We start from the raw sequence: 144,179 nt of genomic DNA on the forward strand, positions 1-144,179 counted from the left end.
ACAGGGCTACTGCTTTTTCCTGTAGTATTGTCCCTGACAGCGTCCCTAGGTTCAGGGGTTCTATATTGGCAAAGCCCCAGGCAAAGGGGGTGTGTCCTGCCCAAGTGCACGTCTCCTGTGGAATAGCTGTGACCAGGTCTAAAAGAGCTCTTGACAGTCTGCCTTTTCCTAAAGAAAGCTGTCATATTTCAGTTGAGGCAGGTGCCAAAGAAGTTCTGATTTTCATTTCCTATAGACTTAGATGTGTAGAGAGAAGGTCAAAGTTAACTGCCAGTTTGGCCTGAGCTTTCAAAGAAAAGTACTCACATGTACAAGAAGGTATTGATTGAATAAAGCAGCCTTTGGGGCAGAAAGAGAGGAGAGCAACAGCTGGATGGATGTTCCTTGGAACACACCTGCAGTGTGTGGAGAGCTCAGGGGGCAGGTTTAATGCCTGTTTAATTTCTTTTTCTCTGGAATAGCATAAAGAGGAGGAGGAGGAGGAAGTGGGGAATGGGATTGGTGTTTCAAGGGTTGTCAACTGGCTGTTCTTCCTTTACAGAAAATTTCTCCTTCCTGGGTGCAGCAGAAGAGCTCTTTTGCAATGATAGGCTTTTCTAGGTGCTATAAGGTTCAGCATTCAGCTGCTGCCTTTCAGGAAGATCCTGCCAAATTTCCACACAGCCCTTTTGTGTTCTACTCTCTTTGCAGAGGAAGAGCCCTGGGCTTGGCCTTCCCAGTTAGTTCCTTGTTTGAATGGCAGTTGGCCTTGAAGGAAGAGGCTGACTTTCTTCCAGTCTTCATTCCACACTATCCCTGCGCATGCATGCAGCGCATCAGGCTGCTGTCTGGGAAATCTGCTATCTGAAGCACTCTGCGCTGTTATGAAGGGTTGACCAGTTGGTTCTAAGCTCAGTCTGTCACTCTGGTAATTGTTGAGAACCTTCCCACAATACCTCCTCATTGATCTTCCTCGTAGAAGTAACCACAGAGGCTCTGGAGGGAAGTCTTGACAGGACTTTTGTCCAAAAAAAATTAGGTTCCTTGTGGATTTGAGAGAAGTTTATCTGAGGGCAATGAACCCACTATTTGAACAGTCCTCTTTAACTCTTTGATTCTTCCACTGAAGATTAAAAGAGCACTTAGCTGTCATTTGCTAGAATGTAAGTCACAGAACTGCCACCTAGTTCATCCTGAGTGTGACTCTGGAGCTAGGCAGGACATCTGATTTATAAAGGACACATAATGGTCACATCTGAATTTGTTGTGGCCACACCTTTCTCTACCCATACCCTAGATAAGGCCTACCCTAGGCCCAGATGCCCTCTCTCTGCTCTTTTTTTTTTTTGTGGGTCGTGGGGCTTGAACTCTGGGCCTGGGCGTTGTTCCTTAGCTCTTCAGCTCAAGGCAAGCACTCTACTACTTGAGCTACAGCGCCACTTCCGGTTTTCTGGTGGTTTATTGGAGATAGGAGTCTCACGGTCTCTCCTGCCCGGGCTGGCTTTGAACCGCGATCCTCAGATCTCAGCCTCCTGAGTAGCTAGGATTACAGGCATGAGCCACCAGCGCCCGGCTGTTAGGACTTTCTAAGGTCCTGTGGTTCTGAGTTTAGCAGCACATATTGGAAAGCTTTGGACTTTAAGACTTGGAATGTAATCTTTGAGGAGGCCCTAACTTGAGAGTTTGTTCATATTGTAATACCATCTCTCAGGTTTTGGTCTAAAGTTTTTCAGCCTTTAATCTGTTGGCTCTGGTGAGAGATAACAGATAAGGGATTCAATAATGCAAAAGCAAAGGCTTATTGAAACGATAACCATGCAGCAATGATTAGGTAACCATTTAATTATTTCTTGTCCACAGTCAGCTGTTATATTGAGATGGCATCAAGAATGTCATCACCGTGTAAAGAAATACCTGGAGGTGAACTTGGCAGCTGGAAATATGTCCTGTACCACCTAATTTTCCCTAATGATATTTGAGTTGTGTGAGCCAGTTGTGTGTGTGTCTTATGTATTTTACGTATACCTGACCTTTGCATCTTATATTTGGGTCATAGTCAGAAAGAGAAAGACTTAAATGAGACTTTTGCTTCTCCAACAACCACAATGGCATGGGGAATGGAGGTAGCTTATCTAGCCTTTGTAGCATGTACAATTCAATGGGGAAAGGATGTAGCCTGTTGCGGTTCCTGTGGCTAAGAAGTGCATCATGGCCTCAGTAGGTGGAGATGTGTTGACACTGTGTTCTTTGAGTACATAGCACATGGTGTGGCACTTGGAAAACTGGATTTTTGCTGAGTGAGTGTTAAAGTGAGAGGGAGGTGCTTGAGAAGTCACTAGTCCATTATGGAAATAGGCAGCAAAAGGGACATCACATACTCGAGTTCTCACAGGAGGAATGCAGACATGAACACAGTGCTCTCCAAGTCCTCTGTGTTCTGCTGCAAAGACTTTCTTCCCTCCACATACTAGATCCATGTCTACTGTTATTTCCCTCATGAGTCAAATTAGCATGCCTCAGTTTTGGTAGCCAGTACCTAATTACACCATTTGGCTGCTAGAACCTCCCCACCCAACACACAACACACACACAACACACACACACACACACACACACATACACACACACACACACACACACAAACAAACACCCCAGCCAGTACGTAATTACACCATTTGGCTGCTAGAACCTCCCCACCCAACACACACACACATACACACACACACACACACACACACACACACACACACACACACACACACACACCTGTCCCTGAGCTGTTTCGCTCAAGGCCAGTGGTGTACCATATGAGCCACATCTCTGTTTCCCACTGGGTTCCCTCCCCCCTTTGGTACTTAATTGGGCATCAGAGTTTCATGGTCTTCTTGCATGGGCTGGCCTTAAACCATGCATGATCATGAGATTTTTTTTTTAATGATCATGAGATCTTAGCCTCCTGAGTAGCTAGTGATACCTGACTATTTTTGCACATCCATTTTTGTAAATTTTCTTTCCAGTCTTTTACTTAATATTATTTTTGATGGTACTGAGGTTTGAATTCAGTGCCATGCATTTGCTCACTTGCTTGCTTCATCCACGCCTCCAGCTTGCAGTCTCTCTCTCTCTCTTTCTCTCTCTCTCTCTCTCTCTCTCTCTCTCTCTCTCTCTCTCTCTCTCGTTTGCTCTCTCACTCGCTCGCTCAATCCTTTTCTCTTTCTCTCTGGTTACTTTTATATGTATTTTATTATTAAAATACTGTATAGGGGGATTACAGTTACATAAAGGTAATGAGTACATTTCCTATCCAGTATTGTTGTTACCTCCTCCTTTGTTTATCCCCTGCCATCCCTTCCCTCCCCACCTCCCTCAGCTACCCCCCATCTTCCTCTACTCCCCCCAACGGAGTTGTTAAGTGTCTTTTACATCTCATTGTTACAATGGGTCAACCTGTATCCTTATTTAAGCATTTTCTTATTTCCCTTACCTTCCCAAATTACAAAAATGTATATACAAAATGCAGGGCACTGGAATCAAATACAGTGAAAATGGCGGGGGGGGGGGGGAGAACAAAAAACAGTACATTATAAATATATTAAAAACAATAGCAAGAAAGGACAAACCACTGTGTCCCTATCTTGGGGTTCCTTTCACTTAACATCCTCTTATATGGTCATATGTACATAGCTTTTGACCTTTTCTGCTTGTTCTAGACATATACTAGTTATTGCAAATAAGGGAAACCATAGGACCTATGTATCTTTGGGCCTGGATTACCTCACTTAATGAATTACCTCACTTAATAAATTTTTTCCAAGTCTTCCATTTCCTAACAAATGGGGGCAATGTCATTCTTTCTGATGGAGACATAGAATTCCATTGTGTGTGTACACACACACACACACACACACACACACACACACACACACACACACACACACACACACACACATACACATCACATTTTCTTGATCCACTCATCTACTGAGGGGCATCTGTGTTGGTTCCATATTTTAGCTATGGAAATAATGCTGTGATAAACATAGTTGTGCTGTTTGCTGGTTATTTTCTGAAATGAGGGTTCATGAGTGTTTCTACCCTTGCTAGCCTTAAACTGCGATCCTCCTACTCTTAGTCACCTGAGTTGCTAGAATTATAGGCACTTGGCCTGTAATTTTTAAAAAAATTGGTTATATTGAGGATTAAACTTGGGGCTTTGCCCTTGCTAGGTAGGAACTTAGCACTTACTCCATGCCTCTAGCCTTATTTTGTATTGGTTATTCTTAAGGTAGGATCTCATTTTATGCCTGCGCTGTGAACCTGCTGCTTCCTATGTCATTGGGAAAGATAGATATGTGCCATTGTGATTCTTCCATGGCTGAGATATCAAGCATGCCCACTGCTTCAAATCATTAGTTGAGATGAAGTCTCTCAGATTTCTTGTGTTGGTTTTTTGACTGAGGCTGGCCTCAGACTCTGATCCTTCAGTCTTTACCTCCTCAGTTGCTAGGATTACAGGCCTGAATCACCTTGCCTGGATTACTTTTAAAGTAAGGGAAAGTAAAATAACCTGAAGTTAGAATAACCTGAAGGGATTCAAGAGGAAAGTAGAGAAAGTAAATCACACGTGCCATGTGGCACTGTCGCTGCTATGCATGGAAAGTAGGGCCACTTCACTATCAGGTGCAACTAGTGAATTGAGCCAGGCAGGCTTAAATGAGTAAGAAGACACACAAGGTCTAGTTGGCTTTAGGTATGGTATGATCTGGAAGTTTGTAGTACTGTCAGGGCATGGGCTTCTTCTCTCTAAGTTCTCTTGGTTCTGCCTTTATATTAGACTGAACACTCTGTACTCCCCATGCCCCTCCATACCTTGGTGGTAAAATATGATAACACTTTTTGACCTTATATCCATACCCAGACCCTAGAGGAGAGAATCTATCTCTGTTGCCTCTATAGAAAAGACATCTTAGCATGATCTGTTTAAATCTTTTATTTTATTTTTATTGTGAAAATACTACAGAGGGGTTACAATTACATGGGCAAGGTAATGAGTACATTTATTACCAAGCTTTCTTGCCTCCTCCTTTGTTTCTCCTTCCCATCCCTTCCCATCTCCCCCCGCTCTGCCATCCCCCCACGCCAAAGTTGTAAAGTTCATTTTTTGACATAACATCTTGTACAAACTTATTGGTCCACTTTGGATCTGATGTGTTTATTATGATAGGATTCATTCATAATCACTAGTCAAGAAGATGGGCTGTGCTGGGTGACTTATCCTACTTAGAGCTAGGGATGGGATTGGGCCACCTCAGTCATATGGAAAGAGCATTTACACAGAGAAGAAGCTGGCTACTCCTGGTTGTGGTGGTGGGAAAGATAGTTGAGAAGAGGCTGACAGATGTCCATGTCAGAGCCCTGCTGACATCGTGGGGACTAAACTTGACCCTCAAAATGCCACCACTTTGCCACTCTAGCCCTGTCTTTGTGGAGCACTGAACCTGTATCTTGTAGATCAGCACTCTCTGACACCGCTGGGCTGAGGTGCTAATGGCATGGGCCTCAGTTTCTCACTGGGGAGAGCTTGGGTGTTAGGATTGCCAGCCTTGTTGCCTCAAGATGATTAGTTGAAAGCTGTCTTCATTGAGAATTTTCTTGTCAGTTCTGTGGCTGCTTTCCTCTCCCTGCTCTGAGAGCTGCTCCTCTCTCATGTGCATGCAAAGTCAGCTCACTGAAAATCTCTTGAGCTGAAAAAGAGCTTCTGTCTCTCCAACTTCCCCTGCTGTTCCTAGCATGAGGAGGTAGATTGTTCATACTTTGGAAGCTAGAGGAAGCTAAACAATTCCACTTGCTGTGTGTGTGGGGGGTGTATTTATGCATGTGTAGCTGGTTCTGCATGTGGCTCTCTTTCTAACTCTTTGATCTATCCATGCTTCCTGTTTGCTGCCCTCTGCTGAATAGAGATAGGAGAAGGAAGGGGGAAACAAAAAGCAGCCCCAGTTTTTCTTGTTCTTGGGTTTTTAAGAAGTTGAAGCTGTGAATGCTGAATTTTCCTCAGCTTCCTTAGATGATGGAAGACACAACATAAAATACTACTTGTAAGAATCTTAATGAGGAGGATATATGTAGTAATAACTGGCTGCCATTCATTTAGCCCATTACTTTTGTTTTTTGTTTTTTTTTTGGTCAGTGGTGGGGCTTGAACTCTGGGCCTGGGCACTGTCCCTCATCTCTTCAGCTCAAGGCTAGTGCTCTACCAGTTGATCCACAGCCCACTTTCTGATTTCTGGTGGTTAATTGGAGGTAAGAGTCTCACAGGCTTTCTTGCCCTGGCTGGATTTGAACCATGATCCTCAGATCTCAGCTTCCTGAGTAGCTAGGATTATAGGCATGAGCCACTGTGCCTGGCTTGTATGGTTGCCGTGTTTGACTGAGTTCAGGAGGCCAGGCATTTAACCTCCCTGGACCCTCTGTTTCCTGGCCTGTAAATAGAGCTTTACCTGTCTCCCATGCCAGCAGAATACAGCTAAAATGGGGCTTGTCAGAGCCAGAAGCCAATGACTCATGCCTGTAATCCTAGTTACTCAGGAGGCTGAGATCTGAGGATATGGTTCAAAATCTGGGAGACTATTATCTCCAATGAACCACCAAAAAGCTAGATGTGGAGCTGTGGCTTAAGTAATAGAGCACTATCCTTGAGCACAAAAACTCTGGGCCAGGGCCCAGGCAAGCCCCTGTGTTCAAGCCCCAGGATTATCATAGGAAAAAAAGAATAGGGCGGGGCTGGTTCATTTTTTGACCCATATCTCTTTCCACCTGGCCTTCCTTGGGGCAGCTGTCACGTGCTGTGGCAAGGGGTGAGTCATCCTTTATCTGCGGTGAGCTGTAGGAAGAGGGTCTTCCAGAGGTGTCGTTCCATGGGTCTGGGTACTCCTGCCTGTTTCTCCCTCCTTCATGCAGTCTCCTCCCTCTGCTCTCTGCTTTCCCCTGGCAGTGGGCAAGGCAGGTGACTGCTTCTGCCACCAAAGCACTGTCAGGGAACAATAGTCCACATTAAGAAGGGCTGCCAGGCACCATGCCAGAGGTATTAAAGGGACATTTGATGACTTTTAATGTGAATCATCAGGTTTTGTACTCTTTCTCTCTGTAGCAGATAAAGGGCAGGAAAGTCCAGGTATGGATTTCTTCCCCCAGCCTTATGGGGTTCTCCTTGTGGTGTTAATGTGCCTCTTTGACCCCAACCCTGCTTTCAATAATCTCATCTCTCTGTGTCATTCCCAATTGGTGTTGGGCTGTGTGTATGTGTGGTTGTGTGTGGTGGCTATCAGACACCATTTTGGGGTCCGGTCATGGAGCCTGAACTCTGGGCCTGGGTGCTGTCCCTCAGCTCTTCAGCTCAAGGCTAGCACTCTACCACTTAAGCCACAGCACCACTTCCAGCTTTTTTTTCCTGCTTATGTGGTGCTGAGGAATCAAACCCAGGGCCTAATGCATGCAAGGCAAGAGCTCTACCACTGAGCCACCTTCCCAGCCCCTAAGACACCATTTTAGAACCCACAATTGCTGCATTCCTTGTCCTGTCCCTCCTTCTCCCTTCCACCCTCCTCCCTCTCCTCTTTGTGCCAGTCCTGGGACTTGAACTCAGGGTCTTGGCACTGTCCCTGAGCTTCCTTTTGTTCAAGACTAGCACTCTACCACTCGAGCCACAACATCTCTTCTGACTGTTTCTGTTTCTGTGGTACTGAGGAATCAAACCTAGGGCTTCATGTATGCTAGGCAAGCACTCTACCACAAAGCCACATTCCCAGCCCTGTCAAATCTCTCTTAACCTTTTCCCTGTCAGATGGGCAGCAATCTTTGACTTGAATACACCCCAGTGGGGGGATCTCACTCAGTTTAGCTCAGCAGGGCTTAGGTAATCTGCTGTGGCCCATAGTGACTTAGAGGATCTTCATCATTTTTGTCTCCTTCTGTATCTTTCCTGGCAGGTAGAATTCATCTATGTCTTTTGGAAATGTTTATAGAATGTAATTTGTACAGCATAGTGGCATGGATGTTATGGTGGGTTTGTCATTTTCCTAAGGCCTTCCCAGGAGTGAAGTAATGTTGAAGGAGTCCTCTCAGCAGGACAGCCCCTAGAGTGAGCCTCTGGCTAGGGAGAGAGGATTCCCAAGATTTACTCTCTGAACCTTACACTTCTTTTGTCTCTGGCAGCTCTAGTTCCAAATATAACCAGTGTGTTGTATGTGATCATGTAGTCCAGAGCCTAATATATGGTTTTGTAGATAATACAGTCTCCACTATAGCCACTCGCTTCTGCCACTGTAGTATGTATATAGCCACACACAGTATATTCATCACCTGAATATGCTGTATTTCAATAAAGCTTTATTTGCCAACCCCTATTCTGATTTCTTCCTGGTAGAAGTTCTGCATTGTGAGGTGGGGGCCATCCTGAACTATTTGACTCTGGGTAGACCCTTGACCTGACAGAGCCTCTGTGTCCTTATCTGTATGTTGTGTGACTTGGGAGAGTGAGTTCTAATGTTCCTGCTTTAGCCCTGGGATCTCAGTGAAGCTCTGAGTTCTCTACTGAATCTGGCCCAAACTTTGATTCTGACTCCGCCCATTTCCCTCCTCTTACCCTATCCTAGCTTTCCTGGATCCTTGCTCAACGCTCCTAGCTCTTCTCCCCACTTCTGCTGGAATCTCAGTCCATTTTTAACACCCAGCCAGAGAATGCATTTATGAGTAAAATCAGAGGCTCCTATCTCTTTTCTAGAATTCATTAGTGCCTTGCAGCTACTGCTCAAGTTCAAGCTCCTGCCTTGTCTGGCCCTTTTGTACCCCTCCAGCTTCATTTTGTGTGTGTTGGTTGTGTTCACCATCACACTCCAGCCTGTTGGCTGTCTTACACAGGGGGCTCACTTCCTACCTTAGGTTTTTGCTCAGAGAATGAATGAATGCTCTTCCTAACAACTTTGACTTAGTTCTCTTCACCTTTGAGGTTTCAGCTCTAGTGTCACCTCAGACAGCCATTTTTTTTTTTTTTTTGGTCGTGGGGCTTGAACTCTGGGCCTGGGTGCTGTCCCTCAGCTCTTCAGCTCAAGGCTAGCGCTGTACCACTTGAGCCACAGTGCCACTTCTGGCTTTTTTTCTTTTTGCTTATGCGGTGCTGAGGAATTGAACCCAGGGCCTCAGGCATGCAAGGCAAGTGCTCTACCACTGAGCCACCTTCCCAGCCCCCTCCGACAGCCTTTGGTGTTGTTATTGTTAGCTTTTTTTGTTTTCATCCTGGGTCCTGAACATTTTTGCTCAAGGCTGGTACTCTTCTACTTGAACTACCAATCCCATGCTGGCTTTTTTGGTGGTTAATTGAAGATAAGAGCCTCATGGGCTTTTCCTGTCTGGGTGATCCCTTAGATTGCAGCCTCCTGAGTAACTAGGATTACAGAAACAAGCCACGGGCATCTGTTTTGATAGGCATCTCTTAGAGCTGACATCTAGAAATTCCCTTATCACTCTGCAACATATCTGTGAATGATCCACTGACTAGAATCTGCTTGCTTGTTGGTTTACTTGTTTGTTTTTCTGCTTCATTAGATCGTGAGCACCATAAGATTCAGGACCTCATCTGTCTTATGAACTGATTCTTCCAAAGACAAGCACATAGTAGCATCAGTATCTTGACTGACTGTTGTGTTCCTGCTGAGATTCCGTGTGTGTGTGTGTGTGTGTGTGTGTGTGTGTGTGTGTGTGTGTGTGTTTATTGGTATTGGGGCTTGAACACAGGGCCTAGGCACTGTCCTTAGCATTTCTTTCTTTTTTTGTAAGTCGTGGGGCTTGAACTCTGGGCCTGGGCACTGTCCCTCAGCTCTTCAGCTCAAGGCAAGTACTCTACCACTTAAACCACACTGCTACTTCTGGTTTTCTGGTGGTTAATTGAAGATGAGAGTCTTACAAACTTTCCTTCCCAGGCTGGCTTTGAATTATGATCCTCAAATCTCAACCTCCTGAGTAGCTAGGATTACAGGCATGAGCCACTGGCTCCTGGTTGCCTTTAGCATTTCTTGCTTAAGACTGTGAATCTACCATTTGAGCCATACTCTACTTTTGGCTTTTTGGTGATTAATTGGAGGTAAAAGTCTAATGGACTTGTCTTCCCTATCTGGTTTTGAATCTCTATCCTCGGATCTCAGCATCTTGAATAGCTAGGGTTATAGGCTTGAGCAATGGATGCCGGGCATCCAGGACTCTTTATCTGCTGCTGTTCCCTTGTATGTCATTTGGAAGTCTTTCTGCTCTTGGTGCTAGGAGACACTGTACACATTCTCACTCAGGAGGCTGCATTCTTGTGCTTTCATTTCCTCAGGTAAGATCAGATACCTCAGAAGGATGAGCTTCCTGGAAGAGCAGCTGGTTCCTGGCCTGAACTGATTGACTTCCTCTTTTTTTTTTTTTTTGACTTCCTCTTAAACTGTCCATTAGCATCAATCTGTCCATCCCCTTCGCCTACGTGGCTTTGTGGGTGGTGTCTCTGAGTGAGGATCTGTCTAGTTCTCTCCCTTCAGATGGTCTTATAAAACCATTTTTTACCACCATAATAAAGATGATGTATAGAGAGTTACAATTTCATAATTGGGATGGTCTTTTTAAGCACAAAAGAGTCTCTTTGGGGTAAGATTTTGTTCTTGGAAATGTGGGCCTCTGTTTACTGTGTTGGGGGGAAGGTGTTTGCTGCAGCTAGGGTGAGGGTCCTTTGGGACCAGAGGTAGGTCTCTTAGGGAGAAAGGCTGCATCCCAGTGACTCAGTCTTTCCTTAGGCCCCATGAAGGGGTAAACGGATTCACAGATGGAATTGTTTCCTCAAATAAGATCTGTTATACCAGTGGCCCACACATGCAATCATAGTTACTCAGGAGGCTGAGATCTGAGGATCACAGTTCAAAGCCTGGTCAGGTAGCAATGTCCAGTTAGTGTCCAGTTAACACCAAAAAGTCTGAGTGAAAACGCTAAGGGACAGCTCCCAGGCCCTGAATTAAAGCTGCAGTAGCAGCACGAGACACACACACACACACACACACACACACACACACACACACACACACACACACACAGTAACAACCTGTTAAAATTCTAAGACTCAATCCTCAGAATATGACTTTAGTTGGAAACAGGGTGATTGTAATTAACATGGTTAAAGGGTGTTCCTGCTGGAATAGAGTGGGGCCTTAATCCTACGCTACTTTGTTGGAAAGACTACCCCTACAAAGACGAAGTCAGAGATTGGGGTTATGCTTCTTTTTTGGGGGGGGTCCGGTCATGGGGCCTGAACTCTGGACCTGGGTACTGTCCCTCAGCTCTTCAGCTCAAGGCTAGCGCTCTACCACTTGAGCCATAGTGTCACTTCCTGCTTTTTTCTTTTTTTTGCTTATGTGGTGCTGAGGAATTGAACCCAGGGCCTCATGCATGCAAGGCAAGCGCTCTGCCTCTGAGCCACCTTCCCAGCCCCGGGTTATGCTACTTTTGGCCAAAGCACACCAAGCGATCCCAGAGGTAGGGATAACTGTCTTGATCTCTTCTAGCTCCTTCTGTTCCTTTTTTAATTCTTACAAATGATCCTTCCTTCCATGGAGGATTAACAAATCCCACTGCCCATAAGTGTTCTTTAACTAAAACCACTCTCCTGATTAAGAGATTTCCATCAACATCATTGTCTGAATATGTGGTCCTTGCGTTTTGTCACTCCACTACAATGTCTCTCAGTTTGATCTGAGTTCCATCTACATTGATACCAACAGTTTTGTTCTGGATCCAAACTAAATTTGGGGGAGTTCTGTGTGGTAGTTATAAAAAACCACTCCCAGGGCTGGGAATGTGGCTTAGTGGTAGAGTGCTTGCCTAGCATGCATGAAGCCCTGGGTTCCTCAGTACACATAAAGACAAAGAGCCAGAAGTGTTGCTGAGACTCATGTGGTAGAGTGCTAGCCTTAAGCAAAAGAAGCTGAGGGACAGCACCTAGGCCAAGTTCAAGCCCCAGGACTGGCAAAAAGAAAGAAAGAAACAAACCCAAACACTCTCAGTGTAACAGGGAACACAAATGAGTTGACAAAGCTGTAGCATGCAAGGCAGGACATAGAATAATTCCCTCTGGAAGAGGAGACCAGTGGAATGTTTTACCATGAAGAGATTATGCTGTGGAGATCTGAAAAGGCTTCTGCAAGTGATAAGATGTTTTTTTGTTTGTTTGTTTTTGTTGTTTTTGATGCAAATACTGAGGTTTGAATGTAGGCTCTGAGTGCTGTCCCTTAACTTTTTTGCTCAAGGCTGGTGCTGTGCCACAGCTTCATTTCTGGTTATGTGGTGGTTCATTTGAGAAAAGAGTCTCATAGACTTTCCTGCCAAGGCTGGCTTTGAATCAAGACCCTCAGATCTCAGCCTACTAAGTAGCTAGGATTACAGGCATGAGCCACTTGTGCCTGGCTAAAGTAGTGAGTAAATTTTAAGGTGGTCCTTAAGAAGATCAAGACTGTAGTCATGTGTATGCAGTATGACTGGGCCTCTCACGTGGTAAGAGGGGGCCTATTCCAGCTATAACGGGTGAGGCCGAGTCACTGAAAGTTCTGTTAATATCTGCTAGAGAGTAATTGCAGTGGTGGGTAAGGGACCGGTCACAATGCTTTGATGACTGGGCTATAGAAGCTGGACTTCAGGAGGCAGGGAGGCAGGAGGCAGTGAGGGAAGGTTTTTTGTTTTGTTTTGTTTTTGTTTTTGTGTGTGTGTCAATGTGTGTGTTTTAATCATCCCCCATATTGGTATTTATTACATAAATAACATTTCTAGCCAAAACAAGTAACAACTTCAGTGACTGAATTCCCAATGACCCATTAGCCAACCCAGAAAACAAAAAAGCCATAATGACAAGAAGAAATAAAATTAAAATTGAAAAGCACCTTTTCCTTGTTGTATTTAGTGTTTCAACTGAAACCCAAAGCTGATATTAGATGTAAAATCCACTTGCAGGATTCTTGTGGCTGTGGGTAGTTGTAAGCCTAGGATGAGGGAAGCACAGATGTCTCAAGAAGGTAAGTGAAGGAACATGAAGGAAGCATGGAGCCAGGGAGAGCAGCAGCTGATGCTAAAAGAGAATGGATCCTTTCATTCATCTACTGTGCCCACCTGCAGGTATCCAGATGCCAAATAATCTGCAACATCTGAGCTCAGGATATTCATCATACATAATAGTTATTGCTGGTGCAGTACTAAGTACTCTCTATATTATTGTTCTTTTTCTCTAGGGGGCTGGGGGTTCTGAGGTTTGGACTCTGCTAGGCTGGTGCTCTGCCAAATGAACCATGTCTGCAGCCCTGTTTTTTACTGATTGTTTTTTTATGATAGGATTTCACTTCCTGCCTGAGTGAATACCTGAATGTGATTCATTTATTCTAGACTGCCGCTCTTCCTGACATCACAAGCACACACTGCCTTCCATGTAGATGAAATCTTGCAGACTTTTCTGCCCGGATTGATTTGGAAGTGTGACTCTCTTTATCAAGCCTCTTCATTAACTAGGATTGCAGTATCTGGTACCCTGCTCATGATCACATCAGCCTAATAATATGTGGACCATAATTGCTCCATTTTATGGATGAGGGTACTAAGCATAGGGCAAGAGATATGCTTCACTCAGGGCCACACAGCTGGCTGCTGAAATGCTGACTGGCCTGCAGAGCCTGAAGTCCTAATCCCAGAATGCAGTGTGTCTCTCTGGCTTCTGTGAGTACAGGTGTGTGCAAGTTCATGGGAGAGCCTGGCCTCCTGAAAAGGGAAGCCCTGACTATTCTTTTCAAGTTGAGTGTGATGATTCAGCCAGGCCCTAAAGGCTAGGGAAGGGGTGGGAAGCCATGTGATTCTAGGCAGAGGTGCAGCACAGACAGCAGTCCGGACTGGGAAAACTGCAAGGAGTAGTCAAAGTCCCCAGGTTTGGGAGAAGCTGGGCCATAGGCAGAGCTGGGTCTGCCTAGTCTACCTTGCAGTTCATGGAATACTGTGTTTAGTAGCTAAGTCATGCAGCCAACTAATTGTTTTGTTTACCTCTGTCAAGCATTTATAGCTGGGCCAGGTGAGTCAGGGAGAAGCCCAGGATGATCCTGGGAAGGATGTGTACACTCCAGTTCCAGGCCTTGCTGTGCAGTCTCAGCCTGATTGAGGGCTGCTGGCTGAGTCTATGGTTCTGCTTCATTTACATGTGAGTCATCCATCAGTTTCTTACCGAATACTGAATGTACCCCAGACTGGTACTCCAATATTCCTAGAGGGAGGGACCCAGTCTCTGACCTTCAGACCTGTTGTACTGCTGCCAGACAGTGAATTTCAGACATGACCTTGAGAGCCCAGTAAAGGCCATGTGGTACCTTTCAGACTGCCTTCCTTACTACCCCTTGTCTCCTTGCCTCATTCTCATTCTGCCTTAATACCAACCTTTCAAGACCTCTGTTTTGTCTGGGTTTGATCCAGACATCACTGTCTTAGTTATATGTGTTTAGATACATTATTTATTGATTTATTTATTTGGTGCTGGTCCTGGACTTGAACTCAGAACATAGGCGCTCTCCCTAAGCCTTTCTGGTCCAGGCTAGAGCTTTATCACTTGAGCCACAGTTTTGTGTCTGGGTAATTGGATGGGTAATTTGATGGGTAATTGGAGAGAAGAGTCTCATGGACAGTTAGCAAAATGAACTCCCTTCCCATAGCTTAGTACACTCCTTCCCTTCTCCACAGCTTAGTATGTTCCCTTCCTAGGCAACACCAGGCCCACTTGGTAAAGGCAGTAAATAATCAGCCTCCAACACGCTCTACCTTGGGATGGCTCTTCTCTGGAATAGCTACCACCATATAAGCCATGTAAGCAACAAGAGCCTCTTAGAGTGATCTTCAGGTCTGGGCAGTTGAGAGACCCCTTATCTACTATTTGGACAGTAGCCATAAATCCTCATCTTCCATTATGAAGCCCCTGGCCCACACTTCCACACCAGGGTCTCTGCCTCCTCGTCCTTTCTAGCCCCTCCTAAACCTCCTAGGTTATATAGGTCACCTTAGACATAGCTGGTGCTGCTTCTCACTTCTCCCCTGTGAGAAGGTTTCTTGCCGGGTCCTTTCCTGGCAATAAACTTTTCTTTATTCTCTGTACCTGGATGTCTGTGAGGTTTTCTGGGAAAGTCTAATAATCTAGCATGGTCTTTCCTGCCCAAGCTGGCTTTAAAGCATGATCCTCAGATCTCAGCCTTCTGAATAGCTAAGATAACAGGTGTGAGCCATCACTGCCCAGCCTGAATACATTTCTTAATCTCTTTCTTTTGTCATTTCTTTAATTTTTTGGGGGGAGGGAGAGTGGAGACGTTCTCCTGGGACTTGAGCTTTGTGCTTGGGTGTTGTCCCTAACCTCTTTTGCTCAAGGCTAGTGCTCTACCACTTGAGTCACAGCTCCACTTCTGGCTCTTTTGGTAGTTAATTAGAGATAAGAATCTCACAGACACTGGGGGCTGATGGCTCAAGTCTGTAATCCTAGCTATTCAGGAATCTGAGATCTGAAAATCATGGTTCCAAGTCAATCCGCGCAGAAAAGTTCTTGAGACTCTTTTTTTTTTTTTTTTTTTTTTTTTTGTCGATTATAGGACATGAACTCTGGGCCTGAGTGCTGTCCCTCAGCTCTTCAGCTCAAGGCGAGCTCTCTACCACTTGAGCTACAGTGCCACTTCTGGTTTTCTGAGTGTTTATTGGAGATAAGAGTTTCACGGACTTTCTTGGCTTTGAACTGGGATCCTCAGATCTCAGCCTCCTGAGTAGCTAGGATTACAGGCGTGAGCCACGGGGGCGCTCACCTTTCATGAGACTCTTATCTCCAATAAACCACTAGAAAACTGGAAGTGGCACCTTGGCTCAAGTGGTAGAGCACTCGCCTTGAGCTGAAGAGCACAAGGACAATGCCCAAGCCCAGAGTTCAAGCCCCGTGACAGACAAATAAAAAAAAAAAGAATCTCACAGATTTTCCTGTCCCGGCTGATTAGCACTGACCCTCCCCAATAAAATGGACATAATTATACTACTTAGTGCTTCAGGGGATAGGTTTTAGGATTAAATGAGTTTACACACACACACACACACACACACACACACACACACACACACACACACACACACACACACACACACACACACACCACTTTGAATAGTACCTGGTGCTTAATAACTGTGATAGTGATGCCATTGTTATGCCCAGTGTGGGTTCTCTTAACCTAGACCCTCTGTAGTGGACACACTTTAGAATTCAGAGTCAGGCTTCAACCAGGTTAATACAGAGGATTTTTTAACTATAAAACAAGAGAATAGACTAATGAGAGATTTGCTAATGAGCCAGTTGTTCAAGCCTGTATCCTAGCTGCTCAGGAGGCTGAGATTTGAGGATGGCAATTGGAAGACAGTCTGGGCAGCAGAAATAGAGCTATGGCTGAAGTGGTAGAGTGTTAGCCTTGAGCCAAAGAAGCTCAGGGACAGCACCCAGGTCCTCAGTTCAAACCCCCAGGACTGGCACCAAAATTAAAAAAAAAACTGTAAAGGACATAGGAATATCAGCTGTAGGAGCAGCCACTATCTGAGTTGCCATCACATGGCTGAGGAAATGGTTCCAAACACCTTCTGCTCAGGGCCGTGGCAGAGTTCTCAAGAAAGAGTCCGAGTGGGACTTGGAGAGGGGAAAGCCATGCTATTTACCTAGTGGCGGAGAACTTACTGAAAGCTCTGCTAAGGCATAGGGAAGGAAATTGGTGGTGTGAGATGTTGGTGTTGGATGATGTTGATCTCCATCCTGTGCACAGCTAAATAGAGCAGTTGTTCTGCCAGGAGCTGGACCTGGAGAGGCCATGCCTGGCCACCATCCTCCCCCTGAAGGGTCTCACACCACTGTGGTAGTTGGAAGGTCAACATCTGGAATGGCTGTATCGCATTCTGCATAGTGGGCAATGATGGTTGTGTTGCAGCAGAGAATTAAAATATTGATAATTGGTGGTCTTTGTCAGTGTGAGCTGAGAGAACAGAACTTGAACAGAGGATTTACAGAATCTTGTATTTCTCATGTTGGGGAAACTGAAAGTCTGAGCTCAAGGCTGCCAGAGTCAAGGTCATGGTCAAGGTGCTAGTTTATAGCTAATTGCTTTTTTTGCAATTAACAATTAGGGGTGAAGACAGTGTTCAGGGGAGAGCTCCTGTTTCTTCTCATGAAGACACTAATCCCACTCTTGGGGCTCCCTCCTCATGAAATAATCACCCCAAATTCTGGCACATTGGTGAATTTGGCAGAAGGGACCCAAGCAGTCAGTCTGCAACATCCACACAAGTGTTCTTAAAATTAGGAATGTTGGCACAGTGCAATTGGTTCCCTGTGATCAGGCACCTCCCTCCCCCCATGGCCAAAATGTATTCAGACAACACATGAATTGGATAAATAAAGACTATTAATACACGTGTCTTTTTAGATCAGATTTTGTTGCTAAATGAGTTAAGAAGTTATTAATGTTTTAGATTTTGAAATTGAGGCAAAGATGTGCTTGACCTGTGGTATTTTTATGACTTTCTCTACTCATCAGTCATAGTGATCTCTGGAAATGTGAATAATGCCCCTGGCTCTCCTGTAGGAAACTACTCCTGGTCCCCTCCTCTCCTGTCTTCCCCACCTCTGTTCCCAGCCACATTGACTGCATGAAAACCACCTGCCTCTTACTACATGGAATGCTTGTTCTCCCCCTCTGTCTCTCTCTCTGTCAGTGTCTCTGTCTCTTTCATATACACTCACACACACACATATATACACAAACTTCTTATTTTTCTGTTTATGTGGTACAGGGGAATTGAACCCAGGGCTTCATGTGTGCTAGGCAAGCACTCAACCACTAAGCCATATTCCCAGCCCACGTACAAACTTCGAATTGGTCCATATGGTTCAAAACATTAAATGTAGATAGATGAGGCGGGGTGGGGGGAGGGAATGATCAAATGAATGTGGGGAATGGTCACAGCCAATATATATAAAGGCTGTGAAAAATAAAAAATTTAAAATGCATTGAATAGAACAAATAAAATGGAAAAGGGATGTTAGGAAGAGCAAAAGGACCCTCCCCGTTCCTCACTCCCCCAGGAAAAAGCAAATGTAAAAGGGCAGGAAGAGCATAGTTCCAGGAGGGCTGTGTGGTTGCCAGGGGCTTTGGGGCTGGAAAAGAAAGAGCAAGAGGTGAAACTAGTTTCCAGCAGAGTTGGCTGGAGCAGAGTATGTCTGGGCTGTGTGATTTAGCCTTTGCTAGAGGCCTCCCCCACTTCCCTCCCTCTTCCCTTCTCTCCCCTTCCCTCCCTTCCCTCCCTTCTGCTCCTCTCCTCACTTTTCCTAACAAATTCTAGAATCTGGTGACTTATAGAACAAACACCTCATAGTTTCTGTGGGTCAGGGATTTGCACTTTGCTGTATGAAGTGGTCTGGTTCGTGTGAGATTGTAGTCATGATATCTAGCTCTTCACCCTTCTGGGGTCTCAACTGGAGCTGGGTGGTCTGCTCACAGTGTTGTGTTGTAGCTTGATTTCCCTAGACCAAATGATTCAGGAAGGAGGAAAAGATCAAGCTGACAGCTCTATTCCCTCTTTGACCTAAATGTAGTCTCTGAACATGTCCATGATACTTGAAGCTTGCTGGGAACCAAGTGCTGTTTGCTAGAAAACACAGCTACTACCTTTGATAAGAGCTGTTAAGCCTTGGAGCCTATTGATACCCTGTTTGAAAACATTGCTTGGCACGACCACTTTGCATAAGAACCTCCACCACTTTACATAAGAGCCACTAAGCCTTGGGCTGGGAAGGTGGCTCAGTGGTAGAGCGCTTGCCTTGCATGCCTGAGGCCCTGGGTTTGATTCCTCAGCACCACATAAGCAAAAAGAAAAAAGCCAGAAGTGGCGCTGTGGCTCAAGTGGTAGAGCACTAGCCTTGAGATGAAGAGCTAAGGGACAGCGCCCAGGCCCAGAGTTCAGGCCCCACGACTGGACCCAAAAAAAGAAGAGCCACTAAGCCTTAAAACTTACCTATGACAACATTGATTGGCACCTTCTGAAGATTCCCCACCTATGACCTTTTGCAAGATATACTTTGCAGTTTTGGTGCCTAGCAACCCTATTGACCTGCTGATGCTAATTACCCTGCTCAGCGTGCTATGTATACTGCTGTGTAAAAAATAAAGTTTGAGACCTTGATCAGAACCCTGTCTTGGTCTCCTTCCTCGTGTCTGGTTTGTCTCTCATTCAGGTCAGTTCCTCTTCGAGCCCTTGTTGACCGACCCCGCGGGCCGGGGCAGAAGCTCTATTCATTAAGTTAGAAATAATATCTGAAATGCTGCCTCTGTACAGGAAGAGAACCAGACTCCAGCTCTTCAGGGGAGGAGTGTGACAGAATTGGAGGCCATTTGAGAGCCTGTTGTGTGCTTGACATCATGAATGGCACAAGGGATCCAAGGTGCAGCCCCTGATGTACACTCTAGAAGTTTACATCTGCCAGAAAAGTTATGCTCTGCTCCATGACTGATCATGAGAAGGGAGACAGACTTCTTAGAGAGGTCTGAAAAAGTGGAAAGCAGAATGGATGGTAGCAGAGGGAGGCTCTAGGGAGGAGCTGGCTCCTGCCTTCATGTATTTGCAGCTTTCTCCTCTGTTTTATTTATTTATTTATTTTTTGTCGGTGTGAGGCTTGAACTCTGGACCTGGGCGCTATCCCTGTGCTCTTCAGATAAAGGCAAGCATTCTGCAGCTAGAGCCACAGCACCACTTCCAGTTTTCTAATGGTTTATTGGAGATCAGAGTCTCATGGACTTTTCTGGCCGGGCTGGCTTTGAAACGTGATCCTCAGATCTCAGCCTTCTGAATAGCTAGGCTTACAGGTGTGAACCACTGGTGTCAGGCTTACCATTGCTTTTTGTTCATCCTTTGTCCCTCCATTTCTGTGCACTAATTTTATTTTTATGCTGAAGAAAAATAGAAAGCTATTATCTATCCTACTTCATGAGGTTATTTGACTATTGTACCTAATTTGGTTATTGCAATTGAGATATTGTGGGCTTTAGACAGTGGTCAAATGCAAATAAGATTGATTCATTGGTTGTTTGATGGATCGAGTCATTCATTCATTCATTCATTCATTCATTCATTCATTCAGTACATTTATTGTTGTACCAACTATGTAACCAGCAAGATATGTGCCTTACATTCTTGTGGAAGAGACACCTAGGTGGTAAACAAGCAAATTAATAAATATGACAGTGGTTATTGGAACTGTGGACTTTTTGTTTTTTGTTTTTTTTTGTCGGTCGTGGGGCTTGAACTCTGGGCCTGGGCGCTGTCCCTCAGCTCTTCAGCTCAAAGCAAGCGCTCTACCACTTTAGCTACAGCACCACTTCCGGTTTTCTGGTGGTTTTATTGGAGATAGGAGTCTCACGGTCTCTCCTGCCCGGGCTGGCTTTGAACCACGATCCTCAGATCTCAGCCTCCTGAGTAGCTAGGATTACAGGCGTGAGCCACCAGCGCCCAGCTGCGGACTTTTTGTTGTTGTTGTTTTGTGCCAGTACTGGGGTGTGATCACAGAGCCAGAGTATTTTTGCTTAGTTCTGCTTAAAGGTTGATGCTCTACCATTTGAGGCCCATCTCTATTTCTGACTTTTGGTGGTTAATTGGAGGTAAGGTCTCACAGACGTCTCAGGTTGTTTTCAAACTGCCATCCTCACATCTCAGCCTCCTGAGTAGCTAGGATTCCAGGTGTGAACCACTGGCACCCAACAATTAAGAATACTGTTAAGGAACTAAACAGACTGATAGTAAGTGGTCTCTGAAAAGCACATAAGGTGAAGAGAAACCCTTTTTCTTTCCAAAGGTTTAAGTCTGCTGAGATCAACCAACTGGAGACAAAGATATATTCATCCTATTTTGTAGTTGGAAGAACCATAGGAGGTGATCAACCCACAATCCAGTGAGATTTAAAAACAGAAATCACTTCACCTATGCTCTGCACCATGGAGTTGGGGAGTATAGGTAATTTAGAGGGATGGTAAATGATTTTTAGGTAAAAAGAGCAGTATTTGCACTTTGTCAGAGAACCACGAGAAAGGTAGGTACAGAGAACAAAGGTAGGTTTATTGCTGGGAGGGGGGCTGGCAAGACCCCTTCTCACAGGGTAGCAGTGAGAAGAATCATCTGGTATTTTCTGAGGTGACCTGTATAACCTAGGAGGATTAAGAGGTGATACAAGTGACTAGGAGGTAGTGACCCTGGTGAGGGCCAGGGGCTTCATCATGGCAGACTAGGCTGCTGTCCAAATAATAGATAAGAGGCCCTGCATCTGCCCAGACCTGAAGGTCACACTAAGGGGCTCTTGTTGCCTTATATGGTTGTAGCTGCTCCAGAGAAATGCCATCTTAAGTTTGTGAAGGCTGATTATTTACTGTGTTTTTAAATGGGCCTAGTGTTGCCTAAGAAGGGAGCATGCTCAGCTGTGGAGAGGAAAAGGAGTGTATTAAACTATGGGGAGGGAGCTCATTTTGCTAACATAGGGAGTCTGGGACAAGGTTCCCATAGGCTGTGGGGGAGGTAGTGACAGGCTCTGAGAACATGGGGACAGAATTTTCCTAGGAATAAAACTTTCTTACTTGGCAGATAAATCTCAAGGAGTCCCTGGAGCTGCTCTAGAAAAATAGATAAAAGGTGGACATTGGTAGCTCATGCCTATAATCTTAGCTAATGTGGAGGCTGAGATCTGAGGATCACAGTGTGAAACCAGCCCAGGCAGAAAAATCTGTGAGACTTTTCTCTCTGTTTAACTATTAAAAAGCCAGAAGTGGAGGTGTGGTTCAAGAACAGCAGAGTTGAGGAAAAATGACAAGTGAGAGCACAAGGCCTTAAGTCCAAGCCCAAGTACCAGTATCAATTTTTTTTAAAAAAAGATGTGAATAGACTCCTGTCTTGAAAAAAACAGGAAAAGGCAGTATTGGAAGTATGGTTCAAGAGGTAGTGTACCAGTCTTTGGTAGAGTACCAGCCTAGCAAACAAAGGCCCTTGACAGTTGAAACTGTAGTAGGTACTATCAAACCATTCTTTCAAACTTCTTTTTTTTTTTGGGTCCGGTTGTGGGGCCTGAACTCTGGGCCTGGGCGCTGTCCCTCAGCTCTTCAGCTCAAGGCTAGCACTCTACCACTTGAGCCACAGCACCACTTCTGGCTTTTTTCTTTTTGCTTATGTGGTGCTGAGGAATCGAACCCAGGGCCTCAGGCATGCAAGGCAAGCACTCTACCACTGAGCCATCTTCCCAGCCCCTCTTTCAAACTTCTTTAGAATGCAGAATAGAGAATATTGTAGAGTGGTTAGAGTGTGGGATCATTCATTACCCTCCTTTCATGTCAGCCCTGACCCCTTCCCTCCTTCCCTCCCCTTCCCTCCATGCCTTCCTTCCTCTGTCTCTTTTTTGGTTGTACTAGCATTTGAAGTCAGAGCCTGCTGCTTACTATTCAGTTGCTCTACTACTTGAACCCTGCACCAGCCCACTTTCTGAGCCTTTCTGAACCTCAATGCCCTTATCTGTAAAATGAGGACAATTATCTCTGAGCTCTATAATTTGGAGTATTTTCAGGAAAATTTTATAAGAATAGTTGAAGTAATAGATATGAAAACACCTAAATGCTTAAGAGCATTATTGATGAGAAGGAGCACATCTTTTTTTTAATACATTTTTTATTGTACAAATGCTGTACAGAGGGGTTGAGTTACATGAGTAAGGTAATGCGTACATTTCTTATCAAGCATTGCTGCCTCCTCTTTTGCTTTTCCCCTACCATCCCTTCCTTCCCACCTCCACAAATACGCTCCATAACCCCCACACCCCCTACCCATGCCTAAATTGTAAAGTTCATTTTTCAACATAGTGTCTTGTACATCTCATTGTTACAATGGATCAACCTGTATCCCTATTTAAATATTTTGTTTTTTCCCTTTCCCTCCCCAAATTAGAAAACTGTATATACAAGATACAGGGCATTGACATCAAATACAGTGAAAACAGGGGGTATACCTTGGGGGAAGAACATACAAAGAAACAAAAAAAATATCACATGGTACATTATAAATATGTTAGAAACCATAGCAAGAAAGAAAAAGACAAAACTTGTGTCCCTATCTTGGGGTTCATTTCGCTTGACATCATCTTATTTGGTCATATGTACATAGCTTTTGACCTTTTCTGCTTGTCCCTGACATATACTAGTTATTGTAAGTAAGGAAACCATGGGACCTATGTTTCTTTGGGCCTGGCAAGAAGGAGCACATCTTCACTCCAGATTTATCCTTTGTGTCCTGGGCTTTTTTTTTTTTTTTTTTTTTTAACTTTTTTTGGCTTTGATAATTGGCTTTGATAATTGGATGCTCTCAGATGAGATCTCCTGGTGTCAGGTTAAATCCATGTTGCCTTACAGGTGGGTGGGCAGGTGGGTGGCCTGTTCTAGGATTTGTCCTAGTTTAGCAGCAGTGGTGTTCCAAGGAAATGAAAAAGAAATGAATTTAGGCTGCTCCTGCAAGAGTCTGTGTTACAGGAAGCTCAGCAAAAAGGACATGGTGTCTGCTATCTCTGCTGGCTTTTTAGAGACAGTGTGTGGCACCAAAGCCCTGGTGCTGGGTTATCCTGCACATCACCAATGGCACTGAGAGCACATTGTAGCTCTTTTCTCATTGATTGATTGGTGCTGGTACTGGGGCTTGAACTCAGGGCTTCCCACTTAGCTTTTTGCACATTACTAGTTCTCTCCTACTGGAGCCACACTTCTACTTCCCAGAGATTATGGCTTTTTCAGAATGCTACTCCAGTCAGTCTTTGTACCCCAGCCCTTCTTCACCTCTGGCATTGTGTAGCAGTCACTCATCAATCTGTGACTGGTCAAGTGCCTGCCATGTTTCTGAAAAGGACAATCAAGATGTCAGGGTGTTCCCCCATCTCTGCCCTCAGGGCTAGGCATCAAGGCTGGGCTGTTACAGTGGACCAGAATGGCAAGACCTGATGGAAATACTCCCCAGGATACATTGGGGAGAATACAATTGAAGCTCCTAGCTAGCAGGTGCTAAGCTGAGTTGGGTTTGATTTCTGTCTTCAGAACTAGAGAAAGCAAGTATAAGCAAATATATGGAGAAGCAATAGTGCTTGGGGCATTGGTGAGAAAAAGGTTGCAGGCAGAGTAGCTTCTCCCACCCAGGCTTGGCTGGAACTCAAACTCATGTGGTTGTACGCCTGTTGCAGGACCCCCACCAAGAAGATCACTTCAAAAGCAAGGCTTTATTCAGGTGGGCTGCAGCTCCGGCTTTGTCCCACACACTGACTCAGCAGAACTTAGGAGGAAGCCCCGAGCTGAAATTTCACAGTGTTTATAAAGGCAAAAACTACAAAGGGATAAAAGGAGAAGAAAAAAAAGAAATCACAGACTGACAAATTTAAGGCAACAAGAGGTGTCAGCAGGGCATTCCAAGGCAATAAGGGGTTGTAGGGAGTTATCAAACTGGCTGGGTCTTAAAGGGCATTCCAGAGCAGTTAAAGCTTAGCAGGGAGTTTCCTGGCTAGTTGGGTTCTGATAAGCTGTAGCTGGGATAATTGGTGGTCTGGGTTTGTTCACAGGGTCTGTTTATCTTGGGCCAGCTTGGTCATCTCCTGAAGTTTGTGGGGACCCAAGGCCAGCTATAGTACAAAGTGGGGCCTGACTTCAAAGTAGCTTTGTTCAAGTAATCTATGGTTTAGCAGTTTCAGCACAAACAAGACGGTTTCTGAAATTCAGGTGGGCCCAAGGTTAATATGAGCAGCAGAAGGGTTACTGCTTCTAAACGAAGCCACTTTTAACTCTTCAATGTCTCATATCCACACTAGCCCCTTCCATATCCCAGGATAGTTCTTGTGTCCTGGATTCCTCTTCCCTCACTCCCTCCCTTCTTCCCTTCCTCCCTTCCTCCCTTCCTCCCTTCCTCCCTTCTTCCCTTCCTCCCTTCCTCCCTTCCTCCCTTCCTCCCTTCCTCCCTTCCTCCCTTCCTCCCTTCCTTCCTTCCTTCCTTCTTTCCCTCCTCTTCCCTCATCCCCTTGCCCCCTCTCCCCTTCCCATTTCCTTCCTTCCTTTTTTTCCCCTTCAGGAGTTGAGACTAGAACTCCAGGCATCACTTTGTCAACCAAGCTTTTTTTCTCAAGGCTGATGTTCTCCCACTTGAGCCACACCTGCACTTCCAGCTTTTTTTCTGTTTCATTGGAGATAAGAGGCTCATGGACTTTTCTGAAGAAACTGCCTTTAAATCATGATTGTCAGCCTTCAGCCTCCTGACTAGCTTGGATGACAGGTGTGAGTCACCAGTACCAATCTAGCTCTACTTTCTTTACCAATTCAATCTAATCCATAACTTTTAACACACTGAGTTTGGGTGGTGGCCAGTGTCATATTCACCATAGGCCTGAGCCCCCTTCCTTCCACTCTGAGAATCTCTTAACAGTTGGCCATCTGATATATTGGTGGATCCTCCTCTTCGGTGGTGCTGGGGATCTTGCAATGGGACAGTCCAGATGGGGTGACATGTCATCACTTACTGATGTATTCTTTTTTTTTTTTTGTCGGTCGTGGGGCCTGAACTCTGGGCCTGGGCGCTGTCCCTTAGCTCTTCAGCTCAAGGCGAGCGCTCTACCACTTGAGCTACAGCGCCACTTCCGGTTTTCTGGTGGTTTTATTGGAGATAGGAGTCTCACGGTCTCTCCTGCCCGGGCTGGCTTTGAACCGCGATCCTCAGATCTCAGCCTCCTGAGTAGCTAGGATTACAGGCGTGAGCCACCAGCGCCCGGCTACTGATGTATTCTGACAGTGCCTTAATTTCATATTTTTTAAGGAGCCTCTCCCTGCCTTCCAGCAACTCAACACTGGATCCCACAAAACTGGCTCCAGCCTCAGTGATGGCTGTGATTCTTCTTGCCTGGTGCCTTCATGGTCTGCAGAGGTGTCAGGAGCCAGCAGCTGAAGAGCAGTCTGCAGCTTTGAATGAGGTGATGTACAGATTACTTACTCCTCAAACTCTTTCTGTACCTAAGTGTGTAACTTTAGCATGCATTTCAGTGCACTTTTTTTTTTTTTTTTTTTGGTCATGGAACCTGAATTCTGGGCCTGGGCACTATCCCTCTGCTTTTTTTTTTTTTTTTTTAATAATTTTTTATTGTGAAAATACCGTACAGAGGGGTTAGAATTACATGAGCAAGGTAATAAGTACATTTCTTATCAAGTATTGTTGCCTCCTCCTTTGTTTTTCCCCTCCCATCCCTCCCCTCACATCTCCTTATCCCTCAGATCTTCATCTCAAGGCTAGTGCTCTGCCATTTGAGCCACAGTGCCCCTTTTGGCTTTTTCTCTTATGTGGTGCTGAGGATCAAACCCAGGGCCTTATGCATGCAAAACCAGCACTCTACCACTGAGCCACCTTCCCATCCCCTCATTGCACATCTTAAAATGCAACTTGTAGTATTTGAGGCACAAAAATGGTGTTTACTCTGAATTCTAAGATTCCTAAATAGTTAACTTATTTATGCCCCAGAAATTGATATCATTACCTCAACTAAGTAAATGACTAGTAGTATTAGCCAATAGATGAATTCAGGCCCACTGAATTTAATATCAGAAGCAATGCAGAGGCACAGAGGCTTGTAATTAGGGTGGGCGCTAGTCTCTCATGCCTGTAATCTTAGCTGTTGAGGAGACTGAGATCTGAAGATCATTGTTTTGAAGCCAGCCCAGGCAGGAAAGTCCATGAGACATTTATTTCCAGTTAGCCAAGGAAAAGCTGGAAGTGGCCAAGTGCTGGTGGCTCACACTTGTAATCCTACCTACTCAGGAGGCTGCATCTGAGGATCAAGGTTCAAAGTGAGCCTGGACAGGAGAGGCCATGAGACTCCTATCTCCAGTAAGCCACTGGAAAACCAGAAGTGGCACAGTAGCTTAAATGGTAGAGTGCTTGCCTTGAGCGGAAGAGCTGAGGGATAGTGCCCAGGCCCAGAGTTCAAGCCCCACAACCAACAACAACAAAACACTAGAAGTGGTGCTAGCCTAGAGCAAAATAAGTTCCAGGGCAGTGCCAGGCCCTGAGTTCAATTTCTAGGGCTGACGCAGAAAAAGGCTTATTCTTAGTTTAACCTTCTCCTGTTGCTATCTGGAAAGTATTAATATTTGAACAAAAGGTGTTGTGTTGTCACTTTGTACTGGGCCCCTCTACCCTGTGGCTAGTCCTGAGGAAGGTTCATGTGCCTCATCCCTGCTACATTGTGTGCTTGCTCTATCATGGAATCTCGGTAAGTGTGGGGGAGTGTCAGCTGGTCCTGAAGTAGTGAGCTCCCCATCCTTGGAAGAATTCAAAGTTGAAACTGGAGGAAATTGGAATGCCAGATGGGAGGAGTTAGAGTAGGCAATCCTTAGGATCTGAGTTCCTATGAACCCTGATTGTAGGATTCTGTAACTTATCCTTCTACAATGTTACTGAATGTCAGAAAATAGAGGAGATGAGGACCGAGGAAAATGGTCTAGTGTGTAGGATTCTGCAAGTACGAGGAACTTGGAGTTATTTCCTTACTGTTGGCAGTAGTACTGGGCTGCTGACCCTCTGCTCTCCCCAATGTTATCTGTATGGGAGAAGCTCTGTTCTAGTGCTGAAAGTTCTCCTCTTGGTCAAAGGTCACAGCAGTGACACTAGAAGTGCTAGTGTCCTCCTTCTGAGGCCTAGCAATTACTTGCCCAGCACCTTTGTTTGCTAAAGAGGGGAGTGTGTGTGTGTGTGTGTGTGTATTTGCATGTGTGTGTGCATTGGTAAACAGGATGGACTGGAGGGCAGGAAGAACAAATGACACTCCAGACCTCCTGCCATGTATGTGACATTCCTTCTCAATGTTGGAACTTTAGGCAAGTTATTTTCATCTCTTTTCCCCTCACTTTCTGCCTCTGGAAAAGGGATCTGAGAGAATGAATTTTAGCAACTTGACTCAATTTTTAGAGATTTTCATTAATAACACAATTTATACAGCACTTTGTGTTTTTCAAAGAACTTTTCACATATGTGAGCTCACCAAAATTGTCTTAACAATGAGAAGGTGGTATTTGCACCATTTAAGTGATAAAGGAACAAAGGCCAAAAAGACAGTGGGTGGCAAAACTAGGCCTCTATGTCCACCATTTCATATAGGGATCTTGGCTATTTTCTAAAAGTTTATCCTTTTGTTCATTGAGCTAATAATGACAGGTTCCCATAATGTGATACTCACATAGTCCCTAGGCTGCTCCTGTGCACAAGGATTGTTTTTCTAAGACAGGATCTGTCCATGTAGCCCATGTTTACCTCATACTCTTAGTGTTCTTCTTGCCTCTGTTTCCTGAGTACCACAATACATGGCCACAGGGATGGTTTTTGCTGAGGTCCTCCATCCTTCTCTGGTCTGCTTTGACTGGGAATGTAGCAGGGTGAGAGCCAAGCCCTGAGTTCTAAAGTTAGATACCTTCTGTTCACATCTCCCAATTTGTCCTGTAGCTGAGTGGCCTGGACAAATGACCTTTTGGGACCTGATTTTTTTCATGTGTAAAAGAATGGTAAACTTAGCTTCTTTCATGCAGGGCTGGTGCTATACCACGAAAGCTTTACCTCTACTTCCTACATTTCTTTCTAGTTAATTAGAGATAAGAGTCTCATAGATTTTCCTGCCTGCATTGGCCATGAACCATAATTTAATGATCTTAGCCTCCTGAGTAGCTAGGATTACAGGTATGAGCCACTAGCATTGGGATATTAGGCATATTTTTAAAATTAGCTTTTAGGCTTGGAATTGTAGGCTTCTTTGGTTTTCTTTTTAGTATCTGTTAAGTAATTTTCAAGGTACTGCCTGAAGTCCCAGGGAGCCCCTGTGAACCTACTTGAAAGAAGATCTCATCACTTAAAAAACAAAACAAAAAAGAGAACCACCAGGAAAAAAAAAAACACCCTGCATAACACCTCTGTGAACATGGGAAAGCAAAGAAGGTAAGTTATGATATCCACTTCTTGCTGCCATTTGGTATTTTGCAAACTGCCACTGCTATTAACAGTCACTTTTGAGTATTTATGATCTTGCAGTTAGTTGGAGCACTTTGATTCTCATAAGAAAAACAGGTTCACATTTAGAAAATGTGCCCTACAAGTAGCTGAGATCCCTCAGGGAGGCTGATGGATGGGGCCCACACAGGGGAAGGAAATGCAGCCACCTCGCCAGCCTGCAGAACTTTGCCTTTTCCACACACCCTAGTTGGAAGCTGTTTTTGTTTGTTGTGGTGGTGGTTGTTTGTTTTTGTGTTTTTTTTCCAGTCTTGGTATTTGAACCCTGGACCTGGGTGCTATCCCTTAGCTCTTCAGCTCAAGGCCAGCACTCTACCACTTGCTGCTTCCAGCTTTTTCTGTTCATGTGGTGCTGAGGAATTGAACCCAAGTTCTCATGCATGTGAGGCAAGCACTCTATTACTGAGCCACCTTCCTAGCCCCTTGAAAGCTGTGTGTTTATGTCTGGATCCTTACCCTGCCAGGGATGGACTTTCTGTGTGGCTCTGGCATAGTGTCCCATGGCAAAAGGACATGTAGCTAAATACCAAACCACTTTCCACACATATGTCCTTGCACCACACCAGCCACAATGCTAGCAAAGACCAGAAGCTGGTCTTTGAATTTATCCCAGAGTCCTAAACTGGTTCTTGGTGTGTGCAGGATAGAAGGGAGAGTTTTGGATCTGGCCAGTGTTGAAGCATCAGCCCAAGTAGAGCACCAGATCCTAAACTAGAAATTGGGAAAACACTGGCTCCCACTTTGGGCCTCAGTTTTGACTCTCGCTACATGATGCTCTGAGGTCCATGAGGTGCTTCAGTGCCAAATTATACAGGACTTGTGTTCAAGAGAAGTTGGGGTTTCCAGAGAAGGAGAATTGCATTTTAGGATTATTAGTTGTTTTTTTGTTGTTTTGGTGGTGGTCGTGAGGCTTAAACTCTTTGCCTGAGCGCTGTCCCTGTGCTCTTCAACTTAAGGTCAGCGCTCTACCTCTTGAGCCACAGCACCACTTCTGAGCATTGCATTTCAGTGACAAATTTACAAAGGTCTTGTCACTGTACATGTAAAGAAAGCATCATCAGCTTGTCAGTGAGAATCTTTTCACCAAGTGGATATGAGGGAAGGTTGGGGTTCCTACTGTGTCTGTGAGACTTTAGCTGGGCTCTGGGTCTTCTCAGGCTTGTTTCTACTTCTGTAAAATCCTTCCAGGAAACCTCTTCACATTGAGTTGCTATGGCTTCTTGGGCTCCTCTTGGCTGTGACAGCTTCTGACACTGCCCTTGTTTGGGGGCAGCTTGGATGGTTTTGAGGAGCCCTAGTCAGACATGCTTTAGAATCTGTTGGGATTCATCTCATGTGTTTTTGATTTTAGATTGAAGTTCATGGATTTGGGAGGAGAAAACCAGAGAAGTAAATGCCATTCTTAGCACAAAGTTGATGTATTTTCACTGTCAATTTGACCTTGATCACCTAGTCCGTGGGCCTTCATAGTTCTCCAATGCCAAAAATCTTTTTCTTCCTTTTTTAAACTTTACTCCCCCCCCCCCACCTCCCAATCTATCTCTTTCTGTGTCAGTACTAGAGCTTAAACTCAATGCCTGGGTGCTGTCCTTTAGCTTTTTCATTCAAGGCTGGTACTCTACCACTTAAGCCATACCTCCAATTTAGGGTTTTGCTGATGAATTAGAGGTAAGGGTCTCTTTGATGTTTCTGTTTGTGTTGGATTTGAACTTCTATCCTTAGATCTCAGCTTCCTGCATAGTTAGGCATGCCCATCTCTTTTGAGAAGACCTGGTGATGTAACATATTATTGACTGTTTGCTGTGCACCTGGTAAAGTGTTGTGTGGCAGGGCTATGAAGACACTCAAGACATCATCTGTGCTCAAGTATCCCAAGAATGAACTGCAGCTCAGATGTGTGCAACAGCGCTCTCAGCGCACTGGGGAATGTGCATTGATAGTGTTCATAGGACTTCAAGGAAGTTAGTTACCTGACCAGGCTTTCCAATTTCCTGATTTTGTGCTTTAAATGAATTTCCATGATTCCCTTCCATTTCCTTCAAACCATAATATTTTTTTTTGGTTGGTTGTGGGGCTTGAACTCTGGGCTGGGACACTGTCCTTGTGCTCTTCAGCTCAAGGCGAGAAATCTACTGCTTGAGCCACAGTGCCACTTCTGGTTTTCTAGTGGTTTATTGGAGATAGTAGTCACACGGACTTTCCTTCCTGGGATGGCTTTGAACCTCGGTTCTCAGATCTCAGCCTCCTGAGTAGCTGGGATTACAGGCAGGAGCCACCAATGCCTGGCAAACCATAACATTTTAAATGTTACAAGAGAGAGAGAAAATTACAGAAGCTAGCATATTTCTTTTGGAGACATACCCAGAGACTCATTATTTTTAAGCATTTTCTTAGCACTTCTTGTGTTGAAAGCATTTTTAACTCATTAATTAGTAATCCACATTAATATATAGATGGAATTAATCTATTCCAGACAGAAGTTTGTCTTGAGGAAATACAAAAAACTTAAGTACTATTCCTTTCCACCTGTATCTTCTCTCTCCTCCCCTCCACCACACTTTATCTTGTTCATTATTTAGATTATTGCTCTGATCATTACACTCTGATTGAGCGCCACAAGTGTCCTTGGAGCTTCCACAAAGTTTGGGTTGGGTGTCTTCCCACTCTTCTGGACTCCAGGCTGTACATGGGTCTGCTTTGGGGACTCATTAGCACTTGAAAATGAAATTGGCCTCATAAATAGTCATCCTCAGGAAACAACGGGCTCTCCCATTTTTATTTTAGTTGCATTCAGCTGAAAACCTCTTAGCTTGTATTCTTGTTTGAGGAGAGTTTTTTTTTTTCCTCCTTTTTTCCTTCTTGCGGATCCTAGGGCTTGAATGCAGGGCTAGGTCTTAAATGCAAGGCCAGGAGATTTTGTTTGTTTGTTTTTTGTTTGTTTTTCCTCAAGGCTGGTGTTCTACCACTTGAGTCCCAGCTCCACATCTGGCTTTTTGGTGGTTATTTGGAGCTATGTGTCTCAAAGACTTACCTTTCTTTCTGAGCTGGCTGAAAACCATGATCCTCAGATCTTAGCCTCCTGAGTAGCTAGGATTTCAGGTATTAGCCACTAGTATCTGGCTAGGAGGTTAGTTTTTACCTTCAGAAAAAAAATCTCCATAACATGACTATCATTTATGTCTCTCTTTGGAACAAGGGCTCCCCTGTCCTTGTATTTGATCAAGATGATAATTTTCCACCTTGTACAGATAAGGAAATTGAGGACCATGAGGAGCAATCTCAAGATTGGTAAAAGTCAGAGCTGATATACATCTCCAAAGCTCTCCCCTTCCTATATTTCTTTGGTTCACCATTCTGGGCCTTCCCAGTGTGGTGCTCATGTTCACCCACAGTGGGCTGTCTTCCTCTGCTGCTGGCCTCTGGTGGAGAAGCTTGCAGAGGATGTGATGGTCTCCTGATTATACTCTTGTCTTCATTTTGTCACCTGGTGATCTGTTTCAGGAGCTGCCTGTCTATGGGCCCCCCTGTCCTCTTCCTTCCTTCCTGTCCTGGCACAAAGGAGCCACTCTTGGTACTAAGATTGCTGTGACATCAGATATGTAGAGAATCAGCCTATTGTCCATGTGGGGTCATAGATCTGAGGATACTATCCCTGACCTCTGGGAGCTCTTAGTGTTATCAGAGAAGAGCTGCCTTGTCCTCCTGGAGTCCCCTTCATTAGCTCCTTTTCTTTCTGCCCTTACAGGTCATGCCTGTTTCAGTAAGTAGTTATTATATGACAGGTCTCATGCTCACAGACTGCTATCTGTGACAACCTACTCATTAGGAGGTGAAATCATTGTTCCTCTTACCAGATAGGGAATCAATTGTTTAAGGGCTGGGCGCCAGTGGCTCATACCTGTAATCCTAGCTACTCAGGAGGCTGAGATCTGAGGATCATGGTTCAAAGCCAGCCCAGGAAGGAAAGTCCATGATGCTCTCATCTCCAATAAACCACTAGAAACCCAGAAGTGGCACTGTGACTCAAGCAGTAGAGCACTTGCCTTGAGCTGAAGAGCTGCGGGATAGTGCCCAAGCTCAGAGTTCAGGACCCCTGACCAAAAAATAAATAAATAAAAATAAATAAATAAATAAAAAATAAAGAATCATTTAAGGAAGGGGCTAAGAAAAAGAAAATACAGCTAAGAAAAAAAGAGAGCAGCAGAGATTCCTAATCTCCATATCTAATAGATATAAAAAACATTCAAAAAAACATTAAAAAAACAGATTGTACCCAGGTGCGGGTGGCTCACCACTGTAATCCTAGCAATTCAAGAGTCTGAGATCTGAGGGTCCTGGTTTGAAGCCAACCTGGAAAGAAAAGTCTGTGAGGCTCTTTATCTCCAATTAACCTGCAAAAAGCCAGAACTGGAGGTATGGCTCAAATGGTATAGCACTAGCCTCGAGCAGAAAAAGCTTAAGGAAGGGCTAGGAAGGTGGCTCAGTGGTAGAGCGCTTGTCTTGCATGCATGAGGCCCTAGTTCCATTCCTCAGCACCACATAAGTAATAAAAAAAAAAGCCAGAAGTGGTGCTGTGGCTCAAGTGGTAGAGTGCTAGCCTTGATCTGAAGAGCTAAGGGACAGTGCACAGGCCCAGAGTTCAGGCCCCATGACCAGACCCAAAACAAAAAACAAAAACAAAAAAGCTTAGGGATAGTTCAGTCCCCAGTTGAGTGGGGCTCAGTGTCCCAGCTCTGAGTTCACTCTCCAGTACTTGCACCAAAATAGGAATAATATTAATAATTACTTAAGAAGGAACAGGAAATACTTAGGATGTGGTAGATGTTTGAATCCTGAAGCTCCCTGTTGAGTTGCCTTGTTTCCCTTGTAGTACTGTTGCAGTGGTGTGTGTGTGTGTGTGTACACAAGTAACCCTATTAGTTATTCTATTGTGACCGTTAGGACCCATGAGCAAGAACTATTATAAGAAAACAGAAGTGTTGAACAATATGCTGTAAGCTACAACAGTAGATGGCCAAGCCAGATGGACCCCAGGTATCATTGATTCTGGACTGTGCACAGTTAACCAATCACAGACAGTATTGGCTCCTTGGTTAAACCCCAGAGAAAAAGCTGCTTTGCTAGGGATGCTGCAAGATAGACTGGCCAAGTGAATATCCTGTGTTAAAACAGGGAGAGGCAAGTCAGTAAGGTGAGGGCTATGCAATGCTCTGAAGGAAATGGGCATAAGTGAGAGCACCTGTCCTAAAGGGGCTTGTGGTATTAGTCTTTCCCCACACCACCATCCTAGAAGTTGTCCCTCAGCTTTTTGCTCAAGGTTAGCACTCTGCTACTTGAGTCATAGCTCCACTTCTGGCTTTTTTTGTTGCTTTATTGGAGATAAGGAACCTCATTGACTTTTCTGCCTAGGATGGCTTCAAAGCATGGTCCTCAGATCTCAGCATCCTGATTAGGATTACAGGCATGCGCCATGGGCACCCATCTATAATGCTGTTCTTAATGGCAGTGGCAGTCAGACAGGGCCTTCATCCGTGTCTTATTATATGGTCTCATCCTAATAGGTCCTGTCCTCAGGCTAGAGTGTAGGGGACTGACTGGAAATCTCAGGCCTGGCCACAGTGACAATTGAGTGAGTTACATTTCTTGAATTTGGATGCAGGCCACCTGCTTTGCTTCTTGGGTTTCTGCTTTCAAGTGCTCTGCTGGACTATACCTGGGGTCTCTGGTGAGACGCCTGGGTGAATGTGGGCACTTTTCAGAATGGCTTAGAAGCAGCTCTTGGTGGCTTTGCAGCTTGGCTTTCATTTCTGGCATGACAGTGCATTGGGAAGGTTCTGGATCGAGTCAGGCTTAGCTTTGGGCTCAGTCTCTGCCACATGCTAGCTCTTTCTTCCATTCCAGATGAGTCACTGTCCATCTTAGGCTGCCCTGTCCTGTCTCCTCCTCATATACCTGTCTCTGACTTGGGGCCAGGGATCTGATGAAGAAATTCTCTTCAGACAAATAGAGATTCCCTGGAAGGAAATTGATCATGTAAAGCTGGTTTCTCCACTGGCAGTTGTTTAATTTTATTTCCCTTTCATTTTTCTTCCTCTTCTCAGGGATCACTGCCTATAAGAACTTGATAGCAACTAGACTTAGATGGTTAAATGTAAATTGGAGCTGGCTTCTGAAACTCCAGGTGAGTTTCTTCAGGCCTGGGAGATTTTTCAGAGCCCTATGCACCTAATGCATTTTAGCCTTTATTTTTATTTTTCACCTATATTTTTTTTCTTGTATTACTTCTAGATGCCTTTTATTTTCCCTTAGGACTCAAGCATAATTTTGGTTGCTTTTAGGTGTAATTATAGAAGGCCTAACTCATTTCAGTGAGAGGAAGATTTATTATTTCACATAATAATAACCACAGTGGGGCTGGGGGGTTATCCAGGGGAAGGGCGCACGCCTGGCACGTGTGCAAGGCCCTGGGTTCAGTCCTCAGCCCTGGAAAAAAAAAGAAAAAAATAATAACCATAGCACAAGGGAGACGGTAGAATTCATTAATTCAGTGGCTCAGTACTGTCTTCTTTTTTTGTCTTTTGTTTTGTGAGCCATGGGGCTTGAACTCTGGGCCTGGGCTTTGTCCCTGAGCAACTCAGCTCAAGGCTAGCACTCTACCACTTTAGCCACAGGGCCACTTCTGATTTTCTGGTGGTTTATTGGAGATAAGAGTTTCGCAGGTTTTCCTGCCTGGGCTGGCTTTGAACCATGATCCTCAGATCTCAGCTTCCTGAGTAGATAGGATTACAGGCCTGAGCCACTGGCACCTAGTCTGTCTTCTTATATTTATATTCCTACCATCTTTTGAATTGACCATACTGGGTATATTCTCCACAGGCTAAAGCTCATCATCCCAAGTTGGCTGTTGCAGCACCAGACATCCCATGTAAACACAGAAACCAACAGAATGGATGATGAGACAAAACTGGGATTTGTTTGCAAAGAGGACTGAGAAGTGACCACTGAGGTGGTATCTATCCTTGATGAGAAACATATACCTTTTCTCTTTTGCTTGACAGGTTAAGAACAAATATCTTGTCATGGCATAATGAGATTACATACTGTGCCCTCAACTATTATTTCCTCATTTTATTTCCTTCTGCTCTCTACACTAGAAGGCCAAACAAGACCACTAGCTATTGTCAGAACTATGTACACCTCATTTTTACCTCCTTGTTCTAGGCAGGCTGAGCCTGTGCCTGAACCACACCCTGCCCATGTGGCCTGCCCTGCAGCTGTAGCATAAGACAAAAACGGCTAGAGTCAACAGTACTAGCAGAGCCTCTCCCTTGTTCCCTCCCAAGTATGTATTTTGAAAACAATCTTTTTATTTTATTTTTTTTAATTTAATTTAATTTTATTTGTGAACATACTGTACAGAGGAGTTACAATTACGTGGGCAGGATAATGCATACATTTCTTACCAAGCATTGCAGCCTCCTCCTTTGTTTACCCTTCACATCCCTTCCCAGCCTCCCCCCTCCCCCCCAATCTTTTTATTTTTATTGCAAGATAAAACAGAAAATATAGCTGGCACTTGTAATCCTAACTCATCAGCAGGCTGAGATTTTAGGATTAAGTTTCAAAGCTAGCTTGGGCAGGAAAGTCTGTGAGCCTCTTCTCTCCAACAAACCATCAAAAAGCCTGAAGTAAAGTGGTGGCTCAAGTGGTAGAGTGCCAGCCTTGAGCAAAACAGCTAAGAGACAGTGTCCAGGTCTTGAGTTCAAGCCTCAGAACTGGCACTCCCACTCAGGATCCATCCAGGATCCTGCTTTCCCTTGATCTGTCAGACCTCCTCTGCCTCCTCCAGTCTGTGACATTTCCACTGTCTTTTCTTTAGTATGAGCTTGACACTTTTGAAAAGGGCAGCTACTGATCCTGTGGGAAGCCTCCCAGTGTGACTTGGGTGGGTGTTTTTTTACTTTGGCTGGTCCTGGGATTTGAACTCGGGGCCTGGGTGCTCTCTTGGAGCTAGTTATAGGCTATCACTCTACCACTTGGAGCTACAGCACCCACTTCTAGTTTTCTGGTGTTCACTGGAGATATGAATGTCACAGACTTTTCTCTCTGGGCTGGCTTTGGACCAACATCCTCAGATCTGAGCCTCCTTATTGGCTAGAATTCCATGGGTGAGCCACTGGAACCCAGCTAGGCATATATTGGTTTCCTTGTTTGTTTGTGCCCAATTTTATAACTGAATGAGAAAGCTCAGTTATGTCATATCAATTTCTGGTGTCTCATTGCCTGGATGTATCTTTGGTCATCTACTTAAGGTGATCCTTGCCAGTATTTTTCAGGATGAGGCCATTGTTTCTTACATGATAATTGGCAAATAACATGAGTCTATAGTTCAATTGTAAAGAGATTTTCTTCAAAGAGTATCTCTGTGCAGGTTTAGCTTAGGAAACAGATGGGAACCAGATGCTTTGCTTGAGATGGACATGGGCCAGGTTGGTATTCCAGCAAGATCTTCTGCCTCATCTCTAAATGGCCCAGCTTGTGAAGTGCCTCAAGTTCTGTTTGAGAACCTAGCCTGATGTTGGAGATTTGCCTATAAGCTTTTCTGCAAGATAGTTTCCTTCCAAACTGACATTCACAAAGTGAGTTAGGTTTAATATAAGCAACACAAAATGGAACTGGTATCAAGCAGCATTTATTTAGTGTCTCTGTGTATCTACTACTATGTTAAATCTAAGGACGGTGAAAGTCATAGTCTGTGTCCATGAATCCAGCACCTTTTCTTCAAAGTATGATCCTTTGAGCTCCTGTTCTGACACAATTGTTTAACTACATTGTTTTTACTGTTCTCTTTAAATAGATTTTCACCTGTGACACTCATCTTCAGTGAAACACCAAAAAAAATCTGGAAGTGGAGCTGTGGTTCAAGTGGCTAGGCCCTAGGTTAGAACAAAAAAGCTCAAGAGCAATGCCCAGGCCTTGGGTTCAAGCCCCAGAAATGAGGTAAGAGGAAATTAGCAGCTACTAGATAAAACAGAAGGTTAAGAGGCCAGAGCTAGAGTGGCTCAAGCCTACGATTATAACTACCTAAGGAAGTTGAGATCTGAGGATCCAGATTTGAAGCCAGCCCAGGCAGACAAATCGGAGACTTATCTGGGGAAGGTTTATTTAGAATGATGGCTCTACTGAAACCACTGAAGCAGTAGAAAACATAGATTCTCTTTTTTTCTCTCCTGTCTCCCTTATTCTTGTTCTTCTTTTCTTCTTTCTCTCTGCTTCCTTTCTCTCCTAGCACATGCTAGGCTAGACATCTAACCACTGTGTTTGATACCCAGCCACATGTTTGGATTTTTACATAATCCAATTCTCTCCAGGTGCCGGTGGCTCATGCCTGTAATCCTAGCTACTCAAGAAGCTGAGATCCAAGAATCAGGGTTCAAAGCCAGCCCTGGCAGGAAAACCTGTAAAACTCTTATCTCCAATAAACCACCAGAAAACCGCAAGTGGCGCTGTAGCTCAAATGGTAGAGTGCTAGCCTTGAGCTGAATTGCTCAGGGACAGTGCCCAGCCCCAGAGTTCAAGCCTCAAGACTGCCAAAAAAAAAAATCCAATCTCTTTACCTCTGAAAAGTTCCATTTTCCTTATATTTATAAACTTATACCTTTCTAGCTCCACAACTCCAGACTTCACACATTTACACTACTGAAGGATAAATAATGAGATGCATCTTTTTTAATGAGGGAAGGGGGACTCATCTTAAAAACCACAAATCAAAGCATCTTACTAGTCTGCTTAGAAACCTACTGTCTTTTCCCATTAAGTTCCATATTAAGAGTTAAAACTATCCTGAGCTGGGCATAGGTGGCTAATGCCTGTAATCCTAGCTACTCAGGAGTCTAATGTTTTGGGGGCCAGAAAATCTGAGATTCATCTCCAATTAACCACACACACACACACACACACACAGAGAGAGAGAGAGAGAGAGAGAGAGAGAGAGAGAGAGAGAGAGAGAGAGAGAGAGAGAGAGAGAGAGAGAGAGAGAGAGAGAGAGAGAGAGAGAGAGAGAGAAACAACTTTATCCCATCTCATAAGCTCGACGAGCCAGGTGTTCAAGTCCCAGACCTCCTTTTTGCAAACCTCCTCCCCCTCATTTTTTTGTGCCAGTCCTAGGGCTTAAACTCAGCATCTGGGCACTGACGTTGTGCTTCTTTTGCTCAAGATTAGTGCTCTACAATTTGAGCCACAGCATCACTTCTGGCCTTTTCTGTGTATGTGGTACTGAGGGATTGAACCCAGGGCTTCATGCATGCCAGGCAAGCCTCTATCACTAAGCCACATTACAATCCCCTTGACCCGTTTTTTTGCAGCATTTTTTTGTTTTTCTTTTCTTGGATTATTAAAATTTGTTAAGGCCTTTGCATTTGCTAGTTAGTCCTCCCTCACCTTCTCCTGCCCAATTCATATAACTAAACGTCCTTGCAAACACTTTGCTACTGGCCTGGACAGCCCTGTTCTGCCCATTTGGGCCTTGCCAATCAGTGGCTTGGGTAATCCCTGACCTCGGGATAGTTGGGAGGCTACTTAGCGCTCAGTACCTGTTGGAGGGTCAGATCTTCAAAAACACAAATGCAGATGGACACCCCCAGTCTCCTTTTCCCAGCTGACATCACTCCAGTGACTATGGTCAGCCAAACTTTAAACCACCCAGTTGGTGCCCAAACTCAATGAACCAGAGCCCAGCCACTTCAGACCAAAGAAAAACCCGGACCCAGAAGTATACCTGGCCAGACCCACCCCACAGGGGGAAGTATTTCCCAGGCATTGGGAGCACACTTTGTAGGCATCAGGAGTGGCTATGTGCTGGCTGGGTGCATGGTACTCCCCAAGTTGAGGTTGGCAGGAGCAAGTTGCTGGTAAGCCTTGATTGCTGAGAAGGGTAAAGGAGGGAAAAGGCAGCCTGATGGTAGGAGTGAGAGACACAAAGCATATGCATTTTGGTTCCTTAAAAATATGAATCCTTTTGGCTTATTTTTTCTTAATTTACTGGCATATTTCTCTTTTCCAATTCATCATAAAATACCCAGAAAACTTAGGAAACCATTAAATAATGCAATTGCACTTTCACCTACCTGTTATTTATTTATGTTTGCTGAGAGATGATGAATTTATTGAGAGTAGAGTATCTACATTCCTTCTACTAATAATATTAACAGTATAAACAATATAAACTCTTTGTCTTCCATCCTAACACATTCTAGATGATCTTTTATTTTCTTTTTTGGTTGGTCCTGGGGCCTGAACTCTGGTCTTGGGTGCTGTCCCTCAAGTCTTCAGCTTAGGGCTAGCACTCTACCACTTGAACCACAGTGCCACTTCGGGCTTTTTCTGCTTACGTGGTACTGAGGAATTGAACCCAGGGCCTCATGCATGCAAGGCAAGTACTGTACCACTGAGCCACCTGGCCAGCCCCTCTAAATGATTTTTAATCATGTAGATTCAAATTTAGATGGTGATGACCAAAGTATAGAGATTTCCATTGTTTCCTATTTCAGAGTATGTCTTAATATCATATGAAGTTAAATGAATTACATTTCTACAATGATATATTTTGTATTACATATAGTGCATGCATTACACATAGTATACAACACACACACACACACACAAACACACACACACACACACACACACACACACACACACACACACACACACACACACACCTACAGCTTAGCTCCAAGGTATCTTAAAGTTGCCTTCTGATTTCATGCCTCGTGATTCTTTTTCTCTCTGGTATTTTAATGGCTCCAGGCAACTGGTATCATGTATACCTTTGAGCTTTCTTATGGATTGTTTTTATACCTTTGAACACTCTCTCTGGCATTTTCACCTGTCACAGTCTGATGTATGTCTCATGGCAGGTATTTGCAGATGACTATAGGGCTAATCAGTTAACATAAATGAGTGAATTGAATTCGAGTGCCAATTTTGAGGTGCAGGAGCATTGCCTAAAAGGACCAGTAGCTATTTGGCATGAAGTAGTTATTAACCAGTCACTATATAGCCTTTGTTGCTAGATCTTTCAGTTTTCAAGGGAAATTGGACACTTGCACTTTTGTATGAAGACTGGTTTTTAAACATGGAACTCATTTAAAAGTTTAGGCACTATATAGATAAATTAAAAACATCTCTAGGCTAGATTTGACACTCCAAGCTCTAGACTTGTGTTTGGTTCTTTGTGTATGAATCATGTCTCCTGATTCAAATGGGTGTTTTCCTTTCTGTTAGCATTTTTGGTATGTATCTTAATTATAGTAGTGTGCTGGTCTTTCTGCCTTAGTTGTTAATAAGTTTTTTAAATCTGTTTGAAACATTTGTTGTCATATATTGGCTCTTTCCTACATGTAATCCATCTCTCTATAAAATAGTTTATACATACCTGTGTGTATGGGTGAAGGAGGGTGAAAGAGAAAGAGAGAGAGCACAAGAGAAGAGTGAAGGAAAGAGGAGGAAATACATTTATTCTCTCATGGTATTTGATTCTCCTTCTCTTCTTCTGGAAGGAATTAGATTGGGTAATTGAATTGTTGCTTAAAAGTTGATCTGAGGTGCAGGGAATGTGGTTTAGTAATAGTGCTTGCCTACCATGCATGAAGCCCGTTGTTCAGTTCCTCAATACTACATACACAGAAAAATCCAGAAGTGAGGCTGTCTCTCAAGGGTTAGAGTGCTAGCCTTGAGCAAACAAAGCTCCAGGACAGTGCCTAGGCCTTGAGTTCCAGTTCCAGGACTGGCAAAAAAAATGTTAAAGTAGGAATTCAATGGATATAGCCAAATGGTGGAGCTCTTCCCTGGTATGTGTGGGGTCTTAAGTTCTATCACTAGCACTGTAAAAAAAAAAGTAAGTGTAAAATATAAGTCAATCGTCATCTCTTTTGTCACATCAAATGTTCCAATACTAACAGAATTTTGGTATATTTATGATGAATATTTTTAATAATAGCAAAAGGCCCAGAATAGTGTTTTATACTTATAATCCTAGACACTCCAGAGAAGGAGATAGGAGGATTAAGGTTTAAGAGCAGACCAAACAAAAAGTTAGTGTTTCAGAGATAGCAAGCATGGTAGTGTATGCCTGTAATCTCAGGTACTTGAGAGGCAGAGGTAAGAAATTCATGGTCTGAGGCTTGCCTAGACAAATTTGGGAAACCCTATCTAAAAAACAAAAGCAAAAGGATTAGGGACATCTTTTGTTCCCTAGGGCCACCACATAAATAGGAAACAAAACCCTAAAAAACTGTTCTGACAGAAATATTTTTGGATAGATTAAATCTCTGGAAGAGTTTTAGTAGGAAGTGATTACTAAAGATTTTAAAGGATAGTCAGTAAAAGGGAAAATAGATAATGAACCTCCTCACAATGAAAAACTTGCTCAGGGAAAGACTCTAGGAAGAAAGGAAAAAGATAAACTATAAACTAGCGTGAAATATTTGCAAGCCATATAGTAGAGGAATTAAATCTCTAATAAACAGTGTTCTCAAGTCTCTGTAGTACATAATGATAAAAACCAAAACACAATGATTGGATAATGACCAAAAGATACAAATAAATGTTTCACTGAAGAATATATATTCAGCAAATAAGCACATAAAAGGATGCCTTTGTCCCAGCCATTAGAGGAATGCAATTTAAAAGGCTCAGTGAGGTACCACTACATACCTATTTGAATGGTTCAATCAAAATAGTGACAACACAAGGTTGATCAGAATTCAGGGGAACTTGATTATTCATACATTGCCACTAGGAAAATGAAGTGATAGTTTACTTGGGAAAAGAATAGAAAAATACCTTGTTTTGAGACAGTACTGTGGATTGAGCTCAGTGCCATGGCACTATCACTGAGCATTTTGCTCAAGTCTAGTGCTCTACCACTTGACCCACAGTGCCAGTTTCTGTTCATATGTTACTGAGGAATCAAACCCAGGGCTTCATGCATGCTAGGCAAGCTTTCTACTGCTAAGGCACATGCCCAGCCTAACAGTAACATTTAAAACTAAACTGAGTAGCCCAAGAGAAAGCTTTGGTTCCCATAAACACCTATACATAAGGTTTCTGAATCATCTTATTTCTGTGATAGTCCCAAAGTACATTTATAGCATGGACTATTCAGAAACAATAAAAAAAGTCTTAATACAATAGAAGTTGGTCTGGAGGGACTTAAATGCTGTGTAAAAAATTCTTAACAAGTGGCATGCTATGTAATTTCATCTATACTTCTTGAAGTGAAAGAGTTTCAGTTGAAATCTGTTGAAATCTGAAGATTGGTGGATTCTGCCACAATGAATTATGCTTCAGTTATGGAAGCTGTTATTAGGAGAACGTGGGGGAAGATCTGTGGGATCTTGTCTGTATTAATTTACTAATGTTCCTGCCTGTGACTCTGTGAAAGTGTCAAAAGATTTAGACAAATAATGTATACTAAAAAAGCTGACCTCAATCACTTTTTTCCCTTGGGCTTTCTGATAAAGATGATCCTTGAGACTCCAGTGATAACTGAAGATGGAAACTGGGAGTCAGTGGAGAATTCTGAGTCTGTGAAGACTAATGAATCTGTTGACCAACATGCCAATCAAGAAAGTTAATGGAAGCTGTAGTGCCCAGTTGAAAAGACCAGATGTTGGGTCTTCCAGGGACCCTGAGACTTCAGAAGTTCTCCCTTTTCAGGTATTACAGACAGCCACTGACTAGAATCTCTATTTTTTTGTGGGTCATGGGGCTTTGAGCTCTGCGCTTGGGCGCTGTCCCTGTGCTTTTCAACTTAAGGTGAGCACTCTACCACTTAAACCACAGCACCACTTCTGGTTTTCTAATGGTTTATTGGAGATAAGAGTCTCATGAACTTTCCTGCCTGGGCTGGCTTTGAACTGTGATCTTCAGATCTCAGATACTCAGCCTCCTGAGTAGCTAGGAAAACAGGTGTGAGCCTCTGGTGCCCAGCTAGAATCTCTATAAAATATTGGGATTTAAAAATATTGGGGTTAACCTGGTACCCCTGGCTCACACCAGTAATCCTAGCTCCTGAGGATGCTTAGGTCCAGATGAAATGCAGATTCAATTTCCAACTAAATTTCAGCAAAATGCTACACTAGAGGTATGGCTCAAGTGGTAGAGTGCCAGTCACGAGCAAGCAAACCAAACGTGTGAGGCCCTGGTACAAGGAAAAAGAAGTTGGGGTTAAGAGACTCGAGCTCAATGCTAATTTAGGATTGAACTTCTTTACTTGTTTTTACAACCGTAAATAATAGTTTTTCAGTTCTATAAATGCCATCAGCAGTAATTACCTTTGCTGCATGGTGCCTACATGATGAAAACATGCAAGTGTCTGTCAGTCAAGCAGTGCATTAAGCAAATATTATTTGGTTCCCCATACTTTGGCTAATAATTAGATAACTTACGTATATTATACTATTTCTCTCTAATTTTTCATACTTTCTTTTTTTTTTTTTTTTTTGGGTCCGGTCGTGGGGCCTGAACTCTTGGGCCTGGGCGCTGTCCCTCAGCTCTTCAGCTCAAGGCTAGCGGTCTACCACTTGAGCCACAGCGCCACTTCCAGTTTTTTCCTTTTTGCTTATGTGGTGCTGAGGAATCGAACCCAGGGCCTCAGGCATGCAAGGCAAGCGCTCTACCACTGAGCCACCTTCCCAGCCCTTTCATACTTTCTAGTGTCTTCCCTCCCCCGATCATTTACTGGGACAGTAGGAAACTTTCCAAAGATATATCCCAGGCCAGATGGGGATATTGGGGCACCTGGAACAAGTCCTTGCTCTCCTCAGGCTCAGCTACATTAGCCACTGTGTGTAAGATCATCAGTCACTTCATGACTGTCTGTGTTCGTTTACATTGTTACAAGGGACTTTGTTAATAAATCTCCTTCTACATTTGTTCAAGGGATTTATTGTTTGAAGACAAGTGATCATGAGATAGATGATAGACATCGCATGTAGAATTGTTAGCATTTTCTTATTAGAATGAAGTCTAGGAATTGCTATAAATGTCTGTTCTTTAGTGATGTTGTATCAGAGTTTTTGTATAAAAAATGTTATACTAAGGAGATATTTCCAAGGATTAATAACCCTAATTGTTAAAAATAAACTGTCTTATAGCTATCATGATTTTAGACACATGGACTTTGATATTACATTTTTGAAATTTAGTTTGTTTAGTTTGGGTAATAAAGAGCAACACATTTTGATTTTTCTTTAGGACAAGATACTTCAAATATCATTGAAAAGGCAGAGACTTCCCTTGGGATCCCTAGTTCCAGTGAGATTTCAGCTGAAGTCAAACATGCTGGAGGTCTATATATGGAAACATTAAGTCCTAGGATACTTTGGATTCAGTAGCTAGCTTGTGCAATTTTGATACTAAGGACATGGGGACATTCTACTGGTGTGGTGTGTTGTCTTGTGAATCCAGCTGCCAGTTAGAGATCTGTGTCTTGGAACTGCTCATATCCCTCTACTCTGCCTCTGAAGTAATTTCAAGGACTTCTATGTATTAAAATTATATCGTCATATATGTTGAATATAAGAATTGCTTAGCACTTTGTTTGGCAACCAGGGCTAGGTGAATTTAAATCTGTCAGGACCAAAAAGTATTTTTGTTCATTTAGGGCTATTTTTTTGCCTTTTGTTCTTTGTTTGTTTGATTGTTTTTCTGCCTTTTGTTTTTTGATAACTGGGCATTGAACCCACGTTGTTGCACTAGCTAGACAAGGTTTTGCCATTGAGCTGAGGTACATTCTAGCCTTTTTTCTATTTTTTTTTTTTGCATTTTCTTGATCTACTGAGGGGCATCTGAGTTGGTTCCATATCTTAGCTATGGTAAATAATGCTGCAGTAAACATAGTTGTGCTGATAGCTTTAGGATGGTCTTGTTTGTGATCATTTGGGTATATGTCCAAAAATAGGATTGCTGGGTAATAGGGGAGCTCTATGTAGTCTTTTGAGGAACCTCTATACTACTTTCCAAAGTGGTTGAACAAGTTTACACTCCCACTAAAATGCAGTAGGGTTCTGTACATATCCCCTCCAGCATCTGTTGTTATTAGAGTTCTTGATTCTAGCCATTCTAACTGGGGTGAGGTGGTATCTCAATGTTGTTTTGATTTGCCATTTTTTTATGGCTAGGGTGGTTGAGCATTTCTTGATGTGTCTATTGGCCATTCTTATTTCCTCTTCAGAGAAGTTTCTCTTTAAGTCTTTAACCCACTTATTTATTGGGTAGTTGTTTCTTTGAGGATTTATTTTTGGAGGATTTGATTTTTTGAGTTCCAGGTATATTTTAGATATGAGACCCTTGTCTGTTGTATGGCTAGTGAAGTACTTCTCCCCATCCATGGGCTTTCTATTGATCTTGCTAACTATGTCCTTTGCCATGCAAGAAGCTCTGCAATTTCATGCAATCCCATTTGTCCAATCTTTCTTTGATTTGTTGTGTTTCTGGGTCTCTTTTAAGAAAAATTTGGCCTGTGCCAAGGTTTAGTCTTGAAAGTTTGTATTGATCAAAAGGAAACCTGCACTTCTAATCCATATGGAAAAGTTTTGAAAAACCAGTTTGTTTTCTTCATCTCTCATAGCCCTTATTGTTTCTCATTTAATACTCTGTGCTCATCTCTATCATTTTTCTCTGGAAGGAGATTTATTCTACCTGTCTTTCTCCATCTTCAGAGTTATATTGTGTCTTGGCATACATACCTATCAGATACTAATAGGTTCCACTATCACTACTTGTGAATACCTAAGAGAGAACTGGATTGACCTACTTTCGGGTCCATAGTGCATGGGTCAGTAGAATGGAGAGATAACTTCATGGGACATGGCAAATTACTCCATATATGAGGCACTGTTCTTAATGATGCTTGCATAAGTGAGGCTACTTTGTCTGTGACTAACACACTATGTGTTTAAAAATGAATTTATTTTTCTCCCTGAAGAACTCTACAAATAGAGTATTGCATGTTATTTTGGCGAATGTAGGGGCCTGGTATCTTCACTTTTATTTGTTGGGTTCTTTATGATTTTGTAATTGTTGTCAGATCATGCTGTGAGTGCAGGTATGGTATTCTCAAACAGATAAGCTCAAATTCAGGAGTTACAGAGACAGGAAGTTTCATTTCTCCTCATGCTCCCAGCAGCTAGAATGGTTTAATGTCTAACTCTGATGCTTTGAGATGTTGGAAGATTAAAGTGTTGGCATTTTCAGAAATTTTTATCAGGAATTGCTTTTAGTGGACAAGGAAAACAGGAGTTAGAAGTATGTTTGGATAGTAAACAGCAGTGATTTCATAAGACTTGAAGGATATTTGTCATTCAGAGCCATGTTTTAGAAGGGGAATAAAAATCATGGAGAACCCTGGGAAGAGTGGCTAGTATTAATGTCTTAAAAAGTTAGAGAGTTAATGGATCATGAATATGAAAATCTAAGGAAAGGAGATAGGGAGAATACACCTTTTTTTATACCTTTGAAGACTAGCATGGAGAACAGAATTTAGGTTGTGTTTACTTGTGTCTCATGAGTAGAGAACTCCCACTACTCAGTGGAAGTTTTATGGACTTAGATTTTAGTTGAATATTAAGTGTACCAGAATAGAATGGGTGGCTTTTTCATCCTAACGTCTTTCCCATCTAAAATTTCTAAGCATTAATTTCACTGTGAAAGAAAGTATACCGGAGATGGGTTTTTTTTAGAAGTTTGAGATAAAAGATACCAATGAAATCACTTGGTATCTTTTTTGCAATTTTGTCATGTTCCTTTAAGGATGTTGTCTTCTGCTGTGTGTGTGTGTGTGTGTGTGTGTGTGTGTGTGTGTGTGTGTGTGTGTCTGTGTCTGTGTGTGTGTGTGTGTGTGTGTGTGTGTGTGTGTGTGTGTGTCTGTGTCTGTGTGTGTGTGTCTGTGTGTGTGATGTTCCTGGAGCTTGAAGTCAGGGCCTGGGTGCTGTTCCTGACCTTTTTGCTCAAGGCTGAGTAGCTAGGATTATGGTTGTGAGCTAGGATTATGGTTGTGAGCTACCGGTGCCCAGCCTCTTTCTTTTTTAATGTGTATGTTCTGGCACTGGAGCTTGAATTCCGTCTTCACAGTCTACCTTGTCTCCCTCCTCCACAGCTGGCACTTGAACCCTGCCTCTCGTTTTTGCCGGATAAATAAATGGAGATGAAAGTCTCACAGACTCTTCTGCCCTGGTGGCTTTCCATTGTGATCTTTAGATCTCAGCCCAGAGTAGCTAGGACCATAGGCATGAGTCACCAGTGACCCTGTCCTGCTTTCCCAATTCAGATTCATACTTAAAAACTTTTTAACTGTTACTAAAAGATACGGGTTACAGTTATATAAGGTGGGTAAAGAGTTCATTTCTTTTTTATCAGTCATGGACATGAACTCTGGGCCTGGGCGCTGCCTCTCACCTCTAGAGCTCAAGGCTAGTTAGTGCTCTACTACTTGAGCCACAATGCCACTTGTAGTTTTCTGATGGTTTATTGGAGATAAGAGTCTCACAGACTGGCATTGAAGCACAATCCTCGGATCTCAGCTTCCTGAGTAGCTAGGATTACAGGTGTGAGCCACTGGTGCCCTGCTAAGAGTACATTTCTTTTTGGACAGTGTCACCATTTCCTTCTCTGTTAGGCTTGTTTAGAGGGAGTCTAGTGTGGACTTCAATCTTTTTTTTTAATTTTTATTTTTTTATTGTGATTGATTACATAATTTCCCCAATTTCACAGTATTGTGGGATAGTGATGCTGTTAAAGTCACAAACACATTCTAACTTTCCTGGAACAAATCGTCTATTACGGTATAACATTTATGAGTTCTATGAGCTTTGTGATACAGTCATTTCTTCCGCATTGGGTGGTATGTACATTTCTTTTGTTTTGTATAGTATCAGCTGTTCCCTCTTTCCCATTTGTTCCCACCCTCCCATAATTGCCATTAAGTTGCTTAGTTCATTTTGGTCAATGTCCTGTGCAGCTGATGGGTCCCGCTGTTGTATGTTTTTCCCTGATTCCCTCTAGTTCTGTGTCATCTTCCTGGTTCTCCTCTGGTGTACACATATATACCATACATGTGATCAGCAGCATGGAGTTATTTAGTAGTGGTTTGACCAGATGAGTGGAAGTTCTTTGTTTCTTTTTTTTTTTTTAATTTAATTTAATTTTATTTGAGAACATACTGTACAGAGGGGCTACAATTACATGGGCAGGATAATGCATACATTTCTTACCAAGCATTGCAGCCTCCTCCTTTGTTTACCCTTCACCTCCCTTCCCAGCCTCCCCCCTCCCCCCCCAATGATACCCCCCGCCCCCCCCCCACACCGACATTGTAAAGTTGGTTTTGACATGACATTTTGTACTTCTCATTGTTGCAACAGGTCCACCTGAATCCTTAAACGACTTGTTTATCCCCATCTCCTCCACATGTTATATTGACATCAAATATAGTGAAAGCGGGGGTTACACTGTGGGGGAGGGACATACAAAGCAACAAAGAAATAATCTTATAAATGCATTAGAAACACATGCATGAAAGAAACGAAAACATTAAAATACATATTTAAGGGTTCATTTTCCTAATATCACATTATCTGACCTTTTCCGCTTGACTCATACCTATACTAGATATTGCAAATAAGGGAAACCATGGGACCTATGCTTCTTTGGGCCTGGCTTACTTCACTTAATATAATTTTTTCCAAACCTTTCCATTTCCTAACAAATGGGGAAATGTCATTCGTTCTGATGGAGGCATAGAATTCCTTTGTGTATATATAGCACATTTTCTCGATCCATTCATCTACTGAGGGGCATCTGGCTTGGTTCCATATCTTAGCTATGGTAAATAATGCTGCAATAAACATAGTTGTGCTGGTAGCTTTAGTGTGGTCTTGTTTGTATACATTTGGGTAAATGCCCAAAAGTGGGATTGCTGGATCATAGGGGAGATCTATGTGAAGTCTTTTGAGGAACCTCCATACTGCTTTCCAAAGTGGTTGAACAAGTTTACATTCCCACCAACAATGAAGTAAGGTTCCTTTCTGTCCACATCCCCTCCAGCATCTGTTGTTGTTATAGTTCTTGATTTTTGCTTTTCTAACTGGTGTGAAGTGATATCTCAATGTTGTTTTGATTTGCATTTCTTTGATGGCTAGGGATGTTGAACATTTCTTCATGTGTCTATTGGCCATCCTTCTTTCTTCTTCAGAGAAGTTTCTCTTTAAGTCTTTCACCCACTTATTTATTGGGCAGTTGTTTCTTTGAGGATTTGTTGTTGGGTGGTTTAATTTTTTGAGTTCCAAGTATATTTTAGATATGAGACCCTTGTCTGTTGTATGGCTAGTAAAGATCTTCTCCCAATCGGTGGGCTTTCTATTGTCATTTGCCCTGCAGAAGCTCTGCAACCTTATGCAATCCCATTTGTCCAACCTTTCTTTGATTTGTTGTGCTTCCGGGTCTCTATTCAGAAAATTTCGGCCTGAGCCAAGGAGTCCTAGGGTTTCTCCTATTCCATCCTGTAATGTTTTCAGAGTGTCTGCTTTGAGTTCAAGGTCTTTGATCCATTTGGAGTTGATTCTGGTGCAGGGTGATATATAAGGATCTAGCTTTAGTTTTCTACATGTAGTTAACCAATTTTGCCAGCACCATTTACTGAAGAGGCTGTCTTTCTTCCATTCTATTGTTTTACCTTCCTTATCGAAGATTAGATGGCTATAGGTCTGTAGGTTCATTTCTGGGTTTTCAATTCTATTCCATTGGTCCTGAGGTCTGTTCTTATGCCAATACCAAGCTGTTTTGATTACTATGGCTTTATAGTAGAGTTTGAAATTTGGTATTGATATTCCTCCAGCAGTGTTCTTTCCGTTGAGGAGCGTTTTTGCTATTCGGGGTCTTTTATTGTTCCATATGAATTTTGGGATTGCCTCTTCTATTTCCTTGAAGAATGAGGGTGGAATTTTGATAGGTATCGCGTTGAATTTGTAGATAGCCTTGGGAAGTATTGCCATTTTCACGATGTTAATCTTGCCAATCCAGGAGCATGGGAGGTTTTGCCATTTTTTAAGTTCTGTGTTGATTTCCTTTTTCAAGATTTTAAAGTTTTCATCATAGAGGTCTTTCACTTCTTTGGTTAAGTTAATTCCTAGGTATTTTATTTTTTGTGGGGCTATTACAAATGGAGTTGCTTTCCTAATTTCAGCCACACTTTTCTCATTGTTGGCATATAGAAAAGCCATTGATTTTTGGGGGTTAATTTTATACTCTGCTACTTTGCCAAAGTTTTGAATCAGCTTGAGTAATTTGGGAGTGGAGTCTATGGGATTCTTTAAATACAAGATCATGTCATCTGCAAAGAGGGAGAGTTTTATTTCTTCTTTCCCTATTTGGATCCCCTTTATGTCTGCATCTTGTCTTATTGCTGTAGCTAGGCATTCTAATACTAGATTGAAGAGAAGTGGAGAGAGTGGGCATCCTTGTCTTGTTCCTGAGTTAAGAGGAAATGGCTTTAGTTTTTCACCATTGAGTATAATGCTGGCTGTAGGTTTGTCATATACAGCCTTTATTGTATTGAGGAATGATCCATGGATTCCTAATTTTTCCAGAACCTTCATCATAAAGGGTTGTTGGATCTTGTCAAATGCTTTTTCTGCATCTATTGAGATAACCATGTGGTTCTTATTCTTGCTCCTGTTGATGTGATGAATAATATTAATTGATTTGCGTATATTGTACCAGCTTTGCATCCCTGAAATGAATCCTATTTGATCATGGTGTATGATTTTTTGGATGAATTGTTGAAGTCGATTGGCCAAAATTTTGTTGAGAAGTTTTGCATCAATGTTCATCAAAGAAATGGGTCTATAGTTCTCTTTCTTTGATGAGTCCCTGCCTGGTTTTGGGATGAGGGTTATGATGGCTTCATAGAATGTGTTCGGTAGTGAGCTTTCTCTTTCAATTTCATTGAAGAGTTGGAGGAGTATTGGTGTGAGCTCTGCTTTGAAGGCCTTGTAAAATTCCGCTGTAAAACCATCTGGTCCTGGACTTTTCTTAGTTGGGAGGTCTCTTATTGCTCTTTCTATTTCAATGCTTGATATGGGCCTGTTAAGCTGGTTTAACTCATCTTGGTTCAGTTTTGGCATGTCAATATTTGCTAGCAAAAGGTCCATTTCTGTCAAGTTCTCAAACTTATTAGCATAAAGTTTTGAGAATTATTCCCTTATAATGTTCTGAATCTTGGTTGTTTCCGTGGTGATGTTTCCATTCTCATCTCTGAGTTTATTAATTTGGGTGTGTTCTCTCCTTTTTCTGATAAGGTTTGCTAAGGGTCTGTCAATTTTGTTAAGTTTTTCGAAGAACCAACTCTTTGTTTTGTTGATTCTTTCTATAGTTTTTTTGGATTCTAATTCATTTAATTCTGATTTAATTTTGATTATTTCTTTCCATCTACTGGATTGGGGTTTATCTTGCTGCTCTTTTTCAAGGAGGTTTAGATGTGTCATTAAATTGTTAGTTTCAGATCTCTCCAATTTGTTGATGTAGGAGCTCAGAGCTATAAACTTGCCTCTGAGTACTGCCTTTGCTGTGTCCCAGAGGAGCTGGTAATTTGTGTGTTCATTTTTGTTGAATAGCATGAACATTTGATTTTCCTTTCTAATCTCTTCCATGACCCACTCATGATTCAGCAGTGTGTTGTTCAGCCTCCATGTGATACCGGACTTTCTTTGGTGGCTTTTGGTGTTGAGTTCTAATTTTATTCCCTTGTGGTCAGAGAGAATGCAAGGTATAACTTCAATGTTTCTGAATTTAGACGTTTGCTTTGTGGCCTAAAATGTGGTCTATTTTAGAAAACGTTCCATGTGCTGCTGACAAGAACGTGTATTCTGATGCTGCTGGGTGAAATGTTCGGTAAATGTCTGTTAAGTCTAGTTGATCTATGCAGCTGTTTAGATCTGCGGTTTCTCTGTTGAGTTTTTGCCGAGTTGATCTATCTAGTGGGGAGAGTGGTGTGTTAAAATCCCCAACAATTAATGTCTTTGGATCTATATGGGATTTGAGGGAAAGTAGTGTTTCTTTGATAAATTTGGGTGCTCCATTGTTTGGCGAATAGATATTTAGAATTGTAATATCCTCCTGAAGGAGAGATCCTTTAATTAGTATGTAGCGACCTTCTTTATCTCTTCTCACGATTTTTAATTTGAAGTCTATTTTATCTGATATTAGGATTGCAACTCCCGCCTGTTTATGAGGGCCGTTTGCTTGGTAGATTTTGTTCCAGCCTTTAACATTGAAAATGTGTTTGTTTTTACGGGCAAGATGTGACTCCTGCAGGCAGCAGATAGAAGGGTCTTGTTTTTTAATCCAACTAGACAGTCTATGTCGCTTAATTGGAGAGTTCAGTCCGTTAACGTTAAGAGATAGGACTGAGAGGTATTTGGGAGTTCCTGCCATGTTATCCACCTTCTTGGGGGCTGCGAAAACTGGGTTCTTCCTAAGGTTCTTGGATTCTCAGTTTGGGTGCAGTTTCTTGGCCTTTGTTGAGGTCTTGTTGGTTTTCTATGTGTAGGACATCTTTAAGAATCTTTTGTAGGGTTGGTTTGGTGGAGATGTATTGTTTCAATTTTTCTTTGCTCTGGAAGGTTTTTATTTGGCCTTCAGTTATGAAGGAGAGTTTAGCTGGGTACAGTATTCTTGGTTGATAGTTGTTTGTTTTTAGGGCATGGCATACGTCATTCCAGGCTCTTCTTGCTTTGATTGTCTCTGCTGAGAAATCTGAGGTAATTCTAATTGGTTTCCCTTTATAGGTGATTACCCTTTTCTCCTTGACAGCTTTAAGGATCTTTTCCTTGGTCTGGGTTGATCCTGTGTGGATTATAATGTGACGGTGGGATGTCCTATTCTGGTCTGGTCTATTTGGGGTTCTAAAAGCTTCTTGTATCTGAATAGGCCTATCTTTTTGTATATTTGGGAAGTTCTCTGCTAGGATCCTGATAAACAAATTTCCTAGACCATTAACTTCTGTTTCTAGGTGCTCCTCTACACCCATTATCCTTAGATTGGGCCTTCTGATGGTGTCTTCCAGGTGTTGGATAGACCTATCATATTTCTTGGACTTGTCTTGGATGGTTGTATGTTCTTTCTCTATAATATCTAGGCTGTCTTCAATCCCTGAGATTCGATCTTCTGCATGGTCTAACCTGCTGTCAAGACTCTCTACTTTGTTTTTTATCTCTTTTCCTTCTAATTGGTCAGCTATGATGGCTTCAAGTTCTTTGTTGAAGCTCTGTTTTAGGTCTTGTATGAATTTCTTTACTTCCTTAATTTGGTGTTCAGTGTTTGTTCTCAAATCACTTAGTTGATTGGTTATGGTTTCTTTGGACTCCCATTCCTTCTGTTGGGTTCCATTCAGCATTCCCTTTGTGGTCTCCGTGACTTCCTTCAGCTCTTTGTTAATGGATTCCATGAATGCCTTTAGTGATCTTTGTGTATTCTCTACCTGGTCTCTCAATTCCTGAATTACTCTTTGATTAGCTTCCTCCCGTCTGTGGGATTCCTGCAGTTCTCTTTCCTCCCATTCGTGGGATTCCTGCAGTTCTCTTTGAGTGTTCTCTGCCTGCTCATGCCATTCCTCCCTTTCTCTTTGAGTATTCTCAAGTTGTTCACGCAAATCCTGTATCAGTTTTTGAGTACCATCCTCACGCTTATGATATTCCTGTATAAACTTCTGGGATGCCTCCTCTCTCTCCCTATCACGCTCATACAGAGTCCTTTGTACATTGTCAAACTTCTCATTTATCATGTTTGCTATTAGTGTTTGTAGAGCTATTTGGGAACTCTCCTCTGGATTATTCTTTATCTGTTCTAATCCCTGATTATCAAGATTGGGAATTGAGATACCCGAATTTGCCATTTTTCTTGTGTTTTTCCGGCTTACTCGGCCCATTTGAGATGAAGATTGCACCAGTTTTGTGCTAGAACACTATCTTAAGGCAACCATCAACCAAAGTTTGCCTTTGTACAGTCAATAGTCTACAGGTACAATCTATTCAACATCAAACAACTATATGTTAGACTTCGAACCACAGAAAAGAATTTGGAAAACCAGAAATTATTAGGATTAGGGAGAGATGTGGGTAAAAAATAGGAATAGATTGGTGTGGGGAGGCACAGGGAGAGTTAACTATGTCCTAATCACAATGCAGGAAATGGGTTGGGTAGGATGCAAGTAGAGAGAGAGAGAAAAAGAAGAGATGGAAAGGGGAATGAAGAGAGACCAGAAAAAAATAGAAACATAAAAATTAATGTTATTATAGAGGTTAAAAACCGTCTATTTAGAGAGGAATGTGAATATGTTCAGAGAAGGGGAGGGACATAGAGGAGATGTGAAAAACTTTAAGGATGGGAAAGGGAGAAGAAAAGATCAGAAGTTCAGTAGAGCTAGACAAAAAACAAAAAGATAATTAAGAAAGAAAGAAAAAGAGAAAGAAGACAGAAAAGAAAGGAAAACGCTCATTCACATATTCCTAAAATAAAAATTATAAGATGAGAAAAAAAAAGTTACTGGAAAACAATTATTTTTTCAGAAGAGGCAAAAATTAAAGATTAATAAAAGTTTTAGAAGGGAAAAAAAATATATATATATGGTAACAAAAAACAAAAAACAAGCAAAAAAAAGAAAAGAAGAAGAAGAAAAAAAAAGAAAAAAAGAAAAAAAAGTCTTTTGATTTTTTTTTTTGGGGGGGGAGGAGTGGGAAGAATCCTGTATCTCCCTTTTGTCTGTAACCAGTCTCTTGTTGGAGTCTCTGGTCAGCTTGAGGTCCTGTGGCTTGATTGGTTTCTTAAGTCGGTTGGTTGGAAGAGGCAGAAAAATGCTCTGCTTTACCCAAGATTTTGAGATCCCCCTCCCAGGTTAGTTTTCTGGGAGGGTGATCTGCTTTGAGAATCACAAAAGAGGGGGATGTGGTGATGAGGCTAGGTTCTGGGTAGAGTTGAGGCCTTTCAACACACAGTAGCTTTTCCCTGGGGCTATTTTGTGATAAAGCTCACAGCGCCCAGCCTGGAGCCATTCTCAGGGTTTCTGTTTTTCAATTGATTGTGGTGGCTGCTAGAGGGAGGGGCAGCCTCTGGCTCTGGTTACCCTGTGAGTCAAGGCACTCCAATGGCTGGCGCCTGAGCTGGGTGACTTTTCCCTGGATGGAGCTGAGTCTGGCAGGTCACTTCGCCGTTAAGTTCTTGTGACCTGCTAAATGACTCGTTTTATTCCAAGGCCTGAGCTGGAGCTAGCAGCTCCTCCGAGCTTTGTCGGTATCCAAGATGGAGATCACCGGTGCTGGGGGGGGGAGGGGTGGCCTTCCCTCCTCTGCTCCCTGAGAAGGAGTGAGGACGTCGGGCTTGTACTCACGCCGAGTCTTGGATCCTGGGTCGTCTCTGGTCTGCAAACAGCAGGATGAAGATGTCCGCTCCTTGTCGGTTCTTGTTGGTGTTGAGTAGAATCCGCTCGTCCGCTGCGTCCGGCTCCTTCGTCCCGGACTCTCTGTGTCTCAGGTATGACCCCGCAGCAGTGGTCGCCGCCGCGACCCTGCCGCCGCAGCTGCAGCTGATGTGTTTCCTTGGCTTCCCCTCTGTTGTCTAACTCTCTGTCCTGTGATGGCACACTTGGTGTGATTCTCTGGCTTAGTCCTGTTCACTGGAACTCTAAAACTGCTTTCTATGCGAGAGCTTGTTCAGATTCCAGCTTCTCCTCCGCCATCTTCCCGGAACCTCTCCAGTTCTTTGTTTCTTAAGTCTTGTTAATTTTGTTGTATCAGCTAACATTTTGGATTTAACATCCACTTATCAGGGACACCATACACCATTTGTCTCTTTGCTTTTGGCTTACCTCGCTCAACATGATTTCTTCTAGCTCCATCCATTTCCCTGCAAATGTCATTATTTTGTCATTTCTAATGGCTACATAATATGCCATTGTGTATAGATACCACAATTTTTGGATCCATTCATCTGTGATGGGGCATCTGGTTTGTTTCCATATCCTAGCTATTGTGAACAGTGCTGCAGTAAAGTGGAGGTGCATGTGTCCTTGTATACTGGTTCCTGTTGTTCAGGATAGATGCCTAGAAGTGGTATGACTGGGTCATAAGGGAGGTCAATATTTAGCTTTTTGAGGACCCTCCAGACTGCTTTCCAAAGTGGTTGTATAAGTGTACATTCCCACCAGCAGTGTAATAGGGTTCCTCTTTCTCCACGTCCCCTTCAGCATTTGTCATTGGCTGATTTGTGGATGTGGGACATTCTGACTGGGGTAAGGTGGTATCTCATGGTTGTCTTTATTTGCATTTCCTTCACCACCAGGGATGGTGAACATTCCCTCATGTGTTTCTTTGCCATTTTTTATCTCTTCATCTGAGAAGTCTCTCTTTAATTCCCTTGTCCATTTAGTAATTGGTTTGTTAGGTTTGAGAGGGATTAGTTTCTTTTTTTTTTTAATTTATTTTTTATTGTGAAAATACTGTACAGAGGGGTTAAAATTACATGGGCAAGATAATGAGTACATTTCTTATCAAGCATTGTAGCCTCCTCCTTTGTTTCCCCTACCCATCCCTTCCCATCCTCCCCCCGGCCCCATCACCAAATCTCCCCGCCCCCCCCAAGTTGTAAAGTTCTTTTTTGACATAACAATTTGTACTTCTCATTGTTGCAACGGGTCCTCCTGTATCCTCATTTAAACGACTTGTTTTTCCCCTTCCCCTGGGATTAGTTTCTTGAGTTCCCTGTATATACTGGATATTAACCCCTTGTTTGATATATTGCTGGTAAATATTTTTCCCAATTAGTTGGTTGTCTTTTTAGCTTGGTTGCGATAGCTTTAGCTGTGCAGAAGCTTTTTATTTTAAGGTAGTCCCATTTGTCGAGTCACTCTCCTAATTTGTTGTGACTCTGGGACTCTGTTCAGGAAGTTTCTTCTTGTGCCTATAAGTTCAAGTGTCTCTCCTACTCTGTCCTGCAGTAGTTTCAGAGATTCAGGTTTAATGTTAAGATCTTTAATTCATTTTGAGTTGATGTTGGTGCATGGTGATAGGCTGGGGTCCACTTTTACTTTTCTGCATGTGGCCGCCCACTTTTCCCAACACCAGTGGTTGAAGAGGCTTTGTTTCTTCCATTGTATGCCTTTTAGCCTTCAATCTTAAGGACTAGTTTATCTTTACTGCTGCGCCCTGATTCCTCTGAATTCACTCTTATTCCTCAGGTTTTCAGTGAAATCTGTTCACTTTGGTTGTTTAAAAACCAGATGTTTCAGCATAGCTTGAGCTATGGGGATTGTGTTGCTTACTACTTATGCTAGTTCTTCTCCCAACTGTGTGACGTTACCTAGTGTTTGAACAGTGTATTACTCAGATAAAGACAAATCAGCACATCTGTAGATTCTTGGAAAATTTTACTTATATAGCTGTATCCTCTGAAGTTTTTTGACTTTAAAGTGGTAGCTGCTTCAGCCTTACCTGATACCAGACTTTATCCCTGACTTACATTGCCTGTGAGTGTTCTGTTGTCTGTAGGTTCTCCTCTGTGTGTTGGGGTTTGGAACTTTTCTCTAGGCAGAAAGCCCAGCTGTGGGGTTGACTTTGTTTCTCTTTTCTCCTGGACCAAAGTGGTTTTTTTTTGTCTTTTTGTGTAGTATCTAAAAATAGTTCTTTCTTCTATTTTGTCTGGTTTTCTAGTTGCTGTATAGGAAGGCAAGTGTAGAACTTGAAAGCAAAAGTTCTCTCCATAATAGAGTGTTTGATATAATATAGTTAAATTACTTGGTGTACTAGTTGATCTAGTATAAGATTTTTAAAGGTAAACAGAACTAATTATTCTTGAAACATACTCATCTTTGTAATGTATATTGATTCCCATACTAAGAATCAGCATAGTCTTTTAGGACAAAGTTGAGCTATAATTTTCATACAGTAAAACTTTTTTTCTGCAATATGCCTTTGTGTTGAGAAATAATGGTTATGTTAATACTGTATAATCACAGTATATTGTGATGCACAGATACAGAATATTTTCTGTATTTGTATGGCTCACTGAGATATAAGAATATTTTCATTATCTGAGGGAGTTCCTTCATGCCAGTTTGTAGCCACACCTTTCTGTCTGTTCACAGCATTTGCCAACCATTGATCTGTTTCTGACTATAGTTTCCCCTTGTTTAGAAAAATGTTTACTATGTGCAGATCAATATTTTTTTTTCTTTTGCCAGTCCTGGGGCTTGAACTCAGGATTTGAGTGTTGTCCCTGACCCTTTCTGTACTTAAGGCTAGCACTCTACCACTTGAGCCACAGCACTATTTCCTAAATTTTTTGAGAAGTCATTTGAAAATAAGAATCTCATGGACTTTCCTGTCTGGGTGGCTTCGAATATGATCTTCAGCTCTCAGTCTTCAGAGTAGCTGAGAAGCTAAGATTGCAGGCACGAGTCAGCAGACCACCATTGCCTGGCTATTGGAACCTTTCTTTCTTTCTTTTGGCAATATGAAGTACCACTTGAGCCACATCCTTAGTCCTTTCTTCTGCATGCCTCTATCTATCTACCTATTTACCTGTCTATCTATCTGTCTGTCTGTCTATCTATCTATCTATCTATCTATCTATCTATCTATCTATCTGTCTGTCTGTCTGTCTGTCTGTCTGTCTGTCTGTCTGTCTGTCTGTCTATCTATCTATCTATCTATCTATCTATCTATCCATCTATCTATCTACAGGGAGTAGTTATTATTTTGCTCTATATTCTCAGAGATGTCAGTTCAAAATGGCAGGGAGGGCATGGCAAAGCAGAATCAATCATACGATGGCAACTAGAAAGCAGAAATAGCTAGTTTGTTTTTGGTTCTGATCATCGGTTTTGCTTGTGCTGGCTTTGGACTACAATTCTGCCTCTACTTTGTAAGCAGCTGTGATTATAGGCATACACTGTGTCTTTGGATTCTCTTTTTATTCTTTTCACTCTGTAGCCCGAGCATCCTTGAATGGATATGAATGTAGCTTAGGCTCGCCTCAGACTCACAATACTCATATCTTAGTCTCTAGAGTATTGGCATTATAGGCATGCACTACACTACAATATTTGGTTATACTTTAGCTTTATGCTTTATATTTTTTCTTAATTTTCATACTGAAAATTAAAACAGTGAATTTTCATAATGTGAACTTGTTCAGAATCTTTTTTTTTTTTTTTTTTGTCGGTCATGGGGCTTGAACTCTAGGCCTGGGCTTTGTCCCTCAGCTCTTCAGCTCAAGGCGAGCGCTCTACCACTTGAGGTACAGCGCCACTTCCGGTTTTCTCGTGGTTTATTGGAGATAGGAGTCTATCGGTCTTTCCTGCCTGGGCTGGCTTTGAACCGCGATCCTCAGATCTCGGCCTCCTGAGTAGCTAGGATTACAGGTGTGAGCCACCAGCGCCCAGCATTGTTCAGAATCTTTAAGAGACTGTATGCCCCTTCTAGGAAGATAACTATAGTCCTGACTTTTATCTTAGATTAATTTTGTTTGCTTTTATACTTTACATACTTATAGTACATTTTGTATCTAGCTTCTTCCACAACATTTTTGTATTATTTGACCATGTTGTATTTTGGATGTGGTATTCCATTTTGTCACTATGTTATATTTTATTTATCCCACAGTTGTTAAGCATTGAAATAGTTTCCGTGTTGTAGCTATCACAAATACGGCTGCTCTGAATATTTTTGTTTATGTCTTTTTTTTGGCCAATACTGGGGCTTGAACTCAGGGCCCAGGCACTGTCCCTGAGCTTCTTTTGCTCAAGGCTATCACTCTACCACTTGAGTCACAGTGCTATTTCCTGTTGTACTGAGGAATTGTTCTCAGGGATTCATGCATGCTAGGCAAGCACTGTACAATTAAGCTGTCTTCTGATGAACCACTACACATATGTAGCATAGTAGATACTGGCCAGTTTTCCAAAGAGGAGAACCTACTATGGTTCCACATGCGGTGTGTATTTATTTCCCTTGCTGTTCCACATTCTTCCCAGTACTTAGTATTGTAAGTCACTCTTAAAGAATTGAAACATATAAATGGTTGGGCACTGGTGGTTCATGCTTGTAAACCTAGCTCTTCAGGAAGTTGAGACCTGGGGTTGTGGTTCAAAGACAGCCCAGGCAGGAAAATCTGCAAGACTCTTCTCTCTAATGAACCAGCAAACAAAGTAGGAAGTGGAGCTGTTCCCCAAGTGGTAGAGTACTATCCTTGAGGAAAACAGCTCATAGACATCACCTAGGCCCTGAGTTTTAAGTCCCTGGACTGCTACAAACCCCCCACAATATATGCAAATGTATTTTCCCAGTATAGTAGTAATGACATTGATGTTGCTATCTAGGGAAAGGACATTATTAGCGGGGGTTTAGATGCCTTAGAATTCATTGGGAAGAAGACAATGGATGTAATAGCAGAACGGGATCCTGTATTTAAAATGACTAAGGGTTTGATGAACCGGAATTCTGCACTGTCTCAGGTACTGTTACCTTTACTGGTTTGATTGCTGTTTTCTGTTGTTTGTGTGTTTTTTTTTTTTTAATTTGAATTTTTCCCTTTGTTACCTTGGGACTTTGTTAGTGTGTTTTCTTGTAAAGAATTATCAATGCATTATAAAATTAAGGCATTTTTTATGGGCTGGATTTTTTTTTATGGGTTTGTCTAATGCTTAGACAAACAGCCAGCTCTTTTCTTTCTGCAGTCGCCTCTGTCAGTGCAGTACAAAATCCTGAGCACTGTCAAGATTACTTATTAGGTTACTGTTGAAACCACTTTTGGAAATGCATGTGGCTCCTTAGGTGCTGCTGTCTAGCATCAAATTTTGTTTAGCTTCTTTTTTATTTCTATGCAGCTCCTGATCCTTAGTGAATTTGACTTGCTGAATGAAGGGTAGTACTTTATACTAGAACTTATACTAGAACTTAGCTTTGCTTCTTTCCACTCTTAAAAACTTTCCCTTGAGCTCTTATTATTTGCTGCATCTATGCTTCCATCTCTTTTTAGGTTTTACAGTAAGAGGCCAAGGAAAAAGAAGAGCTAAGACCTCCAATGAGGTAGCCATGGAAATAGACAAGAAAACTCATTGTGAGCTACCCTTTGATGAACTTCAAGAACATCTAGAAGTTCTGGCGATGCTTTCCCAAGAAAGTGAAATAAAGGTAATTCCAATCCCAAACTCCCAGCTGAAAAGAGTCTTCAAAGAAAAAACGTTGCATGGTTTCTTTTCACTTTGTATATTTGGAAGATGAAATGTGTCTCTGAAGGAGATGTGGGTTGCTGGAAATATTATAATAGAAGAAAAATATCCCCTACTGTTTAATTGTTAGAAATAGTGAATAAGTCAAATATTTCTCTTAAAATTATAGAAAAAGAACAGGGCTGGGAAGGTGGCTCAGTGGTAGAGCGCTTGCCTTGCATGCCTGAGGCCCTGGGTTCGATTCCTCAGCACCACATAAGCAAAAAGAAAAAGAACAGAGGTCTTAGTATAAGATATCCTTTTCTTTCACTTTAGTCTTTCATTTTCTGTTTTTTCTCCAGTGTCATGGGTTTTTAGGTGTCAAAAAGCCTGTTATAGCTGCTAATTTGTATATAATTTCCTGTTATTTCATCTCCTCTGATAATCTAAGACAATCTTTCTTCTTCTTCTTCTTCTTCTTCTTCTTCTTCTTCTTCTTCTTCTTCTTCTTCTTCTTCTTCTTCTTCTTCTTCTTCTTCTTCTTCTTCTTCTTCTTCTTCTTCTTCTTCTTCTTCTCCTTCTCCTTCTTCTCCTTCTTCTCCTTCTTCTCCTTCTCCTTCTTCTCCTTCTCCTTCTCCTTCTCCTTCTCCTCCTTCTCCTTCTCCTTCTCCTTCTCCTTCTCCTTCTCCTTCTCCTTCTTCTTCTCCTTCTTCTTCTTCTCCTCCTTCTTCTCCTTCTCCTTCTTCTCCTTCTTCTCCTTCTTCTCCTTCTTCTCCTCCTTCTCCTTCTTCTTCTCCTTCTCCTTCTTCTCCTTCTTCTCCTTCTCCTCCTTCTCCTCCTTCTCCTCCTTCTCCTCCTTCTCCTCCTCCTCCTCCTCCTCCTCCTCCTCCTCCTCCTCCTCCTCCTCCTCCTCCTCCTCCTCCTCCTCCTTCTCCTTCTTCTCCTTCTCCTTCTTCTCCTTCTTCTCCTTCTTCTCCTTCTTCTTCGTTGGTCTTGGGGCTTATACTCTGGCCCTGAGTGCTGTGCCTCAGCTCTTCAGCCCAAGGCAGGCACTTACCACTTGAGCCACAGCAACACTTTCAGTATTTATTCTGGTGGTTTATTGGAGATAAGAGTTTCATGGCTTTTCCTGCCTGGGCTTCGAAGTCATGCTTAAGCACTGATAATTTTCATTTATCTTTTGGCCTATATTACTTTTGGAAATACAAATTCTGTCTATTTTCCAATAATATCTACCCTTTAGTGTTACGGTTATTAAAAAAATTAGTTCTGGCTCTAATCCTAGCTCAGGAGGCTGAGATCTGAGGTTAATTGAAAGCCACACCAGACAGGTTATTTTTGATAAACAACTCAGAAAGCTGGAAGTAGTGCTGTAGCTCCAAGTGTATATCCGCTATCCTTGAGAACAAAGAGCCTCAGGGATAGCTCCCGGGTCAAGCTCCAGGATCTGAAAAAAAAAAAAATTACTACTGGGTACTGCAATCCTAGCTATTTAGGAGAATGAAATCTGATGATTATGGTGGGAAGCCAGCTCAGATAAGAGTGTCTGTGAGACTTTTATCTCCAATTAACCACCAAAAAGCTGGAAGTTGTGCTGTGGTTCAAATAATGCAGTGCTAGACTTGAGCACAAAAGCTACGCCCCCAGGCCTTGAGTTCAAGCCCTAGGACCAACACAAACACACACACACACACACACACACACACACACACACACACACACACACACACACACAGAGCTGTGCTGGCATGAGCTCTTCAGTCTTTTCTCCTTATGAGATTTTTTTCATTAATATTTACACAATATTTTATTATTTTCATTCAGGTGAAATCTTTCCTTAATTCTCTGAGTGGAGAAGAATTAGAGGCTCTAATATTTGAATTAGAACAACTCAGAAGCATTTTCCCTAGCAGAATTTTATGAGGAAGAGGAAGAAGAGAAAAAAGGTAATATGAAAATTCAGAATCGGAGTGGGAAGATGCAATGTATTTATTATTACTAGAGTATTTATTATTACTAGGGTATTTATTATTATTATTAATATTATTACTAGATTATTTATTATTACTAGAGTAATTTGTGTGTTTGTGTGTGTGCACGCACAATGCCTGTGCTGGTCCTGGGGCTTGAACTCAAGGTCTGCTTGCTGTCCCTGACCTTCTTTGCTTAAAGTTAGACCTTTAAGGACTTGAGCCACACCTCTACTTCCAGCTTATTTTTTGTGATTAGAGATAGGAGTCTCATGGAGTTTTCTTCCTAGGCTGGCTTCCAACTGTGATCCCGAGATCTCAGCTGCCTGAGTAGCAGTCTGACAAGGATAGCCACTGGCACCCTGCATCTCTCTCTTTTTTGCAGTGAGAATTTTCATGTAGAATTCTTTTTGCAACTTTCCCCCATCTAGGTGTTCAGACACGTCAGCCTCTTGCTTATGTCTTCTTTTTTTGTTCCCTGTCAGACTCCTCTTAGCATCCCTCATACTGATATTGTTCATACACCCCTGCCAGTGATTACAGTTAAAGATTGCTCTTTTCAGAGTTTGTCCTCAGTTTGGCTGATGTTTCTTTATATCTCTGGATACTTCATCTGTGCCTTGTGACTTGTGGGATCCTTAATCCCATCTTGAATTGAGGCAGAAAAGGTGGTAGTACCTAAAACATGAGTGACAATCTTCCCCCTCCCTGCCTCCACAATTTAAAGCCTGTATCTCTTAGAAAATATGAATGTTGAAGCTGCTCATTTTTTATAGTAATTAGGTAATGTGGCAGTTAGTATAAAATGTAATTTCTGGACAAATGAATCTTAAGGTTGTTTTATTTTAACATTTAATTAGATATATTTCTAAGACATATTATCTGCTAATTGGCTATTTTAAGAAAGTGGAATCCAATGAATTCAGTTTTGTCTTATTTTTTTAAGCTGGTCCTAGGACTTGAACTCAGGGCTTGGATGTTGCCCTAAGCTTTTTTGCTCATGGGTAGTGCTCTACCACTTGAACCACTGCACCACTTCTGGCTTCTTCTGAATAGTTCATTGGAGATAAGAATCTCACAGACTTTTCTGCCTGGGCTGGCTTTGAACCATGATCCTTAGATCTTAATTTCCTGAGTAGCTAGGATTACAAGCATGAGCCACCAGTGCCTAGCCCATTTGTAGTGTTTAAATGAACTATTTACTTTGCCATGGAATGACATTTTCACTCTGAAGTATACAAGTGGTCATAGAGACTAGAATTTTATTTGGTGAACATTTCTTAAAAGTGAATGAAATGAGCCTTTACCACGAGAAAAGCAACGATGTATGAGTCATGATACACATTGAAACTAAGTTTCAATTTTGTAGAATGTATTTATTGCTCTGTTGAGCTTTGTAGCTTCCCAGTGCTGTTTACAGACTATGCTGATGAAATCTGTGTTGATAATAACAGCTATATTCATTGATTTCAGGACAGTTGGTCAGCATTTGGAAGATTTGTGTGACTCAGTGTGAGTATTTTCCCATTATTTAATGTGTGATGTTAGCAAATCATGTACAGGCAAAAGAAAAGAAAAGACTAACTGATTTTAATTTAATACATCCAAGCAGAAAATCTTATGGTATAGCTTCAGGCTCATTGCTATGTATCTCATTACAACTAAATTTTAAGAGATGACCACTAGTTGAGTTTTAGTGTAATATTAAGGAGTATGCCAGCATTAGCTTTATTGATAATCTGAGAAGGCAACTAAAATACTTCTTCCTTTTCTAACTAAGTGACTTTGTAAGGTAGATTTTCTGCATATACTTGAAACAACATAACCCAACAGACAGTATAAAAGCAGATGAGAGAATACAGGTGTCTTTCATTAGGCTAAAGGATGAAGAGATTTATTAAAGATGTAAAACAATGGGACTATTCTGCTGAAATTTTACCTTTTTTGGAAAATACAGTTTTTTTTCAATAAGTGTATATTAATAAGTAGTGTTTCTTTTCTTTCTTTTTTTTTCTTTTTGGTGAGTTGTATGGAGTAAACTTTGGGCTTGGGTGCTGACCCTCAGCTCTTTAGCTCAGTGCTAGTATCCTACCACTTGAGCCACAGCACCACTTACAACTTTTTCTGCTTATGTGGTGCTCAGTAATTGAACTCAAGGCCTCATGCATACAAGACACTCTACCACTAAGCCACCTTCCCATCCCCAGTGTTTTTGTTCTTAAGTTTACAAAACTACCATAAGCACTTGAGTTCTAAATTTTCTTTTGTTTGGGTTGTGAAACTAGGACTCAATACCTGATGCTTTGCTCATTAGCTGAGTTCTACTTTTTAACATATCTGTCTGTTTCTCTCGTGTGTGTGTGTGCGTGCACATGCAAATGCATGTGTATCCCCTATTTTTTATTTAATTTATTTATTTTTGTGCCAGTCCTGGGGCTTGAATTCAGCACTTAGGCATTGATCCTGAGCTGTAGTCTACCACTTGAGTTATAGTTTTACTTCTGGGTTTTGTTTTGTTTTGTTTTGTTTTCTAAGTAGTTTATTGGAGATAAGAATCTCATTGACTTTCCTGCTCCAGCTAGCTTTTAATAGCAATCTATAGATCTCAGTCTCCTGAGTGTGTAGCTAGGATTACTGGTGACAGCCACCAGTTCCTGGCTCTACTAACATTTTTTTTTGTCGGTTGTGGGGCCTAAACTCTGGGTCTGGGCACTGTCCCTCAGCTCTTCAGCTCAAGGCTAGCGCTCTATCACTTGAGCCACAGTGCCACCTCTGGCTTTTTCTACTTATGTGGTGCCGAGGAATCGAACCCAGGACCTCATGTATGCAAGGCAAGCACTCTACCACTGAGCCACCTTACCTTTTTAATTAGCTCTTTGGGAGCTCTCAAAATTTAAGAGTATTAAGAGGTCCTGAGACTAGCATGTTTGAGAGCTGCCAGATGAAAATTTTCCAAATATTAGTGCTTTTAAAGATGGCTCTCTGTTTACTTCTTTGAACTGTCAGTGTGCTTGCCACTGATATCTCTAAACCTCATTTGATTTTTTTTTTGTTGTTGTTGTTGGTTAATATTGTAAGGTCTGCTCCTGGATGGCGAGCAGACTCCACCCTCCTCACAGCAAAGTCTCCACCCAGTAACTGCATTACCTAGGCAACTGGGACACCTGGAAGAAGTCACATTTGCATCCACTGAGGTCATATCTGAATTTGATGTGGCCACACCTTTCTCTGCCCGTACCCTAGATAAGGCCTAGCCCAGGCCCAGACACTCTCTCTCTGCTCTCTCTCTGCTCTCTCTGCTCTTTTCTAGCTCTTTCCTCTCTCTTTCCTCTCTTTCCCAGCTCTCTCTCATTCCAAGGCCTTTCCCAGCCATGTGGAGTTCCAACCTTGCCTGGTCCCAGCAGGTCTACTATCCCTTACCTGAATAGCACGTGCATGGTGCTGTTCTTACTAGGCTATCTCTTTTTTTAAAACCTAACAAGTGAGATAAGTGTCCTATGGCTGTAACTACTCAGGAGGCTGAGATCTGAGGACCTCAGTTGGAAGCCAGCCCAGACAGAAAAGTCCTTGTGAGACTCTTATGTCCAATTAACCACTCAAAACCCAGAAGTGGTGCTATGGCACAAATGGTAGAGCACAAGGCTTGAGTACAAGAGGCCCAGGGACAGCACACAAGTCCTGAGTTCAAGCCCCACAACTGTCAAAAAATACAGAAAGGAAAAAAGTACTACCGGAAGCCAAGATGACTATCCAGACAGCTTGGTATTGGCATAAGAACAGACATCAGGACCAATGGAATAGAATTGAAATCCCAGAAATGAACCTACAGACCTATAGCCATCTAATCTTCGATAAGGAAGCTAAAACAATAGAATGGAAGAACGACAGCCTCTTCAGTAAATGGTGCTGGTAAAATTGGTTAACTACTTGTAGAAAACTAAAGCTAGATCCTTATATATCACCTTGCACCAGAATCAACTCCAAATGGGTCAAAGACCTCGAAGTCAAAGCAGACACTTTGAAAACATTACAGGATGGAATAGGAGAAACCCTAGGTCTCCTTGGCTCAGGCCGAAATTTTCTGAATAGAGACCCGGAAACACAACAAATCAAAGAAAGGTGGGACAAATGGGATTGCATGAAATTGCAGAGCTTCTGCATGGCAAAGGACATAGCTAGCAAGATCAATAGAAAGCCCACGGATTGGGAGAAGATCTTCACTAGCCATTGAACAGACAAGGGTCTCATATCTAAAATATACTTGGAACTCAAAAAATTAAATCCCCCAACAACAAATCTGCAAAGAAAAAACTGCCCAATAAACAAGTGTGCTAAAGACTTAAAGAGAAACTTCTCTGAAGAAGAAAGAAGGATGGCCAACAGACACATGAAGAAATGCTCAGCCTCCCTAGCCATAAAAGAATTGCAAACCAAAACAACATTGAGATACCACCTCACTCCAGTTAGAATGGCAAAAATCAAGAACTCTAACAACAACAGATGCTGGAGGGGATGTGGACAGAAAGGAACCTTACTTCATTGTTGGTGGGAATGTAAACTTGTTCAACCACTTTGGAAAGCAGTATGGAGGTTCCTCAAAAGACTTCAGATAGAACTCCCCTATGACCCAGCAATCCCATTTTTGGGCATTTACCCAAATGTTTACAAACAAGACCACACTAAAGCTACCAGCACAACTATGTTTATTGCAGCATTATTTACCATAGCTAAGATATGGAACCAACCCAGATGCCCCTCAGTAGATGAATGGATCAAGAAAATGTGGTATATATACACAATGGAATTCTATGCCTCCATCAGAAAGATGACATTGCCCCATTTGTTAGGAAATGGAAAAACGTGGAAAACATTATATTAAGTGAAGTAAGCCAGGCCCAAAGAAACATAGGTCCCATGGTTTCCCTTATTTGCAATATCTAGTATATATATATGAGTCAAGCGGAATAGGTCAGATAATGTGATGTTATGAAAATGAATCCTTAGATATGTATTTTAATGTTTTTTTCCTTTCATGCATTTGTTTCTAACGCATTTATAAGATTATCTCTTTGTAGCTTTGTATGTCCCTCCCCCACAGTATAACCCTGCTTTCACTATATTTGATGTCAGTATAACTTGTGTAGGAGATGGGAAAAAACAAGTCGTTTAAGGATACAGGTAGACCTGTTGCAACAATGAGAAGTACAAGTTGTCATGTGGAAAATGAGCTTTACAATGTTGGTGGGGGGGCAAGCCGGGAGGATTGGGTGGGCGGTTGCGGGGGGAGGCTGGGAAGGGATGTGTAATGTAAACAAAGAGGAGGCTGCAATGCTTGATAAGAAATGTACGCATTAACCTGCCCATGTAATTGTAACCCCTCTGTACAGTGTGTTCACAAAAAATAAAAATAAAATAAAAGAAAAAAAGAAAGAAAAAAAAAAGAAAGTTGAGAGCCAAGGTTCAAAGCCATCCTAGGCATGAAAATCAATGAGACGTTTTTCACCAATTAACCAGCAACAGGTAGGAAGCAGTAGAGCTCTACCCTTGAGTAAAACTCAAGTTTTAGCCCAGGAGCAGCATAAATGAAAAGAATTCTCATTTACTTTCCTGCCCAGGCTGGATTCAAAGCACAAATGCTCAGATTTCAGCTATTTGAGGAGGTAGGATTATAGGTGTGAACCATATTTTTAAAATCTTGAATTGGCTCTAATATTTTTGTCCTTCTTTTCACTTAATTTATTATTCTTTTTCTCTTTTTCACAAGTTTGGGTCATCCAGCTTATTATTAGGGCTGGCCACTCTTTCTGGGTTTTTGTTTTGAAGTTTTTTTGTGGATTTTTGTCCCAACCTGCAGGATGTCAACGAGGGCGATGAACCTAAACGAGAAGGAATGAAGGGACAAGAGACATGAAGAATGACAGCAAGACAGGGATTCTGATCAAGCTGCAAATTTTTATTTTTCACACAGGGGTATTTATATGCTTGGAATAAGGAAGCTTTTAAATTGGCCATTAAGGAAGCTTTTTCATTGGCCATAGCAGCTGCAGGATGTTTGCGTAGGGCAGGGTGAAAGGGTGGTCATTAGCAGCTGCAGGATATTTGCATAAGGCAGGATGAAAGGGTCGGATTTCTGAGAGTGGTTCTGTAAACTCAGCCACAAGATGTTCCAGTGAGATAGTCAAGCCTATCTTCATGTTGAGAGACTCCTTTTGGCTCCCAACAGATTCTTTTTTTTTGAGCTTTTTATAGTACTTGAACTCCAGGCCTGGTCATTATTCCTAATTTTTTCTCAAGACTAGTAGGCTTCCCACCTCAAGACAGTTCAAATTGTGGCTCTTTATGTATTTTTCTTTCTTTCTGCATTTATTTTAGGTGATGCTCTTATGGCTTGTACTCAGGACTTGGGCATTTTTGCCGAGTTTTTGTTGTTGCTGTATTTTTTTTTCTTCATTGCTGGTCCAAGGGCTTGAACATAGGGCCTGAACTTTTGCTAGTCATAAAATCAGGGCAGAGCCACTGTGTCTGAGGTTTTTCCCTTTTCTTTCTCAAGACTAGCAGTCTCTATGGCTTGAGCCACAGATAAAGTTCTGGCTTTATTTATTTATTTATTTTCATTTTTGTTGCTAGGGCTTCAACTCATGACATGGCCACTCTTCTGAGGCTTGAAGTCAGGGCAGGGCCACTGTGAATGAAGCATTTTTTGTATTGTTTGTTCTCAAGGCTAGCATACTTTAACAGCTTGAGCAACAGCTGCATGAATGGCTTTGTTTATATAATGTTCTCTACCACCCCCACCAGGCAAAAGTTGTAAAGTTCATTTTTTGAAATAATTTCTTGTACATCTCATTGTTGCAATAGGTCTAGCTGTATCCCTATTTAAACAATTTGTTTTTTCCCTTCACCTTCACAAATTACGCCAACATCAAATACAGTGAAAATGGGGGAGTTATTTATTTATTTGGTTCTGGTCCTAGGGCTGGAACACAGGAAGTGGTGACTGTTCCTAAACCTGAAATCAGGGCAAGGTCACTGTGCTGGAGTCTCTCCCATGTCCTGAGCAAGGCTGGCAGGCTCTAAAACTTAAGCCACATTTTAACATCTGGCTTTGTAAAACAAATTTGGTGATTCATAAGGGATAAGTTTCTTATGGAGGAGCTGGGAAATGGCTCAGTGGTAAAGTGCTTGCCTTGAGCTGAAGAGCTAAGGGACACCATCCAGAGCTGGAGTTCAGGCCCCACAACCCATAAAACAGAAAAAAGAAAAGAAAAAAAAAGCTGAGTGCCAGTGGCTTACGCCTGTAATCCTAGCTACTCAGGAGGGTGAGATCTGAGGATTGCAGTTCAAAGCCAGACTGGGAAGGAAAGTCCATGAGACAATTATCTCCACTAAATCACCAGAAAACCAGAAGTGGCCCTGTGGCTCAAGTGGTAGAGCACTAGCCTTGAGCTGAAGAGCTTAGGGACAGTGTGCAGGCCGAGTTCAAGCCCCATGACCAACCCCAAAAAAAGAAAGATTCTCATGGGAAGACAGGGACATTAGCCAGGCTCTAAAATCAGAGGATGGTGGTTCAAAGCCAGCCAGGGCAGGAAAGTTGTTGAGACTCTCATCTCCAATTAATCACCAAGAGCTTGGAAGTAGAATAGTTCTAGTCTTGTGCAAAACAGCACAAGTTCAGGCCCCAGGACTAGCACACATAAAACCAAGTGTCATGGAGCTTCCTGCCCATGTTGACTATGAACCACAATCCTAAAATTTCAGCTTCCACAGTAGCTAGGATTATAGGCATGAGCCACTACTTAAAAATATTTCATTGACTTCTCTCTTCTTCTTCTTCTTTGTGTGTGTGTGTGTGTGTGTGTGTGTGTGTGTGTGTGTGTGTGTGTGTGTGTGTGTGTGTGTGTGTGTGTGTCCGTCCTGGTGCTGGTTCTAGACCCTTGAACTCTGGAGCCTAGCCACAGTCTCTGAATTTGTTTTTCTTTTATTTTTAATGCTGTTTCTAGGCTTTGTATTCAGGGCCTAGTCCTTGTCCCTGAGTCATTCTTTTGTTGCTGGTGGTGGTGGTCCTAGGGCTTGAACATAGGGCCTGGTCACTTCCTGGGTTTGAAACCAGGGCAGGGCCACTGTGTATGAGGGATTTTGTTGTTCATTTTCCCTCAAAGCAAGCAGTCTCTGTGGCTTGAGCCACACAGATCAACTTCTGGCTTCTTTTACTTTTTTGGCAGTTCATGGAAGATAAAAATCTCATAGAAGATAAGAGTACTGTATCAGCACCTGAAATCTGAGGATTGGGGTTGAAAGCCCAGGCAGGTAAGTCCATAAAACTTATCTCCATTTCATCCCCCAAAGAAAGGAAGTGGTAGAATGCTACCTTTAAGAAAAAAAAATTCTATTTCAACCCCTGGGTTCAACACCCACACCTGATACATACTCACAAATTCCTAAGGGACTTTTCTGCCTGGGTTGCCTTGGAACCCAGATCTTCAAGTTCTGTCTTTTGTGTAGCTTGAGCTCCAGGTATAAACCAGCAATTCTCTTGGCTTTTGTGCTCATCTTCCACTCTGATTTTTATTTGTGTATTTGTATTTAATTGATTAATTAGTAGTAGTCCTACCTGGGCCTGGTCACTGTTATTTTGCTTTTTCATTCAAGGCTGTTGCTTTACCACTTGATCCACAGCTCTACTTCTGGCATTTTTGCTGGTTAGTTGGAGATCAGAGCCTCATGGAATTTCCTGCCCAGGTGGGCTTTTAACCACCATCCTGAGATTTCATGCTCCTAACTGGCATTACATGTCAGCCACCAAAAAGTGCCTGGCTCACTCAATTTTAATATTTTTTTTTTGGTTGGTCATGGGGCTTGAACTCTGGGCCTGGGCGCTATCCCTCAGCTCTTCAGCTCAAGGCTAGTGCTGTACCACTTGAGCCACAGCGCCACTTCTGGCTTTTTTCTTTTTTGCTATATGGTGCTGAGGAATCAAACCCAGGGCCTCATGCATGCAAGGCAAGAGCTCTACCACTGAGCCACCATCCCAGCCCTCAATTTTAATATTCTTAATAGGCTCTTACAGTCTTTTTATTCACATGATGATGATGATGATGATGATGATGATGATGATGATGATGATGTGCTGGTCATAGGTTTGAAATCAGGGCATGGGTGCTGTCCATGATCTTCCAGTTGAGCCTCAGCTCAAGTCCTGGACTTTATTCCTTTTTGCTTCTTTCTTGGTGGTTAATTTGAGAGAATTGTCTCATAAAAAACCTTGGCACTACTCAGGAGGTTGAAATCTGAGGATTGTGGTTTCAAGCCAGTCCTGACAAGAAAATCCAAAACACCCTTTTCTTTTTCTTTTTGTTGTTGTTGTTGTAATGACAAAGGTGAGGTGCAGTGGAGTTGCAGTTTCATTAACAGGTAAAAAGGATGTTTGTTTTGGAGCAATAGCCTCCCAAAGTACACTGCCTCCTGACTAGGGATGGTCCACTGATGGTTAGAATGACTTGTCTTCCTTCTATGACCCTATTACCCTGGTAACCGATTGTTTACAAAGATGTGATCCTGACACCTTAGCAACATGAGAAGGGACAATATCATTCCTAGGTTGGGATGAAAACCAAGTGGATCCCCCCATTTGGTGTGCTGTCTCGCTCTGGGGGGCCAGGATGATAGTGCACCCTTCTGTGAAGAAGGAAAATGACTTGAACAATTCTGTACTCTTTGTTCATTTCTGACAGATGAGGGCTGTAGATATATTCATGGACTTATCTAGGGACAAGCAGGGAATTTTCTAGGATCTCCATTGTGTCTAGGAAGGAAGGGCCTCAGGTTTTGCTGCAGAGAGATGCATCCTACAGTGCGGTTGCAGCAGCCCTGGCTTGCTCCAATGCCAGTGATTTCCCAGATCAGCAATATACCTGGACCCAGGAAATGTCACCTTATGCAGATGAAATAACTCTCAGGACATCTGTCCTGATGACCACGGAAGCCTATGCCAGTGCAAGCGACGGTGACACAATGCTGCTCATGTGGCTAGGAGTATGGAAGTGGCACTGGTGTGGATTAGAGGTGTTGGGTAGCACACGTGGTGGATGCTTTCTGCTCTGCCCACCACATGACTAAAGGCAATGCTGGATTCTGTCTAATTTAACTGGGGTCTGGGGGACTGTGGATTTTCTGGGATGCCAAAGCTCCCAGGGGGACATAGGTTGAGCTGGACTAGGTGAAAGGGAGTGAAGGAAACCTCCAGAAAAAAGGAAGTCTTGATTCTCTTTAAAAGTTCCTTTAACGCTTAAATTTTAATCAAAATGGGAACTAAATGGAAAAAGTGATTCTAGATCTCAGTTTCCTGAATAGCTAGCATTACAGGTGTGACACTAGTACCCAGCTCACTCTTTTGTATCTATTGAGTTTATTAGGTTCTAGACACTGTAGCAAGGAAAAAAAGAAAAGCTTTGTTTTGAAGGTCTATGCCTTTGTGTGTGGGGTTGGGGGAGGGTAGGGAATGTATACACATAAATATGTTTAAATATATGATGGAAAAAATATATTGAGTGATGTGCTAGGGAGGAATGTTAGCAATTTGCAGTGATGTATGAGTTCAGAAAAGCCTCATGTGGTAAATGACTTAGAAGAGATCAAGGCAACTCATCCAGGCCCCAGAATCAGGTAGAGTCCTGAGCTCGAAGTATGAGCACCTACACCGGGTCCCCTCCCATTTCTGGAGTTCCCTCCATACAACTGGCCCCTCCCTCTCTCTGCCCAGACCCACCTGGACTCCCATCTACCTCACTTCCTTTTCCCTCAGATCCTCCTGCTACCAGGATAGTGATGGAGGTCATGTGCTCCCTCTTGGGGGAAATATGGCTTCTCTAATAAACCTTGTAATAATCTTTCTCCTTTGCCTTCCTGCTTCTGCATGGTCCCCTTGCATGGATTTTTGTCTAATCCTCTTACATTGGTCACCCCTGTGGGTATAGGCTCCCCAGTGGGTTTGATCCTCCCTCCACTTCGGAAGGAGGTTCAACCAGCTTCCCTGGGACCTTTCCTGAGATCCTATACGCCAGTCACCAGAGGACCACCAAGGTAACTTTCTCCTGACTGAGCGCTCTACCAGCCCATCCAACACTGCTAATTAAGTCCCACTCCAGGCTAAGTGACCAGTTTATCTGAGGTCTGGGTTTCTGATTCTGATATCTCAGTGTAAGGCCACCTGGGCCTCTGTGACTTACTGAGCCCCCCTTCCCCTCATCAGAGCCAAACCTTGGCCAAGTGCCAGGGGCCTACCTTGGCCCAATGACCCATCCTCCATGGCCCAAGGAATACAAATGGACAAACATGAAGACATTCTCCACTGGCAGGGCCACCACCCCCTTTAGGAGCCAACCTGTACTGTGGAGAACACTCTAATATAGGCCCATGGCATCAGGTCCCTTACCATGGGAAGGACACTAAATTTCTTTACATTAAGGCCACCTGGGCCTTGGAGGGCTGCTGAGCCCCTGCAATCAAATTTTGCCCCAAATTTAAAACTCCACTTCTGTGAGTGCTTGGGCAGATAGCTCTGGCTCTCTCTCTCTCCCTCTCTCCCTCTCTTCCTCTCTCCCTCTCCCTCTTCCTCTTTCCCTCTCCCTCTTTCCCTCTCCCTTGTAACTGAAGGTAAAAGTATGGATGAGTTTAAGTTTAAACTCCTCCTCTGTGTTCTGCCTTTGCAGTTTCCCCTCCCCTGCAGTCTCCCCTGTGAGGCGCTCCCCTCTTTTGTGGCCTCCCCCACAAGGCACCCTCACTTCTGCGGCCTCCCAGTGAGGTACACCCCTTTTTGCAGCCTTTTCTGTGAGGCCCCCTCCCCTGAAGGACTTCATCTGTGAGGTCCTCACTGCTCTGCGGGACCCCTCCTCTGCCTTTGTAGTGGGGGTGGAAGCTGAAGCTCCAGTTTTGCCAGAAACAATGCATAAAGCATAAAGTGACTCCATTTAGGGTATCATCTCTTACTCTTTTCCATGGTTTTCCATGGTCAGGACTGACTTTGTCCTGGCCATTGTCTCAACATCCATTGCTGGGATAGCTTGTCCTGGTTGGCATTTACAGTTTGGACTCAAGGCCTGGGCACTGTCCCTGAGTCCTTCTGTTCCAGGCTAATGCTCTACTACTTAGAGTCACAATGCCACTTTCAGCCTTTGGCTGGATAGTCCTGGTTCTGTGCTGATTAGTAGGGAGATGGAGTTTTAGAAGGATTTTTTTTTTTGTGCCCAGGATGGCTTTGAACTTTCTTACAAAAGCTCTTTTTATTTCCAGTTAAAGCAACAAGGAGATCAATGAGATGGAGCTTACCTATAACTTGTTCACAATTGACTAACAATTACTTGTCAGAGATTTTTAAAAGAAAGCCCAGTAGATGCTTTTAACCTGAGACTGATTGGCACTCTAAGTACGGCCCACTGCCTCTGGGTAGCCTGTTTAAAGTGGCTTATAGACAACATTTAACCTATAACAAATGTACAGGCCTTTTCTTGGGCTACAGCAGCATAGCCTGTTTAACACCCTGGTTTATAAAAGCATTTTCTGTCTGGCAGAGGAATGCCTACTTATGTAGGCCTTTAGACAGATCTCAATAGGAACATAATCTCAGCTCTACAAGCTTTTCAACAGATGAATTTAACCAGCTCAAAAGTTACTGCCAATTAGGACTTTGAGCAGATACAGGGGTTTGGAGATTTACATTCTACAATCTTAGCTTTTACTACCCACTATCACAGATCTCTGGAAAGTTTTGCCCAGTTAGACCAACATGGGTGATAGGCATGTTTACAAACTTATCTTTCCATGACCTTCTGGCTTGATCAATTTTTTGGAGGACCAAGCTCAAGTAACTCAGGACCTGATACCACTTTTGTCATCCAAACATTTGTTTGCAATTGCCTCTGGATATTTTAACAATATCAGGGTCCCTGGAGTGCCTTTCTTATGTTGGGATAAATACATCTTTGGCATTTTCCTTGGTCAGTCGCTGGACTTGAACTCAGGGTTTGAGTGCTGTCCCTCAGCTCTCCAGCTCAGGACTAGCACTTGGCCACTTTAAACTCCAAAACAACTCAGCTTTGAGCACTCTGTTGGCAGATTAGAGATGACAATCTCACAGGGACTTTAGTCTGCCTGTGCCTGGACTGGCTTCGAACTGCAGATCAGTGAGTTTTTTTTTTTTTTTTTTTACAAACAGTCACTTTTACTCCAACTAAAAGCAACAAAGATGGTCATTGGAAGTAGTTTTATAAGCATGGTTTTACTTATTAAATTACATTTGACAAACTTGTCCTATCTTTTACTGTGGGCCTTCCGGCAACTGTTACAAAAAATTTTAGGGGCAAACTAGAATAATCCTATTTTTTTTTTTTTACTTTGAAATAAACCTTTAGGAAAATTTTATCTTTTAAACTTGTCTGGGAGGCCAGCCACTCTCCACAACTTCTCAAATTTTTACAAGGGGGATGTCATTTTAAATCCATTTTGTAAAGTTATTTTAATTTGCATTTAAATGCATCATTGAAACACTGGGCTGTATATTCTTTGCCTGTAGGCTGTCCTGTGGGCAGTGAATAGAAAGAGTGGCCATTTTTTTTTCTGCAGTCTGAGTTACCTTTAGGAATTTACCTCCAATTGTAAAATAGTATAGAAATCAATTTCTATCCTTTGCTCATACACCCCGTATGGTCTAACTTCTGGTGATGAACATTTACAGAACCAAATATCTAATGTGGCTTGTGTTTTACCCTTAATTAACAGGCTTTTGGTCATGTGAGATGCAAGGCCAGAGTCTGAGAGAGACTGTGGCATCTCCCAGCATGTATAGACTGTTGCACCTCCTGTTGGTAACCTGCAATATTTCTACATATACTGGTTAGAGACCTGGTTTACACTGGCTTTTGCAGGCTGGTGCCACTGGTTTAGGCAGCTGTGCCTGAGCATAGTTACTCTGGTCCCTTGATCTTAATTGAAGTTGATCAGCACACAGGGGAGAAAACAGAGAATGAAACCCTTAGCTTTAGTTTACTAGCCATGGTCAGTGTACAATAGTTAACTCTTAGCATAGATGGACATAGGAATGACATAATTCACAGCCAACTTAGTTACCAATTTCATTTACTTTGTAAAGGACATTGTCTTTTTTAAGTCCTTTTCCAAGGTCTTTTAAAACTGCCTGTTTTTTCTTTGGCTTAGTCAGGTCACAAAGTTTTAAAGCAATTTAGATTAATTCACAGCTTCCATTGACAAAGATTTTTAGTAGGCAGAGTAACCTTGAAACCATAATCACTTACATATAGTCGAATAAGACACAGACAGACATGTTTGTGCACAGATTATAGAGCGTGCTTAGATTTTAAAATAGACTTTTAAAGTTTTGAAATTTTAGTGGAACTACTTTTCTAATTATGATGGAACCATGTGGTCAGTTTAAAATACAAAACTTTGCCAACAAGAAACCTAGTGAACAGGAGGCAATAGGAACATACACTTGGCCTAGCATAATGGCACCACAGGACAGGGGAGGGGGAAAGGGTAGTACCAAGCTGAAGTACCAAGAGGCCAATTTGGCACATCCACCACTTGCTCAATGCTAGAGAGAAGATTAATACACTTTTGGTAATATCCAAACTTGTTGGCCTTTATTTCGGGGAGTTTAGACTTAAACTCACCCATTTTCTATCTAATGAGTAGAAACAAGCAATTACTGGTTACATTCTTCCAGGGCTTAACCAAAGCGTTTAGCATATGAAATACTTGTGAAAGAGGTTACAAGCAGGTAATTTTGGCAAGAGGCAGAGTTTAAGGGGAGGGGGAGAGAGAGAGAGAGAGCTACTTGCTCAAGCACTCTCAGAAGTGGAGTTTTAAATGTGGGGCCAAATTTAACTGATGGGGACTCAACAGCCCTCCAAGTCCAGGTGGCCTTAATGTAAAGAAATTTAGTGTCCTTCCCATGGTAAGTGATCTGAAGCCATGTGCCTAGAGTAGAGTGTCCTCTGCAGTGCAGGTTGGCTCCTAAATAGGTGGTGGCCCCACCAGTGGAGACTGTCCTTATGTTGGTCCAAGGTGGGTCCTTGGGCCATGGTAGGCCCCTAGTGGCTAATTCCAGCACTTGGCCAAGTTTTTGGTCAGATGGTGAGGGTGGGGCTCAGTTAGCCCAGAAAGGCTCAGGTGGCCTTACCACTGATATTGGAATCAGAAACCCCGACCTCGGACAAACTTGTCACTTACCCTGGAGTGGGAATTAATTAGTGGGGCTGGATGGGCTGGTAGAGCGCTCAGTCAGGAGAAAGTTACCTTGATGGTCCTCTGGTGACTGGAGTGAAGGATCTCAGAATAGGTCCCAGGGCAGCTGTTTGAACTCCCTTCTGAAGTGCAGGGGGAGCAAATGCACTGGGGAACCTATCCCAGTATGGAGCCACCAGTGAAAGAGGATCAGACACATCCATCCTATGGGACCATGCAGAGGCAGGCAGGCAAAGGAGAAAGATTATTACAAGGTTTATTAGAGGAGCCATATTTCCCCCAAGAGGGAGCACATGACCTCCATCATCATCCTGGTAGCAAAAGTATCTGAGAGAAAAGGAAGTGAGGTAGATGGGAGTTCAGGTGGGTCTGGGTGGAGAGAGGGAGAGGCCAGTTGTATGGAGGGAACTCCAGAAATGAGAGGGGGCCCAGATGAGGGTGGAGCTGAGGACCAAAGGTGAGCGATCTACAAACTGCAGTTCAAAGCCAGTCCAGGCAGAGAAAGATTATCATCTCTAACTAGCCAGCAGAGTGCCAAAAAAGCGGGCAGGGCAGAGTTGCTTTGGAGTCCGAAGTGGCAAAGTGCAATCCTTGCACTGGAGAGCTGAAAAACAGCACTCAGGCACTAAGTTCAAGTCCAGTGACCAAGGGAAATGTCAAGGTTGCGTTTACCCTAACATAGAAAGAGGCACTCCTGGGACTTTGGCAATAATGTTTGGCTCTTCTAAAATTGATCAGAGCTGGAGGTCATGGCAAGCTACTTTATAAGCATACATAACTGGGCAAGAACTTGTCAACCATTTGTAATAGTTGGCTGTAAAAGGCTGAGGTTGTGAAATGTGGGGAATAGCTTAAATCCAAACTGCTCTGTATGTGCTTAAAACCCTAATTGGCAGAAAATTCTGGGCTGACACTAACCAAATAAATTTGTTTAAGAATAAAATATGAAATTGTTAGGACCAGATCAAAAGTAAACAGATAGGGTATTAATTAGAACAATGAAGGAGAAAATTCAAATTTAACTGAGACAAATAAGTCCCAGGTAAGCAGAGAAACATTGGTATAAACACCAAAATAAAACAAAATTGTGGTCTGATAATTACTAAAAAGATCATTTATATCAGGATTTAGACCAAATGTTAAATTTTCAAAGATAAGGGCTTAAGTAGAGAGTTACGCACCAGGAGCTACACTAAACATCTGTATTCCAAAGGATGGCCTGCCTGTCCCACCTAGGCTATTTGAGGAGCTAAACAATGCTTTTGCCCATTTGGGGAGGTAATGTTTTCGTAGGATTTCAAGGTAAGACTTGTCCCACCTCCAGGCCTGGAAGCTGGGTGCAATGCCCCCATCTCCAGCCTAGATACCAGGATGTCTACAGGCAGTTGTGTGGACTCAACCACCCTATTTGCCTTGATGCAATTTGTAATCACTAAGTGTTCGTTCTGCTTTTATAACTTGTTTGTCAATTACAAAACTGCCACTGAACACCTACAAGTGGAACTTCTTATGGATCTTACCTTTAAACATCCTAGACTATTTAAATCTTTTACAAACCAAAGTACTAAACAGGCTATGCTGCTAAAGCTCCCCCACCAAAAGGGTCCATACAGTTATGAAAAGTTAAAAAATTATGCCTAAACTCTAGTTTGGAATAAAATGTAATTAGTAAAAAGTTGTCACCTTGACAAACTACCCCACACCATATTCTAAAAGCCAGTGTACAATCAGAAAAATATTAGGGGAGTTTACTAAAGTTAGTCCCTAGGTAAAACTTCTTTAATGAACCTGTGTAGACTAATGCCAACTGTTTACACACCCATAAAACATTTAAGCTTCAATTATTAAAAAAACAAAAAAGGGGAATCCCCAAGGGAAACTTTTGCCTTAACCTTATTTACTCTAAATGTTTAAAATTTCACTCAAAGTGATCCTTTCACTAAAGCTGAAAAGCATTTTATCCCTCTAGCACCACCTCACTATCTATTCCCATATGGTTTAAAAAATTTAATCAATGAAGACTAAGACTAATGCCCCATAAGGGAAAACAGTGTTTCTATCATTCCAGATGGATCCACTGGCAACATCTGGGTCCCTTTTTGACTCATTCGACCTCCAGAGAAGCAAAAACAACACAACACAATCCTGAGGAAGATCTAGTACGCAGCTTTGCAGACCTAAGCTTGAAGTCCCGAGGAAGCCATCATCCTTATCTTAAGAAAACCAGCTTGACCCCACCAACATGGGGTCAGAATAAGGTGTTGACACAAGACCGAAGCCACCCTGGTCAGTACAAAAACCCCTAGAATACCTGAATATCTGTTTTGGCCATGATTGCACTGCTTGTGAATACTTCTGCAGTGAGTAGTGAACATGCATATTGGGCCTATGTCCCTCACCGACCATTGTTAAAATTAGTGGATTAGCTAGACCAAGGTCCGGTGGTGTATACAAATGACAGCACGTATTTTCCTCCACCATGGGATCATGCAGACCCTACTCATCCAGGTGAGGAAGGAATACCTCATATTATTTCCTTAGGATTTGAGTCTTTACCACTGTGTTTAGGGACATCACCTTGCTTACCAACCAGAAGACAGGTATGGGCATACATCTTGCCTGATGATAAAATCAACAATCATATGGGGCTATTCAGCACAATTTCCTTAAATTTTATTGGTAAGGATCATTCTTATACAAATAAGACTGGGCGACCACCTAACCTAGTATGCCAGGACATTAATTATTGAATTTTGTTTATGTTTCTATTCAGTGGTCTCAGTGTCAAAACCCTAGAGGAAAGATTATACAGCATAATGATAACATCTCATTTATAGATTGAGGTCCTCATGGATGTTTCATTGCCAATTATTCTGAAAAGCATGTTGGTGATTGGTATACTAATAATTCTTCTGATGGTGACGTCTATACAATGGAGTTATAAATCATGTAGAACCCATTGGCTTGCTCACCTGACATGATGGAGGCCTTGTGCCTCGTAGGCCACATATGAATTTCAGGGGACACTTAGGGCCTGAGCAGTGGCATTTATAAAACTTGCCACCCAATTTTATACAACCCAGAATTGGATTGGTCACTTTACTAGGGCCCATGAGGCAAATTATACATTTTACAGGAACCATTCTTCTACTGTACAGGGTTGTATTAAACTTTCCTATGTACTAGCCCACAGGGACAGTGTCAATCAATGAGAACCCACGCAGCCTGGACTCTTTACATGCTTAAATCATACTATTTCTTTTAATATGCCTTCTCAGTCTCTCCTGATATTAAGATTTCGCTTAGGGGTCTGGGTGCCTGTTAACCTCACCCGACCTTGGCAGGAGAGCCCCACTGTTGGTTTGTTGACAGGAGTCTTCCAGCAACTGATGAAGAGAACTAGGAGATTCCTGAGTCTGAGTATAGCTGTGATCCTTGAAATGACTGCTATCATCATGACTGCTGCAACTGCCGGAGTGGCCCTGCATTCCTCCATCCAAACCAAGGACTTTGTAGAGAAGTGGCTGGACTGTCACCAGCTATGGACTCATCAGCACAATATTAAACAGGACATTGATTCCCGTCTGAACACCCTGCAACACACGGTGCAGTGGATGGGAGACCAGATAATTGATCTGCAGAAACAGCTAACCTTCAAGTGTGATTAGAGCTCAATAAACTGTGCATCACTCCTACTTGATTCAACACTTCTAACATTACTTGGCAGGGACTTCACTACCACCTTCCGGTCTTGCAAGGAAATTTGACTTGGGACATCCACTAGTTACAGCAGGAAGTCATTGAGACTTTCTTGGCACAACTCCCTGGGGTGGGATATGAAGGTCTGGCTGAGGAATTGCATCTGTGCTAAACCAATTGGACCCTCATACCTGGTGGCACAGTTTTACCCATAGTGTTTCTACAGGATTGATTGCATTATGTCTTGTCAAGATATTGCTGTCTACATTCCAAAATAGTTTCTGCAAATCCCTTCTGCAAAGGATCTCTTGCTTACGGTTGTACTTAAACAAACAAAAAAGGGGGGAGATGTCAGAGGCATCAACCGGCATAACCCCATCTGTTGCTGTTTCCACAGCGGGATCTGGGAACACGATGTGTGGTATAGGCAAGAAGGGACTACACCATGTGGGTATAGACAAAATTTATTGAAACATCACATGCTTATATACAGCACACAAGCAGGAGAAGTAAATCTTCAGTCAGGGGCAGAGAGTTAAACAGTTTTATGGGAGCACAGACAATGAGAGTTTAAACAGAAAAAGCTAATCCTTGTCAACAAATGTGGAGCAGTTCCACTAATCAAGGTTGTAAAAGTAGGTAAAGCACAGGTGATTACACATTGGGGGGGGGGGGTCTCCACGCATTGTTCTACGTGGTTAAGTAGATGAAGCAGGAATGGTACTTTGAGCAAACCATTACCTGAGTCTTGCACCGGGGCAGAACCTTTGCCCAGCATGGAGGAAAGGGTGTCCCTTCCTCCCTGAGAAGAATTGGAAGTGGTCCTGTGGCTCAGGTGGTAGGGCACTTGCTTTCAGCTGAAGAGCTGAGGGACAGCGTCCAGGCCCAGAGTTCAAGCCCCACAACCAACACAAATAAATAAATTGGAAGGAAGGGATGCATGCCTGTATGCACCCTCAGGGCACAAAGGTGCTCAGATGGGGTTTTGCAGGCCTATGCCTCCAACACCCATATGAACCCCTCTCCTTCTGCTCCCACTCCAACTCCCAGATCTTAGGCAGATTGGGTGGAAGGGGGCTGTGTCAGTCCTGGAGTTTTTCTCCGCCTCTGGCTGTGCCTGAGCAGCTGCAGGAGCCCTGGCCCATGCTGCACGAGGCAGCAACAACTGCTGCAGTCGCTGCTGCAAGTTTGGCCATTTGGCTCCACTCCTGCCTGGTTGCCCTGACACTGGAGGAGTCTCGCTGGCTCCTTTGCTGTTTCACACTGCACCTCCAGCCTAGGGATGAGCCCAGGAAGCTCGGCGCTGGAGCCTTTGAGGCCTGAGGTCAGCCGCTGGAGGGATTTGGAGGGGCTGCCCAGTCTGCAGGGTCTGGCCTGAGGAGCCTGTGCCCCAGCCATGGCTGCTTGCTGCTTCTCACTGCCGCTCAGAAGAAGCGGCGGCGGCGCTGGCCTGTAGCTGGCTTGCTTGCTCCCTCCGAGGCTCTTATAGTTGTGTTACTGGCAGAACAATATCCCAACTGCTCTAGTACTATTTTATTGTATTTTAAAAATAAAAGACTTCATGGGCCCCATAAGTGCTTTATAAAATAGGACTGGCAGCCGCTATTTAAATAAATGTGAGAATTCAGGAGTTTTTCTTTTATCTTCCTAAGTGATTTTTTTTTGTCTGTCTTGGGACTTGAACTCTGGGCCTGGGTACTACTGTCCCTTAGCTCTTCAGCTAAAGGCTAGCACTCTACCACTTGAGCCACAGGACCACTTAGGTTTTCTGGTGGTTTATTGGAGATAAGAGTCTCATGGTCTTTTCTGCACTGGTTGGCTTTGAATCTCGATCCTCAGATCTCAGGTTCCTGAGTGGCTAGGATTACAGGCAGGAGCCACTTGTGCCCAGCTCTAAGTGATCATTTTAAAGGCTAAGCATAATAGATCACTCCTGTAGTACCATCTACTTGGGAGGCATAGATTGAGAGGACTGCAATCCAAGACCAACCCAGGCAAAAATTGAGATCTGATCACAATCATCAAGGTGGGCTGATTCCAATAATCTCAGCTAGATGGGAGGCTGGTCCTGGGATGGGAAGAAAACAGGATGCCCTAACTTAAAAACTAAAGTACAAAAAGGCCGTGGTGTGGATTAAGAGTTAAACACCTGCCTAAGCATGAAATCCTTTGTATAAACCCTAGTACTGAGAAAAGGAGGGAGGGAGGAAAGCAGGAAGGGATATAGGGGAGGGAGAGAGATGTTATTTCATTAATTTTACATTTTTCCTAACACCATTCATTTTGAGTTTCTTTTTTTTTATTCGAAAGTTTTTTATTTGCTTTCAAGCGATTGTTTATGACACATTCATAAGCATTTTGAGTTTCTTTTGCTCAAGACTAGCACTCTGCCACTCAAGCCTCAGTACCACTTCCAGCCTTTTCTCTTTATGTGGTACTGAGGAACCAAACCCAGGACTTCAGGTATGTGCTAGGCCAGCACTCTATTACTAAGCCACATTCCCAGTCCTTCTTTTATTTTGTAAGATGAGGTTTGGTTTTGTGTTCTTCTCTTGGCATGGAACTTAGGCTAGTCTCAACCTAACTTCTGACTCAGCCTCCTAAATTCAGAGATTGCAAACATAGACCACCATACTCAGCTCAGGATTCCTTTGAGAGAATCATCTTTTCAGAGACAGAGTTATTCTGTCTTCCTTGGATTGGATGGCCTTTTGCTTTTGGCATTGTATTAATCCCATTTCTTGTCCTGATATATTTCTCCTTCTAGATCAATAGAAAATTTTCAGCTTCCCAACTTGAAGCCTATTTGTGTCATCGAATAATATCACAAAACTTGTGAATATCATTACCTGGCATCATGGGCATGCCAGCCAGCTAAAACTCAGCTATCAGATGGGCTTGGGCTTCAACAATGCAGGCATTTCTCTGCATAATCTGAAAACTGTCATAGATAATGTTGGTTTATTCCATCCTGTTTTCAGCTGCTTGCCATTCTGAGCTTTGTATGTTTTTGCTTTCTTTTATTTATTTATTTATTTTTTGAGTCATAGGCCTTGATCTCTGGGCTTGGCTTGGGTGATGTCCCTGAGCTTTTCAACTCAAGGCTAGCACTCTATGACTTGAGCCACAGAGCCACTTCTGGTTTTCTGGTGGTTTATTGGAGATAGGCGTCTCACGGACTTTCCTCCCTGGGCTGGCTTTGAACCACGATCCTCAGATCTCAGACTTCTAAGTAGCTAGGATTACAGGTGTGAGCCACCTGTACCCGGCCCTGACTGAATCTTGAAAAGAGAAGACAGGAATAGGTCAAGAGACACACAGTATCAAAATGGGGATGGGAGGGATCGAGAGTCCTGACTGAGCAGTGGATCCATATAAAGTCTGATCAGACTTACTCCAAACATGAAGGAACATCTTCAGTCTGGATGTGGAATGCCTATAAACATTGTCAGGGACATGAAAGGAGCAGGGTTGGGATGAAGGTTTTAGGGAGCACTGTGGGATGAAGTGTCATTAAAAACTCAGCTCTGGGGCTGGGAAGTTGGCTCAGTGGTAGAGCGCTTGCCTTGCATGCCTGAGGCCCTGGGTTCGATTCTTCAGCACCACATAAGCAAAATGGAAAGCCGGAAGTGGCGCTGTGGCTCAAGTGGTAGAGCACTAGCCTTGAGCTGAAGAGCTGAGGGACAGGGCACAGGCCCAGAGTTCAGGCCCCACAACCGGACCCTCCCCCCCAAAATAAAACTCTCAGTTCTGACAGCACAGATCAAGTGTATGTCGTGGGAGTCCCCTGTTGTGCTGTGGCAATGCTCTTCCTGTGTATGTCTGCCTAGAGGGGGAGGTGTTTGCTCCTCATTTGTCATTAATTCTAGAGGACAGAGGAGCCCCATGAGTCCAGTAAACAGATGCTTTCTGGCAGCTTCTCACAGTGTTTCCTCCAGGCAGCACCAGCCTCTTTACTTGCTCTGATGAGGCAGCTGCATATGGGTCTGCAGGAATTTCTTGTCAAGAAATTAGAGAGTCATTCATTCATTACTCTAGAACAAAGAGTGGCAATGCCTAACTATAGGTTGCTTTGTTATTCCAATGTGTGTGCTACTGGCACTGGCTTGTCTCTTCAGTCTGCACAGGCTCAAGACAATACTATAGTCAGCTCGGACACACCAGCTTACACCCAGTCACTACTCAGAATGTGATGCCAAAGCTACTCCTGGTAATAGATGACAAGGCTGTTTAAATCAGAATAAGATCACAGCAGAATGCACTACGATATCTTTTTGCTCCTCTGATTTAACAGCTTCTAAGCTAGTGTTTCCTGGCTTCCTATCCTTGTGGCGTAGTATGAGAGCCATCTAGGTTGTTGCAATGCATCAGCCAGGAGAAGGGTGTCTATAGTCAGAGTATGACACAAAACATAGCATCTGTGGTGAGGTTAGACTTGGTGTTGGATTATAATTAAGCTCTTGCTGCAAAGCTGGGAACCATGGAAATGGACTGCCATTGTGAAATGGACATGGGATAATTTAGGAGACAACAAGGATCTGAGTAGCTCTCACCTGTAATCCTAGCTACTCAGGATGCTGTGATCTGAGTACTGAGGTTCAGAGACAACCTAGGCACAAATATCAGATAGTTTCTTTCTTCCAATTAACTAGCAAAAACTGGAACTAGAGCTGTGGCTGAAGTACTAGCCATAAGAAAAAGAGCTAAGGGTCAGCACTGAGCACATGCTAGCATGAAAAAAATGAGAAAGACATAAGAAGGGAAATTACAAGGGAAATTACAACAAACTTACTGTGAACAATTAGACCTCTAATTATCTTTCTTTTTATTAGCAAGTATTGGTTGTACAAGAAGGAGGTTGTGACGTTCCCATACATGGATACAATGTATCACAGTCATACCCCCTCCATCACCTACCCAGTCTTATTTCCAGTTAACACTAAAAAGCCAGAAGCAGTGAGGTAGCTCAAGTGGAAGAGTCCCAGCCTTGAGCAAAAATCTGAAGTGACATTACCAGGTCCTGAGTTGAAGCCCTAGTACAAGGACCACCACACCCAACAAAAATAAAACATTCCATGGGAATGAATGTAGATCTTGTAACATACAACTACAGAAAATAGTAATGTCTGGCATTGAGCTCCCTTAAATTATAAATAACATGAGGAAACAAAGGTCCAAAGTCTTTTTGAATAGCATTTTATTTTCTGAGGATAACAGAATAACAAGACATTGTTATTGTCTGTTCTGTCACATGGTGTTAGATATAAGTATGGGATACTCTGCAGGAAGAACCTCTGTGCAACTTCTGAGGAAACAGAAGTTGGCTGTTCTTTTAAGGGTGAAGGAAATACTTTGTATCTTTTGATGGCTGTGAATCTATGGGAAATCATCAACCAATTAAAAAACTAGATATAGTTATAGAATTATATCATCTTATAATAAGAAAGGTCATTAAAGGCACTTTAAAACTAAACAAAGAGGGGCTGGGAAGGTGTCTGAATGGTAGAGTGCTTGCCTCACATGCATGAGGCCCTGGGTTCAATTCCTCAGAACCACATAAGCAGAAAAACAGAAAGTGGTACTGTGGCTCAAGTGGTAGAGCACTAGCCTTGAGCTGAAAAGCTGAGGGACAGCTCCCAGGCCCTTTGTTCAGACCCCATGGCCAACAAAATACATACATACATACATACTTACATAAACTAAGAATAAGAACTTTAAGAGAGTAAACTAATAGAAATGGAATATAACTTAAATAGCAATCTACAAATTTATACTGTTAAATTCATTGAGTACTTAAAAAATGGGGAAATTCAATTCTTTCCCATAATAGATTGTTAACTGAAGAATATAATTTGAGTGAGGGAATTTTGTGTATCATCTAATAGAAATGCCATGTAAGCCAGAACACATAAGGCTCCCACAGTACATAGTGCTGTCTGAAAATGAACTCATGGAAAAATGGTACAAAACCTCGTTCAGAAGTCATACTAAACTTTTTCTGTGTATATGCTGATCCTGGGGTTAGAACTGAGGGCTTGGGTGCTGTCTTTGAGCTAATTTTGCTCAGGACTAGTGCTGTGCCACTTGAGTCACAGCACCACTTCCAGGAGTGTTTTAGTAGTTTTTTGGAGATGAGTCTCATGGACTTTCTTTCATGGGCTGGCTTCAAACATTGGTCCTCAGATCTCCACCTCCTGAGCAGCTAAGGCTATAGGCATGATCCAGCAGTGCTGGGCTCCAAACTGACAATTTTCTCTCAAGAAATATCACTTCACACTGAAATAGTGAATCCAAATAGCTCATAATGGAACAAGGAATAATATTTCCAGAGCAACCTATAGTGGATCTATTCGCATATACTGTGACAGATACCAAATGTTCCCAAATCAAATCTACCCTAACCATTTTTCTCTCATAGACCCTTCTTAAAGCAATTTCAGCAGGTTTTGTTAGTTTGTTTTGTGCTTATTCTAGGTCTTGAACTCGGGGCCTGAGTACCATATCTATGCTCCTTTTGCTTAATCTTAGCATGCTACCACATGAGCTACAACCCATTTCCTTTCTTTTGGTAGTTTTTTGGAGATAAGACTCACTGATTTTTCCTGCTTACAACCTTCTGAATAGATAGGATTAAAGTTGTGAGCCACTTTCCCCCACCTTCATTGTTTACTTTTTTAGGAGCACATAAAGTACTTCCACCACATTTGTCCATTTGCCCTTCCCCTCACAATTCTACCCCCACCAAAAACCTTATAATAGCTTTCTTAATCCCTTGATTAAAGTAAACTAAGCAAAGAGACAATTAAAAATGATATGCTATGTCTTAGGTTGCCTTGATCTTAGCAGAGTATCACTTCAAGTTAAAAACTGATTAACAAAAATTAAAGAAAAATACCGAGGAGACTCAAAATTGAACAAAGTAAATCCTAATCTTCAAGTTTCAGGTCTCCAAGTAAAAGGAAAGCAGAAACTGTTGTTGGGAGTTCCAGGTAACCAGTGAGGCTTGATAGTCAAATGTGATGTGTGATCCTGAAGTCTGAGGGGAGGATGAGCAGTACTAATGTATAAGTGTTTAAAATCCCTCACTTCAATGGTTATGCTAGGGTGAAGTTGAGAATATCCTTGTTCAAGGTTTTGGGTATCATCATATTTATGACTTCATGAAATCCCATAACATCATGATGCCTCTTCCTGAAAATTCATTGAGTAATCCTAGCTACTCAGAAGGCTGAGATCTGAGCATCATGGTTCAGTTATCTCCAATTAATCACCAAAAAGATGGAAGTGGAGCTGCAGCTCAAGTGGAAAATCACTAACCTTGAGGGGGAAAAAAAGCAAACAAGAACAGATTCTAAGCCCTGAGTTCAAGCCCTAGGAGTGGGGGTGGGGGGAGTTTGATTGAGAAGGAAGACAAAAGACAGTCAAAGCCAAGAGTAAAGTAGCTCCTAAGAGTTCAGAGATTACAACCTAGAATGCCTTTAACCAAGGATGCTTGTCTTAGTTGGGTTTTTCTTATTGTGATTTTTTTTTTTTGGGTCCAGTCGTGGGGCCTGAACTCTGGGCCTGAGCGCTGTCCCTCAGCTCTTCAGCTCAAGGCTAGTGCTCTACCACTTGAGCCACAGCGCCACTTCCGGGTTTTTTTCTTTTTGCTTATGTGGTGCTGAGGAATCGAACCCAGGGCCTCATGCATGCAAGGCAAGTGCTCTACCACTGAGCCAACTTCCTAGCCCCTTATTGTGATTTTTTTTATAGGCAAACAGCATTGAATTGGAGAAAAAAATAGCTTTCTCAACCTAAACAAAATGTCAAAATGAAGAAAAAGCCTATCTTGCGCAAGCCTATAAGGCAGGAGTTACTTGAGGGGAATGAAGAAAGCCTAAAGAAGAGCTCAGCATCCCAGAGAATGGTGTGTCAGACCAGGAAGGCAAAGAGGAGGACCAGGAGCCAGAATCATCATGTGACCTCAATTCTGTGGATATGTGCAAAGTCATGTGTTCACTCACTAACTCTTAGGATTTTGTCATGGCTAGGACACTAAACTTGCTCCTTACTCAAATTTTCCCTTTCATCTGCTTGATCTCAAAACTTCTTAACTTGGGCGGCATTTTTTGTGCTTTTGAAAATTTTATTATTTCTCAAAAACAGCCTTTGAAGTGTTAAAAGGACATCTGGGTGAATAAAGTGGAAATATTCGAGTTTTGTTAAAAAAAAAAATGAAGACCATGGGAAGAGGTGTAATAAGAATAGTCTCTTCCGTGGGAAAAGTCTTAGCAGTTTTACCTTCAGCTCCATCTGTAAGAAACCATTAACATTCTCTATTAGTAGTTATTATTTGTATAATTAAATTTGCAATTGGCACTTGATGATCCAAATATTAAGTACCATGTCCCCTGAGCAAAGTTTAGGTTGTCTGATATAAAGTTGAAGAGCCTACAAGTTTAAATTTTTCTTTAATATAATAAGTAACAGACTATTTTTCAAAATCTACTTGGTTTGGCAAACTTGAATTGCTAGGCCTGGTAATACTTTTCATTGTAGGAACAACTAGTTTTTCTACATAGCTCTTACCCTATACCCTGATGCCCTACTCTGCTTTGTTAGCCTTGTCCAATACTTTGGGATGTAGTCCTTTGGTTTATTTTTATCATTCTAAAGCTAGTCTCTATCATCATAGATATGTCAGAATTGGCATGTTAGTCTAAATATCTGGGAATAAATCTATTTCTTCCACTGTTCTCCCCACAGACATCTTTAGGTAGAAAAATGTTGTTTCCTGCTCTTTGCCTTAGCACCATCTTCCTAGAAAAAACAGCACCATGAGAGCCAAGTAGAGGAAGCGAATGCGCAGGCTGAAGGGCAAAAGAAGAAAGATGAGGCAGAGGTCTAAGTAAACCAGTCTGTGCACCCATCGAGGCCAGAGGAGCAGGAGGAATAAGGAATGCCATAGGCTGGGACACTGAGATGCTGGACTGCATGCCGCTGTGATTTCCCAGTGGATCCAGAACTTTCATTGCCAAGATCATCTCTGAAAGACACACCTTGCTCATAACCAAGCATCCCCTGATGGTCCTGTGCCCCAGACCTGTGACATTCTGGACTAGTTCTGTTCATAGTTGTGGCCAAGTGTGACACATGTACAATAAACCATCTCTTTTGCTGTTGCAAGAAAAAAAAGGAAAGAAAAATGTTGTTTCCTTATTGAAAATTCACCCATTTCAAATATTTTGTGGAAGTTTCTTTTTTGTTTATTGTTTTTTGTTTTTTGGATTTTGTTTTTTGTTTTGTCAGTCATGGGACTTTAATTCTGGGCCTAAGCACCGTCCCTCGTTCTTCAGCTCAAGGCTAGCACTCTACTACTTGAGCCACAGTGCCACTTCTGGTTTTCTGAGTAGTTTATTGAGATAAGAGTCTCAGGGACTTTCCTGCCTGGGCTGGCTTTGAACCATAATCCTCAGATCTCAACCTCTTGAGTAGCTAGGATTGCAGGCTTGAGCCACCGGTATCTGACTGGAAGATTTTTATATGTGGATTTATGGAGGGGTGTATTTGTTTTCTACTCTTCAAACCATTATTTAATGACCATTATTTTGGTATTGAGCAATTTTATTATTTCAATTTGGGGCATTGCTTTATTTTGTTTTGTTTTTGCCCATAATGGTATTTGAAATCAGGGGCTCATACTCACCTTACTTGAACCACTGCTCAAGTCCAGCTCTTTGCTTGTTGAAGATGGAGTTGCAGACTTTTCTGCCTGGCCTGGCTTTGAATCACCATTCTCCAGATCTTAGCCTCCTAATTAAATTTTATGTGTTCAATAGTGTGGAATGTAAGCCAGGCATGGGAAGCTAACAACTATAATCCTAGCTACTCAGGAGACTGAGATGTGAAGTCAATCCCAAACATAAAAGTTTGTAAGTCTCTCAACTCTAACAAACTTCTCAGAAAAGGCTAGAAGTGGTGCCATGGCTCAGGTGGTAGAATGCTAGCTTTGAGCAGAAGAAGCTCAAGACAGCACCTAATCCCTGAGTTCAAGCCTCTGCCTGTTGGGGTGGGGGGCAGAAGATTGGGTTTCAAACAGTCAATTGGAAACTCTTCTTCCCAACATTTCATGACCAGTCTTCCCTCTCCTCATTCATAAAGGCCACAGTATTACAGGTTTTCTACCAGAGGCATAGAAACTGGTAATATTAAGTGCTTTTTGTTTTACATTCAGTTCACTTTGGAACTTTAAAAAACTTCTATAACTTATAATAAAGATTTATACTACTGAAAATTAACTGATTTTTTGAAAAGCATAGAAAAAAAATCTTTGTCAAGGGTCCCAGTGGATACTAAGGAACATTATTGGGAAATTTTTACTTGGTTGCTTGTCTGTTGCATCATTTAAACACATGTGGAATTTGGGGTTTTTCAGCATTTTACCACCAAATCTTCAACAAACTACATTGCCTCATTGGATTTTGCTTCAAAAGTTATAAAATATTTTGACATGTTTTTGGTTTGGTCTTTTGGGGATTTTGGCTTTTGGAGTGCTAGTGGGCCAGTACGTAGGCTTGAACGGAGGTCTGGTATCTTGCTTAGATTATTTTGCTCAATGCAGTCACTGTGTCATTTAAGTCACATTTCCACTTCTGGCTTTTTGCTACTTAATTGAAATAAGAATCTTGAGGATTTGTTTCCTTGGGTTGGCATCAAACTGTGATCTTCAGATCCCACCTTCATGAGCAGCTGAAATTACAAGTATGAGCCAAACCCTGGATATATTGTACTACCTATAAAACCAAAAGATGGACAAAATTCGGAAGCAAGTGTGTATGATATGTATTTTACATAATTATATAGACAAATATAACCATGTAAGTGTGTGTGTGTGTGTGTGTGTGTGTGTGTGTGTGTGTGTGTGTGTGTGTGTGTGTGTGTGTGATTTTAAATGTGTAGAGGGAAATGAAGATGTATTGAGGAAAGATTTCACCTAGGTTTTTTCACAGACTGGGCTACAATACAGTCATCATCCCATCCATCTGCATCCTTACCTAAGATATGCACATCCTGTGGTGGTATCATGGTTATTTTTTGTGTGAGCGCCACTACCGGGGCTTGGATTCAGGGCCTGGATGTTGTCCCTTAACTTTTGTTGTTGTTGCAAGGCTGGTAGTCTGCCTTTTGAACCACAGCTCAGCTTTCTGTCTTTTGCTGGTTAATTGGAGGTAAGGGTCTTTTTGCATGGGTTGGCTTTGAACTGGGATCCTAAGATCTCAGCCTTCTGAGTAGCTAGGATTACAGGCCTGAGCCTCCAGTGTCTAGCTTTTCATTATTACTTTTACAACCTACATACTCATACACATCCCTTGCATCAAAAAATCTGACAGTTCAGGCTAACTGACAAGATGTGAGGAAAGATGGCTGAGTGGATAAGTTTCCAAATGGGCATCTAGCCATATTAATATCATTTTGGTAGGTAACTTATCCTTTAGTGAGCACATATTTCCTCTTTCACTCTTTCTTTAGAAGTCAGTGAAATGTTTTTGATATATCTTTCAAATATTATCTCCCAAACAGGATATAATATTTTAATATATTTGACAATATTTCAGATGGGGGGTCTGAAGCTCTGTGGGAAGAAGGCATCCAGCTGGGCTGTGAGCACAGAGCTGATGTTTCCAATCTGCTGGTTGCAGAGAAAAAGGTTTTCTTCCTGGGCAGGCTTTGAATCCAGACCCTCTGCTTTCAGGCTTCTGAGGATTGCAAGCATATAGCACCACCAACTGGCTCATTTTAGAAGCCTTAGTTGCTTTTCATTCATCCCATTTTTCCTGCAAGGTTGATGTAGGCAGCCTGGTTGTACCTCATGATAAAGTGATTTTTATAATACTTTGCCTCTGCCATTTCTGAAACTTATTTCCTCAGTACTGGGTATATGAAGTTGATCTAAACCCAGTAGCATTTTCCTTCTGAGATGTTAGGTAGCTTATTTAAATCATTTATTCTTTGCTTTGGCAAACAATCAAGATGTTTCTGTAAAACCCAATTTCATGAGAGTATTATAGTTAGAAATTATCATATGCACACTTCAGTATAGTCTATGCTTTTTTATTGATTGATTGATTGATTGATTTAGGTCAGTCATGGGGCTTGAACTCTGGGCCTAAGCGCTTTCCTTAAGCTCTTCAGCTCAAGGCTAGTGCTCCACCTCTTGAGCTACAGCACCACTTCCAGTTTTCTGATGGTTTATTGGAGATAAGAGTTTCACGGAGTTACCTTCCCAGGCTGGTTTTAAACCATGATCCCCAGATCTCAGCCTCCTAAGTAGCTAGGATTACAGGCATGAGCCACGAGTGCCCGGCAGTCTCTGCTTTTATAAACTTATAAGATTGGGTGGAAGAATGGTGATTGTTGAATTAATTTAGTAACTATTCTATAGATTTTAATCCTTAAGGCTTATTAACTCAAAAAGGGATTAAATACATTCAGAATAGTGGAATGTGGCAAGTACTGATTTGATGTATGTGGACAAATTATCAGATTTCTTATGATTACTAAAAAGATTTCTTCAAATTTCCAGTGAGAGGCTGCTGTGCTAACTGGGAGGAGACAGTGGTGATGCTGGAGCTCTGAAAACTGGCTATGAAGCAGAATTTCAGAGGAGAGCATTTGCTAAGGATATAATTTCCAAGGCTCAGACCAAATATATTGAACTAGATTGCCCAATGATGAACAACGGGGCACATTTTGTTTGTTGGTTTGTCTTGTGAAGATTTAAATTTTGAGCCTGGGTACTGTCCCTTAGTGTTTTTGTTCTAGGCTAATGTTCTACCTCTTGAACCACAGCATCACTTCCAGATTTTTGGTGGTTAATTGAAAGTCAGTCTTACCAAATTTCCTCTTTGGGCTTGCTTCAAACCTCATCCTCAGATATTGGCCTTGGGGGTAGTTAGGATTCCAGGTATGAGCCACCAGTACCCGGCTAGCACCACATTTTAAAAGTATTCTCTAGGTTAGTCCGGTGTGTCTGGTTACAATTTAAGAACATTGGTTCTGGTGGGTCATGTCAGATTTAGAGTAAAATCAGAACTTTTCTTCCTGTAACAAGTAGCACACAATATCTAATTTATTCCTGTCTTCATCTCTGATCTCTTTCTTCTTCCTTGTTCCAGTCCTTCCTTGTTCCATGAACCTCAGCATGTCAGTGCTGTCTTCCTTTTCTTAAACAAGTCAGGTCCGTTCCCACCATTGGGGATGTACTTGCTGTTCTTGCTACCTGGAACATCTGCCCCCAGAAAATTGCATGGATGATGGCCCTGCTTTCAGATCAAATGTCCCCTCCTCAGGGATGTCTCTTCCTATCCCCACTGTGAAATTGTACCCACAATACCACAATGACATTGTGATTATGATTTCTGGTTTTCTTCTCAGCATGAAATAGGCATGGAGGCAGCCACATTCACTTCTTTTTCTCCAACCCCTGCAACAGTGCTCAGGAGCCTTAGCATGGGAATGAGCCTGTCCCAGCTCAAGTAATCCTAGTTACCAGTCAGGACAGCTCATCAAGCTGTAGCCTGGTGTCTAGCAGTCATTTCCTCTCATGCTTTGTGCCTCTCTATGTAACTGAGTCCACCTCAGGGCCAGATCAGTGCCTGAAATTTATCTGCTGCCATGGCAAAAGTATCTGTGATGTCATAGAAGTTATGGCCATTGTTTTGTGAAGCTGTGAGGACACCCACTCCCATAAAAGGTCACCCAGACAGGGATCTCCCATGCCCAGGAGTACATTCAAAAGTTCAGCAACCAAACCATCCCTCGCCCCCTGATGCACTCAGTGTGTTTCCATTCTTTAAAAAAGCAAAGAAAAGAAAAATTCAAGACATGCCTTTGATGATTTGTCACAGAATTATTGAAACATAGTATATAATTTTATGTGAGTATTTGTAAGACTTTGTCCATCTCTGGAGCCATTGGCATATTTATATGTGTTTGCAGCTTGGGAACAAAAATAAGCTTTAATTCAGCATAGTCAGAGACTATAGTTCAGAAGGCTCTTTTGAGACCTTTTTGGAGGGAATGCTATCTTTCCATCTACAGGTGGCCATCTTGGTACAGGAATTGAGTAGATTATCATAGGATAAGAAGCTTGTCCTTATTTCTACTGACTTTTCTCTGGGGTCAGGGAGGGTGATCCCACGGCATATGTGTCTTTGCTATCCTGGAGGGACCCAGACTTCCTCTCAAAGTCTAATGCCATGATGGTAAAAGAGGCTAAAACTCAGAACCCACCTTCCTATACAACTAGGGTTATAGGCCTGGACCTTGTACATACAACTCATAGCTCTTTTTTGGTACATAATGTGGTCAACTTAATTATATTCACTTTGTAGATAGATGCACAAATGTATATACACATGTATTTATTCATCTATTTATAAACAGTGTTATATCTACACACACAAATATATATTTATATAATTATAATCAAAGTTATATCACCACTTTCCCCAATAATGTTTTACACTAGTTTGTGAAAAAATACCCCTGAGACTAAAAATGTTAAATGCTCTTATAGTTTGAAAAAATCATATTCAATCTTATATAATATATTATATATAATATAGTGTAAAGAATATAACATGTATTTACATATAACTAATTTAATTATGGATTTCCTTCCTGATTAATTATGGAACCATGTAGACAACGATAATTATCTAAATCTAAATCTATTTTACTGTTGTCAGGAAATACATTATTATAATAAGGCTTGGAAAATTCACATTGGTGAGTTACAAAGTTTCAATAATTAAAATATACAACTAGGATGATGATAAAAACAAAATAATAGAAAAAGGAAGAATGGGAGCTTGTGGGAAGAAAAAAACCTCCACAACCCAAACCTCCACAACCCATGCCTTTTTCCCCCAAAATCTTTAGAGACTTAATATATTGGAATCAACACTTACAAGCTCTACCCAAACAGAAAACAATCACAAATTTAGAATTCAGCTATTCTAGTCTCAATCCATGCCTTCTGTCAGACAAGCAAGTATTCATCAGCAATCTCCTTTTTTAAAAAAAAATTCATGTGTATGAATCTTCTCCATTAACAATTTGATATACCAGAATTTGTTCAGAGTAGGTACTTGTGGCTCACACCCGTACTCCTAGCTACTCAAGACTGACATGGAAGGAAAACATTTGGCTTGTCATTCTTTAATGACAGAAGGGAAGCTCAGATGTGTTTAGTATGTAAAAGACCCTTAGTTCGTTACTCAGAAGCATAATAAAGAAATGGAAAGGAAGAAAAAGGGCAGAAATATATGTATATGTTCCATTGGGTAGGTGTGTGTACATATGTGTCTGTCTATATGTACATAGGCATACATATCCTTTAAAATGTGAATTGTATTGAATGTTTCCATTTTAATCCCCCTTTCTATCCTCTCCCTGCCCTGTACCTGCCATTACCTCTGATTTCACTGTTAGTTCCCTACTTTTGTCCATCTGGAGTCTGTCCAACCGCTTTTCTGGTGGACCTCTTGACATCAATCATTCATTTTCCTAAATTTTACAGATATGACATGCAATGTAACTATTTTAGAAATGATAGTGAGGGACAACTTCAAAAAATCAATTTCATGTATGCTGGAGACTCACCTGTAATCTAAGTTCTGAGGATGCTAGGATTCAAAGTCAGCCAGGACAGAAAAGCCTGTATAACTCCATCATATTCGCTTAATCAGTCAAAAACAGGAAATGGAGCAATAGCCAAATTGTAAAAAAAAAAAAAAAATACTGTAAACCGAAGAAGAATCTTATAAGAAAAGCAATATATGCTGACCTCTGCAATTATGGAGTTGGGAGCATTTTGTGAGCCTCCAAGACTTGAGTTCTAATCCCAGTACCAGAGCAACAACAGCAACAAAAACCATTTTCTATTACCAAAATAATCCTGACAATTAATAACCTAAGTTGGTAATGTGTATTTAGTCCAGACGATGCTTAACCAGACTCAAGGGTAAATAGACTGAATTAGGAAAATTGAGTCAGAACTGGAGCTAAGGAAATAATACAAAAATAAAGGACTAAAATCTGAAATTAAAATTTAAACAAAATTATAGCAGTTTGAACAAGAAAAAGATATTTTTTTATGAATAATGGGGTTTTGTGTTTTTTTCTGACCAAGGACTTGTACTCAATGCCTGTGTGCCGTCCATTAGCTTTTTTGCTCAAGACAAGCACTCTAGTGCTTAAACCACAGCTCCACTTCCAGCTTTTTTTTGGATGGTTAGAGCAGATTATTTCTGCCCAGGCTGGCTTTCAATTGTAATCTTCAGAGCTCATCCTGGTATCTACGACTGCAGGTGTGAACCACAAGCACCTGGCTGGAATAATAGTTTGAAAGATTCAGTTTTAGAAGAGTTGGAAGACTAAGCCGAGTGAGCAGGTATGCTGAAGCCAAGAAGCTAGAGGCTTTATTATTTGTTCTGATGTAGGAGAAATTATCTTCAGATTGTTTTAATCCTGGACAAAAACACTGTGGAAAAAATATCCAATGTTGTAAGGAATTTTGTGTTCTCAATTTGGGAATCACTGAGAGAGAGAAAAAAATAAGAAGCTGTCCTGCCATAGAGCTCAGAAGTTTAAGTTGACTAGGCAAGTATTCTATTACTTGACCCCTGCCATAGGCAGGTGGTTTTCAGTTAATTTTCAGACGAGGTGTTCAGTTTTTGCCCTGGGATGGCATTCAGATTTGCCTTTTCAAAAGCTGTGGTTGATTATCAGTATGCAGCTCTACTACCAGATTTACAAACCAACAATTATATAAATGGAACAGTTGTGGAAACAGAAGTAGAAATGTAGAAGTCCTGTAAAACTTTGTGTTCCTTGGAAATGGAGGTATAGATGATGGAGAGCTAATATGTTATAGAAATCTTGCCCATGTAATTGTAACCCCTCTGTACAGTATTTTCACAATAAATTAAAAAAAAAGAAATTTGAATCTCTGGACTCAGAGCCTATAGCACAATTGAACAGTACTTTAGTAGGTCATAAATGTCTGATTTCTACTCCCAAAATGACAATAAATACCACCCAGGATATTAAATTGCCTCAAACTGGCAAATTTCTTTGCTTGTCACATTTAAGTCAGGCTTCAAAACTTTTCTAGGACCTCGTTATATGATTTTGTAGAAACTCAGATTTTTCCAAATATCACTGGCTGGGCACTTATTGATTCCCCTGAACATAGACTGGGGGCATTTTCCATTAGCCCCATGGGTAATACTTTATCCTGCACAACAAAACAAGTGCTGATTTGACTAATTTGGAGCTGATCTAGGTGGATTCTAAACATCAATGGAAGTCATCCTGGATCATGTTCTTCCTTGGTGGTTCATGCAGGTACACCTGCATCACATGTGGGGTTCAGAACCACTGGAATGTGCACAGGGCTCAAAACCTGTTTGGGCTTTGCTACCAATGGAACAAACCCCTCTATGTTCACATGCTTTCTGGAGTGCAGGGATGGTTCCAGATCTCCATTGGTCACCATCACCAACATCACTAATAGATTCCTTATCTGGAGTTCAAGAGAAGCTTCTCTACAGTAATGCTAACCTGAGAATGGAAATAAGCACAGGATTTTAGAGTGGACTCTAGAAGTTAAGGTGCAACTAAACTTCCATGAGGATCTAATGGGGGATCAGTATAGTTTGAAGTTGGACTGAACACTGATGAGTGGCTATGTTCATGTATTTTCAAAAAGAAAAATTACCTGGCAGAGAATATCCATAAAAGAACATTTTGCCAAGCCAGGTAGTACTAGGGGCTCTTGGCCATTCAGGCCCATCCCTAGACACCCAGGTTCCATCCCTACTCACAGGCTTTGAGGCATCTAAACAAGGACTTCTTCCCTTTTTCTTGGACTCACTGGTCACACAATCCTCCAACTTGTCAAGAAGAATATGTAAGGGGAAGACCAGTCTGAAGAGGGCAAGTTGAATTTGCCATACTGTGTAAGTTCTTTCAGTGTGTCATGGTCCTTACGCTCATAGAATTCATCGTTGTATAAGTCCATCCACACAGTGAAGATGAAACAAATGCTGCTGTGGGCAGATTGGTGACAAGGAAAGTGAGAGCCTGACCTCCCAATCTTGAGCCTTCTACCACAACCCCTTTCTGCCAGGACTCATGCTGTGGCTGTCCATCACATATGCAGACTTGCCTGTTGAGAAAGGAAGGAGACTCCTGGGAGCAGAATGATCATCACAACATACTTCCAGGAGCTTCTGAAAGACAATTCTCCAAAATTCACCCTGTGATAGGCAGTGAGAATGTTGTTTCTGCACAGGATCTGATTTTCTGCACACTGCTTTCCCTGTCATCCACTAGAATCCACAATTGCAACCACATTCACAACTGTGTCATTTGGCATTCACTGAAGTGCCAAGCCTCAACCCTCATAAGTGGTAGACAAACAAACTTGCACTTTGGTTCAGAAGCCTCAAAGATACCCAGTTTTCAGGAACAGAACTTCTTTTTGTGTCAACATCCACTTACTGGTTTACTTGTTCATCTTCCTCCCAGTTATGGTGAAGGGATCTGTACCAATAAGAAGAGAGAAGGAAGTCAACTCTATGGTTCTCCTTTTCTGAACTAAGAGGACACCTATGGGACTGGCTAAGTCCTACATGGTAGTAGAAAAGTGACGGAGAAACTGATGAGATATGTCTCTACAATACTGTGAAAATTCTGTGAAGAGGCTTGTATGCATCTGTCCAAAGTAAATGCCTGTAATCCTAGCTAATATCTGAGGATCACAGTTGGAAGCCAGTCTAGTCAGTAAACTCTAAAGCCACTCATCTTCAATTAATCAGCAAAAGGACAGAATTGGACCTGTGGCTCAAAGGGTAGAGTGCTAGCACTGAGCATCAAAAGGACAGCACTAAGGCCTTGAATTCAAGTTCAAGTTGCAGCCTTTCCTCTACCTACATTACTTCACAGGCCTGCAAGATGGCTATTGAACCCTTATTTATTAATGGGAAATGTGATTTCATAGGGCCTCACTTAGATGAGGGTCATTGTTAGGTGCCACTGGCTCATGCCTGTCATCCTAGCCTCTCAGTAAGCAAACTGCTGAGGCTCCAGTATCTTCTAAGGAAAATGAAATGCCCTGGTGACCCAGTCCTAAGAAACTAGCCAGGGTGTACACTTCTTTGTCTTATGCCAACCTCCCATGAGAATACCCCCAAAAAACAGGAAGTGGAACTGTGACTCAAAGTGGTAGAGTGCTACCCTTGAGCAAAAAAGCTCAGGGACATGACCCAGAGCCTGAGTTAAAACCCCATGACTGACAAAAAAAGATCACATTTATAGAAAGTAGCAGAGCCACAAGTCAAACACAAGATGGTTGAGTGCTGGAGTTGAAGTTCTATAATGTTTTGGGGCATATTGTAAGATGTTATTAATAAGAAGATCAAAACACCACGGAGATAAACAAAAAATCATCAAGTAGTTGCTTACCTTTTTTTGGGTCAACTCCAGCTTTGCCGTGGGTGGTGTGCAGTTCCCCAGAAAAGGAGAAGAAAATACACCATAGAGGATTCCACAGCACAAGCAAGAAGCTATGGCTGGCATATGTGAAGCATGGAGAGCAGAATTTCCATGACTTGAGACAAACAGGACACAGGATACATACTACAGGTGCTCAAAGAAGTCCCAAATTTCATTCCCTAAGAAGGCTCTAGGGGGTGATGAGATTTGAGCTGCACCTTGAGAGACAGACTACAACTGTGTATAAAGAGAATAATAAAACCAGGCACCAGTGGCTCACTCTTATAATCCTACCTACTTAGGAGCTAAGATCTAAGGATCAAGGTTCAAAACCAGCCTGAACAGGAAAGCCTATGAGACTCTTATCTCCAATAAACGACTAAATAAAAAAGTCAGAAGTGCAGCTCAAGTTTTAGAGTACTAGCCTTGCCCCAGAAAGCTCGAGAACAGCACCATGGCCCTAAGTTTAAGCCCCAGGATTGGTACAAAAGAAGGAAGAGGAGGAGGAGGAGAAAGAGAAGATTCTAGTAGACTGGAAGGAAATACAAAGTTGAAATTTTCCAGGTATACACACTGTATAATTGGCCTTTCAAAAACTTAGATTAGTCACCTAAGACTCAGGAGGAAGCAGGCGGTCAGTCACTGCACTACATGTGTAGACGCTGGAAGTGAAAAGCAGAGATGCTATACCCTGGACTCTCAGAAAAGAGAAAACTCAGAAAGAAACTGGAATCTACCTATCCCCCATCTCTGTAGCAACAAGATGAATGAAAAACCTGGAAAAGGAGTGTGTGTGTGACTGTGACCCACACACCACTGTTTTGTTTTGGGCAGAGAAAGTAGGATTCCTGAGGTCTGGACACTCATCCACGAAATGGGACTAAATATATTTTCCCCCCTAGGGAGATCAAATTAGATAATCCATTTAGAAAGCATTCTAGCCTATGAAACAGAATAACATGAACATTCCCAGGACTGGACAACCTCCTTCTATACAAGTGTATGCATTCTATTTGGGACCAACCTAAATTAAGCTAAAAGCTGTTTCTTGATCTTTTTTTCTTTAATTGTGCATTGATCTTTTTTAAAAAATTGTGTCTATATGCATGTGTGTGTGCACGCACGCGCACAGCACACCACACCACACACACACACACACACACACACACACACACACAGCACGTGCACATGCATACTGGAATTATGCTAGAACTCAGGGCCTGGACACTGTCCACTAGCTTTTGATTTTTTAAATTTTTTTCTCAATGTTGGTGCTCAACCACTTGAGCCACAGCACTACTTCTAGCTTTTTGTTGGTTAATTGGAGATGAGTCTCACAGACTTTCCTACCTGGGCTGTCTACAAACCACTCTCTTCAGATATCAGCCTACTGAGTAGCTGGGATTATAGGTGTGAGTCACCAGTTCCCAGTTTTGCACTGGTTCTGGTTTTATCTTCTCTGCTGCACATAAAAGTATCTATTCTATTTTCATATCTTAGTTCTCCAAGTATTTGCAGCCAATAATTACCACCATTTCCCCTCTCCCAACCAAAGTTCTAGACTATTCAAAACAATCCTTTGCCAGCTGACAGCGGCTCACAACTGTCACCCAAGCTACTCAGGAGGCTGAGTAGTGGTAGGATTGTGGTTCAAAGTCAGCCCAAGCAGGAAAGCCTCTGAGATTCTCATCTCCAAATAACTACCAAGAAAAAAAGGCAGAAATGGAGCTGTGGCTCAAGTGGTAGAGTGCCAGCCTTGAGCAAAAAAAAAAAAAAAAAAAGCTCAGACACTGCATCGAGGCCGAGAGTTCAAACCCTAGGTCTGTTCATGTATGCGCACATGCGCGTACACACACACAAGCATACACAAGTATTCCATCTCCTTCTAAGGCTCTTCAGGGTTTCACACAAAGACAGAACACCACCTTCTGTCTGACACTTTCTAGAGTTTTCCATATGATGACCAGTAAGAAACACGAGTTCTAAATGTAACCATACCTAGAAGCTAGTTGATCCTCCTACCGTTAATGGTTCTGAACTACCTTACTTTCCTTCTGTAGTCAATCTAATTCTTGCTGGCTAGCTCAACATTCAGCCCACATCCTTGAATAAATAAAGCTTTTTCTGATGAAAGGTAGTGCTCTACCTCTTGAGCTACAGAACCATTTCTGGCAATTTCTGAGTAGTTTATTGGAGATCAGAGTCTCATGGACTTTTCTGCTCTGAACTTTTCTGACTTTTCTGTTTTGAACTGCAATCTTCAAATCTCAGCCTCCTGAGTAGCTAAGATTACAGGCATGAACCACTGGTACCTGGCTTCAGTCTTTTTTCTTTGCTCCAGAATTCCTCTCATGTTGATCCTCATGCACTAAAAGACAATTCAATGTTACTGTCAACATGATGGCTTTTAAAATCAAATTTCTCTGCATACAGTCTAGACCCTTCTATATCACAAGCCACTAACAAGTTATCTGAGATCTGATCATCCACACAAGGCAGGTGACACTAGTAATATTTAGAAGAATTGTCAAAACTGCAAAACTGAGGATTAAAGAAGTAGTAAGGTGGGCACTAATGGCTTGTGTCTGAAATCCTAGCTATTCAAGAGACTAAGACTGAGAGGATTGTAGTTTGAGGCCTGACTGGGCAAAAATGTCTGCAAAAATCCATCACCAAAATAACCAACAAAAAGCAAGGCTGGAGAAATGGTTCATACAGTAGTGCACTTAGCCATAAGCAGCAAATTCAAGCCCAGTTACTGGTTAAAAAAATAATAATTTTTACTTTTCACTGTACACTTGAACCACTCAAATGCATATCACCAGAGAGCCCAATTTTAAGTGGTTTTCCTAGATAATTAATATATAGACAGGGATGAGAAGCTCTGAAGTAATGACCTTGATACTTAAAAGGTTTTTTTTTTAATACATCATCGTTGTTCTATATTTTTAAATAAGAGTAGATTATTAAAACCAGTTAATCAGTGAGGTCTAGCTTTCACTGTCAACTATGTGTAGTTATTTCATTTAGCATAATCCATGAGCTGGACAGTGTTTGGCAGTGTCTTTATATTTCAATTTACATAACTTTCAGTATTTAGCTGTTCTGAGAAACATTATGTATGGGCTTAAGCATGTAAATATCTTCATAGCCACTCAACTGTTTACCTAGGATAAATTCTGAGATGAGGAAGTACTGACTTGGAGGGTAATACACACTTTTCAGACTTTTGAACATGTCAAATTGCTATCCTTAATGGAATGGTCAATAGCATTTGGGGCGCATTAGAGTTACAAATAAGAAAAAAGTACAGTTCAAATTGATTTAAACAATAAAGGGGATTTATAGGCTCATAGAACTGGCAAGTATAGCATTTAAATGAATTTCAAGGCTAGCAGGATTCTGCATTTTAATAATATCATGAAGGATCTGTCTATATCATTTCACCTCTCCCCTTAGCCCTGTGCGGTACCAGACTTTTTTGAGTTAAAATAGCTTTTTCTGTAGCCAGCAATTGCAAATGCCTATACAGGGAGAAAAGGAAGCTCTCTAGAAATGAATGGGCCTGGGGAAAATTATAGTTGTTTTTGTTTCTGTTGGATGGAGGGCTTGAACTTGGGTCTGAGTGCTGTTCCTGAGCTTTTTCTGCTCAAGGCTAGCCTTTGAGCCATAGTGACACTTACAGTTTTCTGGTGGTTCATTGAGGATAAGAGTCTCATGGACCCTCCTGCCTAGGCTGGCTTTGGGCCGTGATCCTCAGATCTCAGCCTCCTAAGTAGCTAGGATTACAGGTGTAAGCCACTGGTGTCAGGCTAAAAAATTATGTTAAAGGAAGTAACTCTGGTCCAGAAAGACAAAAGATCACATGTTCTTTCTCATAGATGGAAGACAGACCTCATTTATAAATATATATAAGCACACACTGAGTCATGTGCATATATATATATATATATATATACACACACACACACACACACACACACACACACAGAGATACATACTACAAAAGAATTAACTAAAGTATATGGTATATCATTAACGGAAATAACATGGTATATGCAGGGGAGAATTCTTTGAAAAACTATAACAAAATGGATAACAGGAAGCTGGAACTTGAGGTGGGGGGTAGGTGGATGAGGTGGTACGATGTGGAGGGATGGAGAGAGGAAGGGTTGGAGAATGCAATCATCATATTCAATGTACATCTGTGAAAATGGAACTAGGTAACTTGGGTGGGGTTGAGAGATGGGAAGAATGATGGAAGGAATGGCGTGGATCAAGATGCATTGTACAGCTGATAGCTGATGGCTCTTGCCCATAATCCTAGCTACTCAGGAGGCTGAGATTTGAGGATAAAGGTTCCAAACTGGCCTGAGCAGGAAATTCCATGAGATTATCTCCAAATAACTACAAGAAAACCAGCAGGGGAGCTGTAGCTCAAAGTGGCAGAGGGCTAGCCTTGGGTAAAGAAGCTCAGGGACAGCGACTAGGCTCTGAGTTCAAACCAAAAACCAAATTTTTTTTTCAAAAGATGCCCTGCGCTTCTAAACTGATGTGTTGAATTGAAACCTCTTTGTACAACTACTTAAAGATAGATAAATAAATAAATCCCGGAGGAAGGCTCTTATTTCCACATTAGGCCTCGCCTGGAATTGACTGATCAGAGATGGGATCATTCTAATTCACTTAAGCTCAAATATAAAGGAGCAGCCAGCTGCTCCTTCCAGACCTTATAGCTTTCAGGGGTGATGTTCAGATGTACTGGGGAAAGGAGAAGGTGACTAGAGGAGGCACCTACAAAGCCCGTACTGGATGAGCAACATGTGAGAAAATAAAAACTTGGTGCTGCTTACATATTTGAAAAAAGAAGGGAAGAAAATGGATTTGTGAGTAATGGGCCTAACATTCAATCAAAAAAGTCTACCGTAGGCCATTTCCACAGGTAGTGAATCCATTAGCAGGCTTTATGCCCAGGAATAGAAAGCACATAGACTATACTGTATGTAGTATGTTACATTCACACAAGTGCTGTGGATGTAAAGAACTGTAGTATTGGGAGCTGGTACGCCTGTAATCATAGCTACTCAGGAAATTGAGATCTAAGGATCAATGCTCCAAGCCAGCTCAGTTCTGTGAGACGCTTATCTCCATTTAACCACCGGAAAACTGGAAGTGGCACTGTCGCTCTAAGTGTAGAGCACTCATATTGAGCAAAAGAGCTCAAGGACAACCCTGAGGCCCTGAGTTCAAGCCCCAGGACTGACAAAAATGAAAAAGAAAAAGAAAGAAAGAAAGAAAGAGATATCTTGGAATAGGTAGATTAGTCAGGCAGAAGAAATCAGGAATAAGCCTGCAAGATTTCTCTTAAAAAAAAAAAAAAGAAAAATAGGGCTGGGAAGGTGGCTTAGTGGTAGAGTGCTTGCCTTGCATGCATGAGATCCTGGGTTTGATTCCTCAACACCTATAAGCAGAAAAGGCCAGAAGTGGTACTGTGGCTCAAGTGGTAGAGTGCTACTCTTGAGCTGAAGAGCTGAGGGATAGCACCCAGGCCCAGAGTTAGGCCCCACAACCAACAAAAAAATAAATAAAAGAGAGAGAGAGAGAGAGAGAGAGAGAGAGAGAGAGAGAGAGAGAGAGAGAGAGAGAGAGAGAGAGAGAGAGAGAGAGAGGATGATCTGAGAAAACTTCCCAAGCATTCTAACTTCCCTTTGACCCAGATAGGTTGGATAAAATGAAAGTAGGATAGTCTTAAATGTCTTTAGGTAATTCCATGCCCCAAGAGCTAAAAGGGAATGACCAATTAAAAATATCATGGGTCGTGACCAATGAGCAAGTCACCTTCCAGCAAATCATTAGCATAAAAGTTAAATGACACCTATATACATTAAAAGAAAAGAACCCACCATAGATTAAACCAGTTAGTTGGCAAACCGCTATCATGACCCCTCTCACCCAGCAAGAACGTTTTCTCTCTCCTCTTCTCACATGCATAAATTGAAAACTTTTAACACTTACTCCTTGCTATGGATTTCATTCCTTGAGTTCTCCAGGCAGTGACACAGCAAGATCAGGATCTGCTGCAGCTCTAGTGGTGGCCACTGGTGGGGTGAAAGCATTAGCAGGCATGGTTTGTTGCTGGGCTGAAGGCGGTGACATAATTGGGCCTCTCTGGCTATGAAGGAAACAGCAGGTAAGAAAAGTCAGTGTTCTAAGCTGTCAATATTCACGTGGCTAGAACTGGCCTTGTAGCTTTAAGTCTAAGGTTAAAAAACTTCTATGAGAACTTCTTGATGTTTATGGTACCTTGCATATTTCCCTCTTGAAATAGCAATTGCTCTTTCTTTGAGTTTATCATGTGTCAGAATTTTCTAGAAACATACACTTGGGCCCACCCAGTTCTATCCCCTGTTTCCAGGCAAGGTTGTTTAGGCTGTTATTGCCTCCCTTTGAGAAATGTTTCCACTGTGTATAGTTTTTTTTTTTTTTTCAGTCCCGGGGCTTGAACTCAGGACCTGGGCCCTGACCCTAAGCTTCTTTATGCTCAACGCTAGTGCTCTGCCACTTGAACCACAGCACAAATCCTGGTTTTTCTGAGCAGTTTATTGGAGATAAGAGTCTTAAAGGACTTTCCTGTGCAAGCTGGCTTTGATCCTCAGATCTCAGCCTTCAGAGTAGGTAGGATTACAGGCATGAGCCACCAAACACCTGGCCTATAGTCCTTTTATGACCTCATAGAATAGCTTTAGGTCCAGCTAGCTGCCACTGCTGCAGAGAACAAAGCATTTGCTTTTCCTGTCCCATTTCAAGGGCCTTTGACCAGGTCATTACTAGGTCATTTACATGGCTCAAATACAGCAAAACTCTTTTTTTTTTTTTCGGTCTGGTCATGGGGCCTGAACTCTGGGCCTGGGTGCTGTCCCTCAGCTCTTCAGCTCAAGGCTAGCACTCTACCACTTGAGCCACAGTGCCACTTCCGGCTTTTTCTTTTTGCTTAAGTGGTGCTGGGGAATCGAACCCAGGGCTTCATGCATGCAAGGCAAGCACTCTAACACTGAGCCACTTTCCCAGTCCCGCAAAACTCTTTATTACACCCCTCCCCTTTCCCTCCCTTCCTTTCTCAGGGCTACTTTCCTATCATGTGTCATTTTAGGTCACATATCACTCAAACACAACAAAGCTCTGCTCTCTCTTTTTTCTCCATCCCTCCTTCCCCACACTCCTTCTCCTTTCTCCAATCCCTCTCTCCATTTCTTTTCTTTTCTTTTTTGCTGGTACTAAGATTTGAACTCAGGGCCGGGTGCTATCTCTTAGCATTTTTTACTCAAGGCTAGTACTCTGTCACTTGAACCACTTCTAGCTCTTTCCTGGTTGATTGGAGATAGGAACATTATAGATTTCCCTGCTGTAGCTGGCTTTGAACCATGATCCTTAGATCTCAGCCTCCTGTTTAGCTAGGATGACAGGAATGAGATGGCTATTTTTTGAAGAACCCTCAGTGCAGTTTCATTAGTACAATTTGATTAATATTCATCTTTTCACCATAGTGTGGGGTTCATAAGGGATCTTTTTAAACTACTGTGTCTTCAGTGTCCTTGACATTGTACTAACACCTGCTTTACTTATATCTTTAAATAAAATAACATTTGACTAAAAAAAAGCAACATATGTTCTTGAATTTTATTTTCACTACAACTGTTTCTCATTTGCAATCATGCTTAAACAAGTTTCTTGAAGTTAGGGAAAACAGGGTTTTGCAATTGCACGTATGAAATTCACTCCCAAATGGTAACAACTCCTCTCATTGCCATGAGTATTTGAGTACAGATTCCTTCGACTCACTTTCAGAGCTAACCAGGTTCACTGGTTCCCATTGATGGACAGGTAGACTTAGGAAAACATTCCCAATTGAGGAACATGTGTTTCTATAGCTGTCAGATGGAAGCCAGTGTGGAGATCCCATTTAAGGAAACATGGTGGACAGAGAAATCACAATAGCCAGGAGAAAATGACCAGGTGCACCAAGAGCAAGAAAGGGACTAAGTGGAAGATGCTCCCAAGATATTCCCCATGTATGCAACTTTCCAACCATGGTCTGTAATAGAGACAACCCATCAACAGGGTCCATGAAAAGGGAGACAGCCAATCAGCAAAATCCCCACTCCACCATACTGGCTCAGTAGCTAGAGCAACAGAACAAAACAGAACAGCAGCAGCAGCAGCAGCAGCAGAGTACTAGTAAAAGCAGCTCTTTTGATTTGTTGTCCATTAGTTTTTGGTATACATTTTTTTTTGGTGGTATCCTGATGTAGATGCTCAGTTCTCCCATTGTCCTATCTGAGTACATGCTTTTCCCAACCTGGGACTCCAAAAAGAAACAGAAAATGCCACATGTCTGTCTCTGTTGGACGTTGGGCATAGGCATCAGGGAAAGGCCATAGGCTGGTTTGCTTTGAAAAACTTGGGTGGGGTGTGACCAGTTTCTAATTGAATTCCATCCTATCAGGAACGAGATCTTCATCTCTTCTCAGGGTGCCCTTGACTAGCAATTCCCTCTGCTAACATTGCAGTCGGCTACAGTTCTTTCAAACCCTGGGCCCAGAGGAGTCTGGGATGTGAAAGTATTAACCTGTAGATTAATTTCTCATGCCAGTTGTGTTATTGGATTTCTCTCTTTGCCAACTCACTTTAAATGGCTGTAACTACTGAGGTCTCCAGTGAACCTCAAAGTAGAAATGATGTTTGCAGAGAAGGACTGCATCCATTCCATCTACCTTCAGAGCTCCTGCACAGACCCTTTCTCTTCAGCAGAATGGAAGTGCATTTGTAAAGGTGTAAGCGTTTACATTCCCAGGACCTTTAAAGAGTATTAACTTCCTCCAGGTCTCTGAACGAAGCAATTACTTGGCTAGAGATAGAACCATAGTGATACATATGAGACTAGGTTTCCTTCCCTTCTTCTCTCCCTCTAACCCCCTCTTCTTTCCTCCGACCCTTTTTCTTTGTCCTTCTTCCTTCCTCCCTCTTCTTTACTTCCTCCCTCTTCTTTACTTCCTTCCTTCCTCCCTGTCCTTCCTTCCTTTTCTTTTTATTCTAGTACAGAGACTAAACTCCAAGGTCTGGCTGTCCTTTAGTTTTTTTTTTCCCCAAGGCTAGCATTTTACCACTTGAGTAAACTCTACTTTTAGCTTTTTGCTCATTAGTTGGAGATAAGAATCCCATAGATTTTTCTATCTGGGCTGGCTTCAAACCAGTATACTTAGACCTCAGCCTCCTGAGTAGCTAGGATTACAGGTGGGAGCCACTGCCTTTCTGTTCACATCAAATATGCATGGAACTGTTTCCAATCAAGGCCTCTGAAGAGAGAATTGGGAGAATAAATCTTGGGGCTTGCAGTGTGGCTATCCGATGAATGATTCTGAACTACAGAGTAGAGACTAGTTTGTGTGTAATCAATATGGATTTGGTTCCCCATCTTTAAGTGTAAGAAATAGCAAAGCAGTTCATTGCTCTATATCCAACTAAATGCAGTTCTGAGTCTCAATTTTCTAGTTGCCAAGTGTTGGAGTTTCCCTCCCTTTCTTTCCCAGGGAGCAGGGTATCCTATGTGACTCTGGACGCATGGGCAATAATGTCCACAAAGTGCAGCTGGTGATGGGGCTCCCTCTTCAAGCTTTAGAGTCCATCAGAAGAAGGCCATGGTGTCTCTGTGGACTGAGTACAGGTCTGGCCACCCCTGGGGAAAGTCATGAAATCACTCACAGGAGAACAGGCTCTTTTTCTGAGCACACCTAATGCTATTGTTTTCAATTTTGATAGCTGATTTGAGCATACAGTGACAAACAGATGACAAAAAACACTCAAGAGTTAGATACAAGCTGGGCACTGGTGACTCACACCTGTAAATGTAGCTACTCAAGAGGCTGAGATCTGGGAACTGTGTTTCAAAGCCAGACTGGACAGGAAAGTCTGTGAGATTTATATCATCTCGAATTAACAATCAGAAAAACTGAATCAAAGAGGTAGAGTGGGGGCTGGGAAGGTGGCTCAGTGGTAGAGCACTTGCCTTGCATGCATGAGGCCCTGGGTTCGATTCCTCAACACCATATAAGCAAAAAGAAAAAAAGCCAGAAGTGGTGTTGTGGCTCAAGTGGTAGAGTGCTAGCCTTGAGCTGAAGAGCTGAGGGACAGTGCCAGGCCCAGAGTTCAGGCCGCATGACCCGACCAAAAAAACCCAAAAGAGGTAGAGTGCTACCCTTGAGCAAAAAAGCTCAAGGGACAGCACCCATGAGTGGCAACAACAACAACAACAACCAAAAGAGAACTTGTTAGGGGAACCTTCTTGAAAAGCCTTGAGGTGAGACAGGCCATTTTTTGGGTTGCATACATGTCATCCTGTTTAGCCCCAGGAAAGTTTTGCTATAGAGAATGCTCACCTCTGATTGTTATCTTATATGGTTAGCTTGTGGTGAGCTTTGTCCCCACCCACAACATGGTTTTTGCCTTTAAAAGCTTTGTGCAAGCTCTGTTCTGGGCTGCAGGTCTTTGGGACAGGAGTCTACCTGTAGTCACCGACATTTTACTGAAGACTCCCAGCCAAGCGCTGATGGCTCACACCTATAATCTTAGCTACTAAGGAGGCTGAGATCTGAAGATCACAGTTCAAAGCTAGCCCAGGCAGGAAATTCCGTGACACTGTCACTGTGGCTCAAGTGGTAGAGCACTCATCTTAAGTTGAAGAGCTGAGGGACAGTGCTCAGGTCCAGAGTTCAAGCCCCACAACTGACCAAAAGAAAAAAAAAAAAGATTCCCAATTTGACCTCTCAAGATGTGGCTTCTCTGTATCTTGCAAACTATTCCCATATAATAGAATCCAGTGACCTCCATCTCTTCCTTGTCTCCCCTCCCCCATTCACTCTTACCCATTTGTCCTCTAGGAAATTTAACTGGTCATGCATGCCACTACAGCCATCTCCACAAACAAAACCTGCAAAAGAAAATTCAAAATAATCTTCTATTCAGAAACCTGACATTTGACATATGTGGTTGTCCCTCAGGTATATCATTCAAGTTACAGCCTGATGGTAGAACGAATTGCTGGTGTACTACTGCATAGGAGACCCTAGGTCCAATTTCCAGCTATTCCACAAACCAGCTCCAGCCTCTTGTCCCTATAAACCAAATAAAGACACACAGTGAAGATGAGAGAAAGGAAATTTATTACCTTGTAGACAGGGGGGAAGACAGCACTTCAGCCCTTCTTCAGAAATATAGACAGGATCAGTAGCTTTGAATACATAACTGGGGGAAGGCGATATGAGAACTACAGTCTTCAAGCTATATCCTGGTACCTCATATCTGTAATCCTGGCTATTCAGGAGGCTGAGATCTGAAGATCAAGGGTTGAGACCAGCCCCGGCAGGAAAGTCTGTGAGACTTTTATGTACAATTACCCACCCCCAAATGAGGAGTTGACCTGTGGTTCAAAGTACTAGAATGCTAATCTTGAGGAAGGGACAATGCCCAGGCCCTGAGTTCAAGTCCTAGGACAAAAAAAAGAGTTACAATCTTTGGTCAAAATTTGGTTTCTTTCTCTCATACAACTTTGCATAACCTTTGAAATAAAAAGCTATTTTAATTAAGTCCTATCTCCTTGTATTAGTTACATCCTGTTACAAGTTCCTGCTTTGGCCAGCTTTTATGGCTTTAAATTTTTTCCTTTTTAGTTACATTAACTACTGAAGCCACATTGCTAAAGTTTTTTCCTCTTTTAAAAAAAATTTCTTTTTAAAGAATAATCTTTAGGTAGTTATGCATAGGAGCTTCCATTTAATAAGTAAATACAATACGTTTTGATCAGCGTTACCTCTTGAGACAAGGAGAGGGAGACCCCAACACTTGTCAACTTGAAAATTGAGACTCAGAACTGAATTCAGTTGGTTGCAGAGACATGAACTGCCTGGCTGGTTCTTACACTTAAAGATGGGAAACCAAATCCAAATTGATTACATATAAATCAGTCTCCGCTCTGTAATTTAGAATCATTCATCTGATAGCCACCCTGCAAACCCCAGATTTCTTCTCCCAATCTCTCCTTTCAGTGTACTTGACTTGAAACAGTTGCATGCTTATTTGATGTGAACAGAAATGCAGTGGCTCCCACCAGTAATCGTAGCTACTTAGGAGGCTGAGCCAAATTATAGGAGTCTTTATTGTCACCTCGGCAGACCAACAGATGCACAGGAGTATATATGTCTGAAATTGTGCTGTCCTGAGACATCTCAGAGTTAAGTCTTTCAAAGAGAAAAAACACATCTTTTTTGGCAAGCAATGCATAAGACTTTTTTTGTTTTATTTTACAAAGCATATACAGACACCAAACTTAGCATTATCAATAAATTTAGACTTACTTCCCAAATATGGGGTGGCTGGAATACTTTCAGGGAAGGGAAGGAGGAAAGGAGAGAAGAAGAATAGAAGAAGAATAGAAGAAGAAAAAGAGGAGGAAGAAGAAGAAGAATAGAAGAAGAAGGAGAAGAAGAAGAAGAAGAAGAAGAAGAAGAAGAAGAAGAAGAAGAAGAAGAAGAAGAAGAAGAAGAAGAAGAAGAAGAAGAAGAAGAAGAAGAAGAAGAAGAAGAAGAAGAAGAAGAAGAAGAGGAGGAGGAGGAGGAGGAGGAAGAGGAGGAGGAGGAGGAGGAGGAGGAGGAGGAGGAGGAGGAGGAGGAGGAGGAGGAGGGGAGGAGGAGGAGGAAGAAGGAGGAGGATGAAGAAGGAGAGAAGGAGGAGGAGGGAATGGAGGAATAGGTAGAGGAGGAGGAGGTAGAGGAGGAGGAGGGAGGAGGTTCTATCTCTGACCTGGCCAAGCAATTGCCCCATTCAGAGACCTGGAGAAACTGCCCTTTTAAGGTCCTGGGAATGTAAAGGCTTACACCTTTACAAATGCATTGCCATTCTGAACACAGAGAAGGTCTGTGCAGAGGTGCTGAGGGAAGACGGAATGGATTCAATCCCTTCTCCCCAAACATTTCTACTTCTGGAGTTCACAGGAGACCTTAGGCGTTACAGCCATTTAAAGTGAGCTGGCCAGAGAGAGAAATCCGATAGCACAACTTGAGAAATTAATCTAAATGTTAATACTCCCACATCCCAGAGAAAGAATGCACAGATCAACACCCCTCTCCTAGTCATGGGTGCCTAGACACCTTGAGCTCTTCCTCTTCCCCAGTACCTCCCATGCCACTTCCTTTGTGGTCAGGGAGTGCTTACAATTCTAGGCCAGTTCTAATGGAAATTGAGGTATGTGTGTAGTGGAACCCCTTGTGCCTTTAGCTTGACCTTTGGGCAATAAAGTCCTACTAGGGCCTCATGCACACAGGTCACATCTCATTCATATACTTACATTATGGGATAACAATCTTACACATGCACAGATTCTCCTCTAAAAAAAAATCTTCCCAGTCATGATCCCCTCCTCTGCTATAGTTACTAAGAATTCCTCCCACATTCCCTGGGTGGTAGAAAGCAGAAAGTCCTCCTTGGGTTTCCTACTCTGATTCAGGAACAGATAGTTCCCCTATGGTCCTTTTTCAAATTGGAAAAAGAAAACATTTTATCTATTTAAATTTGAATTGTAACTACATGTTAGTTCCCACAGTCAAATACCATTTATTAGAGTTATTTCACTAAGCTGGAATTTCACCTCAGCCAATTCAAGCACTCTTCTGTCTCAGGAGTAAAGGCAATTATAACCACCATACCAAAAGGTCATTTTTTAAACAGTCAACATCATCATTCTAATTATTCAGTCAACAATAACAAAAGGCACACTTTCACAGTGGGCTTTTATAGCCAGGATATTATTAAATGTGAATCCCAAAAGGGCAAATTCATAGAAGGAGGAACATATGTTGTATTAAAACAACAGTAATTTGTTGACATATTCTGCACACAAATGATGTACATTATGCAAACTAATTTGGCTTTGGTGTTAGAAAAAGATTTTTGTAAAATGGGGGAATATTTGTTTTTTCCATAATAGAGTTTGAACTCAGGGTTTTGTATTTCCTAGACTGGCATGATACTACCCAACCTGCCTGCCCAGATTTCCTACTGGTTGCTGTGAAGCATTGGGTCTCACTTTCCACCCTGGCATGATCCATAGACAGATATGCCTACTTTTAGCTATCATCAGCTGTGTGCCACCACATGCAGCTTCTGCTTAAGTTGTCCTCAAATCACAATCCTCCCATACTCAGCCTCCCACATAGGGAACTTTTTCTGCCCCATAGATATTAAAATATTTAAAGACGCAATTTATTTCTTGCATTTCCTAAAAGTGATTACAGGCATATTAGATGTTAATTTCTGTAACATTATACTTCAAGTCTTCTAGAAAAGCTCCTTTGCAAAAGGAGAGAACACACCCAAATTAATAAACTCAGAGATGAGAATGGAAACATCACCACGGAAACAACCAAGATTCAGAACATTATAAGGGAATAATTCTCAAAACTTTATGCTAATAAGTTTGAGAACTTGACAGAAATGGACCTTTTCCTAGCAAATATTGACATGCCAAAACTGAACCAAGATGAGTTAAACCAGCTTAACAGGCCCATATCAAGCATTGAAATAGAAACAGCAATAAGAGACCTCCCAGCTGAGAAAAGTCCAGGACCAGATGGTTTTACAGCGGAATTTTACAAGGCCTTCAAAGCAGAGCTCACACCAATACTCCTCCAACTCTTCAATGAAATTGAAAGAGAAAGCTCACTACAGAACACATTCTATGAAGCCATCATAACCCTCATCCCAAAACCAGGCAGGGACTCATCAAAGAAAGAGAACTATAGACCCATTTCTTTGATGAACATTGATGCAAAACTTCTCAACAAAATTTTGGCCAATCGACTTCAACAATTCATCCAAAAAATCATACACCATGATCAAACAGGATTCATTTCAGGGATGCAAAGCTGGTTCAATGTACGCAAATCAATTAATATTATTCATCACATCAACAGGAGCAACAATAAGAACCACATGGTAATCTCAATAGATGCAGAAAAAGCATTTGACAAGATCCAACACCCCTTTATGATGAAGGTTCTGGAAAAATTAGGAATCCATGGATCATTCCTCAATACAATAAAGGCTGTATATGACAAACCTACAGCCAGCATTATACTCAATGGTGAAAAACTAAAGCCATTTCCTCTTAACTCAGGAACAAGACAAGGATGCCCACTCTCTCCACTTCTCTTCAATCTAGTATTAGAATGCCTAGCTACAGCAATAAGACAAGATGCAGACATAAAGGGGATCCAAATAGGGAAAGAAGAAATAAAACTCTCCCTCTTTGCAGATGACATGATCTTGTATTTAAAGAATCCCATAGACTCCACTCCCAAATTACTCAAGCTGATTCAAAACTTTGGCAAAGTAGCAGGTTATAAAATTAACCCCCAAAAATCAATGGCTTTTCTGTATGCCAACAATGAGAAAAGTGTGGCTGAAATTAGGAAAGCAACTCCATTTGTAATAGCCCCACAAAAAATAAAATACCTAGGAATTAATTTAACTAAAGAAGTGAAGGACCTCTACGATGAAAACTTTAAAATCTTGAAAAAGGAAATCAACACAGAACTTAAAAAATGGCAAGACCTCCCATGCTCCTGGATTGGCAAGATTAACATCGTGAAAATGGCAATACTTCCCAAGGCTATCTACAAATTCAACGCGATACCTATCAAAATTCCACCCTCATTCTTCAAGGAAATAGAAGAGGCAATCCCAAAATTCATATGGAACAATAAAAGACCCCGAATAGCAAAAACGCTCCTCAACGGAAAGAACACTGCTGGAGGAATATCAATACCAAATTTCAAACTCTACTATAAAGCCATAGTAATCAAAACAGCTTGGTATTGGCATAAGAACAGACCTCAGGACCAATGGAATAGAATTGAAAACCCAGAAATGAACCTACAGACCTATAGCCATCTAATCTTCGATAAGGAAGGTAAAACAATAGAATGGAAGAAAGACAGCCTCTTCAGTATATGGTGCTGGCAAAATTGGTTAACTACATGTAGAAAACTAAAGCTAGATCCTTATATATCACCCTGCACCAGAATCAACTCCAAATGGATCAAAGACCTTGAACTCAAAGCAGACACTCTGAAAACATTACAGGATGGAATAGGAGAAACCCTAGGTCTCCTTGGCTCAGGCCGAAATTTTCTGAATAGAGACCCGGAAACACAACAAATCAAAGAAAGGTTGGACAAATGGGATTGCATAAGGTTGCAGAGCTTCTGCAGGGCAAATGACATAGCTAGCAAGATCAATAGAAAGCCCACCGATTGGAAGAAGATCTTTACTAGCCATACAATGGACAAGGGTCTCATATCTAAAATATACTTGGAACTCAAAAAATTAAATCACCCAACAACAAATCCTCAAAGAAACAACTGCCCAATAAATAAGTGGGCGAAAGACTTAAAGAGAAGCTTCTCTGAAGAAGAAAGAAGGATGGCCAATAGACACATGAAGAAATGTTCAACATCCCTAGCCATCAAAGAAATGCAAATCAAAACAACATTCAGATATCACCTCACTCCAGTTAGAACAGCAAAATCAAGAACTCTAATAAAAACAGATGCTGGAGGGGATGTGGACAGAAAGGAACCTTACTTCATTGTTGGTGGGAATGTAAACTTGTTCAACCACTTTGGAAAGCAGTATGGAGGTTCCTCAAAAGACTTCACATAGATCTCCCCTATGATCCAGCAATCCCACTTTTGGGCATTTACCCAAATGTTTACAAACAAGACCACACTAAAGCTACCAGCACAACTATGTTTATTGCAGCATTATTTACCATAGCTAAGATATGGAACCAACCCAGATGCCCCTCAGTAGATGAATGTATCAAGAAAATGTGGTATATATACACAATGGAATTCTATGCCTCCATCAGAAAGAATGACATTGCCCCATTTGTTAGGAAATGGAAAGGTTTGGAAAAAATTATATTAAGTGAAGTAAGCCAGGCCCAAAGAAGCATAGGTCCCATGGTTTCCCTTATTTGCAATATCTAGTATAGGTATGAGTCAAGCGGAAAAGGTCAGATAATGTGATATTAGGAAAATGAACCCTTAAATATGTATTTTAATGTTTTCGTTTCTTTCATGCATGTGTTTCTAACGCATTTATAAGATTATTTCTTTGTTGCTTTGTATGTCCCTCCCCCACAGTGTAACCCCCGCTTTCACTATATTTGATGTCAGTATAACATGTGGAGGAGATGGGGACAAACAAGTCGTTTAAGGATTCAGGTGGACCTGTTGCAACAATGAGAAGTACAAAATGTCATGTCAAAACCAGCTTTACAATGTCGGTGTGGGGGGGGGGAGGGGGGTATGATTGGGTGGGGGGAGGGGGGAGGCTGGGAAGGGAGGTGAAGGGTAAACAAAGGAGGAGGCTGCAATGCTTGGTAAGAAATGTACACATTATCCTGCCCATGTAATTGTAACCCCTCTGTACAGTATGTTCTCAAATAAAATAAAATAAAAAAATAAAGAAAAGCTCCTTTGCTTAGCAAAAATAAAAATAAAAAAAATCCTTTCTTGTCATCCAAGCCTAGTTTGTCCAATATGGTAGCCAATAGTCACAAATACCTGGGGACATTTAACATGTGACTGAATTTTATTTTATTTTCTGTTGATTTACCTTAAAAGTTTTAAACAAGGGCTGGGAAAGTGGCTCAGTGGTAGAGCGCTTGCCTTGCATGCTTGAGGCCCTGGGTTCGATTCCTCAGCACCACATAAGCAAAAAGAAAAAAAAAGCCGGAAGTGGCGCTGTGGCTCAAGTGGTAGAGCGCTAACCTTGAGCTGAAGAGCTGAGGGACAGCACCTAGACCCAGAGTTCAGGCCCCACGACTGTACCCCAAAAAAAAAAAGTTTTAAACAAGCCCGGAGCTAGTTTCTCATGCCTATTAGTAGTCCTAGCTACCCAGGAGGATTATATCTGAGGATTGTGGTTCACAACCAGTCTGAACAGGAAAGTCCATACAACTCGTATCCCCAATTAACCAGAAAACCAGAAGTACAGCTGTGTGTCAAAAGTGGTAGAACATTAGCCTTGAGTGAAAGAGCTAAGAGACAGTACCTAGGCCCTGTGTTGAAGTCCAACTAAAATAGAACCAATCTAAAGATTTTTATTGAACTTAGCTATGGTTTTCATAGTACATTATTTCTTTTAAACTGTTGAAGATTTAGCACCTAAATTAGGCTGCTGAAAATCCATTATCCGTACTGCAGGTTTATTGTAAAAATAATGAAAAGCATCTTAATGTTGTACTGGTAATTTCTAGAAATAGTAACACTTGCAATCAGTTGAGTTGAAGAAAATAGTCTACTGAAATTATTTTTCTATGTATCTTTTCAAATTTACAAAAAGGTGCTAGAAGGTTTAGATAAAATCTAATGAGACATGGTATCTCTAAGCCACTATTTCTGTTTAGTTCAGCTCATTTTACAACCTAGGAATACCAACTGAGTGATGTTCTAATCTTTATAATAAAGATTCTAACAAATTTACCCTTCCCACAGACAGTATTTAAACACTGAGCCAAATAGAGGATAAAAGATTTTAATTTGGGGCTGGGAAGATGGCTCAGAGGTAGAGCGCTTGCCTTGCATGCCTGAGGCTCTGGGTTCGATTCCTCAGCACCATATAAGCAAAAAAAGAAAAAAGCCGGAAGTGGCACTGTGGCTCAAGTGGCAGAGCGCTAGCCTTGAGCTGAAGAGCTGAGGGACAGCGCCCAGGCCCAGAGTTCAGGCCCCACGACCGGACCAAAAAAAAAAAAAAAAGAAAAAAAAGATTTTAATTTTTGTTCCCATACCGGGGCTTGAACCTGGGCACTGTCTCTTAATTTTTTCACTTTTTTCACTCAAGGTTGGTCCTCTACCACAGCTCCATTTCCAGCTTTTTGGTGGTCAACTGGAGAGAAAAGTCTCATAGACTTTCCTGCCTGGGTTGGCTTTGAATTAAGATCCTTAGACCTCAGCCTTCTGAGTAGCTGGGATTATAGGTGTGAGCCACCAGCATTCAGCCACAAAGGACTTATGAAGACCTTAGAAATGGCCAAAATGATATTTTTTTAAAGAGAGAAGTAGTTAGACTATGGGAGAAGGAACTTTTCTGGATTTAATCCTACCCAAGGCATCACTTAATCTGCAGGACTCTGACTGGACATAATTCAGAGAGTCCCAGGCAGGAGACCTGAAAGGATAAGGCTGGAGTAGGGGGGTGGGGACCAAGGGGTTGGGGGGGCTGGGGGGAGAGCCTGCCTGAGCTGCAAGAAGGTGACAGAAGCTGCTGGAACATAACATACAGGAAGCTGCAGGAAAGGGAGGCCTTCCCTCTGCATGTGAATGTCACACAGTGGGAAGCCCCAGGGTTCACAGACTAAAACATCTGTGAAGCTGAAGACATTAAGCAGAGATCTTACTGTCTATGCACTAGAAGAGACAGTTATATACTAATAAAGCTGAAGACAAAAATCTTGAGCTGGCTTCAATGTATATGTGTGATATTTGTTGTTGAACTGGGTGCTATCCCTGAGCTTCTACTAGCTAGCTCTCTACTACTTTGAGTCACACCTCACCACTTCTGAAAACATTGAACACTGTTTTGTGTGTGTGCCAATCCTATGGCTAGAACTCAGGGCCTGGGTGCTGTCCTTAAGTTTTCTTACTCAAGGTTAATGATCTACCACTTGAACCAAAGTAAAGCAAAGTCATTTCTGGCTTTTCTGATGGCTAATTGGAGATAAGAGTCTCATGGACTATTCTATGCCTCCATCAGAAAGAATGACATTTCCCCATTTGTTAGGAAATGGAAAGGTTTGGAAAAAATTATATTAAGTGAAGTAAGCCAGGCCCAAAGAAGCATAGGTCCCATGGTTTCCCTTATTTGCAATATATAGTATAGGTATGAGTCAAGCGGAAAAGGTCAGATAATGTGATGTTAGGAAAATGAACCCTTAAATATGTATTTTAATGTTTTCGTTTCTTTCATGCATGTGTTTCTAACGCATTTATAAGATTATTTCTTTGTTGCTTTGTATGTCCCTCCCCCACAGTGTAACCCCCGCTTTCACTATATTTGATGTCAGTATAACATGTGGAGGAGATGGGGACAAACAAGTCGTTTAAGGATTCAGGTGGACCTGTTGCAACAATGAGAAGTACAAAATGTCATGTCAAAACCAGCTTTACAATGTCGGTGTGGAGGGGGTATAATTGGGTGGGGGGAGGGGGGAGGCGGGGAAGGGAGGTGAAGGGTAAACAAAGGAGGAGGCTGCAATGCTTGGTAAGAAATGTACACATTATCCTGCCCATGTAATTGTAACCCCTCTGTACAGTATGTTCTCAAATAAAATAAAATAAAATAAAATAAAAAAAAGAGTCTCATGGACTTTCCTGTCCTGGCTAGCTTTGAATTATGATCCTCAGATCTCAGCCTCCTGAGTAGCTAGGATTACAGGTGTGAGCCACTGATGTCCAGCCTAAACTAAAAAACAAAAACAAGCAAAACACCACATACTCATTCTATTTTAGAATTAGATATTGATGATAGAAAGGTAGAAAAATTCAAGATCTGTGTCATTGTAAGGAGTTCATGTTAATGAACTGACTCTCACTTGGTTTGGAACAAAGAAAACATCCCTGCCCAGTCAGGATGAGAGAATGATGACCATGGAACATGTGATATGGAAGAGGAACATAAGCCAGCCTTTATCATGAAAGATCACACTTAGACATTGATGGAAGCCAAATTCATATTACACAATCTCAATCTTAATCATGCTTGTCCTCTATTTCCCTAGATAATAACAAAACCTTGCTTTATTATCCCCCACTCAATAAGGCCATCTAAGTTCCTATTTGAAGAGACTTTCATAGGTCTTTTGTTGTTGTTGTTGCCTGTAACTATGTATAAATATGAACCACATTTTACATAGAAAGACTTCGTTCAAAATGATGCAAAGCAGCAATGAGCAATTAGTGGAGCCAAAATTAGGATCTAGTTCTGATGAGCTCTCTATAGGATCTCACAATTTTGCCCTGGTAATTCCTGCATTAGGAAACTCAACACTGTCCTCTAGTGACAGAAAAGTCATTACAACCCAGAACTCCTGAATCACTAAGAGTAATTATCATCAGTGATTCAATTTTACTCTCCTTCCTTCTTTCCTTTGCTTCCCTAACTTCCTCTCCCTCATTCCCTTCTTCCCTTCCTTTATTTTGTCAGTAGTATGGCTTCAACTCAGGGTCTTATACTCTCCCTTAGTTTTTTTCTCAAGGCTGTCCCTCTACTACTTAAGCCACAGATCCACTACTGGCTTTATAGTGGTTAATTGGAAATAAGACTTTCACAGATTTTCCTACTTAGGCTGGCTTTGAATCACAATCCTCTAATCTCAGTCTCCTTAATAGCTAGGATTTCAGGTTGAGCTCCTGGTTCAGAAATCTCATTAATTGGCCTTCTGGAAATTAACCACACTGTATTTCCTTGTTACACATAACTTCAAGTGATTCTTTTCACACATCATGAGCTGTGAAGACTAGTAAGAGAACTCCGAGTGTCACTTTTTCTTCTCTTTCTTAACTTCCCACTACTGAGAAATCCTTTCTAGCTAGCTTACCTTCTGATTACTTTGGGAATATATCTCACTTTAAGTGAGATTCTTGTTTGACTGAAGTCTTGGATTACATAAAGTTAATTGTTTAGGAAAAAAGATTATCCAATATGGTGGCTTTGATAATTTGGAGATTTCTTCTGGCTGCTCATGGAGTATAGAGGTGAGCTGCCTGTGATAGAAGCCCTATGATTATTCTGTGTGGTTTGGTTTGGTTTTCATGCCAGTACTAGGGCTTGAACTCAAGGCCTGGGCACTGTCCTGGAGCTTTTTTCCTTAAGTCTAGCACTCTATCAGTTGAACCACAGCTCCACGTTCAGGACTTCTGCTGGTTAATTTGAGATTTCTCATAGCTTTTTCTCCTCAGTCTGACTTTGAACTTCTACCCTCAAATCTCTGCCTCCTGAATAGCTAGGATTACAGACATGAGCCACCAGCAACAGTCTTGGTTCAGTATACATTGGAACCATAGGCCAAAAAAGCTCTTCCTCCACATAATTCCTATTAATGAGCCCATAGCTTCCTATATGCTTTTGTATATATGTCTATGTTTCTCTCTATATACATATACATATCTATATAAATGTATATATGTATGTGCATGTATATATGTGTGTATACATATATACACATATATATGTAGTATATATATACACAATTAGCCAGTCTTGGGGCTTGAACTCTGGGCCTGGGTGCTATCTCTGAGCTTCTTTTACTGAAGGTGAGCCCTCTATCACTTGGCCACAGTGCCACTTCCAGTTTCTTAGTGGTTAATTGGAGATAAGTATCTCATGGGGACTTTTCTGCCCAGGCTAGCTTCAAATGGCTATCCTCAGATCTCAGCCTCCTCAGTAGCTAGGATGACAGGCAAGAGTTACTGGCACCTGGCCTTACATGCTTTTTTATACCTTCCCAATCATTTGACTTAAGTAAAATGACTCTTTAGACTGTAGAGGGACATTTCATTAAAAAAATTTGATCAAATATTAGCATCCTCACACTAGCTAATTCAGAATAGATGAGGACTCAGTAAAGATCAAATTTTTTTTTTTTTTTTGCTGGTCATGGGCATTAACTCTGGGCCTGGGCACTGTCCCTCAGCTCTTTAGCTCAAGGCTAGCGCTCTACCACTGGAGCCACATCACCACTTCCGGCTTTTTCTGTTTATGTGGTGCTGAGGAATCGAACCCAGGGCCTCATGCTTGCAAGGCATGCACTCTACCGCTGAACTACCTTCCCAGCCCAAGATCAAATTTTTAACCCTTGTTACCACACTTCAGGTCCCTCACCATTGTCTTGCTATCTCTTCCTTGAACACACACAAAGGGAGCACTGTCCATCTTCTCTTCTGTAGCTACTGTGTCAGCAGTGCATCACATCCTTTCTGAATTATCCCAGTAAAACCTCATTGGTGTTCTCCCAGGTCAAGCCTCCCCTTCAACGACTCCTTCCCTCACAGATACACACAGAGTTTGTACCACATCAGGGAAATGTATTCTGTGAAAATATAGTGCTACTGACTTGTATGTTGGCCTAATATACCTCCCTCAGAGATGCCTACCATTCCTACTGGTATCAAGACAAGATGGAAGATTGGAGAAAGGAGTTTATGGAAGGGATGGAGATGCCACATAATTGTAGGTCCTTTCCTACCACTGCCTGAGGAACACATCATACAAGGTTTCACTGGATCCATGCAAATTCTTTCTAATAAGACAAAGGGGAACTGCAGATGGACTTGGTCAGCTCCATAAATGTAAGACATATCTATTATATAGCTAAGTCCCAAAGTAGAGCTTTCATGGATGATCTATACAAAAAGATGCTATTTAAGAATGGCAAGAGGAAGTGTTGTATTGCAAAGTAAAACAGAAAATGATGCTCTTCCCTATAGATACACACTTGGAGATGTACTAGGCATGGTGTCATATTGACAATTCAGAAAACTCCAGCAATAGAGGGGCTGGGAAGGTGGCTCAGTGGTAGAGCGCTTGCCTTGCATGCTCGAGGCCCTGGGTTCGATTCCTCAGCATCACATAATCAAAAAGAAAAAAGCCGGAAGTGGCGCTGTGGCTCAAGTGGTAGAGAGCTAGCCTTGAGCTGAAGAGCTGAGGGACAGCACTCAGGCCCAGAGTTCAGGCCCCAAGACCGGACCCTCCCCCCCCCCCAAAAAAAAGAAAACTCCAGCAATAGAAAAAGAATGTCACTTTGCCTGACATGATTCTCAGCACTTCCTGAGAAACTGATCAAAGAACTGCATTTCCCCTTTTATCTCTTCATAGACTACTCCCCAGGGAGTTCACAACACCTGGATTTGGACAGACTGAGAGTTGACACCAGAATGACAAGGGACCATTATCACTGCATTGACACCACCACTTGGATTTTGTCCCTATAGGACCTGTCCCCTTTCCTGCCAGGACTTCAGCTCTCTTGTAAACAGAATAAAAGGTCAGAATCATTGGACGTCCATGTAGCTTTCTTGGCCAGACTGGTTTTTGGGAGTTTGTGTTTCTGTCCATCCTGAAGAAATAGTTACTATGGATGAAGTTGCCAACTCTGTTTAAATAACAGTTTTGTAATACAGCTTCATCCCACTTTATCTCTCAGAGCCAATCATGCCTTGCTCTCTTATGCCCTGTGAGCATTTTTTTAAAACCTGTGAGCATTTTTTAAAACATTGTTTTCACTTGCAAAGAAGACAGTTAATAACGGGATTGGCACTGTACTAACACAAGTCTTACTCCCACAGGAGAGAGGCTGCAAGACCATGCAAGTGGGTCAGAGATGGATGGGGCTCACTCACACGTTACTAGGCAACTGTGCAAATGGGATGGAAGTGATATTGATACCTAGGAATATGCCTTGGAAATTCACTTGTTTCAAATCTCCAAGGCTACACTTCTCCTTTGCAACAATAAATAAATTAAAAGTGTTGAGAGAACATTCTCCTGCTTTCCAAAACAATTCTGGGGCCAATGAAAACACGAGCCATGTTTCTGAATGCTGAAGGCTGCATTTAGGTTTATTTACTCCCCCTCTTTCTCATTCAACATAGGAGTCATCAACCTCTCTATTTCTCAAGGTCTTGAATATCTCCAAGCCCTACCTTTGGGAATCACGAGCAAGCTTGAGGGATGGATGGAAGAAAAGAAGAAAATTAGAGGCATGGTAGAGGCAATTGGGGCTAAAAGGCCATGGAAGAATGGAGGTTGGAGTGAAGATAAGAATAAGAGAGAGTAAGAGAAAGACTGATGAAGAAATATGCATATTTTAGAGGTAGAAAGATGGGATGAAGACTCATTTTTCCACCAATGTTTACTGCTGTTAGTTTGAAGAGACATTGGGGAGTTGTGGCAAATCTGCCTCTCTCTCTGTCCCTTTGTTTCCTAATATGGTAGCTACTTAAGAGGAGATTTTTCTCTTAGGTAGCTTTGTGTCTGAGCTTCCCTCCCTATTCCTTCATGAAGGAGTTAGGCCTCCCTGGCTAGGTAAAGGATAACAGCAAGGACCAGCTCCAATATGGGAGAGAGATGATTCAACAAGATGCCTGAGGAGAAGGACCCAGCAAGATGATGCATGCAAATCTCACAATGCAGTAATGACTCAGTAGAGACAGAGAAACCAAGGAGACTCCCTACAGCACTCCCTACACCCTATCTAACCCTATACCCACCAACTGGACCAGGCCATGCCTCAGAGGGAGAAGCTAAGACCCTATACATAAGGGACAGGTACAGGCAGGATGGAGATGCGATAAGGCTCCCGGATCCATTCTATTTTTGTTGTTGTTGTTGGTCATGGGGCTTGAACTCTGGGCCTGAGCACTGTCCCTCAGCTTTTTAGCTCAAGGCTAGTGCTCTACCACTTGAGCTACAGCACCACTTCTGGTTTTCTAGTGGTGCAATGGAGATAAAAGTTTCTCGGACTTTCGTGCCCAGCCTGGCTTTGAACCTGGATCCTTAGATTTCAGCCTCCTGAGTAAGTATAAAATTACAGGTGTGATCCACCAGTGCCTGCCTCCAATTCTATTTTAGCAGGATTTCCTTATGATATTATGATATTATTTAGTTCTCATAATCACTGGATATTACAGTCTCCTAGTTTTATAACTTTGCCTTGGAGATGTTGTGTCTCAAAGATGTTAAAATTCTCAAGGTCTCACCCTGAAAAAGTCACTGCTATAGTTTGGGTATTGAATGTGCTAAGGATTTCATCTCTAAAACACCAGTACTGGAGATATTAGGGGCCCTTTAAGAGTTGAGTCTTTCTGGGGAGGTCTTCAGGTCAAGAGCTTCCTGCTCCCCTATTCTGCCTGTCATCTGAGCATCTTCTCTGACACATGTTCCTATCAGGATATGCAATCTTTGCCAGAGGCTCAAAGCAAGAGACTACTTGACCTTGGACTAGAACCCACAAACTGTGGGTAGCTAAGGGAACTTTTCAGTTATAAGCTAATTGCTTCAAGTATGTTACTGTAGTAAAGCAAAGCTGACCAATACAACCATGGTGATAAAACACACTCCCCTTCTTTTTGTTTGTTATTAGTCATGAACTTGAACTCAGAACCTGGAGTCTGTCCCAGAGCTCTTTTGCTCAAGGCCAGCTCTCTACCTCTTTGAGCCATAGGTCCACTTCTCTGGTGGTTTGCTGGAAATAGAGTCTCATGGATTTTTGCTGCCTGAGCTGGCTTCAAATAGTGATTCTCAGATCTCAGCCTCGTGAGTAGCTAGGATTACAGAATGAGCCATTGGCTCCCAGTTCTTTTTCAAGCCAGAGCTTTAGACTATGTTTTGTTTCCAACTCAAAGGAATCCTCTATACCTGCCCCTTGTCACTCTTAGCAATCTGTCCTCCAGCTAAATAAAGGATTGTGAGGAGAAGAAACTTGTGATTCACGTCAGAGTTCACCAGAAGACCATGAAGAATGGAAGATAGAGGATTAGAGACAAGGTTATAAATACTAACCTTTACCTTGCTCATGTAATTGTAACCCCTCTGTACGGTATTTTCACAATAAAAAAAAGAAATAGAAATACTAACCTTGTATTTCCCTACTTACTACTTTTTGCCTCCACAGCAATTTTTCTTTGTAAGTTTAGATGTAATTTGATAGCACTGTATCTTGACTCTTAATGATTGATCATTGATTTTTTAAAAAAAAGTCAAATGGACATCCCAGAGTTGTCAGAAGAGCTGAGGCTCTGTATTGAGTTGTAAAGGAGAATCTGTGACTCTGCTTGCCTTTGGTATTAAAGTAGGCAATCCTGCCATCTAGTGGACTTTGAATCAACTTCAGTTGAAAGTCTTCTGCAATTTAGGGGATTCTATTTTAAATAACAAGGGAAGCCTGGAGTTGCAGTTCATCTCTATAATCCTAGCTACTCAGGGGGCTGATCTCTGAGGATCATGGTTCAAAGCTTGCCTGGGCAGGAAGTCCTGAGACTTCTTATTTGTAAAGAAGCACCAGGAAAGTGGAAGCAGGGATGTAGCTCAAAGTAGTAGAGGGATACCCTGAAAAAAAAAAGGCTCAGGGACAATGCCCACGATCGACAAAACAAACAAAAAAGCCCCCAAAATGCCAGAATGGCCTTGTGGGAAAAATATCACTTCTTTCATGTTTCAGCTCTACAGGGAGGAGAAAATGTGAACCTGGCACCCTTGCTTGCCACTGGTAAACTTTGCCCATAATTACTAACACTCATGTTCGCTGGGCCCCTAAAATAAACACCAAAACAAAGATTATGTTTATCTTTCCTACAGACATTCCTAGTAACCAGAAAGAGTTTGCACATTACTAGTAGCAATCAGAAAATATTTGCTGAATAAATGTATGTGCTTAGGATAAGTAAATAAAAGAGATGGGAACAGGAGAGATTGCCGATGTCTCAAAGGGAAGAAAGTAAGTTTTGAAATTTTTGCTTTCTCAAACAGAGCAAACCTAGTCCCTGCAATTGCTGGGTGAACAGGGAGAAAAGAGCTTTATAAAGCAGCACCATCACTCACACCAAAAGCCCTGGGCTCACCAAAAGTCCCTGTCTCAGGTCTCCCAAGAGTCAGTTGTTGCCTATCTCTGACCAGCAGAGGGCAGTGCATGCTCGCTCAAGCCAGGGCTGAGTTCAGTCTGTACAATGTCATCTGACAGACTTTGTGTGCTCTTATTCCTTGGAGATGTCTTTATGGTGCTTATAACTGGGGAACAAGATTGCTTTCTAAGTATTGTATGGAAAACAAGTTGTGTTCTTGTTCTTTCTTTAAACAGTGATGCTGAGAATTGGGTTCAGTTCAATAGGGCTGACACTGATATAACACCCTGTAGTGGGAAGTCAGTTTAGAATGACTTTCAGATTGGCAAAATCATCTGTACATAGAAGGTACCAGAGGCTTCAAATAGAAAATGGAGACTAGAGTCTCAGGAGCCCAGCTAGAACTTTCTTCTAGGTCCTGAGGCCTCTCTCCCGACAACACATGTACATTTTTTTCTTTTCTTTCTTTCTTTCTTTTTTTTTTTTTTTGCTTATGTGGTGCTGAAGAATCGAACCCAGGGCCTCAGGCATGCAAGGCAAGCGCTTTACCACTGAGCCACCTTCCCAGCCCTCACATGTATGTTTCTTTGGCTGTAGATCTTTCTAGTCATGTCTTGGCTCATTTTAGGGTCTTTGGAGTCAGGGTGGGTAAAGACCACCCCTCAGCCCCCACCCCTGCCTTTCTGTTGAAGGGTTGGTCACTTGCTTTGGAATTTAAATGTAGTCAATCTGAAATCATTTATATTATTTCCAAACCAAACAACAAAATGGGTAAGTTGTGTGAGGTTTGATTTTCACAAATATTTTTTTTGGAGGGGGGTGTGTTGGGTCTAGTCATGGGCCTGAACTCTGGGCCTCAGTGCTGTCCCTCAGCTCTTCAGCTCAAGGCTAGTGCTCTACAACTTGAGCCATAGTGCCACTTCTGGCTTTTTTTTCTTTTTTTCCCCCTGCTTATGTGGTGCTGAGGAACTGAACCTAGGGCTTCATGCATGCAAGCAAGCACTCTACCACTGAGCCACCTTCCCAGACGGTTTCACAAATATATTTTTAGTGATTTTGGTGGTGGTGGTGTGGGGCTTGAACTTGAGGCCATGATGCTGTCCCTGAGCTCTTTAGCTCAAGGTTAATGCTCAACTACTTTAAGCCACAGCTCAACTCCCAGGTATTTGGTCATTAACTAGAGAAAAGACTCTCATGCAAGTTCCTACCAAGGCAAGATTCCATGAGCCATCAGACTCCAGTGAAGGAATACTTGTTTTTTGTTGTTGTTGTTGTTATTTGTTTCTTTTTGTCTGCATGTACTTCCATTTACGGTAGCACCACTCACAATAAAGATAGGGAATCAATCAAGTGTACATCATTGGACCAATAAAAAGAGAGCATATACATTCAGTGGAATGTTATTCAGCCTTAAGTAAAAAAAAAATAAATAAATAAAATAAAATCAGGTTCACGCCTGTAATCCTATCAATTCAGGAAGCTGAGATCTGAAGATCAAAGTTCAAAGTCAGCCTGGGAAGAAATGTCCATGAGATTCTTTTCTCCAATTAACCTCCAGAAAACCAGAAGCAGATCTATGGTTCAAAATGGTAGAGTGCTAGTGAGACAGTGCCCTAGACCCATGTTCAAACAAATAAAAAGAAAACAATTTCAACAATATAAATTGCACAGTAGAACACTAAGCTTCAAGAAATAATGCAGAGCCGGGTGCTGGTAGCTCACACCTATAATCCTAGCTACTCAGGAGGCTGAGATCTGAGGATCACGGTTCAAAGCCAGCCAGGCAGGAAAGCCCTTGAGACTCTTATCTCCAATAAACTACTATAAAACAAGAAGTGGCATTGTAGTTCAAGCAGTAGAGTGCTTGCCATGAGCTGAAGAGTGCAAGGACAGTGACCAGGCTCAGAGTTCAAGCCCCACAACTGACAATAAAAGAAGAAAAAAAAATAATGCAGGTACAGAAACACCAATATCAGACACACCCTTTTATATTTGAAGATTAAGAAATGTGGCTTTAGAGCAGACAGAAAAACCATAGGACACTGCTGAAGCATTGCTCATAGTCCTCCTTCAGTGAAGGGCAGAGCCTGAGGCTCCCGTGCCTTCTCTGATCCTGTCTCTTACCACTGAGCGCAGGCTTCCTCGCTGCAGCCATACTGGCATTTGTCCTGTTCTGCAGCAGCCCAGGATAACCTGTGCCAGGCTGGGGGCCACTGTTATTCTACTGCCTGGAATGCTCTTCCCCAGACACCCAGCTGCTCATCCCCCATTCTCCCCCACTCCCACCCACCAAAGAGATCTACTCTATGATACCCTGCTCAAAAATACAACCTTGTGCACATGCATGCACACACACACATGGGTGCAGACACACACAGAATATTCCCACCACTCATCCTTTCTGCCTTACATCTTCCTTCTGATGTATTCTCTTTATTACTTATGTAAATCTGGGTAAAGTCTTTCTCCATCCTTGAGTGTAAACTCACAAGGAGAGATATTTTTGTGCTGTTCTCAGCATTGTGTCAGTCTTCAGCATGATGTCTCTCACCCTGTGGTCACTCAGCAAATGTCCATTGACTGAAGGCCTACCCATTCCCTCACACACTTATTTGACAAGTGTCCTGTTGCACATGGTCAAAGCTCTTTCCCACTGCTTTCTTATGACTCCCTTCCACAGCCCTTCTCACCCTTGCCTTGTGGTCTCCTCACCTGTGTTTCCATGCCCTTTGCCTGAAGCCTTGTGCACCTCAATCTCACACATGGAGATGGTGTGCACACACCAGCTCACCTGCTCCTCCTCTGGGAAGCTTTTCCATCCCACACTGGCTCCTCCCTCTTCAGTTCTTCCAAGTCTTTCCTCCAGCCCTGGTCCCATCCTGCTGGTTAGAAGCCTATGTAATGATCTGTGTGATATTCTAGCTAAGCTGTGGGAGCCTCATTCTCTGGGGCAACTTTTGGTCCTATCTCCTTCACCTACTGAGCCAAATGCACTCCAACTGTTCCACAAAGGTTTAGGAGTGTTCTAGCATGCGTGTGCATCAGACTATCCATTGAAAAGTCAAACATAGACCTGAGTTTAGGACAGTGAGCTCATCTTGCCCCTTAAGACAAGACTGGCATGGAATCATAAAATGACTTGCCTCCTGCTTGGGATACTGCCCCTCTCCCCCATCTCCACAATGCAACTCAACACTGAAATCACAGCAGCGAAGAGGCACACTCTCTACTGCACTAGGACTACAAGACACTAGCCTCTTAAGCCAAACCCACAGATGTGAATTGAAGCCCACTCCCTCACTCTGAGCCTCAACTGCAGCTTTTGGGGCAGCAAGGCCTTGTCTCCTGGCAGTCTCTGCCTCACTCTGAGGAGATCATTTGACACATCTAGCTCTGCATTGAGAGCTGAACTTGAAGGAAGAAAAGAGCACATTTTCCTTCCTAATTCCGTCTCGACGTGCACATCAGGTTGGGTTTGAAGGAGGCTGATTCCCAGAGGAATTCCTGAGCAGCCATCTGCTTGTGTGCTTCTGAGACATCTTGGTAAAGAGAGAAGGAAGCTGTTAATCAATCATGCAAAGGGAGCTGCTTGCTCTTTCACTAGGAAATGGGAGTGCACATGTCCTTGAGTGTGCACATGTTCTGATATTCTAAGGGTCTTGATATACTTGCACTATACATGTCCTTCTCTCCATGTCCATTCTGCACAGCAGACTAACACCACCTTCCTTCCACACCCATTTTAATGTGTCACTGACACAGCTGTCCTTCAGATAAGTACACAAATACCTTTCATAACAACAGAGAAACAAACCTGTGCCACAAGAGATTAGCAAAGTCAAGTGCACTGCCTGATGCTGGAGGCTCTGTAATCCTAACTATCCTAGAAGCTACCTGGATTGCAGCGACAGCCAGTCTAGGAAGACTCCATCATCAATTAACTAGAAAAATGCAGACCTGGAGGTGTGACTCAAGTGGTAGAGCACCAGGCATGAACATGCAAATTGAAAGGAGAGAAAGAAAAAGAAAGACTGAGACAGAGAGATGAAAGACAGAGAAATGGACAGAGTTAGAGACAGATTCAAGAACAGGAAGAGAGAGAGAGAGGTAAGAGAAAAGGGAGATGAGAGGAAGAAGATGAGGGGAAGGAAAAGTAGACTAAGAGACGGTATGAGGTAGAAGAAGAGGAGGGAAGAGATAGTAGAGAGGGGGAAAGACAGGGAAAGGTGAAAGAGGAAAGTGATGGAAAAGGAAGCAGAGAGAGAATTAAGAAAAAAAGCACAGAGATAAAGACTTGGTACGAGCAAACACTCACAAACATATACACACAACAAAGAAACAAAAGGAAAAAAATAAAAGGCATGGAAACATCATGGAATTTAACAGTACTTCCCTCCCCACGTACCCTCTTCACTGAACACTGGACCACGAGGAATTCAGGATTCCTCAGCTCCCTTCATGACCTTCCACCTCTCAGTTCTCCTTCAGCATTAGTGTCAACCCTGTCATTCACCAGGTGCCTATCCTTTACCCTCTTTAGCCCTCACTGCTTCTATCACCATAATCCCACCTCATTCTTTGAGGGGAGATGTGCTCCCCAAATAACCCTGAACTGCACTTGTCCACCAGGAGACCCAGTCCTCCTCTTGTTACAAATCTCATCAGTTAGCTCTGCAGGCTCAGCCTCCTAACCCCAATGTATACAGAGCAAAGTCCAGCTGTGCCCAACTCCTCCCCATCACACACTTGTCACCCAAGACAGCATCAGCCTTCAGCATTTCCTCTGTGTGGAAATCTAATAGCCCTGGATGAACCAACGCAAATAAGACAGTGGTGGAGAGTCACATCCAATCTTACTGAATCTCCACTCATGTCCAGAAGTAGTCATCCCAGGCAGGGTCCATCCTCAGATCAAGTCCACAGAGGCCTGGTCCATCCACAGGCACCACTATACCTCCATGTTCTCTCAGGTCTCCTGCTCCTTCAGAGGTTTCTCCAGCTCTCACTGAAAGGAAGAGAACATATTTTAATTAATATACTTTGTGATTCCAAAAATAGGCTCTACATGTTCACAGTGGTCTCATATGTGAAACTCAGCACTCACAACACTCTGTTTACCTGAGGAGAAAAATTGGGCTAACAGAGGAAGTTGCAATTACGACTTCAGGGTGTATGCATTAGGGTCTTTCAAATATGTGTTTTATCTTTTACCAATGTGAGCAAATAAATGAGAAATCGGGTTCTCCTGGATGATGGCTTTATGTTGGGATAGTGATGAGTAAAGGATTATAGAGAAAACACACACAGAAGAAACTGCATTGAAATGGAGAAAAGTGGGGCAGAAACCACTGTCATGGTACATGGAGACAGGTCTCATTTCTTTCCCAATGAAGACTTGCCCTTATGCTCCAACCCAGCCAGTGTAACTGGTGTGCTCAGGAGTTGGACCCAGTCATCTAGAGGCCACAGTAGGAGGAGCAGAGTCCAGGATGCCTCCTGACCCTCAGATCTATGGGCTTCAGCTCAAATGTAAATACAACAAATAAGTATATAAACATACAGGAAACCTACATGAAAGGTAAGGTGATTACCTGCTGTAGCATTTGGAACAAAACCACCTCAAGGACAAAGGTGAATGGTTGTCAGGTGAAGTCACCATGTGATCAAGCTGCAACCCCTACCACCTCTGAAGGTAAAGACACCTTCAGGCTACTTTTCCATTTTCCTTTCAGCCTGGGAAGGCCAGCTCAGTGTCAAATGTACTTTGACCAGAAGCTCGGCTGCAGAATCCTGTAGCACCAGGCACTTGGCCTGAGTGTGCTACACGGGGACTATGCCAGGCATGCTGGGCTCATAGCACTAGTCATGCCTCCTGAAATGAGTGAACTAGTGTGTAAAGGACTGGTAAATAGTCACAAAAATCAAGTCTGTGTGAGAGCTTGGGGGACTACTACTCTTCCATGTAGCCTAGGGGACCATTGCCAAGGCCACTGGGCACATGGGAGGATGCTGCTACTGCTACCTTGGCAACCATGTGGTAACCATGAGGACATCGACCAGAGACAGGGAGAGAAGGGGAGAGACAGACAGACAGACAGACACAGAGACAGAGAGACAGAGACAGAGACAGACAGATACAGAGCAATAGAGAGAATGGGTTGATCAGGCAGTTTGAATCTCTTGGCAAGTATAAATTTTACAGACATGACAAAATTTCATGAAACCAAAAAACAAAATTAAGAGCTAATCCCCAAATAATGTACCTATAAAAGCTTGTTTTTTAAAAGATGGTTTGACTGTAGCCCAGGCTTGCCTTGAACTCAAGAGCCTTCTGCATTTGCCTTCTAAATACTGGGATTACAGGTTTGCACTACCAGTCCATCATAAAAAGATCATCTTCCATCCTGAGGCTATCCAGGTGTACATCAAGGGTTGCACCTCTTAGAACATGCTCTTGTGACAGGAAATTCCAAAGGATTTCATAGCTCTGGGTCAGATGCTACTATAACTCAGGAAATTACTAAGGTCTTAGGAGCTCTGATTGAGGAACCAGGGTCAATGACCAAATAGTAGAGCAAAAGATCCTACTACCACCCCTGTTACTCAGGAAAGCATGAGTGTTTTGGGATTTCTATGTCAGGAACCATAGAAAAAGGCCAAATACATTTACATCACAGGCAATCACAGGAGATTGTTTACAAACAGAATGAATTACTCAGTAAGTCATCCTATCAAGGGTAATAGGTTTCTTGGTAGTTACAAATATGGAAAAGGAAAAAAAAAACCTGGAAGAATATTTGGGGTGAGATTGCAGTTGGAGGTGTCAGTGTGAACTCATGATTTTGAGTATATATAGATGGATATATATATACATAGATTGGTGTACAAATCAGAAGTTGAGACACTCAGGAGGCTAAGAGCTTGAACACTGAAGTTTGAGACTAGTCCAGGCAGGAAAGTTTATTAGATTTCACCTCCAAACTAACCAGCAAAAAGCAGGGCTTAAAGGGGGGCTCAATTACTAGGACCCAAGCAAAGCAAGCAAGAGGTTCTGAGTTTACATTTCTTTACTACTAAAAGAAATTAATATAAATTTAAATGTGTATATGTGTAAATATACATGTATGGGCTTGTATATATCAATGCACACCAATATACATGAATACATGTATTTTGTATATTCGTTTTATGTATTTTCCAGTTCTCTTCTCCAAAAGGGTCTAGGAACAATAACATCTCAAAAGCAAAGAACATACCTAATACTCAGATGTTGGTTTCTAAATGCCATCCAGCCACAGCTCCTGGATAATAGTTGATTCAAAGACTAGAGCATGGAAGGTACTAAATAAACATTGATCTTGTGTATGAGTGAAGAACAAAAGCACTAATGAGGGCTTAGGGGTAGAGTGCTTGCCTAGCATCCATGAAGCCCTGGGTTCTGCAGTGCCACATAAAGAGAAAAAGCTGGAAGTGGCACTGTGGCTCAAGAGGTAAAGTGCTAGCCTTAAGCAAATAAGCTCAGGGACAGTGCCCAGGCCCTGAGTTCAAGCCCCAGGATTGGCAAAAAAAATAAAATTAAAATAAAATAAAAGCACTAATAAAAGTCTGTTAGAAGGGGCTCGCACTGGCCAAGTCTGGAACCATCAAAACCATGACAGGAGTGGAATTACAACCCAATGCATTCAATAGGAATCCCTTAGCAAGTTCAAACATGAATAAATATGTAAATACATAAGCAAACTGTCAATGATGTGAGGAATGGGATATTTCCACAGCCTTATGTGTTTTCCCACACATCACTCAGTTACAAAGGGAGAGGAGAATTTTTTCAGTAGAAAAACGGGCAAATTTGGCCATCTTCAAGTGATCAAAATTACCTACTACACTCCCAAGACAAACTGATGTCCCCAGCCACCTGGTGGGATGCAGTGGGAGGCACACAGTGTCACTTCACGATAGTCCTGCAAGACCCAAGTCAAATCATGATAAAACTTCAGACAAGACTAAGTGGAAGTGGCATATAATCTTGAAAACAGTCAATAAAATTCTCGAAAAATTTTCAAGATTGAAGAAGACTGCAGAGCCAGAACCAGAGCAGGCAATCTTGACTTCTGGATAGGATCTTTTCACTATCAAAACTATATCATGAGCCAGGCATCGGTGGCTCACGCCTGTAATCCTAGCTACTCAGAAAGCTGAAATCTAAGAATCATCATTCAAAGCCAGCCCAGGCAGGAAAGTCCATGAGACTCTTACTTCAAATATCCCTCAGAAAACCAGAAATGGAGCTGTGCCTCAAATTGGTAAAGCTCCAGCCTTGAGCTAAATGCTCAGGGACCTTTTACTGGCCCTAATTCAAGCACCAGAAAGGAACCAAAAAAAAAAAAAAAAAAAAAAAAGAAACCAATACTCAGACACTATGGATGGAACTGGAGGACACTCAATTTCATGAGAAACACCAATATCACACACACCCTTTCATATTTGAAGACTAAGAAATGTGGCTTTAGAGTAGACAGGAGAACCACAGGACAATGTTGAAGCATGGTGGGTCACCACTCTGCTCACAGCTTCCTTTGGTGTAGTGCAGAGCCTGTGCTGCCAAGAGGCTCCTGTGCCTTCTCTGATCCTGTCTCTCCCCACTGAGGCCAGGCTTCCTTGCTGCAACCACACTGGCATTTGCACTGTGCCAGCTGGGGGCCACTGCTATTCCAACTGCCTAGAATGCTTTTCCCCACACCCAGCTGCTCAGTCCCCTATCCTTCCCCAAAACCCCCTTGCCAAAGAGGTCTACTCTGATACTCAAAAATACAACTTTGTGCACATGTACACACAACACACATCTGCAAACACACAAAAACACAGATTATTTCCAACACTCATCCTGATTCTTTCTGCCTTAATCTTCCTTTTCATATATACTATGTACTACTTTTGTAAGTTTGAGTATTCTCATTCTCCATGCTTGAGTGAACTTCCTCAGTGAAGTACACTAATCTAATGCCCTGCTGAATGAATATCACAGTGGTGGAGGTTCATATCCAATCTTACTAAATTTCTGCTCATGTCCGCTTGTACTCATCTCCATCCACATGTTCCTATATTTTCATGCTTTCTTAGGTCTCTTACTCATTCAAAAGTTTCTCCACCTCTAGTTTATAGGAAGGAAAATATTGTAATTCCTACATTTTTTGGTTCAAAAAATGGGCTCTGGAGGTTTATAGTGTGGCAATATTTGAAATTCAGCTTCCTACACACCATGTGCCCTAGGACAATAATCAGGCCCTACTCTTCTTCCATGAGACCTAGAGGCTTCCCCTGGGAACTGCCAGGGAAAAGGAAGCACCATGCCCAAAGCCTGGTGCTCTGGGGAAGGGGGTGTCAACTGGAAGCATCTTTGGTGACTCAAAGTGTCTCTCCTAAGAATCTGACATCTCTCAGTGCTGAAACCCTTGTACTGTGGAAACATAATTCTCTACCTCTCCATTCTCCACATGCAGCCCAACCCAACACCCTTTCCTTTCCCAAAATTTTCTAAGTTGTCCCTCATACAAGTACACAAATTCCTTTTGTAATAACAGAGAAACCAATCTGTGCTTTACCAGATTCACAAAGTCTAGGTGCTGGAGGCTCACCTGTATAATCCTAACTACTGTACACACTGACACTGAGAAGACTGTAGATAAAGCCAGTCTGAGCAGACTCCATGTCCAACTCAGTAGAAAATCAGGCCTAGAAGAGTGACTCCACTGGTAAAACATCAGCCAGAAACACGCCCACACTCAAGAGAGAAAAAGGGAAAGAGGGGGCCTGAGGGGGAGAAGGAAAACAGACAGAGAGAAAAAGAGAGGGACATGCATACATACCTAAACACAGAGAGACAAAGAGACAAATTCAAGAGAAAGGATTGAATGAGAAGGAATGAGATAGGGAGAAGAGAATGATTAGAGGGAGGAGAAGAGGAGAAGAAGAATGAGGGTGTAAGAAAGGAGAGATTAGAGACAGTAGAGGGGAGGAGGGCCCAAGGAAAGGCCACAGAGGGAAAAGGAGACTGAGAAAGAGAAAAGAACAGATTTCAAGCCAGCACATTCCCAAATGCATGCACACAACCAACAAAAAGACAATTAAAAAGCATTGAGAAATCATGGAAATTAATAGTACTTCCCTCCCCAACCCACCCTCTCCACTGTACATTGTTCCATGAGGAGTTCAGCATTCCTTACATTCCTCCTCAGCTCTCTTTCAGCATCAGTATCAACCCTGTCTTAAACCAGTTATGCATCCTTTGCCTATTTGGACCCTTATTGCTTCTCTCGCCACAAATCCATCTCATTGTTTGAGAATAGCATTGCTCCTCAAATACCCCTGAGCAGTACCACTGACCCACCAGGAGCCCCAGCCCTCCTCTTGCTGCTATTCTCATCAGTCTACTCTGCAGGTTCAGCCGCCTGACCCAGTGTATACAGAGAAACGGCCAGATTTGCCCAACTCCTCCCCATCATACACTTGTCACCCAAAGGCAGCATGAATCCTCAACACTGCCTCTGTGTGCAATTCTAATGCCCTGGGTGAACCAATACAAATATTCTAGTGTGAAGGCTCATATCTAATCTTACCGAATTTTTGTTCTTGTGGGAAGGCAGTCATCCCAGGCAGGGTCCATCCACGGGTGTGGTCCATATACAACCAAAGTCCATCCAGGCTATGTCCTTCCACAGATCCCAGTTTATCTCCATGATTCCTCAGGTCTCCTGTTCCTTGACCACCTCTAGCTGAACGGAAGGGAATATCTTTTAATTCATACACTTTGTGATTCCAAAAATGGCCTCTTGATGTTCAAATATTTAAAACTTGGCTCTGATAGCATTCTTGATTCCCCAAGGAGAAAAATTGGGCTCTGCTATTCTTCCATGAGGCCTAAAGTCTTTACCGGGAAACGGAAGCACCATGCCCAAGCTGGGTGCTTTGGGAAAGGGGGCCTCTCTGGGGACTCATAGAGTCTCTACTAAGAATCTGACACCTCTCAGTGCAATTGTACAGCACATATGTCGTCCTTCCCTGTCCATTTACACAAACCCATCACCCCCTTCCTTCCACAACCAATTGTAAGGTGACTCTACACAGCTATCCCTCACATAAATACACAAATGCCCTTTCAAAATAGAGAAAGCAACCTTTGCCACACCAGATTAACAAAGCCAATTGCATTCCCTGATGCTGTAAGCTCTTGTCTGTATTCCTACCTATCTCCCAAGATGATACCTTGAAGATTGCATTTACAGCAAGTCTGGGAAGACTCCATCTTCAAGTAAATAGAGAAATGCATGCCTGGAAGTATAACTCAAGCAGGAGAGAACCAGACATATCCATGACAACTGAGAGAGAGAAAAAAGAGAAAGACAGAGAGGGAGAAAGGGAAAGAAGGAAAAAGGGAGAAGTGTGGAGAGAGAGGAAGAGTGAGGGAGGTGGAGGGAGAGAGAGACAGATTCAAGAGCAGGAAGAGAGGGAAAGGGAATGGTAGAGGGTAGTAGTGGAACAGCAAGAAGAGGAACAGGAGAAGTAGAATAGGAGTAGCTATGGGAGGAATGAAAACAAAGGAAGAGAAATGGTGGGCGGCAGCAGGGAGAAGGTGAGAAAAGTGGAGAGAGAACAGAGAAGGCAAAGGAAACAGCATAAGAAAAAAAGCACTGAGGTGTAGCAGCACACACTCACAAACACATACACACAACAGACAAAAGGAAAAAAAAAAGAATAGTGATCAAGAAGTCTTACAAATCAACAGTTAATTCCTTCCCACCCACTTTCTTCACTGAAGAATGGCCCATGTGGAATTCAGGATTCCTCAGCTCCCTTCTTAATTTGCCTCCTGTCATTTCTCCTTTACATTTAGTGTCCACCCTGTCATTTACTTTGTACCCATCTTTTCCCTCTTGTAGCCCTTATTGGGACTCTCACCAGAATCCCTTTTTGTTCTTTCAGGGGAGATCTGCTCCCAAATAGCTCTGAGCTGGACCACTGATCCTACCTACTGCAGAAAATCTCATCAGTCTGCTCTGCAGGCTTAGCCTCCTGACATCAGTGCACATATAGCAAAAGTCAGGTGTGCTCAAATCCTCCCTATAACACACTTGTCACCCAAGGGCAGACAGCATCAGCCTGCATCAAAGCCTCTCTGTGGAAATCTCATGGCCCTGGCTAAACCAACACAAATAGCCCAGTGGTAGAGGTCATATCAACCTTACCAAATTTTTGCTACTGTCCAGATGCAGTCATTCCAGGCAGGGTCCATCCAGTGGCACCACTGTATCTCCATACTTTCTCAGGAATGCTGCTCCTTCACAGGTTTCTCTACCTCTACGATCAAGGAAGGAATATTATTCTACTTCATATTTTTAGCCAGTCTAAACAGTGGCTCTGGTTGGTCAGACTGTTCTCTTATTTGAAACTCAGCTAACCCAGCCTTCTGGTTCCCCTTAGAGAAAATGGGGACTCATGGGAGGAGTTGCCATTCAAAACAACCTGTCTTAGTAATAGGGTCTCTTTGATTGTGAGCAAATAAACAATTCTGAAAGAAGAGATGCTTGGATGAAGGTTTTATGTTGGGATAATGATGAGATTTAGAGAGAAATTACACACGCAGGAAAGTGCATTGAAATGGAGGAAAGTAAGGGCAGAAACCATTGATAGTGCATTGGGTGAATGGAGACAGGTACCTCTCCATTCGCAGTGAAGATTTGCCTTTGTACTCCAACCCAGCCAGTGTAACTAGTGTGCTCAGTAGTTGTACCCAGTCACCTAGAGACTGCAGAAGGAGAAACAGAGTCCAGGATGCTTCCTGCCCCTGAGATCCATGGATTCCTATACCACCAAGTTCAAGGGCCTCACTTTAAACCTAAATAAATAAACTAGCAATTGGGGACACAAGCAACCTACGTGAAAGGTGAGATGAACTGAAGCGTTTGGGACAAAAACACCTTAGTGTTCAGAGGACCAAGGGAAAAGGTTGTTCAATAAAGTGACAATACTATTAAGTAAGGGATCGATGTGTAAATGCCCAGCTCAGAAGGTACAGCAGATTGAGGCCACCTTTCAACTTATCTTTCAGCATTGGAAAGCCTTGGTGATGTCAGCTGTCCTTTCTCCGAAAGGAATCCCTGCCAGAGAATCCCCTAGCAGCCGTCACACAACCTGGCCATGCTGGACTGAGACCTCCACAGTGTGAACTTCCTGCATGACTCCTTTCCCACCTGCAGCTCTTCAATTCCACATCTCTCTGCTTTAGTTAGACTCACCCCGAAGATCTGAGTCTGGTGGCTTTCAACTGTGCTGTTTCAGAGTTCTGCACTGCTTTCTCTGGGACAGCTTTGCTCTCAATCTGTGAACATTACTTTGGGGCCTTCACACAGCAGCAAAGTCTGCGAAAAATGGTGACTATCCTGTTAGCCACCCTCCTCCAGCCCTGTCTAATGTTCCACCTGAGGTCTATGGCCTCCCCCTGAGGATGCCCAGAGGGAAGACCATTTTCCACTGAGTGGAAACTGT

The 144,179-nt window shown here is 42.3% G+C and overlaps 1 protein-coding gene across 13 annotated transcripts; it reads left to right on the top strand.

Annotated features, from left to right (window-relative positions):
• The first annotated feature begins 20,858 nt into the window (after window positions 1-20,858).
• Window positions 20,859-93,553, top strand: LOC138822647 (protein FAM114A2-like). Of its 13 annotated transcripts, XM_070015438.1 has the most exons (15): window positions 20,859-21,087; window positions 25,945-29,103; window positions 34,737-34,804; window positions 35,277-35,356; window positions 36,052-36,184; window positions 36,397-36,517; window positions 38,033-38,175; window positions 43,701-43,896; window positions 61,607-61,741; window positions 62,266-62,420; window positions 64,262-64,383; window positions 65,881-65,919; window positions 72,630-72,714; window positions 81,734-81,951; window positions 91,117-93,553. In XM_070015438.1, exons 8-10 carry the CDS (start codon window positions 43,777-43,779, stop codon window positions 62,275-62,277), a joined length of 267 nt encoding a protein of 88 aa, XP_069871539.1. In that variant the 5' UTR covers window positions 20,859-21,087; window positions 25,945-29,103; window positions 34,737-34,804; window positions 35,277-35,356; window positions 36,052-36,184; window positions 36,397-36,517; window positions 38,033-38,175; window positions 43,701-43,776; the 3' UTR covers window positions 62,278-62,420; window positions 64,262-64,383; window positions 65,881-65,919; window positions 72,630-72,714; window positions 81,734-81,951; window positions 91,117-93,553. The 13 variants fall into 13 exon arrangements, 1 of the variants encoding a protein (XP_069871539.1); XR_011370589.1 differs by lacking the exons at window positions 36,052-36,184; window positions 36,397-36,517; window positions 61,607-61,741 and having other exon boundaries at window positions 20,862-21,087; XR_011370590.1 differs by lacking the exons at window positions 34,737-34,804; window positions 36,052-36,184; window positions 36,397-36,517; window positions 61,607-61,741 and having other exon boundaries at window positions 20,862-21,087.
• Window positions 93,554-144,179: the final 50,626 nt, after the last annotated feature.

Source organism: Dipodomys merriami, unplaced genomic scaffold (assembly GCF_024711535.1).
Source record: "Dipodomys merriami isolate MVZ:Mamm:240054 unplaced genomic scaffold, mDipMer1.0.p SCAF_1135, whole genome shotgun sequence".
NCBI classification, from domain to species: Eukaryota; Metazoa; Chordata; class Mammalia; order Rodentia; family Heteromyidae; genus Dipodomys; species Dipodomys merriami.

Bases quoted from the DNA above. Each gene is read 5' to 3' on its own strand.
- LOC138822647 (XM_070015438.1), top strand. From the start codon at position 43,777: ATGAATCTGTTGACCAACATGCCAATCAAGAAAGTTAATGGAAGCTGT. The intron at 43,897-61,606 runs GTATTACAGACA...GTTGCTATCTAG, and splicing joins CAGAAGTTCTCCCTTTTCAG to GGAAAGGACATTATTAGCGG.